The sequence below is a fragment of the Panthera leo genome, chromosome D2 (assembly GCF_018350215.1).
Source record: "Panthera leo isolate Ple1 chromosome D2, P.leo_Ple1_pat1.1, whole genome shotgun sequence".
Taxonomy (NCBI): domain Eukaryota; kingdom Metazoa; phylum Chordata; class Mammalia; order Carnivora; family Felidae; genus Panthera; species Panthera leo.
Window position 1 is genome coordinate 45,799,741 of NC_056689.1, and position 117,687 is coordinate 45,917,427.

The window sequence follows — 117,687 nt, forward strand, 5'->3', positions numbered from 1 at the left end:
CATCCGCTTCTGGCCAACCAGTCACAGCTGTAAACATACCTAGGGGCTGCTCCATGTTGGATGTAGACTGCAGTATCTCATCCAATTCCTGTCTGTCTCCCTCTTGCACTCCTTATGTGCACTGACAACCATTCTCCGTCCCAAAGAATAGAAAGCGCTTGCTCTCTGTATGAATTTTGCCCCCGTCTGTTTGTCCCCTACTGGCTTCACTATTCCTCCTGCTCAACCTGGGTCCAGAAGTCCTTATTTCAGCCTCCTTGTCCTCTATCTTTCCATTCAAGAAGCCCAGGAAACCCCCAGCTCCTGGCCACACTCCTTTAAGTGCTGTCTCTATTTCTCTCCCCGGGTTGACAAGGATTCTGGAGATAAGTCTACAGTTATGTCCTTTTGAATCCAAGCTTTTCAATCCCTACTGAGTACCATTCAACACTCCTTGACTTCACGGTTTACTCAACACTCTTAAGCATCTTCCCTCTGATCTATAAGCTGTAGGACCATTTGGAGTAGGGGGAAATCTAGTGCCTTGGCTAGCCTCTTCGGGGGGATTTTGTCTCTATGTATCTGTGTGGGTTTGTTTTGTTTTGTCTTGTTTTGTTATGGTTAATATCTCTGCCTCTGAGGCCAGCTCTCCATATTTGGTTTTCTCTTTGGCTTGCCTCTTTCAACCCTGTCCGATTTCCTTCCCGGGGCTGTAGACCTTTGAAACAACGGGGAAATTCTGCCTCCTGATGCCCCAGCCTGCTGTGAGGGCAGAGTGAGCCCAGTATTTGAATCTGAGGTCATTTTGTGTAACTCCATCTTCTCTAAATAGGTGCGGATGTGCCCTCACAAGGTAATCCAAACAGCATGGTCCCTGTATCTACACAGACACCCCCATACAGACCTTGTTTGATTGCTTAGTGGTAGAGAGAACCACTTGCCATGGCCCTGCCTTTGAGAAGAGGGTACTTGTGACATCCCTACTTTTCCTGCTGATTCCAAGGGAAGTCCTGCTTCCTGCTCTGCATAGGCTGACAGTTACCAACCTCATCTTGACTTTTAAGGAAATAGAATACTGAAGGGGTGGGTGGAAGTAGGTGGGGGTCTGGGATTGAGACCCTATTCAGTCATCACGACTTAGCAACCCTAGAAATAAATTTCTCCTCTATTTACCCTGGATTGTGTATCTTTCAAGCTACAGTTGGAGTGTAGACTGCCTTGGATTCAGGAAAGAATGCTCACTTACTTCTCTATGTAATTGTCCTTCATTTCCAATGTCATGCCTTGAAGGGTTATGGCACATTCCCCTGCCTTTTCCCATGTATAGGCACCCTCCTCTCCTCTGCCTTCTTAATCTCACAACAAACTCTGAGCTGGCCCGCCTGATACAACTATGTCAACTTGAAGCTGAGAACTAATCCTGCTGGTTTTGGCATGAGGGGCACTGGAGCCTACCCTCAGAAGCAAAGCTGCCTTGTATGGAAATCTGCTTCAGGAACAGGATAACAGGGTGTTGAAACTTCTGTATCAGATTGTCTCTTAGAGACCTCTGCTTTCTAGAAGCAAGAAGATCTTCTCAGGACTATCAGAGGGCCTCAGATTACCCCCGGAGTCAGGAAAATGGGACAAATCCTGTCCTGTCAGAGGCCCCTGGAAAGGCAGTAGCAGGGAAACATCTCTCTTAGCATCACTTTGGCTTTCTAAGGGGCTCAAAATTCTGCCGCTTGCAAGCAATGACTCTTAACCCTCCAGGGATGCCAGAATCTCTGTCCTATTACCCAATACCACCACAGAGAGCCTTTTAACATTTAATTGATAATGGGTAGGAATTCACAGGGGTCTCCCTGACAAAGGGTCATTTGTAGAATGCCAGTCTGCATGAGTTCTAGTTTTATATCTGAAGGGTGAGGGAGGGAGCCATGGAGGGGGAGATGGAGGTGGGGATAGACACTGGTCCTTCCTAAAGATGTCAAGGACGTGAGGCCAGTAATGAGGTGCTGCCTTCTCTCTGCCAGGGTCTGAACAGGTTTTCTGCAGTACAGGAGTTACAAATGGCAAGATTCCACCGGGCTGGTAGAAATTCTAGGCTAAATAGTTGTGACTGAGGCCGAGAGTTCTTGTTGAGAAGTCTGGTGGAAAGCGTTCTTCCTAAATACATATTTATTTAAAATAACAAAAAGGATTTTATTAGTTACAGGACTTCCACAATATATTCTTTCTCTCCTATTCAATTCCCTTTCTCTTTATCTCTAGGGAATAAATACCGAATATCTTCAATATCTGAATGTGGATGGAAAGAGGAAAATTTGGCAGAGGTACATCTAAGTTGTGGAAGGTTGGGTGGGGCGGGGGGGCAGGGAGGGGGGGCAGGCAGAACATTAGGGAAAAGGGAGCCATTAGTGAAAGTAAGGCTCAAGAGAGAAATTGAAACCCAAACGCTAGTGGAGGGCAGGTGGTCCTATCAATTTTGCTCTGAGATTTTAAAGAACAGAAAATATGTTGAATTAAGGCACTGGCTCTCAATCTTGGCTGCATATCAAAATTTCCTGAGAGGTTCTGAAAAACTACAAAAGCCTGATAGACCTTTGAAGAAGGATCTCCAGAAGTGGAATCTAGGCATGAGTAGTTTTAAAATTTCCCAGGGTGATGTGAACAAGCTGGCTGACTTGAGAGCTAGTATCCTAGTGGGCACCAGAAATAGTTGGAGGGCTCATTAAAACACAGATGGCCGGGGCCCTCCTTTAAGGCTTCTAATTCAGCTTGTCTTGAGTGGGTCTGAGAATCTGAATTTTCAGCAAGTCTCCAGGTGATGTTGATGTTGCTGATGTGGGGACCACAATTTGAGAACCAGTGTCTTAGAGGAATAAATGCTTACCATTTTTTCAATGAGACCATGTGTGTGTACTCAGTCTATAGATTTGCATAGCTGTGTTGTCTCTTGTGTGTATCTGAAAACCATGTGCACACATAGAGGTAAAGGGAAAGAGGAAGCCCAAGTGAAGAGGGGAGTTCTTTTGTAAGTTCAAATCAGAGAAATCTGCTTTGCTTTGTTCAAGTTGTGACTGAGGAGCTCCGTTCATTTTTGGTCCTGTCTTACCCCTGAGGAAATGACCCATCGTTCTCGAAGTCGGGAGAGAGCAGTTGGCAAGGTGAACAGACATCTTTCCTCTCCTCACACAACCAGGGCCTGAACTGTCCCTTCTGGAGCCAGCAGCCTCTACCTCCAAAGAGCTTCAGAGACCATCCCAGAGCCAGGGGGTGACTGACCAAGGTGCTGAACCTCTCCCTCTCCCAGAGGGAGTAGATAGGATCAGGGGCATGGTTGGAAAACCAGACTGGGAAGTTTGAAAGTGAGGGTAAAGGAGGACAGTGGTAGAGGTGGGGTTAGGAGAGAAGGTGTGTCCTTGGAGATGTCCTTCCACAGACCTTAGTCAGTAAATCCTCTCTCCCTGACTCTTCACCCCTGAATTGAAATCAGGGAACTAGGAAGTGAGATCAAGTCTCAACTTTTGGCTTCTGTACCTTTGAACAGCTTAGTGAGATCCACCTGACTCATTAGCCAAAGGTCCAACTCCATCACAGTCTAGTGTATGTGTGTGGTCTAGTGAAAATGACAAGGGAAGAGATTCTCTGGACAGGGTGCAACTTCTTCGTGACCATCTCTCAGGACTCCAGCAGAGACGGGGTTTAAGGGGCTTGTAACCTCTCCTCTTTCCTTCCCCTCATCTCAGCCTCAGAGGGAGCCAAGAAACCGCTGTCCCCAAGGCAACTCCCCTGGGGCGAAAGTCAAAAAACATGAATTCCTTAGCTCTTCCTCTTTTTCTGAGTAAGCCCCCAATAGGTTAACAAGGGAGCATAGTGGGTTAACAAAGAACAATGCCATGAGAAGGAACGAGGCCCAGAGCCACATCTGGGTACAAAAAGCATTCTGAATTTGTAGAATATCAGAGATGATCACATTCAATCACAAGTACTGAAATGCTTTCTGAAATCACACAGATGCACACATGCATATATAAACATGTGGGATGTCCTTTCTAGATGTAGGGAATTAGAAGCTGACAGTGGTAGGCTGATGCTAACTCAGAAGCTATCTCTGTTGAATGAAAGAGAGGCTGTCAATAACATTACAGAACTGGACATGAAACTCGCAGGAGCTCTGTTCTGGCAACACCTCTCACTTCACAACTGTTCTGATTATGCTGTCTTTTGTTACCTAGGGGTCTGGCAGGGAGTAGGAGGTGCCAGCCAATAATTCCATCTGTGTGTCTAGCCATACCCATGCTCTCCCAGGACACTTAACACTCATGCTTATTTCTTCTTTTCTCTCTCTCTCTCAACAGAGTCTTCCTATTAGATGTAAAATATGTTTGTCTTCTTTCCCTGCCTAACTCAATCAATATTCACTGCCTTCCTTTTCTATCTCCCATTCATTCCTCAGCACATTTTCATCCACTCCTGGTTCTAAGTACTCTGGGATTTCAAGTCTCTTCTTTTACTGATACCATTAAACACTCCTTTCTTCCTGAATTCCCCTTTCCTTCTACCTCCTTGGCAGCTCCTTTGCAGACTCTCCGTGGTCATTTAATTCTGAAGTTCTTCAGGCCTGGCTCCTGGTCTTTTTCTCTTCTTCCTCACTACCTGCTGTCCCTCAGGCCTAAGGCTAACTCCTCCATACCCGAGGCTTCAAGTCATTACTCTCTGTCAATGTCATTAATCTCTTCCCCCCACCGCCAGTTTTATTGGGAAATAATTGATCTAGGTAACTGTATAAGTTTCAGGCATACAGTATAATGGTTTGATTTGCATGTATTGTGAAAAGATTACCATAATAGGTCCAGCTAACATCCATTTTCTCATGTAGATATGAGGTATGATATTGATATCCAATATCTCATATGTTGTCATACAGACAATAAAAAGAAAAGAAGGAAAAAACGTTTTTCCTTGCAATGAGAACTCTGAATTTAGTCTCTCAACAGGTTTCCTACACATCCTACATCAATATTAGCTCTAGATATCATGTGGTTCATGTTCCTAGTTCTTATTTATCTTATAACCGAAATTTATGCCTTTTGACCACCTTCACCAATTCTCCTTCCCCCAACTCTCAACCTCTGGTAACCCCAAATCTGATCTCTTTTTCTGAGTTTGGCTTTGATGTTGTTGGGTTTTTTTTTTATATTTCACATACAAGTGAGATCATATAGTATTTGCTTTCTCTGTCTCATGTATTTCACTTAGCATTTGCCTTCAAGGTCCATCCATGTTGTTGCAAGTAATGGGATTCCTCCTTTTTATGGCTGAATAATATTCTACTATACACATATATACCACAATGTCTTTATCCATTCATCCATTAATGGGCACTTAGGGGCGCCTGGGTGGCTCAGTCGGTTGAGCATTAATGGGCACTTACGTTGTTTCCATGCCTTAGCTATTGTAAATAATGAACATAGGAATACAGACAACTTTCCCAGTTAGTATTTTCATTCTCTTTGGATGTATTTCCGGAAGTGGAATTGATGGATCATATAGTGGGTCTGTTTTTAATTTGGGGTGGGATCCTCCATACTGGTTTTCATGGTTGTTGTACCAATTCACAATCCCACCAATGGTGCACAATGATTCCCTTCTCTCCACATTCATGCAGGAATTTGTTTTCTCTTCTCTTCTTGATGATGGCCATTCTAACAGGTATGAGGTAACACTGTGGTTTAAATTTGCATTTACAGGGCACTTGGGTGGTTAAGTGTCCAACTTCGGCTCATGTCATGATCTCACGGTTTGTGAGTTCGTGAGTTCGAGCCCCATGTTGAGCTCTGTGCTGACAGCTCAGAGCCTGGAGCCTGCTTTGGATTCCGTGTCTCCCTCTCTCCCTGCCCGTCCCCTACTCTCCTTCTCTCTCTCAAAAATAAATAAACATTAAACAGTTTTTTCAGATAATAAATTTGCATTTCCCAGCGAGGTTGAGCATCTTTTCATGTACCTATTGGCTTTTCATATATCTTCTTTGGAGAAATATCCATTGAGGTCCTTTGCCCATTTTTTGATTGGGTTATTTGGTTTCTTGCTATTGACTTATAGAAGTTCTTTACATATTTTAGATATTAACCCTTTATATGGTTTTGGAAAATTTTTTCCCATTCTATATGCTGTCTTTTCACTTTATTGATTGTTTCTCTTGCTGTGCAGAAAATTTTTAGGTTCTGTACTTCCACATGTTTTGCTTGTACTTTAGGTTTTACATACAAAAAATCATTACTGAGACCCATGCCACGGAGCTTTATTCTTATGTTTTCCTCTAAGCATTTCATGGTTTTGGGTCTTTCATTTAAGTCTTTAATCCATTTTGAGTTAATTTTTGTGAGCGGTATAAGTTATGGGCCCAGTTTTATTCTTTTACATGTGGATATCCAATCATCCCAGCACCATTTACTGAAAAGACTGTCTTTTTTCCATTGAGTATTCTTAGCTCCCTTGTCAAATATTAGTTGACTATATAGGCCTGGGTTTATTTCTGGGCTTTCAGTTTTGTTCCATTGGTTGATTTGCCCATTTTTATGCTGGTACCATATTGTTTTGATGATTATAGCTTTATATTATAGCTTGAAACCAAGTAGTATGATGCCTCCTGCTTTGTTGTTCTTTCTCAGGATTTCTTTGGCTGTTCAGGGTCTTTTGTAATTCCATATAAATTTTAAGCATGTTTTTTCTACTTGTGCAAAAAATGCCACTGGAATCTTGATAAGGATTACATTGAATATATAGATGGCTTTTGGTAGTATTGATCTTTTAACAATATTAATTCTTCCAATTCATGAACATGAGATACCTTTCCATTTATTTGTGTCTGCAATTTCTTTCATCAATGTCTTGTAGTTTTCAGAGTAGAAATCTTTCATTTCCTCAGTTAAATTTATTCCTAAATATTTTTATACTATTGTCAATGAGATCAATTTCTTTATTTCTTTTTCAGAATATTCATTGTTAGTGTATAGAAACATTACTGATTCTTTGTGTTAATTTTATATCTTTGTAATTTTACGGACTCATTTATTCAATCTAAGAGGTTTTGGTTCAATCATCAGGATTTTCTGTATACAAAGTCATGTCAAATGCAAACAAAGACATTTTTGTTTTTCCTTTCTAATTTGGATACCTTTTATTTCTTTCTTGCCTGATTGTTCTAGTAGGACTTCCAGAACTATGTTGAATAGTAGTGAGAGTGGGCACTCTTGTCTTGTTCCTGATCCTAGGGGAAAAGGTTTCAAACACTGAGTATGATTTTAGCTATGGGCTTGTCATATATGGCATATGGGCTTTATTATGTTGAGATATGTTCTTTCTATGCTTAATATTTAAGAGTTTTTATCATGAATGTATGTTGAATGTTCAACATTTATCTCTTCTCTGCCTGAGCCCAGCTCTGTATATCCAACTGCCAATGTGGGGTCTCTTTAGGGCAGATCAAAAGCCTTCAAACTACCTGCTCATGTAGTCTTTCCACTCAAGCTTCAACCTCTGCCAAGATTGTTATCTCAGTGAACCAGCACCAATATCCATCTCTGCCCACAAGCCAGAAACCTATGAGTTTCCCCTGACGACTTCCTTTCCTTCACTACCCACCTAATCTGTCACCAAATTCTGTACATTGGATCTCCTAAATGGTCCTCAGATCCTTCCTCTTACTGTTTACATGACCATCACCCTAGAACAAGCTTCTAACATCTGCCATCTAGACCTATATCCACATGACCTCCTTCAAACAAGGAATCTTTTCAAGATGCCATTTTGATCATTCCGCTCCCTTTGCTGAAGCATATCAGGGATTCCCATTGCATTTAGAACAAAAACATGGGTAGTATGACTGCACTAAATCTGGTCTCTTTGCAGTCTTCCCAACCTCTTCTCATAGCTCTTTGTTTTTCCAGAAACACTGGCTTTTCCTCAATTTCTCCAACTCACCTTGATCCCTTTCATCATAGGACCCTTGCAGAATTTTAACAGGGAGGAGCCAAGATGGCAGAATAGCACAGAAGTTTTTTGTATGTCTTGCATCCATGAAATACAGCCAGACCAACACTAAACCATCCTACACACCTAGAAAACTGACTGGAGGATTAACACAACAATCTGCACAACCTGAACCACAGAATTCAGCAGGTACGTGGTGCAGAGAAGTGAACTTGGGGAACGAGAAGGTGCAGGAAGGGAGGTGCTTTTGTGAGCGGAGAGAGGATGGAGACTGGGGGAAGGGAGAGGATACGGGAAAAGCACCCCTCCACAAAAGCAGCTGGAGAAAAGTGGAAAATTGGAAACAGCTGCAGGGACTAAATTAAAAAGGGAGAAAGGAGAAAGGAGTGGGTTTAAATTCCATTAAGACTGTAAACAAGGGGAGTGCAGTCTGCAACTCTGCAGCTTGATACCTGGTGGTGCTCTGGTGGGAAGGGCGAATCCCCAGGAATAGAGTGGCATCTGGGAAGTTCTCGGGCCACATGGGGAAAAGCAGTTCCACTGCTGGAAGGACATTTTATAGAGACTGTTGAAGCCTCCTGGTCCCAGCAGACCCCAGAAAACGGCCACATTCGCTGGTGCTGGAACAAGGTCATTAAGGGTGAAGCTGGTGCCAGATGTGTGTTGTGATTTCCCATAATCCCTGAAACACTGCTGCTACACTATCTTGCAAACTTTTTCTGGGGCAGGCTGGCATCTGGCCGCAGTCTCGGGGCACCAGCAACAGCAGGGTCCAGCAAGTGTTCCTGGGTGCAGCCCACATTCAGCCATTGCTCATTTGGTCATTGCTCGGTGAGACCCTCCCACGGAGGGACAGAATGGGTCAAAGCCACAGTCCTTCGGAAGTAAGGGGCCATCTGAGACAAAACTCAGGAGATAGGCACTGCCTGGGGCCTAGTCACAGACAGTGAAAAAGTGGGGAGTGGACGAAAGCTGGACAGAGGACGGGTGAGTGATTGTTGATCGGGGAGAACAGACTGGGTGGCTGGGTGGTGCCATTTTCACCGCTCCTGCGCATGCGCATACGCACCTACCAGTGCCACAACAATCCACCCCACTAGGCTAGCAGCGCCATCTAGTGGAGAACGGAGCCATTACACTGAGCCCCACCCAACCGGGCCAACTTTCCTCTCAAGAACCCAAGTCTCACCCCGGGCTTAGTTTGTGGACTATAAAGCGCTACATAGACTGACTTCTAGGGGAAAACGAAATAATTTCAGTCCTACTTCAATCTGTTAGCAGGTCCATCTATTCAATTTTCTATCTTCCTTTTTTTTTTCTTTTTTAAACTTCTTTTCTTTTTCTTGAATACAGAAAGAGAAAAAACTCATTTTTATTTTCAATTTTTATTAAAAATATTTTTCTTTAAATTTTATTACTATATTTTTTACTTGTGTGTAAATTTTTTCAAATTCTATTTTACTTCCATCATTTTAGTCTATGTCAAGGTATTCACCTTTTTAAATTTTCAAATGATTTCCTTTTTTTCTTTCTTTTTCTTTTTTCTCTTTTTCATTTCTTTTCTTTTTCTTGAATGCAGAAAAACTTAATTTTTACTTTCAATTTCTACTAAAAATATTTTTCTTTAATTTTTTTACTATATTTTTTGCTTTTATGTAAATTTTTCAAATTCTATTTACCTCCATCATTTTATTTTAATATACTACAGTGTATTCACTTTTTCAAATTTTCAAACAATTTCCTTTTTTTAAATTTTTTAAAAATGTTTTTTCTCTTTTTTCTTTTCATTTTCTTGAATACAGAAAAAGAAAATATTCATATTTATTTTTAATTTTTATTAATTTTATTTAATTTTTTTCTACTTTATTCTCTACTTTTGTGTATATTTTTTCAAATTCTATTTTACTCCCATCATCTCATTTTAGTCTACATCAGTGTATTCATTTTTCAAATTCTCAAACAATTTCTTTGTTTTTCTCTCCCCCCTTTTTTTCTCTAATCTGTCAAACCACTATCAACACCCAGACAAAACACACCTAGAATCTAGCATCATTAATTCGATTTGTGTGTGTGTTTGTGTTTTTAATTTTTTAATTTTAATATTTTTAATTTTAATTTTTCTTCCTCATTAATTCCTTTTCTCCCTTCAAAATGACAAAATGAAGGAATTCACCCCAAAAGAAAGAGCATGAAGAAATGACAGCTAAGGATTTAACCAACATAGATACAAGCAAGATGTCTGAACCAGAATTTAGAATCACAATAATAAGAATACTAGCTGGAGTCAAAAATAGATTAGAATCCCTTTCTGTAGAGATAAAAGAAGTAAAAAATAGCCAGAATGAAATTAAAAATGCTATAACTGAGCTGCAATCACAGATGGATGCAGCGGTGGCAAGGATGGATGAAGCAGAACAGAGAATCAGAGATATCAAGGACAAACTTATAGAGGACAATGAAGCAGAAAAAAAGAGGGAGATTAAGGCCAAAAAGCACGATTTAAGAATTAGAGAAATCAGTGACTCATTAAAAAGTAACAACATCAGAATCAGAGGGGTCCCAGAAGAGGAAGAGAGAGAAATAGGGGTAGAAGGGTTATGTGAGCAAATCATAGTGGAAAACTTTCCTAACCTGGGAAAAGACACAGACATCAAAATCCAGGAAGCACAGAGGACTCCCATTAGATTTAACAAAAACTGGCCATCAACAAGGCATATCATAGTCAAATTCACAAAATACTCAGGCAAGGAGAGAATCATGAAAGCAGCAAGGGAAAGAAAGTCCTTAACCTACAAGGGAAGACAGATCAGGTTTGCAGCAGACCTATCCACAGAAACTTGGAAGGCCAGAAAGGAGTGGCAGGATATATTCAATGTGCTGAATCAGACAAATATGCCGCCAAGAATTCTTTATCCAGCAAGGCTGTCATTCAAAATAGAAGGAGAGATAAAAAGTTTCCCAGACAAACAAAAATTAAAGGAGTTTGGGACCACTAAACCAGCCATGCAAGAAATTTTAAGGGGGACTCTCTGAGGGGAGAAAAGGTGAAAATATATATAGATATATAGATACATAGAACTAAATACAGAAATAAGTACCAAAAGCAACAAAGATTAGAAAGGACCAGAGAACACCACCAGAAACTCCAACCCTACAAGCACCATAATGGCAGTAAATTCATATCTTTCAGTACTCACTCTAAATGTCAATGGACTCAATGCTCCAATCAAAAGACATATAGGGTAACAGAATGGATAAGAAAACAAGATCTGTCTATATGCTGTTTCCAAGAGACCCACTTTAGATGTAAAGACACCTTCAGATTGAAAATAGGGGATGGAGAACCATCTATCATACTAATTATCACTGAGAGAAAGCCGGTGTAGCCATACTGATATCAGACAATCTAGACTTTAAAATAAAGACTGTATCAAGAGATACAGAAGGGCATTATATCATAATCAAGGGGTCTATCCACCAAGAAGACCTAACAATTGTAAACATTTATGCGCCAAATGTGAGAGCACACAAATATATAAATCAATTAATCACAAACATAAAGAAACTCATTGATAGTAATACCATAATAGTAGGGGATTTCAACACCCTACTCACAGCAATGGACAGATCATCTGATCAAAAAAATCAACAAGGAAACAATGGCTTTGAATGACACACTGGACCAGATGGACTTAACAGGTATATTCAGAACATTTCATCCTAAAGCAGCAGAATATACATTCTTCTCTAGTGCACATGGAACGTTCTCCAGAATAGACCATAAACTGGGACACAAATCAGCCCTAAGTAAGTACAAAAAGATTGAGATCATACCATGCATATTTTCAGGCCACAACGCTATGAAACTCAAAATCAACCACAAGAAAAAATTTGGAAAGGTAACAAATACTTGGAGACTAAAGAACATCCTACTAAAGAATGAATGGGCTAACCAAGAAGTTAAAGAGGAAATTAAAAAGTATAAGGAAGTCAATGAAAATGATAACACCACAACCCAAAACCTCTGGGATGCAGCAAAGGTAGTCATAAGAGGAAAGTATATAGCAATCCAGGCCTTCCTAAAGAAGGAAGAAAGATCTCAGATACACAACCTAACCGTACGCCTTAAGGAGCTGGAAAAAGAATAGCAAATAAAACCCAAAACCAGCAGATGATAGGAAATAACAAAGATTAGAGCAGAAATTAATGCTATCAAAACCAAAAAACCAGTAGAGCAGATGAAACCAGAAGCTGGTTCTTTGAACGAATTAACAAAATTGATAAACCACTAGCCAGTTGGATCAAAAAGAAAAAGGAAAGGACCCAAATAAATAAAATCAAGAATGAAAGAGGAGAGATCACAACCAACACAGCAGAAATAAAAACAATAATAAGAGAATATTATAAGCAATTATATGCCATCATAGGACCCTTACACACCAAGTTACTTCTGTCTGAAATATTTTCTGCCCAGTTAAATCTACTCTTAGCTTAAGAGGCAGTGCCTCAAGGAAGACTTTCCTAGCCTTATTAATTCTATTAATTGGTTTCATAATACCTTATATCCATATCAATTTATATTATAATGCAGTGATCATTTTGCATTTGTTTACCATTATTAATTCCTTATTATGTTCATTACATCTTTAAGCTCCATTGTAGTGCTAGCACAGTGCCTGGCACAGAATGGGTATAAAATACGTATTTACTGGGGCGCCTGGGTGGCTCAGTCGGTTAAGCGTCCGACTTCGGCTCAGGTCACGATCTCACTGTCCGTGAGTTCGAGCCCCGCGTCGGGCTCTGTGCTTACTGCTCAGAACCTGGAGCCTGTTTCAGATTCTGTGTCTCCCTCTCTCTCTGACCCTCCCCCGTTCATGCTCTGTCTCTCCCTGTCTCAAAAATAAAAATAAAACGTTAAAAAAAAATTAAAAAAAAATACGTATTTACTGGAAATATGAAGGAAGGAAATAAAGAAGCCTAAAAGGAAACAAGGAAATGGGAAGAGAATGTATGAATGATTGCTCGCATTTATTTTTCATTTCAGAATCATTGGAAACAGGCCAGCCCACCAGGACATGGGAAGATGGTGTACCTGAATTCACTCATTTATTCAACAAATATTTATATTCATTATTAATGTAGTTTTTTTTCTGATTATGAACATAACTGTTCCATTTAGAAACCATGGAAAAAAAATTCCCAAGTATAAAAGAGAACCAATTCACCTTTCATTCCACAGTCCAATGATAAACTACTGTTAAAATAATTTGGCAGATTTCTTTCCAGGTTTTTCTATGAACACATAATATATAGGTAGGATCATTATATAGGCAGACCTCCTTCTTTCTCTTAATGATAAATTGGAACGTTTTCCTGCATCCTTGAGTTTCTTGAACACGTGGCATTTAAATTGATAAAATATATTCCATTGCATAAGATGTATGTAATTTAGACACCTTTCCACCCATTGTTGGATATTTAAGGGCTTCCCAATTTGTCTCTTCTGCGGTGAGAGATAAATCAGGTAATGCATTGAATTTGGCACGAGGTGGATTTTGGGAAAACAGGAGGCAGGTTTTTCCAAGGAGGCTGAAAAGAACAATTCCTTCTTGTAGGTTGCTGGGCCCGGGCACATGTCCCCAGAATGGAACGTAATGTCGGTCAATGTAATGGACATTTTGTCTCGCGGGTATGTGCTCAGAATCCGGGTGCCTCCTCCCCGCGTGGGTCCGGTCTAAGCACACCCTGCTTTCAAGCCCTGAGGCAAGGAGCCCCAGCAGATCTGGCTCCCACGGGTGGACCGCCCCCGGCCAGCAGCCTAGAGTTCCGGCCACACGCCGCCACGTGCCAAGAGCAGGGCCCCGCCCCCTCCGATTTCCCCGACACGCCCCTCACACTTGGCCCTCAAAAGCTCTCCCCGCAGCTCCGCCTCCAGGCGACCTCCGCAAGTCCTCCCGGCCCCTATAGTAGCCCCGCCCCAGACTTCGAGCCCCGCCCCCGCAATCCGGGCCCCGAGGCTGCCCCGCCCCAAGAGCCGTTTGCCTGGCGCGGGGGTGGGGCCCTGCGCGATGACGTGGGCGGGCGTGCGCGGTGACGGCCCGCGTCCCTGTTACTCAGCGGAGCGGCCGAGGCCGGACGACGCGGCCGGGAACGCAGAGCCGCGAGCAGCCCTGGGTAACGGCCGTGGCGAGCGCCTGGACGGCGCCAGTCCCGCCGGCGGGCTTTCCTGTCGCCGTTCGCTGCGTTGCGGGGTGAGTGCGGCGCGTGCCGCAGGGCCGGGGCGGCCGGCGGCCCCGCCGTGTTTATGTTATTGTGCCGCCGCCACCGCCGCCGCCTTCTCCTCAGCCTTGACCCCCTCCCGGGAGTGGGGGGCGGGAGCGCGCGCCGGCTGGGGGCGCGCGGCGGGCGGGGGCGGCGCGGGAACAATAGGGGCTGGGGAGGCTGGGGCCGGCCAGGGGGCGTGGGGCTGCGAGACCCGGCGCGCCCAGGCCGTCAGCCCCCGGCCCGCCACTCCAGTTCCACCCGTCAGTCCTCGCGCGCCCTCCTCGCACGGGTCCCGCATCCGCGTCGGGAGGGGAAAATGGAGCGGGGCGGGGGGGGGGAGGGGGAAGCGGCGGGCGGCAAGTTCTGAAACACTTCGAGGAAGGTCCGGACGGAGGCGCCTGGGCGGCCCGCCGCGCCCTGGCTGCCTCTCCCGGCGATGGGGAGATGAGAGCGCTCCTCCCGTTGCCGGGTCCGGACGCCTTCCTGGCGCCCACGGGGTCCGTGGTTTGTTTCTCGGTGGTTTCTTTGTGCTAAGGCTCTGGGCGAACACAGGCAGCAGCTTCGAAAAAGGCTGGGGTGGCTTTCAGCGCTGGGCTGTGAGGGGGAGCCCGGCCCGCGACTTGCGTGGAAGGTGTCCATCACGCTGTGAGCGAGCTTAAGTGGTCAGCGGGCATTTCTCTTGAGGGTCACTCGGCGGTGACCTTTTGACTTTTTCACCCCACCCTCTCCTCTCTTTGTCTTGCCCTTGTGTTCCCAATCCTTAGATGGTAGGATCAAGTCCGGTTTAGAGTATTGCGATGAACGCTTTTGATTTTTATTTCTGAGAGTTCCCTATCAGATGTTTACTGTGAACTTAATAACATGTTGACTGCATGGTATCAGTGTTCAGTGGTTACTATTTTTACCTCTGAAATTCAGTAGTCTTCGGTAGAATTCTGGTCTGTCAGTCCATTGTGTTTGGAGACAAGCATCCAGCAAGTACCTTCTTGACAATTAGAACATCTGTTTATTTCATTCATTCATTCAGCAACTGTTCAGTACTGTACTCGGAGAGTTTGAAGGTAAAGGGAAATATCTTTTAATGGAAGAGGATGCTTTGAAATATAGATATGCCTTTAAATGATACAGTTATGTAAGTGATGAGTGTTAAAAAAGGTATTAGTTATACTCTCGGTCATTTCACTATTTTTTTTTTAGTAGTACAATCTGGAACTTAGAGTGCAGTGTTGTATTAGGAAGTTGAGTTAGGAAGTTGGTCTAAATGTACAACAGCTTTATTTATTTCCAAATCTAACTTTTTAGTCTTAACAGCCGTACAGTCTTACAGTCATTTGTAATGTCTATCTCAGATTTTCCTGCTGTGGGTTAACCTAGGAGGTCAGATGCTCTAAGTGAACATGTTTAGTGCTGTGCCTGACAAAAGCAAGCAAGAAATCAAAATGGGACCTCCTTGAGGACAGGCCTGTCTTGCATCTGTGTCTCCAGCACCTAGCCTGGAATATAGTAAGTGTTCAATAAAAGTCTGATTGATGAAAAGCTCTTTACAGTTAATAAGATTTAAAGTCCAGTGTTTATCAATTTCAGTATCAATTTTTTTCTATCCCTTCTAAACCATTTGCTATCCTAAAATAAAACCTCGTCTAAAATGTTTTTTTTTTAAATATGTGTATCATGCACAGACAGTGATGTTTCAATAGGAGTCTAAAAATGATTGCATTTGTCTTTTGGTGACTATTGCTTTTGAAGCTAGAATATGGGAAATAGGCTACCTAAAAGTTTTATTAGAAATGTTTAATTTCTAGGAGTGCCTGGTTGGCTCAGTTGGTTAAAGCATCTGACTTCAGCCCAGGTCGTGATCTCACAGTTTGCGAGTTCGAGTCGGGCTCTGTGCTGACAGCTCAGAGCCTGCTTCAGATTCAGTGTCTCCCTCTTGCTCTGCCCCTGCCTCGCTCATGCTCTGTCTCTCTGTCAAGAATAAATAAACATTAAAAAAAAAAAAAAAAACTAAAAAAAAGAAATGTTTAACTTCTAATAGCATTTTTAGAAATATTTAATTTAAAATTCTATCTTGGTGAAGCATATGGGCCTAAAACTCCAAATAATACCGATTTATCCCAAGTTACATCTTTTTTCCCACTCACTGCTTAATAAATTTTAGCATTTGTTTTGGATATGAGCGAATTTGAGGTGAGCCCATTAATATCTGATGTAGAGTACAAATAAAAAGGCAATGATACTTTATTAAGATAAGGAATGAAAATCTTGAGATCCCAAACTTTCATTGCTTTGCCTAGTATGTCAGATTTCAGTAAGGTTTACTGATACAATCCTTTGGCAGTACCTCACTGTCAGGTTACATGTCAAACCAGTTTATTTTGTTTTGTTTTTGAAATTCTTTTGTTTTTTAAAATCACAGCTTTATTGAGATACAATTCACATACCATAGGACTTACCATTTAGAGTGTGCATCAGTGGTTTTTAGTGTATTCACAAAGTTTTGCATTGGTCACTATCTAATTCCAGAACATTTTCATCACCCCAAGAATAAACCCTGTACCCATTAGTAGTCATTCCTCATTCTACTCTAAATTATGTTAAAAGGAAGAGATAGCACTGAAATGGGCTCTCCTTAAGTGTCCCGGAACAGTTGGAAACTATAGCCTTTAAATTCCTTTAGATCCTGGGAGAAAGGCCACTTGGGAAGGCAATTAAAGAATAAATTCCACCCAAATTAATGATGTTAGAATATTAACTCAATGCCTAATATTATGGAAATGACCTTGTGAAGATTCTCAAGTGAAACAACTTGAAATTATTTAAGTGATTATCCTAGTGGCAGTTGAAGAAGTTGTAGAATAGAAGTCTGGTTCATGTTGTCTACGGCCATACCACCCTGAATGCGCCCGATCTCGTCTGATCTCGGAAGCTAAGCAGGGTCGGGCCTGGTTAGTACTTGGATGGGAAGTCTGGTTCATGTTAGTCTGATTTGTCTGTGAAGTGAATTTGGACACATTTGAATCGACCAGGTAGTTTAGATGCTGTGTTGCAAATATAGAAGTATCAAATAATGTCTAACATGAAAGTGCCAGCTCTCTAGAGGTCTCTGGTCAAGTCAGTGGTATAGGTAGTAGCCTTTCTGATTCATGTAGTGCAAGGAAGTCATTATAGCCACATAACTCTAGGTATGAATCATTTGCCTATTTCAGTGAGCTGTGATGCTTGTTGTCTTAGTCATAAGCTCTTACATGAACATTTAGAAAATTTGTCTTACTCTTATGCAGATTAACTTGAACTCTGATTTAAGAAATGAGTTCTGAGTCAACAGACTTTACTACCTAAAAGATGACAGGAGTATTGAAATAAGAGCTGTCCTATCATTCAGGGCAGTAGGTGAAACTAGACCTGTCCAGGAATCAAACTTGGGTTCACTTCTCAGTTCTGTCTTCTGGGCTTTGTCATTGAGTTCTAGAGCCATAGAAAAGTTGCTTAGCTTCTTTGGATTTAGAACTATAAACTGAAGCTGTTGGAACTCTTTTTTGATAGAAATGTTACCAGATAGGTTTTTCTTCAGAAAACATGCTAGGACAGAAAGAGTTCTTGGGTGATAATCAGAATCCTGTGTTAAGAACAGCAGTGAAACTTAGACTTTTGTAATTTTCAGAAGCAGAGAAAATTGTTAAGTCAAATATTTTCTGTAATATCCATTCTTTTAGAAAAAAAGCTTCACAGTAACCTAAGAGTTTTTGAATGATAGATTTTATTCATTTTACAGCACCATGCTTACTAATGAGACTTCCATTACTCTCAGAGGGTTAGTGGAAGATGTGAAAATGAAGAGTTTATTAGCCTTAAGAAGCTTATGATCAGACATGGGACTAAAGGCATATCTAAACAGTGAATTTATGTTCTTTTAAAAGATTTATGAGAGCTTTCCCCAAACAAAAGCCTGCCCCGAATATCTGGACTGGCTAAATTTCATTGAAATCTGTTTTTTAAATTATATGCGAATATGTAAGAAAACTTACTAGCCGCCATTCTTTTTCAGGGTGGTGGATTATATCATAAATATAGCTAATGTGGTGTTAATACATGTCTGTCTCCTGATACCCTGTCTCCTGATACATCAGGTTTGGTTAAAATCTGCCAATTCTTTAGAAAGTTAAGGAGCCCAAACTTAATAGTGGTTGTTAACATGGGCTTTAGGGTCATCTCTGAGTTCACATTCATGCTCCAAATCTAATTATATGGCCAGGTTAGTTAAGGGTATATAACATCTTTGGGCTTGTTTTATTATTTGTCAAATGAGAGTAATAATAGCACATAATCTCATAGGGCTATAAAATTTAAGGTACTGTATGTGAAGTGCTTGACACTAATATAGTACCTGGAATACTAGATAAAAGTATTCAGGAAATTTTAGCTATTATTAACACTTAAGATTTTTAACTTGGAACAAATGCAAAATGCCAAGTAAATTAAAAACTAATTTCATGTACAGTAAACATTTGAATTCTCCAAAGTGCCGGTTGTTTTCTGCTGCATCTTTGGGGTTTGTTTAAAATTGGATTGTGTTAGTATCTAATCTGAATTGACTGAAATGATTTAACATTTGTACCAATAATCCTCTCTGCTTTAAAATTTAGAAACGTTCCAGAAACAAATATTAAAAGAAAATTATTTGCCACATTCTCTGATACAAAGTTATTTTGCCCTGTTTACCTTTACCACTGCAGAGAATTGTCCAAGCATTCCTAGGTTGATTTTGACAGATTTCTAAAAGAATGGCAATCCAGGAACTGGGAATAGCTGTATCATGTACCCGTATTTGAAGCAAATGGAATACTGTTATATCTTTAATCTTAATTTTGACTCTGAAGATTGCAGATTTGTCAGAGACCGGGTAACCACAACAGTTCATTAAGCATTTTCTAGAGGTCTCTAGAAAAACGAGGGAAATTATTTATAAGTGGCATCTGGAAATATTTTCCCTGTGTTTTTCTGTTTTCTGTGTAGTGTTTCTGTGGTTATATTGGTACATCAAATTTCTTGCTCCTTCTTGAAGACAGCAACTATGAAATGATGTTAGTATTCATTGAGAAACCATCTACACCAATCCAGGAATTAGGTGATGTGGGGGCAACAGGAAGTAGAAGTTAGTCTTTCCTTTCAGTGAGTATAACTTGATGGGAAATAAGGACAAACATAAGTACGTTTATGTCCTAATTCAAGGAACCAGATATTGTTAGGCATTTCATTGGGAATTTCTTTCATCTTGAGGCCTGAGTGCTGGATGGTGGAGCATTTGGCGACTTCCAAACCATACATGTCTTACCTTGCCTTTTAAAATATACTTACTAGGGGCACCTGGGTGACTCAGTAGGTTGTGTCTGACTCTTGATTTTGGCACAGGTCATGATCTCACAGTTTTGTGGTGCCTGCTTGGGATTCTCTCCTCTCCCCTGCCCCTCCCCCACATGCTTTCTTTCTCTCTCTCTCTCTCTCTCTCTCAAAATAAATAAACTTTATTAAAAAAATAAAGTAAAATATACTCACTAGATAAACCGCAAAAAGCAAGATGTCTTCTTCCCTAATTTCTGGTTAAAGTTGTGACATGGTACAGATAAGTCAAAATGTAAATCATGAGAAAAGACAAACTTTATAGTCATCTCAAACGCATTTTGGAGCACAATAGGATATTAAAAGAAGTATATGAAAAGCAGATAGAAAAGATGCTATTCACATATTAACCAGAATCCTCAAACTCTGCAGTATTGAAGCTCTGAAGACTTAAAGCTAGATTTACGCTAGGAGCATTTTTCTTAAATTTTTGTCAGAGAAGTATGGGTTTCACTGCTTCCTGTTGCTGAGGGGCTCAAGCCCCAACATATTTTTAGGGTCACTAGGAAAGAAAAGAGCCAAGCACACCGCCTTTGCTTGGCATGAGACATTAACACATCAGGAACTTGCTGTTTTCTAAAAGCTGTTAATGGGAATGGATATTCACCCTTCTCTGACTTGCTCTTTACAGAGTGAATCGCAGCTGCCATAAGGGTCAACCAAAAATGAAATAAAGGAAAGCCATCACTGTATAGATTTCTCTGTGACTTAAGAAAGGGTTACTTTTTAGTCAAAACAAAAACCAAAGCATCTGGCTGAGAATTAAAAAAGTTTTAGTAATTTTATTTATATTTTGACTAAGTAACTTATTCATTTTGATTCAGAATTCCAAAGATTGAGAAAGATATAGTAAAAAATATCCTTCCCATTCTCTTCCTCCACATGGAAACAGTGTTAAGTTTCCTGTGAATCCCTGTAAAGAAGTTAATGTATGTGCAAGTAAATACACAATTACTTGTCCAAAACCCTGGATCCAGATGCATTTCAGAATTAGTTGTTTTTTGGTTTTTTTTTGGGGGGGGGGGTGTTGCTGCAGAAAGGTAATATAGTGCATCTACCATTTCATCAAAATCCCTAGTGGAGGGGGGGAAGTGTGTAGCGTCCTGTAATTAAATGTTAATGTTTCTGTTCAAAAGCGTAAATAGTACACTAAAGATAAATAAAGATTATAAAGTCTTATGGAAATTTTTGTCAGATTTTGACACCAAGTAGGTTTGTACTAAGCTTATAAAAAACTTATTTTTCTGAGCTTGACAGATTTCAGGATTGCCAATGAGGAATTGTGTGTCTTACATATGTAATGTATGTCCTCTGACTTCACCTCCTTATTCATTGAGTTGTTGCATACTTTGCACAGTATCCTTTATCTTTTATTTTTAACTTAACAATATAGTTTAGAGATGATTTCCTATTAATCATATCAGTATGTAAATACCAAATTTATTTTATTTTTTAAACACCTTCACAATGTGTCATTTGTCTTAGCTTGGACAGCTATAACAAAATATCATAGACTGGGTGGCTTAAACAATAGGCATTCTAGTTCTAAGAGGCTGGGAAGTGCAAGATCAAGGTGTTCAGAGATTTGGTTCCTGGTGAGGACTCTTCCTGGCTTGCAGATGTCACCTCATTGTGTCCTCACTTGGAGAGAGGGAGTGTCTGCTTTCTCTTCCTGTTTTTATGATAGTGATCCCATCATTGAGGTCCTATCTTCACAAGCTCTTACAGTACTAATTACCTCCCAAAGTTCCAAAGGGGACACAAATTCACATCATAACACCATTTTACAGGTGTAACATTGATTTAACTAGCCCCTTTTTTGATGTACATCTAGGTTGTTTTAGGTTGTTCTTTTGCTGTCAAAAGCCACGGTCAAGTGGATTACCTTAAATATACATCATTTAACACTTGCATAGAAATGTGTAGGATACACATCCAGAAGTGGAATTGCTAGATCAGAACGTATGTGCCTTTCTAAATTTGACAGACATTGCCAAAATAACATTTGTAGAAGTTGTTCCAACTTGCGTTTCACCAGCCCTGCCATTATGAGAGACATTAAACATATTTTTACTTTTAAGGGCTATTTATAGTTTCTTTATTGTGAACTGTCCATATCCTTGCCTATTTTTATATCACTTTGTTACTCATCTTTTTAGATTTGTAGAATTTATTTTTATATTAGGGAAAATAGCTCTATGCTAATTTTTGGAAATATTTTTCCTAATTTGCTCTTCACTTTTTGGTTTCTTTATGGTGATTTTATCATTCTGAATTTTTTTCCCCAATAGTTAAAATGCTTACCAATCTTTACTGACTTCTAAATTGCATGTTATGGTTAGAAAGTCTTTTGCTAAGCTAAAGACTATGCAAGAATTCTCAAATGTTATTTTTCTAGAACTTTTATGGTTTCTTTGTTCTTTTCTCACTCTCTTTTTGTACTTTTAATTCTTTTACTTATTTGGAATTTATTCTGGAGTAAGATCTGATACATAGGTCCAACCTTATTTCTGTTACCACATAACCATCCAGTTGTCCCAACATGATTTATTGAATAACAGTTTTTGTCTTACAGATTTGAAATGCCACCTTTATAATTTACTGGATTTCCATGTGTATTTGGGACCATTTCTGGTCCACTGACCTATCTGCCCATTTGGGAACCAAACCATCCTGTTTTAATTATTGTATTTTATACTATGTTTTCTGTTAGGGCTAATTCCCTTTCTTCTTCAAAATCTTTTCTGACTTCCATCTTGTTTATATGAAATTTTGCAATCAGTCCATTTAGTTTAGTTACCATTTCTGTTGGGATGACTTGATTTTTTTATTTTATGAAGGTAAAATTTGCAGTAAGATGCACAGTCCTTAAATGTATAGCCCAGTGAATTTTGCCTATGTATATATTCTGTGCAACACCCAGATCGAGATCTGGAACATTACCATTACCCAGAAAGTTTTCTTACGCTCTTTTCAAGTTAATATCTCCTCCTGTGCACCACCCCTCCCACCTTAACTTCTATCACATAGATTCACTTTGTGTTTAGGGTTTTCTTCATATTTATTGGCAGCTTTATGAAAGTGTTGTGTCTCTCTATCCAAGAATATGGAAAACCTTAATCTTTTCATTTCTTCAAGTCCCTTTTTGGGTTCCTAATAGCATTTTTAGGTTCTTTGCTATTAATTTTTTTTCTTTCTTTTCTCTGTTAGAAATGGCATCTTTCATTTTATCTTCTACCTGATTGTATATATAAGAAAGCTGTTTATTTTGCTCATTAATTAATAATTTGTATATTTAATAATAATTTGTATGTTAAACTCCCTTTTAAAACTTGTAATTTGTAGTAATTCTGTAGTTGAAATTTTTATTATCAGGTATAAACCATGTATCCTTTTTTACTTTCTCCAGGTTTACCTCCCCTCTCCCAACTTTTAGTGATTTTTAAACATAGTTTTCTTCCACAGTGTATAAAACAAAGATCAAAATATCTGTCTACCTGTTGAGTATTTAAAGGATGTGAGTGGTGAAATTCAGGAGGGATTATGAGAGTAATTAGGGCAATGTGTAGTTTTTTAACATTAACATTAAATAGACTTGAATCGTGGTTTCCAAAACGTCAAGTAGACAAGCTAGTGATGATTTGACAGTGAATGCAGAATTAGTAAATAACTTTTTTGTCTCTTATTTGGTAATACTTATAGATAGTTTTCTATGTACATAGCACCCAGAGGCAGTTTCTGGAAGTATAACTTCGTCTGCTGTCTGGAAACATATAATCAAAGTGGAGAGTCAAGCTATATAGAAGTGAGCAGCAAATGAATGTGGAGAGGAAGGACTTAGAAAAATGATGCTGGCAAAAATCTGCAAGACTGGAAAGCATGGAGGTGGAGGAATGAGTAGAAGGAGTGGGTTTGATTTGACTATTGGGCTTGAGGTATCTCATCCTTGTGAAATTATGTCGTGGTTGAAGATATTTGGCTGAAATTCAATTCAATTTAATTGTTTAATGGAGATTTCATAGTTGGGTTTGTATCTTTCCACCTCTCCCTGCCCCACAAAAATCTGAGGTGATTTACTCCTCCAGGACTCACACACTGTTGAATAAGCAGATAGAAATAAATAATCAAAACCGAGGGAAAACAAGAATCCAGAATGTTCTAATAATAGCTAATACTTATTCAATACTTATCATATACCAAGCACTGTTCTAGTGCTTTACCTATGTTAAAGTGTTTAAACATCACACAACAGCCCTATGAGGTAGACTCTGTTCAGTGTTTTTCCCATTTTATAGATGAGGAAGCAGGCACAGAAAGATTATGTGGGAAATTGCTGGTGACGTTGATGAGTTTTATTGAAGTGAAGAGAAAGAAACCAAATTGAAATCAGTCAAAATACATTGAATGAAAAGTTTTTTTAAGAGTAAATGAGAAATGAGCAAATGCAGGTATAGTATATGCAGAAAACTTTTTAAAGATTAGCCATGAATTGAAACAGAAGAGTGAATGGGTAGGTAAAGTAAAATATAGGGTCTAGTGAATGAAAAAGAGAATATACAGGAAAAGGAATGGAGAGCATGAGTAGAGAGATTGGTCTTTGTTAGACAGAGGTCTTCCATCAAAGAGGAGGAAATGCAGAAAAATTGTGTGCCCTTGTAAGAAGTTTGGTGGTTAGAAGATGAAAGCTTATCCTTCTTGTGTTCAGCCTTTATCTTCTGTCCTGGTTTCAGTTTTCTCAGTGAAGTATGAGTTTGGTATGGGCAAGAGGGGGAAGGGAGTGTGGGAAGTTTTAAGCAGTTTGCCAGGAAGTATTGATTAATTATTCTTTTAAGGTTTGAAATCTTGAATTTAAAGTGATATTAGTCAGCCTGGTTTTGTGATCCCCCCCCGCCCCCCCGCTGGCATTATTTAACTGGTTAGATACAAACACGGATAGGCAGATCAACTTCTGGGGTGAGGTTTTGCTAGGTAAATCAGATTTCTAAAGAGAGAGCATCAGTAGCAGATATTTATATATAAAGAAATTTCAAGGAATTTGCTTACACAGTTGGAGGCTGGCAGGTTGGAAATCTGTAGGGCAGGCTAGCAGGAAACTCTTGGGCAAGAGTTGATGCTACAGACCTGAAGTAGAATTTCCTCTTTCTCAGGAAAACCTCAGTTTGTCCCTTAAGACATTTCATCAGATTGGATGAGGCTCACCCACATTATTGAGGATAATCTCCTTTACCTAAAGTCAACTGACTGTGGATGTTAGCAACATCTGCAAAATGTCGTCATAGCAACACTTAGATTTGTGTTTGATTGAATAACAGGACTGCCGCACAACCAAAGTGACACATAAAACTAGGTCACTATAAAATAAGGAAAAAGGAAGGGACAAGGAAAATAAGGGCTTTTTAAAGGGAGTGCTTACAGGAGTGGTGATGAATCGTGAACTCTTAACTGGACAAGAAAAGGAGGTGAAATCAGAATGGATAGTAAGGAAGTGGTAGCATTAATGTATTGGAAATTTCAATTAGAATTGTTGGGGGTGGGTGGGACTGGATAAAGTAATGAACTAGAAGGATTGAGTGTGTTGGTCAGAGTGGGATGCTTGAAATAGAGATTTAACAGGTATAATCGTTTCTGGCAATGATAATACCCAGGATGCTTTGGAAAATGGACTGCTAAAGTGGGATTGAATGAAAAGTCTGTGGAAATGAGGACGCCAATGAATTAAAGAGTCTGAGGTATTAAAGGGGTCAGTCAGTCTGCATGAATGGTGGTCAGTAGGTGGTGACGGCAGTAAGGATACTGTGAACGAGTTGCCAACATCCTTAATCAGTGGAGAAGAATTGGAAGGAGGGTAGATGATAATGAGGAATGGTAAACGTATAATCAGCTAAGTTTGTCACAAACTAGGAATTTCAGCCCAGTGAAGGGCTGAGGAGAGATGACGGATTCGGTAAAATGGAGGATGTACACAACCTCCATTGTACATGTACATGGAGGATGTGGCAGTTAAGAACTCAGAGAAGATGACCAGGAAGAGTTGGACTTTTTCTGGGACATGAAGCATGAATGAGATTGGTCCTGATAATAGGAGATGTGGGCATCAGTTCTACTGTTAGAGGACTCTATGGCAGTGTATTTCAAGTTGCCAGTCATGACCCATTAATGGAGAATGAATTTAGGAGGTCACAACTAATGTTGTGGTTTTAAATTTTTTTTTTTCAACGTTTTTTATTTATTTTTGGGACAGAGAGAGACAGAGCATGAACGGGGGAGGGGCAGAGAGAGAGGGAGACACAGAATCGGAAACAGGCTCCAGGCTCCGAGCCATCAGCCCAGAGCCTGACGCGGGGCTCGAACTCACAGACCGCGAGATCGTGACCTGGCTGAAGTCGGACGCTTAACCGACTGCGCCACCCAGGCGCCCCCTAATGTTGTGGTTTTAAATGAAACAGAATAGAAAATATCACAGAGTAATATCACAAGTAATAAGGGGCTAAGAATTTTTTAACAACTTCACTGAGATTTAATTTATACGCCATTACAATTCACCTATTTCAAATATACAAGTTAAAAAAAAATTCTTCTTGTTATTCATGGAATAATACTGCCATCACCACAGCCTAATTTTAGAACATATTTGTCACTCTGAAAATTCCATACTTAGGGCGCCTGTGCGGCTCCGTTGGTTGAGTGTCTGACTTTTGATTTCGGCTCAGGTCATGATTTCACAGTGGTGAGATGGAACCCTGCATCCTGCAGTTCTTCCCTGGGCATGGAGCCTCCTTAAGATTCTCTCTCTCACTCTCCCTCTGCCCCTCCTTGCTCTCTCAAAAACAAAAACTAAAAACAAACCCCAAAACACCAAACACCTTAATTTTTATTCTATATCCAAGTTTCTTCTGTTGTCCATTTTGTAGGTAGGTTTCTCAAACCAGGATTCAATCAAAGTTCATGTGTTACATTTGTTGTTGCCTTAGACACTTTTAATCCGTGCCCCTCCCACCTCCCACCCCGCTCTGTGGAGTATACATTCCAAGACCCCCAATGGATGCCTGAAACTGCAGGTAGTACCAAACCCTACTTTTTCCTATACATATATATCTGTAATAAAGCTTAATTTGTAAATTAGGCCCAGCAAGAGATTAATAACAATAATAATAAAATAGTTCATAACTATATATTATAATAAAGGCTATGTGAAAATTGTCCCTCCCTATATATCTTATTGTACTGTACACCTGTCTTGTGATGATGATACAATGCTTGTGTGATTCATTCACTTCATCATGAGGTGAATGATGTAGGCACTGTGATGTAGTGTTAGGCTACTATTGATCTTCTGACGGTGAGTCAGAAGGAGCATCATCTGCTTTTGGACCAGTGGTTGAAATCATGGAAAGCAAAACCTCAGATAAGGGGAGACTACTGTACTACATTTGTCCTACCTCCACTTGCTCTCCCCATGGTCCTGGCTTCTGGAAGAGATCAGGACAGTTGTCTTACAGAATGTTTCACATTCTTAATTTGTCTGATTGTTTCCTTGTGGTATTTAATTTGTATCTGCAGCCACTGTGTTTCCTAAAAATAGAAGGTTGGGTCTAAATGCTGGATTATATTTAGATTTTTTGGCTTAGATGCTCTTGTGTACATTGTATTCATTCATAATATAAGGCATATAACACCGGGTTTTGTATGCCTAAAGTGTGATCATTTGGTTAAAGTGGTATTTTATAGATCCATCCATTATAAAGATGTTTTTTCCCCCTCTTTGCAATTAGCAGCTGATCAGTGAGGCAGTAGTTTGGTTCACCGAGAAAATTCTGTCTCCCAGAAGCTTTTTGCTTGATGTTTTTAAAGCCTTTCGTTGTCTAAATCAGTTATTTCAGGGGCGCCTGGGTGGCTCAGTAGGTTGTCTGACTTTGGTCAGGTCATGATCTCAAGGTTTGTGACTTTGAGCACTGTGTCAGGGCTTTGTGCTGACAGCTTGGAGCCTGGAGCCTGCTTCGGATTCTGTGTCTCCCTCTCTGCCCCCACTTGTGCTCTCTCTGTTTCTCTCTCTAAAATAAATAAACATTAAAAATTTTTAAATCAGTTATTTCATTTGGGCTCACAAAATGTTTCTATTCTGGATCTGTTAGCCAGCTGTCCTCCATTAAAAAGACTTTTCCCTTGTCAACTAGGATTGAACCACAGTTTTTTCCTAAAAAGATGAGGTAAATGTTTATTTTCCTTTGATATATCAATCTTTTAACTCTGAAAACTCCTTGAATTCTGAATTCTGAACTTGATTTCTACTCTGAAAATTAGTTATTAGTTATCTCTGATGGTGGCAAACAACTTTATTTACCTCTTTCTCTCGTTCGGTATTACAGAAATTTGTGGGGGTGGGGGTTAGTATTTTATAATCATTTCAGTCACTATTCTTTTTTTTAGAAAGTTTATTTTTTTAGAAATTTTAGATTTACAGAAAAAATGAGAACATATTACAGAGATTTCCCATATACCCTCACGCAATTTCTCCTATTAACAACATCCTCCTACATTAATATGGTACATTTATGATAATTAGTAAACTAATGTCAATATACCATTACTAACTGAAGTCCATAGTTTATTCAGCTTTCCTTAGTTTTTACCTAATGTCCTTTTTCTGTTCCAGGTATCCCATCTAGGATACCACATTCCATTTATTTGTCATGTCCCCTTAGAATCTTCTTGCCATTGGATACTCAGACATTCCTTCAACGTTTTTGAAGGCCTTGACAGTTTTGAGGAGCACTGGTCAGGTGTTTTGTAGATTCCCCTCTGTTGGAATTTGTCTGATGTTTTTCTCATTTTTAGACTGGGATTGTGGGTTTAGGGGAAGCAGATCATAGGGGTAAAGTGCCATTTTCATTACATCATATCAAGGGTACATACTATTAACATAATTTGTAACTGTTGATGTTGGCCTTTAGCACCTGGCTGAGATAATGTTTGTAAGATTTCTCTGGTATAAAGTGACTCCACTCACCCCCCCCCCCCCCCCATTGTACTATTTGGAAGAAGTCACTATGTGCAGCTATACTTAAAGAGTGAAGAGGTATGTTTTGCCTCCTTAAGAGTGGAATACATAAATTAATTGAAATCCTTTCACATGAGAGATTTGACTCTTTTCCTCATTTACTAATTCAGGACTTTGTATCAATATAGATTCATGATTATTTGTTTCATACTTTAGGTTGTAACCCAATAATACTAAATTATTTTCTTGCTCAAATTGTTCCAGCTTTGGCCTTCCAGTTGGTCTTCCAGTTGGCTCCTGTGTGCCTTTGACATACCTCCATCAGAGTGGGTTGTTTTTTGTTGTAGTTTGTTTTTTGAGGCCTTCTTTAGTTTCTGTCAGTACAAGGTGGTTCCAGCCCATCTTACATATTTTCTGCTCTAATCCTAAAATCAACCACTTCTCCAAGGAGCTCTATTTCCTTTCATTAGAGAATGTTGTTGGAAAATTAGAAACCAAGATCTGGGTGCTAGGTGTGCTTATTGCTACTGGGATCTAATTTCTTTTAGGTGCTCTTAGCATTCAGCAAAGAAATGAATGTGTACGTATATTAACATACACGTATATAAATATGTGTCTATACACATATCTATAAATATTTTATGTAACCATCTGTGTCTATATTAAGCTAAATGAGTTCTTACTGTCTTCAACTCTAATCCATTACCACATGGATCTTTTTGGCATTCTCCCCTTAGTGACAGTAAATTTCCTTCCATACTGAGAAACCTGCCTCCTACCATATAGGATTCATTTACTTAATTGTTTAATTCCAGTATGTATATATGCAGAGCAATATCAGAATTATTAACCCTTACCCAAAAACCAGGAGCTTTTTGTGTATTCTTTAGGAATTACTACATATATAATCACATGTACATACAAAAACAATTTTATTTTTTCTTTCACAATCTATATACCTTTTCTTTTCTTTAATTTTTAATAATTTTTTAAAAGTTTATTTAGTATTGAGAGAGAGCACAAGCTGGGGATAGGCAGAGAGAAAGGGAGACACAGAATTCGGAGCAAACTCCAGGCCCTGAGCTTTTAGCACAGACAGCTCGAGCTGTGGCTGGAACCCACAGACCGTGAGATCATGACCTGAGCCTAAGTCAGACACTTAACCGACTGAGCCACCCAGGCACCCCATACCTTTTATTTTCTTTTGTTGTCTTGCTGCAATAGCTAGAATTTCTGGTATGATACTGAATAGGAGTGGTGAGAGGGGACATTTTTGTCTTGTTCCTGAACTTAAAGGGAAAGTATCCAGTTTCTCACCATTAAGTATGATATTAATTACAGAGTTTTGTTTTGTTAGATTTCTTTATCAAATCGAGGAAAATTCTCTCTATTCCTAGTTTGCTGAGAGTTTTTATCACGAATATGTGTTAGATTTTGTCAAATGCGTTTTCTTTTCCAGTGATAGGACCATAGGATTTTTCTTCTTTAGCCTGTTAACGTGGTAGGTTACATTAATAGATTTTAGAACCAGCCTTACATACCTGAAATAAATACTTCTTGGTTGTGGTGTAGAATTTTTTTTATATATTGTTGGATTCCATTGCTAATATTTTATTGAGGATTTTTATATCTGTGTTCATAAAGAATATTGCTCTGTAGTTTTCCTTTCCTGTAATGTTTTTGTCTGATTATTAGGATAATGCTGCCCTCATACAGTGAAGTAGGGAATGTTTCCTTGCTTCTGTTTTCTGGAAGACATTGTAGAGAATTAATAATTTGTATCATTCCCCCCCCCCCCCCCCCCCAAATGTTTGGTAGAATTCATCAGTGAAACCAATTAGACTTGGTGCTGACAGTTTGGGAAGGTTAATTAATATTGATTCAGTTTCTTTAATTAGTGTACTCCTATTCAGATTATGTGTTTCTGTGTGAATTTTGGTGGGTGTTATCTTTCACAGAATTGGTCCATTTCATCTCAGTTGCCACATTTGTGAGTATAGAATTTTTCATAGTATTCTTTCACTATCCTTTTAGTGTACTTGAAATCAGTAGTGATGACCTCTCTTTCCTTTTTTATATTACTAATTTTTGTCTTCTTTCTCTCTCTTTTCTCTTGCTTAGTTTGGCTAGATTTTCTTTATATTTTCAAGAAACCAGTTTTTGTTTTTGTTGATTTGTTTTCTTTGTCTGTTCTTAGTTTTATTGCTTTCTGCTCTAGTTTTTTGTTTTTTGTTTTTCCTTCTGCTTGCTTTAAGTGTCATTATTCTTTTTGATGCTCACATTGTTCCAGATTTGGCCAGTGGGAATTTCTTGAAGTGAATGCCCTATCGTTTTGATCTGACCTGGTTGGTCATTGAGTGCTTCGTGCAGAACGAGATATCTGCGTTTCAACTTGTACTTACCCTGCCTCAGCCTGGAACACTCCATTCCTTACGAAATTGGTTTTAACCTTAATTTTACATGGTTGCTTACTTCTTTCATTTAAACTTTGAACAGGTCTGCCACAAAGGATCAGCCCTTTTGTTTTTCTTTGGTAGGCTACAGAGCAACTGAGGTATCCTGTCCATTCCTGTATTTGTTGAATTCTTCCTTGTTTCAAAAACAGAACAGGGGTGCCTGGGTGGCTCAGCCAGCCGGTTAAGCGTCTGACTTCGGCTTAGGTCACCATCTTTCAGTTTGTGAGTTCCAGCCCCGTGTTGGGCTCTGCTGACAGCTCAGAGCCTGGAGCCTGCTTCAGACTCTGTGTCTCCTTCTCTCTCTGCCCCTCACCAGCTTGCACTCTGTCTCTCTCTCTCTCTCTCAAAAATAAATAAAACATTTAAAATTTTTTTAAAAAACAGAACATTTTCTTGTTCAGTATGTATAGGCGTAATGATACTTTACATATAGCCAAACTTCTTCTATAAGTCACTGAAAGTGACTTGAACTTCAGCAGTTTGAGCTCCTGCTATGTTAAGAGATAACTGAACACACTTTCTTAAGAAGGTAGAAAATTAAGTATGCAATTTTCTGAATTACTTGATTTGGCTTTTCTGCATCTCTAGAATTGTTTCATCATTTATATTTGAAGTGTTTGAACTTTAACTTTCAAGGTTTTTGCTATTTTTTTTTTCACCAAATATTTACTGTCTGCTAGCACTTCACAATTAACCCATTTAATCCTTCTAACAACCTTTTAGGTAGATGTTATTATTCTACCCTGTCTTCCATTTTATAGATGGGGAAACTGAGGCAGGTAAAGTTAAGTAAATTGCCCAGAGTGGTGGGGCCAGAATCTGACCCAGATAATCTGTTTTAGAGTCTGAGTTTTAATCACTGCTCTGTGTGGCCTCTCCTGTGATAGTTACATGGATGAGTTGTGATTTTGCATCACATTCTCCCTTTCTCTTCCTGTTAATTATGGTGTGGTGGGTGGCACTCATATTACTGTAATGACTTGGTGTGGCATTGTAGGCACCAGTTATATAAGCAGTAGAGTTTTGAGATCCCTAATTGGAAGAATTCAGAGCCTTGTATTTCATTGCTTTGTACTATTGGCCCTTTGCTGCAATTCTTTTTGGCCAAAAGACATTTTCTTTAATAGAGATAATCTCTAAAAAGATTGCATGCATTCTCCTTAAAAAAAAAAAAAAAAAGTTTACTAAATCCATTTAGAGTATGAATTTTGAAGTACTATATTCTGTGATGATGTAAGATCAAAGGAGAGTAAGTAAAAACACTTCATAAGGTATGGAGAGCTGAATATTTGTAACAAGTTTATTGGTGTACGTAGTTTGGCCGGTACTGTATATATAGAAAGGATTATTATTTTATGAGGACATCTTACTGGAAATCTGAGATTCTTAGAATTCTAAGTTTCAGTTCTTTGCTATGTTAACAAGGGATCTACTGCATCCCATTTTCTCTTTAATTTTCTCCTCTTTCTGTGCCTCCCTGCAGTTACTAAGGCCTGCTAGTTCCCTAAGGTTAGGAAGCACCCCTTTTGGAAAGAATGTTATCCAGTGCTAATGAGAGGAAAAGAGTAGGCATTTGTTTATTTTTTTTTAAGTTTATTTTTATTTATTTTGAGAGAGAGAGAGAGAGAGAGCGCACAAGGAGGGGAAGGGCAGAGGGAGAGAGAGAATCCTGAGCAGGCTCCCCGCTCAGTGCAGAGCCAGACGTGGGGCTCGATCCCACCGCTGTGAGATCATGACCTGAGCCGGTATCAAGAGTTGGATACTTAACCGACTTGAGCCACCCAGGTGCCCTTTTGTTTATTTTTTAAAAATTCAATGCAAATACATACAGAATATTGGGGAAAGTAAAGATAAAAAGATCAAAACTGCTCATAATCTTGCTAATAATATTTTGGTATATTTCTTTCCATATATTTTGTGTATGTGTGAGAGAGATCATTATTTATATACATGAGCTCACACATCAGGTATATGTTTATAAGGGATCCAGGAGTAGTGTTAACATGTATCAATTGGGAACTATCATGGTGATAAGTGCTTTGATCTGATTAGGAATAAAGCCTGAAAAAATAGATTTTTCTCTAAAAGAAATGTGTCCTTAATGGAGTAAGAACTTTTATAAAATAAAAGAAAATTTGTAATATTGGTTTTCATACCTTAGTCTGCTAAGGTTTATTAACATCTCTTATGTTAATATTAATATTTCTTTGACAGTAGAAAATATAGGAAGGGGTTTCAAGGGTTCCATGAAGTGAAACTTTTTATAATAATGATAATAATAATAAGTTGTGGGGTGCCTAGGTGGCTCATTCAGTTAAGTGTCCAACTTCAGCTTAGGCCATGATCTCAGGGTTTGTGAGTTCCAGCCCTGTATTGGGCTCTCTGCTGTCAGCATGGAGACTGCTTAGATTCCTCAGTCCCATCTCTCTGCCCCTCTCCCAATTGTGTTCTCTCTCAAAAATAAATAAACATTAAAAAAATAATACTAAGTTGTTATTTGCCTTTTTCATACTTGTTCTCAAGTTTTCCAGAGGCCACGTGACCAGACCTGTGATGTGGCAACAGAGTGAGTGCAGAAGCACATAAGAGAATCCAGCTGTCCGAAATTAAGCCAAAAAGAAAGGAATTTGTAAAAATGTAAAACAGAGGCAGTCTTCTCAATAGTGTTTAAAAGAAAAAATGTTTTCCACCAAAATGCTAGTTACGTTAACATGTAATAAGTTTTATTATTATATTTAAGTAAGCTTTAAAGTTTTTAAATGTTCAATTTTAGCATCAAATGTAGTACATATTAATAGCTATAACCAATATAAATTATAAATAAAAGTTGTCTGGGATCTTCAATTTTTTTTTAAATGTTTATTTTTGAGAGAGAGAGATAGAGTACCAGCGGGGGAGGGGCAGAGAGAAAGGGAGACACAAAATCCGAAGCAGGCTTCAGGCTCTGGGATGTCAGCACAGAGCTCGATGTGGGGCTCGAACTCATGAACTGTGAGATCATGACCTGAGCTGAAGTCAGACGCTTAACCCACTGAGCCACCTAGGCACCCTTGGGATCTTCAATAATTTTAAAGAGCATATGGGGTCCTGAGACCAAAAAATTTAAAAAGAGCTGCTGCGTTATAGGATATCAAGAAATCATTTGTTCACGTGACTACTGCTTATTTTATCAGAAATATCTTGGGAAGCTGCCAAGACTCACAGGGACAGGTTTAAATTTTCCAGAGTTTTAATTTTCACTTGAAACCTTGAATTTTATCATTGGCAGTAAATGCTGTCATTTGTTTTCCTTGAGGTAATTGACTGACTTTGTTCGTTTTCAAGAAAATGTCTTCCAGATACCCTACTCCAAATTAATAGTTGTCAGTCATTCTTTCAAGTAAAAATGGTATTGCATAAAATTGATTATGCATAAATATGGGTTCAGTCAGGTCTGCAGATCTTCTGAATGTTGAAATATTTCAGTATATTGTTATTGTCACAGTGTCTTAGGACTCACTGGGCTATCACCAAAAACCCCATCTGTGTCAAGTATTTGAGGGCTAAGATTTATATAATTAATAATTTTGGGGAAAAATTATTAAAATTGTTATCTGGAGCCAGACTGGTTACTATAAAAAGAGAAAGGCCTCAAATTACCAATATCTAAAGTAAAAGAGGGACATGACAACATATCCTGCAGACAAAGGGAATATTATCAACAATATATACTAATAATTAAACAACTTAGATGGAATGGAAAAACTCTTTTTAAAGACATGCATTACCCAGATTGACACTACAAGAAAGCAGTGTATTTATTACAAAAAAATTGATTTTGTAATGAAAAAGTTTCACCTGGGCTCTTTGGCATCACAAAGGAACACTAATTCAATGGGGCCACTACTCCTAAAGCTGTGATTCTCCCAATTATTTAGTCTTGAAATGTCTTTATGTCTTTATGTTCTTAAAAATGATTGAGGATCTCAAAGAGATTGCCTTTATATGAATTATAGGTATCAAAGTTTACCTTATTAGAAACTAAAATTAACTTTAAGAAGTTTGTTTATTTACAAAATGATAAACCAATTACAAGTTAACATGAATAGCTTTCTTTTTAACATGAATAATGTTTTTGTGAAAAACAACTATTTTCCAGAAGAAAAATAGTATTTGTTATGAAATCACCATCTTTTAGCCTCTGGAAAATGCCTGTACATTTGTGAATGAGATTGAAAAATATAAATGATTTGCATTTCTAGATTGACATTTGTGTCAGTGTCAAAACTTTAAAGTTGTAGTTTCCTTGTCTCGACTCGCGCAGTTTCAGAGAAGCCTGTGGTCATTTTTATCCCTGTTTCTATGTGAATTCTGGGAATTGTTCATCTTAACAGTTCCCTGTACCTCACTTGGGGAGTTTGCCTTGGGCATGTATAGATTAGTATTCAGCCAAAGACACAAGAGGACCCCATGGTGATTTCTGGAGTTCTTTCTGCTCTGAGTTATCTCCCTTCTTTCTACTCCACCCTCAAGATTCTAGATACCTTTGCCTTCCTGATGTGGCTTCTCAACTCAGTGAAGCTGCTGTGCTGTGTAGTGTGGCCTTTTCCACACAGTGGTCTGGAAGGGGCCCCCAGGCAGAACGGTAGGACAGTTAGAGGGTTTACTTAACTTTGTTTTCCTTTTCTTGGGAGGTTGCAGACCTAATCTCTGTCCAGTGTCTGATAACAGTGTTGTATTTTCTCTACTTTTTAGTTACTGAAAGTGGGTAAATCTGATGCTAGTACTCAAGCAAGCCAGACACAGAAATCAGCTTTATTAATATGTATTTTTAGAGCTGCTTTAAGAACTTTTTTTTTTTTTTTTAACGTTTATTTTTGAGAGAGCACAAACAGAGGAGGGGCAGAGAGAGAGGGAGACACAGATCTGAAGCAGGCTTCAGGCTATGAGCTGTCAGCACAGAGCCCAACTCTGTGAGCTGTGAGCCCAACTCTCTGGGCTCGAGCTATGAGATCATGACCTGAGCCAATGTTAGGTGCTCAACCGACTGAACCACCCAGGCACCCCAAGAATGATTGTTTTAAAAGAACTGAATCATATTTAATATAAATATTTAATATTTATAAATATCCATGTTTAATATAAAATGGATAATACTGGACAATGAAATATTTTTTTCTTTAGGAAGCTCTAAATATCTGTTACCTGGGTTAAAACATACTACAGGTCCCCACCCCCCTAATCTGAAAGAACATTACTATTTCACCTTTAGTATGCTAAAATGATGTTAAGCAAAGAAGCAATCGCCGTTAGTGTATTGGAACAATTTTTTGAGCATTCCCAGACCCCTAAATAACTTCTCTCAGGCTTTTCTGATACCTTAGGACACGGCTTGCTAGTAAATGCACAGAATAATTAAGCTAATGCACACATGCTCACAGGCAGAGTTCAAAGCTATGGTGGTTTGGTACTAAGATACTGAGTGTAGTTCCTGGGAAGGAGCTTGGCAGTGCACTCTTCCTGCTTGGAGTGTGCACTGCCTTTATAATGGCTTGCTGCAATAGGGGCACTTGTACCCCAATGTTTACAGCAGCACTCTCAACAATAGCCAAATTATGGAAAGAGCCTAAATGTCCATCAACTGATGAATGGGTAAAAAAATTGTGGTTTATATACACAATGGAGTATTACGTGGCAATGAGAAAGAATGCAGTATGGCCCTTTGTAGCAACGTGGATGGAACTGGAGAGTGTTATGCTAAGTGAAATAAGCCATACAGAGAAAGACAGATACCATATGGTTTCACTCTTATATGGATCCTGAGAAACTTAACAGAAACCCATAGGGGAGGGAAAGGGAAAAAAAAAAAAAAAAAAAAAGAGGTTAGAGTGGAAGAGAGCCAAAGCATAAGAGACTCTTAAAAACTGAGAACAAACTGAGGGTTGATGGGGGGTGGGAGGGAGGGGGGGGGGTGGGTGATGGGTATTGAGGAGGGCACCTTTTGGGATGAGCACTGGGTGTTATATGGAAACCAATTTGACAATAAACTTCATATATTGAAAAAAAATAATGGCTTGCTGCAAAACAAGTGCTGAGTGCTATTTTTGTTTTTTGCCTCTTTTTTGTAAAAATGGAGATCATTGGATTTCTTTTGATTAGTGAAAACAGGTACTAATGTAGGTAGGTCTTTTCTAAAAGTGAATTGGCATAATGTAAACTTTAAAAAAGCATAGATACATGTAATAGCCTCAGTAACTAATTGTAAAAAGTGTAGGAGACTTCCAGGACACCCATATTTGAAGCAAAAAATTTCAGTTTTCATTTATTTATCAAATATTATTTGGTGTTTCCTAAATACCAAAGCAGACACTCTGCTTAGGCTTTCAGGATATAGAGTGAAGAAAATAAAATAAGCATTCCCTGACATCTTGGAGCTCATAGTCTAGTGGAGAATAGCATTAATCACAAAACTAAGTGAACAATTAGAACTCTGATAAATGCAGTAAAGAGAACTTGGTGTCATGGAAGCATATAAAGACACCCAGTTTAGATTGGAGAGTGAGGGAAAGCCCACCTGAGAAGTTTGCAGCTGAGCTGAAATCTGAGATTTGAAGGGTGTGCAGATGCTCCTCAATTGTGAGGGAAGGAAGTAGGTTGAGTAGAACTTGGACAGAGCAGTGTAGGCTGAGAGAATGCATATGCAGAAGCTATCAGGAGAGAGCCTTACATATTCCAAGGAATGAGGGAAGGCTAATATGGTGATTGAAAGGCAGAATATCATTTGCTGAGACAAGGAACACTGGAGGAAGGACCAGATTTAGTTTTTAGAAGAACCGGGTTTTGGTTGTTGAACTGGAGGTGCTTTTGGAACATCCAAATGGAAATATCATGTAGGCGGTTAGATTTGAAATCAGAAGAGAGATCAGAGTTCAAAATACGCATTTGGATTGTTGGATCAAGGTGGTGACAGCTGTGGATGTGGGGTGAAATTCATCAGAGCAAAGGAATAGAAGTCCTAGCCTTTGAATAATTTTTTTATTTTAATATCTAGGTAGAGAGAATGACTAGTTCTTAAAAGCCCAAGAAGAACTGATTTCAGCACACCAGGACAGTGAATTATTAGAGAAACTACAGTGTATTAGTTTTTTGTGGCTGATTTAACGAATCACCACAAGTTTAGTGGCTTGAACCAGTAGAAATTTATATTCTTTTATAGTTCTGGAGGTCACAAGTCTGAAATCAGTATTACTAGGCCAAAATCAAGGTGTTGACAGAGCCATGCTCCTTCTAGAGACTATTTCAGCTTCTGGTGGCTGCCAGTATTTCTTAATTGTGGCCATGCCACTTCAGTCACTGCCTCTTGTGGTCACATGGCCTCCCCCTTTCTATTTAATCTCCCTCTACCTTGTAAGGATATTTATGATGGCATTTAAGGTCTATCTGGATAATCTCATCATGAAATCTCATCTGCCAAAGGTTTACCCTGAGCTGTTTTTACCTACTCAACACTGATGACACCAAATGTGTGGGATTTTTCCTCATAGCAACCAATTCTCTGATTCTCTGGACACTACATGGGTATTCTACAATTCAATACTGATACTAACTACCAGAGTTAATGCAGACCCCACCGGTTGAAGGCCCAGTACTTCAAGATTGCCCACACTCCAGATGTCTGTTGTCAGTCTGGATCACCCCATAGTTCTGAATAAATGGCTGTAAAGTGGAGGTGGGGGGAGTCCCATAACCCCTCACCTCAGGTTTGATAATTTGCAAGAAATGACTCAGAGATTAGAGAAGCACTTTAGCAACTATTGCCGGATTATTGTAAAGCGTGCAACTCAGGAATAGCCAGGTGGAAGAAATGCATTGGACAAGTCACGGGATGAGGAGTTTGAAGAGTTTCCATGCCCTCTCCAAGCATGTCACCTCCCAAGTACTTTAATGTGTACACCAACCTGGAAGTTCTCCAAACCCCATTGTTCAGGATTTTACTATGTAGGCACGATTGATTAAATCATTGGACGTTGGTGATTTACTCACTCTCCAGCCACTCTTCTCCTCCTTGAAGGTCAGGGGATGGAGCTGAAAGTTCCAACCCTCTAATCATGCTTTGGTCTTCCTTGCAACTAGGACACATCTTGAAGTTACCTATGGCCCTTAGCTACCATCTAGCCATCCAGTTAGCATACAAAAGACACTGTTACCACTGCAGAGATTCCAAAGGTTTTATCTTAGGAGCTGTGTGCCAGGAATCAATACATTTTTTATTGTGTCACATTTAACAAATAAGATAACCTTCTCAGGTTCCAAGGATTAGGACCTGGTATCTTTGGGGAAGCATTTTTCAACCTTTCACACAGGAGAAGAGAATGCTTCAAGGATTCTGTTGATCAGCTATGTTAGGTCAAGTTAAATGTGAATTGACAATATTCTGTTGGTCGTCTCGGAGACCTCTTTGATGGAAGCAGAAGCCAGATTGGAGTGTTTTAAGGGTCAAGGGAGGCTGTTTAGTACCTAGAAGTTGCAAAACTTCTTGTTTGATAGCTTTTCTGTGAAGAGAAGGATGTTCTAGGATTTGGCAGGTTGAAGAGAAGGGAGAAATTTTGAAATGAATTTTGTAAAGAGTGGGAAGTAATTTTAAAAACATTGTGCACTCATTCAGGTTTATCATGAAATGATAGTTGTATCCGTCATTTTGTGTTACTTTTTCTACTTGCACTTGAGTGTGAGTATGGAGAAAGCAGATATTTGGGTTCCTCTGGGCTTAGGATTTTGCAAAACAGGAATTTAAGGTATTCCTAAGAGTTTTTTTTTTTTTTAACAGGATGGAACATGGAATTTAAGTTGGCCAAAAAAGCCCAAAACCAAAAAGAATATAGTAAGAGGAGGATAGATGGGGAGAAGAAAGTTAAGGTACTAGAAGACCATTTGAGTTCAAAGATTGCTTATTACGAGGGTGGTTTATCAGTAGGCTGCCAGGAGAAGAGATTATGGTTAGAGTGGTATACATGAACTATGTTTTCTACAAGTGGGTCAGTTTCAGATGATGACTAGATCCCAGATAGTGACCATGGGAAGAGTTAGCTAGGGTTAAGTAGAGAGATAGATTGTTGTAGATGAGGATGTCAGAAAACTGAAAGAACATAGTTTTGGACAGTGATCTCAGGGATGTTGATAATCTTTGAGGGTGATAGGGTTTAGGATAAAGGGGAAGACTTTAACTAGGCATGAAACTCCTCAGTGAATGAGGGAGGTGCGAGGAAGACTGGTAGATCACAGCAGTAAAGATGGGAATAGGTGTTGCAGCTGAAACATGAACTTTAAAGGAGCAAGTTTTTGTGTATATGTCTCCTAAGAGAGTTTGGGAATCATAGTAGTAGTGGGGAGCAAGCAAGATACCTATACCACCATTTGAGAAAGCATGGGTGGTGGTTTGAGACAAGACAGGGTTTCATTGAAAGCAAACAAAGCAAATGTTTGGAAAAAAGGTTGACAATATAGGGGAATTTGGAGCTGCAGATTTAGTGGCTTTATAGAAAGGTTTGGGAAGGTTAAGGAAGAGTGGAGGTCTTGGTCACAGGTCAGAGGTATAGAATTCCATGGAGATGATGGTGGGCATTTGGTTAGTCATTAAAAATAATTGGTTTTTGCTGAAATGAGAAAGGAGAGGCATTATGATTTTTTTCACCTTTTTCTTTGAGATGGTGGACACTGGGCCCAGTTCTCAAAATAATTGACTAAAATTGACCTAATGTGAAGGCTTCAGTTGATCTCAGTCTTAACTTGCTTCACAAGGCAAGTGTTTCAGCTTTTGTAGGCTTTTATTTCTACTGTTTCCAAGAGAAGGCAGTAGAGGTCAAGGAGCCAGAAGGGAAGGAGACAAAAGAAGGTGATGCTATCCATAAAAATATATGGAAATATGTGCTATAAATTTATTATTTACAAACCTGGATTATTTGATATGTGGGTTTGTAGTATTTTAATTCTAGAAAGATTACCCATTGAACATAGCACATGTGTATCTTCTGGTGTACCTCCAGTCACTTTCATTTAGTCAAGATACACTTAAGGAATGCAAGTTAAATAGTTGGTAATATAGAACAATGTCAGAGTAAACAATGATATTTTGACTCTAATTATGGGTTTCACCAGTGACCACAGATAATTTAAAAGCGACTATAGTTCATCACCTTTGAAAATATTACAAGGAAATATGGCCCAGATGAATTTTAGAAAGTTTAGGCTAAAAGATTTGCTTCTCTATATTCATTTTGTAAATTGCACATATTTTATGAGCTACTTTTGAGTTTACAGATTATGGTACTATTTATAACTTACTCTTTTCATTCCTAAAGAGCTCCCCCCATTTAAGATTTGCCAGATTGGCCATCTGCAGTTGTTTCCCACTAGTCATTAGTTTTTCATCATGTACTTAACCAAAACAGTTCTGTTCATTCCTGTGTTGGGGAGTTTCACAGCAGGCCACTGTTGGGTATCGTCTTCTTGGTGGCCATTGTCAGTGTACATTTCTAAACTGGTAGACTGTTTATTAGGATCTCATTGTTGATACATTTTCTAGCCTCATAATGCTGTAAGATTAATCTTCCTGATTAAATTCAAAATATATGTTATATAGCTTCTATGAACAAGGCAATGTGTTAATTACTTTGGAAAACTTTAAAAAAAAGTAACAAAAATTTTTCTACCCTCCAAATGTCTGCAGTCCATGGAGAGGTAGCATGTATGTAAATATACCCAAATTGTGTAGTTAAATTGCTATGAGACAGGTAAAGTTAAAATGCTGTAGAGTTCAGGAATTCTAGGTGATTGTGATATGATCGAGCTCTTTAGGAGTGAAAAGAGTAAGTTATTTTTTCCTCTCTGCCCACTGAAATCCAGATGGAGTCAGAAAACAAAAGGTTGGTAAATGCTTCCTAAAAGAAAATCACTTAAAGTGATGCGGGAAGGTTAAAGGTTAAAAATCATGAACTTTTTAAAAAAGATTATGAAGTTTTAAAGGAAAGTAAGAATAATAATATCAGGTACGTTAGAATTTGAGGAATAGACATTAACAGAACAAAACGGGCCTTTTTTTATTGATAATCATAGTGGAAGACTTTGACATCCTTATCTCTGAGAGTAAAATATACAGAGAATAAACAAGACCATAGGAAATAGTAGAGATTCAGATAAACTTGTCAGGGATTCCCAGTTTCATGGCTTGATCCAATATTTCTATGAATTCCCCACTTTATTTCCTTATGGTTGACTCACTCTTAACTATTGGGTGCCTTCTCAATTTGGCTTGTGAGTCAGCAAGTATACAAGCCTTGGCTCTTTTTTATATTCTGCTAGAAAACCAATCCTAAATATTTTGTGAAATAAGTGAAATTACCAAATATTTGTAGTGTCAAGGGGAAGTGTATGAATGAAATAAATCAGGATCATCTCTTTGAGTTCAAAATCTGATTTTTTTTTAACACACACATGCACCCTACACACCAACACACACACACACATGCACACACAATCTGCCCCTCTTTACCAAGCTTAACCCTGAAGAAAATATAAAAGTAAACTTAAAAGTGATGCAGTATAGACTTCTGCTTCCAGAAAGATGGAATAGATACACTTTTCCCTGTTATTCCTAATAAGTACAGCTAAAACCCTAGACATTATGGATAAAACAAATGTAAGAGTCCTGAAAAGTTGAGAGAAGAAGGTAGATTGGCTTAGGACCTCAGGACCTAAATAACATGATGGTAAAAATCCTGGGTTTTCTTATTGCCTCATATATTCTAGAATGAGTGTGGAGAAGTTGGCAACCCTGAAATGTCGGGCACAGACCAATAAAACTCTGAGAAAAGTCTATCTTCTTTTTAACCAAGGACTAGAAAAGGAATAGCCTAGTGGGAGGAAAAACTTTTAGGCAATAACTGCTCGGCTCCAGCCAAATACACAGGAAAGACCACCTTGATTAGCAAAAGCCAAGTAGAGACCTAGACTTCCACTCTTCTCGGGCATAACAAGGCAACCCCTCCCCAGTGGTGTCAGTGGTGGTAATGTGGGGAACAGTGACTGTACACTTTTCCTAGCTGGGGCAGTATTGAGGATCATGAGCTCCCACCTTCAAATAGCAAGGAGTTCCTCCTTCCCTCCCTGCCCACTTGTGGTCAAGAAAAACCTGATGAATAATCTGGACTACCACCCATGCCAGGCAGTAATGAGGCTGTATTCTTTCCTCATCAGAGCATTCTTAGAGAAAGCCTGCTATAACAATATTTAAAAAGATCCAGAGTCTCATAACATAATACCCCAAATATCCAGGTTTCAATTGAAAATATATCAAGAACCAGAAATGTTTTAATTCAAATTAGAAAAGACAATTAAGACATGCCAACATCAAGACAGGATTTTAAAGCAGCACCAAGAAAATGTTTCAACAAGCAATTGCAAACATATTGAAATAAATGAAAAAATAGAAATTCTCAACAAAGAGTAAGTGTCAGCAACTTTGATGAAATGAACTGACTGCTCAGAAAGCACAAGCTGCCACAGCTCACACAGTATGATATAATTTGAATAGCTCCATAACTGTTAAGAAATTTTGTAATTTTAAAGAAAATTTTAAGAAAATTTGTAATTTTAAAATGAAAACTAGACCCAGATAGTTTCACTGGAGAATTCTACCAAATGCTTGAAGAATGCATACTTTTTGTACACAGTCTCTGCCAGTAAGTATAAGATGAATGAACCCTTCCTAATTCATTTTATGAAACTAGTATTAACTTTGCCACCAAAATCAAAGACATTACCAAAAAAACCCCACAAAACTGTACACCAGTATCGCTCTCATAAGAATAGGTGCAAAAAACCTTTAAACAAAATGTAAGTAAATATAATTCAGCAGTGTATAAAAAATTATACACTGGGACCAGGTGGACGTTATTCCAGGAATGCAAGGTTGGCTCAAGTGTTTGAAAATCAGCCAGTGTAATCACCCATATTAACAGGATAATGAAGAAAAGTCACATGATCATATCAGTTGTTGTAGAAAAAGCATTTGACAAAGTTGAATACCATTCACTACTAAAACCTTCAGAAAATTAAGAATAGAGGGAAACTTCTTCAAATTCATAAAGAACATATAAAGAAAGCATGCAGTTGATGTCATACTTGATTAAAGAAAGAATACCCTTATTATTGGAAATAATATGTCAAGGATGTCCATTTTTACTACTCTTATTCAGCATAGTGTTCGAAGTTTCAGGCAGCACAATAAGAAGGAAAAAAAGGGCATACATCCAGATTGGGAAGGGAGAGAGGAAACTGTTCCTATTTGCCTGTGATATGATCACGTCTGTAGAAAATCCCAAATAATCTACAAAAAAAACCCTGTAGAACTAACAAGTGAGTCCAGCAAGATCACAGGACACAAGATTAACATACAAAAAGCAGTTTCTGTACTCCAGCAATGAACATGTAGAAACTGAAAAAAAAAAACAAAAAAAACAAAAACAACAACAAAAAAAAAACCACTACTGGGGCACCTGGGTGGCTCAGTCAGTTGAGTGTCTGACTTTAGGTCATGATCTCATGGTTTGTGAGTTCAAGCCTGCATCAAGCTCTCTGCTGCACAGAGCCCACTTTGGATTCTCTGTCCCCCTGTCTACATCTCCCCTGTTCATGCTGTCAAAAATAAATAAAAATATTTTAAAAATACCAATACCATTTGTAATTGCTTTAAAAAATGAAATACTTATATATGAAACTAACAAAATGTATAAAACTTGTATACTGAAAACTATAAGATGCTGATGAAAGAAATCTAAAATCTAAATTAATAGAGATACTTTGTTCATAGGTTGGAAGACTCAACAAAGTACTGAAGTCTGTTTTCCCAAAATGGCTATACAAGTTTAACAAAAGCCCTGTCAGAATCTCAGCAAAGTATTTTTGTGGGTATGGACAAAATCATCCTAAAATTTATATGGAAAGGCAAAGGAAGTAGAGTAGCTAAAACAACTTTGAAAAAGGAAGAATAAAATGGGAAGAGTTACTGTACATGATTTCAAGACTTATTATGTAGCTAGAATAATCATGACTGTTTGGTAGTGTCAGACAGACCTATAGGTCACTGGGACAGACTAGAAACAAATCCACATAAGTAAGGTCAATTTATTTTTGGTAGATGTGTAAAAGAGAATGGAGGAAGGATAGTCTTTACAACAAATGGTGCTGGCACAACGGAGTATACATTTGGTGCTGGCAACCAAATGAACTTTAACCTAAACCTCATACATGACGCAAAAATTAACTCAAAATAGATAATAGATTTAAATGTAAATCCTGCAGCCATAAATCTTCAAAAAGGAAACACAGGAAAATCTCTGAGACTTAGGACTTGGTGAAGGGTTCCTAGACATGACCCCCAAAACACAATTCATATAAGAAAAAAAAATCAAAAAAATTAAAAATATTTGCTCCATGAACGACCATGTTAAAAAGATGAAAAGACAGACTACGTAGTGGGAGAAAATGTTAGCAGCCCACCTATGTGACAAAGCACTCATAACTGAAATAAGTAAAAAATTCTTAAATCCCAATAGTAAAAAAGCAGTCCAGTTAGAAAGTGGGCAGAAGATGTGAAGAAACATTGTAATGAAGAGGATATATGGGTGGCAAATAGCATATAAAAAGATGTTCAGTACTACCAGCCATCAGCAAAATACAAATTAAGATTATGAGATATATCTACCCAACCAACAGAACCATTAAAGTAAAAAGTAACATGTATGTTGACATAAAGAGTAGCAACTAAAAGAAATAGAAGGAATAACTTTGACATATAGGGTAGGGAATTGAATAAGGAAGAGTATGAAATCCTAAGAAAGAAAGAAACAGGCAAAAACAATTTACAGAATAAGCAGAAAACAAAATGATGGACATAAATCCTACTATATTTGTAAACCATGTTAAATATAAAATGGGCTAAGTCTCAATTAATTTAGGACTGGATTTTGAAATTTTTACTATACAGTCTACAAAATAAAGTTGACAGTAAAAGGGTGGAAAGGATACATTGTGCAAATACTAGTACATATTTTTAAGTGGAAAAGCTTTACTAGAGATAAATTGGGTTGTTTCACATTAATAAAAGATACAGTTTAATACAAAAATTAATTCTAAATGTTAGATACCTCATACTGTGACCCCCAAAATTATGTAAAGCAAAAAAATGCAGAAATAATACAAGAAGGAAAAAAAGACATAAGCATAATTTTGAGAGTTTTCAGCTTTCTCTCATTGACTGATAAAACGAGCAGACAGAATATTGACATAAAACCTTATAGCATCTTTTTAGCTATTGCATGTCTGTAGAATTTGTAGTCACATCCCTTTTTTTTCCACCACTCTTATTAAGGGGAGCTTGTGCTGCCTTTTGCTCAGTCTTGCCAGAAATTCATCAATTTTTGTTAGTCTTTTTTAAAATTTTTCAATTTTTAAAATACACATAAAATTTACCATTGGTCACGTTTACTATATTTACAGTGTTGCACAACTGTATACTCTAGTATACACTACTGTATAGTTCCCAAACATTTCACTACTCCAGAAGGGGACCCTGTACGCATTAAGTAGTCGCTTCTTCCCCAACTCCAGCCCCTGGCAACTTCGTATCTACTTATTGTCTCTATGGATTTGCCTGTTCTCAATATTTCTTATAAATGGAGTCATACAATATGTGGCCATTTATGTCTGGCTTCTTTTATTACCAGTGTTTTTCAGTTCAGATCACTCATGTTGTAGCATGTATCATCACTACTTTCTTCCTTTGTATGTCCGAATAACATTCTGTTGTATATATGTACCACATCTGGTTTGTTCATTCATCAGTTGATAGACATTTGGGTTGTTTCTACCTTTGGTAATTGTGACTAGTACTGCCATGAATATTTGGGTAGAAGGACCTATTTTCATTTCTTTTGCATTTATGCCCAGGAGGGGAATTGCTGGGCCATATGTTAATTAATTCTATGTTTAACTTATTGAAGCACCCACCAAACTGTTTTCCACAGCATTTGCACCATTTTATATTTTTGCTAGCCATATACAAGGGCTAAAATTTCTCCACATCTCACCAGTGCTTGTTATCGTCTGTGTTTTTGTTATAGCCATCCTAGTGGATATGAAGTGCTATCTCGGGGTTTTGATTTGAGTTTGCCTGATGGCCAGTCATGTTGAATATCTTTTCATGTGCTTACTGACCATTTGTATTTAATCTTGGGAGAAATGTTTTTGCCCATTATTTATTTATTTATTTATTTATTTATTTATTTATTTTAAGGTTTATTTATTTATTTTGAGAGAGCGAGAAAGTGTGAATCAGGGAGGGGCAGAGAGTGGGAGAGAGAATCCCAAGCTGGCTCCACACTGTCAGCGCAGAGCCCAACATGGGCTTGAACCCACCAACTGTGAGATCATGACCTGAGCCGAAGCTGGTTAACCGACTGAGGCAATTGTCTTTTTGTTACTGAATTGTACGAGTTCTTTATATATTCTGAATTCTGGACCTTCGTCAGATAATATGAGTTGCAAATATTTTCTCTTATTCTGTGGGTTGCCTTTCACTTTCTTGATAATGTCCTTTGATGTACAAAGTTTTTAATTTTGGTGAGGTCCGTCCAATTCATCCGTTTTTTTTTCTTTTGTTTAGTGTGGTTTTGGGGACATATTTAAAAAATCATTGCCAAATCCATGGTTAAGATTTACTCCTCAGTTTTTCAGGAGTTTTGGCTTTTGTATTTAGGTCTCTGATACATTTTGAGCTAATTTTTTAATATGGTATAGATAAGGGTTTCATTCCTTTCCATGTTGTTATCTAGCTGTCTAGCACTGTTTGTTGAAGAGACTATTAGTGCATAGAATTATCTTGGCGTTTTGTTGAAAATCAGTTGACCATTGGTGTGTGTGTATTTCTGGACTCTATGATCTACTTGTCAGTCCTTACTCTAATACCATACTGTTTTGATTACTACAGTTTTGTGGTAAATTTTGAAATCAGAACGTGTGAATCTCCCAACTTAGTGTTTCATAAAAAAATTCAGCTTTTTGCTGATCCCTGTAATGTTTGTTTCATTAATTTGTGCTTTCATCTTCATTATTTTCTTCCTTTTACTGTACTTCTTGGACTTATTTTGATACTCTTCTTCTAACTTTCTTGGGTTCACATTTGGCTTATTAATTTTTACTTTTCTTAAGTGTGAATTTCCTTCCATCATTATACTGCATAACTTTATCCCTCAAGTTTTAATGTTTTTTTTTTTCATTAATTCAGTTCCAGGTGTCACTTTCAGTAGTTTTCTGTTTATACTTTACTGTTCCATTAAGGTAATTTTAGTTTTATCATTAAAAAAAAACCCTGTTACACGAGCTTTAAAGAAATGTAAACTAAAACTACATGAGATACTATTAGTTTACATTAAAAATTTTGTCAATTCCAAGAGTTGGTGTTAACCATTTTGGAAAATAATTTGGTATCACCTAGTAAAGCTGAACATGTGCTTATCCTATGACCCAGCAGCTCAACTCTTAGGTAAATACCCGAGAAAGAGCATAAGCAAATGTGTATGGGGGATATCTACAAGAATGTTCAAAGCAGTGTTTTTCATTACAGCCCAAAATGGGAAACAACCTAAATCTCCATCGTAGTAAATTGGATAAATTGTGGTGTGTTCATGTAGTGGAATACCATTCTACAGGGACAATGAACTACAGGTACACAAACACATGCACTCTCTCTCCCTCTCTCTGTCTCTGTTTCTCACATATCATAGTTATAAAATCAAATGAAAGAAGAAAAAACAATATGTTTGACTGTGATTTCTTTTATATGAAGTTCAGTAAGAGGCAAAACTGAAAAATATGACTGGGATAAATGACTAGATTGTGAAGCTATAAAGAAAAGCAAGGGTGGGGCACCTGGGTGGCGCAGTCGGTTAAGCGTCCGACTTCAGCCAGGTCACGATCTCGCGGTCTGTGAGTTCGAGCCCCGCGTCAGGCTCTGGGCTGATGGCTCGGAGCCTGGAGCCTGTTTCCGATTCTGTGTCTCCCTCTCTCTCTGCCCCTCCCCCGTTCATGCTCTGTCTCTCTCTGTCCCAAAAATAAATAAAAACGTTGAAAAAAAATTAAAAAAAAAAAAAAAAAAAAAAAAAAAGAAAAGCAAGGGAAAGATTCTCCAAACTTGGATAAATGGTTACCTCTTGTGGATGGCAGAGATGGCATTGGGGAGGAATTTCAAGGGACTGGCAATGAGTGGTGGTTACACTGATGTACATACACTTTATTCTTTAAGTGTGTGTATATATGTAATACACTTTTGATAAGTGATAGATTTTACAAGATGAATTCTTTCTACATTTATGCACCAGTAAATCTATATTGATGAAATGGTTGATTTTTTTTTTTTTAGAACATATAAATAACCAAAATGAGATCAGAAGAAGTGAAAGACTTGAACTGATCAATATGAAAATGATATCAAGCTGGCTACTTTTATATGTGAAATGGGAACCTGACCCACTTTTTAGAGCAGTCTGCTTTTGTATTTCCCTAACTCTCTTAGACACTACTACCTGATCAGATTACTAAAATCTCAAAAATGTCATTTCTAAAACCAATTTTTTCATCTTTCTGCTTTTCTGGTGTTGCCAGCCTCTTTATTTATTTTCGTTGACTGCCCTTATTTGACTTCTGATCACCACTGAACTTACTTTACAATGTTTTCATTTTATTCACTTTCCCAAGCTTTCCCCCCTCTGTTCCCAATCTCTTACTGTTACCCAGGACCTTATGTTGTTTTCAGTGCCAAAACAAGCCACTGAACATGAATCCTTTCAACTTCCACCTAAGCTTAAATGTTTCCGTATTGCATATAGAATAATGCTTACCCTTTTCAAAAAGGAAATGTATTAGAGATATCACCTCTCTCCTTTTTATCTCCTTTTCAGTTTTCAAGCCACTCCACTCTGCTGACATTGCTCTCTCATACTTCTCCACGTTTTCCTTCTTACCCTGATTGCTGTTGTCGTTTCTTCCTTACTCTTTCCCTCTCTCCCATTCTCCTTTACTTTCTTCCTTAACTTTCTCTTCAAACAAAAAACAAACAAAACCCTTGTAAGTCTTTCCCAAGGAGCACTTCTTAGCTTGCATTTTTCATCTTACCAATTCATATGTAAAACAATATGTTACATGACATAATTGTGTTTTCTACTTGGGTTAGTAATAACCAGTACATTTCCTGGCACACACATTAGATTGTCTTCAATTCTAGTAGCTTCTTCCTCATGCCTATATATTCAGCTGGTTAACAAAAAACCCTATTGATTTTCTTTCTAGTACTCTTTAAGTCTTCACTCATTTCCATTGACCTGTCCAGGTTCATTTGCCTTTCATAAAAGCCCTTAGATGGTTCTCCAAGGTCTGCAGTGCAAAAATAAACTCATCCCACCTTTCTAGTCTTATTTCCAGCTATAGATCCTTCATGAGGCTTGTATGCCCCACAAAACGGACTATTTTTTACTCTTTCTTTACAGTTGCTGGTTTCGCCTCCCCCCCCCCTTTTTTTGGTCTTTTGCCTCTTTTTATAATTTATTCTCTTTACCCACATACCCATCCCCTCCACCTCCTCTCCCTCCCTGCCTAAATCTCAGAAAGAATGATACATAAGTAAAAGTTGTCTTTTTTCAGGCTAAATTCTTAGCTTCAAAGATTTATGTAGCACTGTATTTGTATCTTTTCTGACTCTTGTTTTTCTGTTTTGCATTAAAATGAACTTGAGTTGGTGTCTTATTCCTACTAACTAGTGTTTCTGCATCTTGGGGTCAGGCAGTCATCTTTACTCTTTGGAGCTTGGAACACAGTTTCCATTGTTAAATGTGAGTTAATTGGAAAAAACTTCAAGCCAAAAAAAAACCCCACATTTTCTTTTAATTAACCTCCGGGGGGGGGGGGCACCTAAAAATCCATTAAAGTTTAGAGTTAAAATCTTGCCTCTTATTCCAAATTTAATTGCCCAGTATCACACTGTTCAAGTAATTTGTGGCTTCTGAATCTTTTACATTTTCACATTCTGACTTTTAGAAGCAGTGCTGTTGATTTGAGTACTTGGGAGAGTTTAATCCTCTTGTCCTTCCTGGGGCCTGGAGTTTATTAAGTCTTAGACATTTTCCTAGGGCCTCCTGCTCTGCTAGGCGGTGCAGGGAGTGAGTGCCAGGAGATCCTAAGTGAGCTGGGGTCCTCATAACCCTAATAGCATGGGAATCCTCAGGCAGAAAGGTGGCATCATCTGTTACTCTGTTCCCAGTTCCCCCCCCCTTTTTTTTTTCAACCAGAGGCTGCCATCTTGTTTCTACTGCCTATAGCCTTTCCACAGACCTTTGTAGCTGGAGGAAATCTTTCTTATTTTATCTTTTACATACTTGCATGTATTCTGATGATATGGTTTTAAGAAAAATTCAAGGATGAGTGTCTCTGTTAATCATCTGTATCCATAAAATCTGAATGACATCCAGATAAACTTGTTACCCCTTTAATTCTCTTCATCTTTCTTCAGTACCTACTTCTTAGTTCTCTACTTTCTTTTCTAGATTGTCATTTACTGTTCCCCAAAACATACACCTTATTGTTTTCTTCATAGAAGAGAATTGGGACAGTAGGCATTTTTCTTACAGAAATAAACTTATTTTTTCTCATATCCACTAGATGGCTCAGGCGTACCACTTTGGCAGCACATACTGATGTTTGCCTGCTACGCCTGTGATTTCCGTTTTCTGAATACTGCTTGCTTTTAAGGTGTCTGGATGGGCTCTTATCTGGACCAGTTATTCCAGTGCTTTACTTATACCTAATTGCAAATTCCTCACATTTTCTGATTATTTAGAAACATCTGAGAAGTAGCTGAAGTGTCCTTCATATAAAAGTAAAGAAGGTAAAGTATATTTTACAATTCTTAGAAGATTTTATATTTTACTTTGAAGAGCTGTTCTGGACCTCAGTTCACTTGCCAACAGTCTGTATATAGATTCCCTCAAACTAGGCATACAGTTGGTAACTCATCCTTTTCTTCCTGACTCATAGTCTTCTGAGGCATTTTGCAGAATATGGTGGTACTTTATAAGGTTTTGAGGCACATTAGGAATATTTGCTTCAGTGCAGTGGTAATATTTATTGAGTGTTTATGTGTTTGGCACTGTACTAGGCAGTGAGGGGGAAATACCAGATGAATAAACAGGAAGTGTTTATCAATAAGAAGCCCATTGCATTAGTTTTTTTTCCTTGAGTTTCTGAAGCCAAGTAAGGTAGAATGAAATAGCTGAAGGAAGTTGTGTTTGTAATCAGTCATGTGTATATCATGAGGAGAATTTTATCTTGTTTTGACATTGTCTGTGTTGATATTGTAGAAGATTTTTAAAAACTATTTTTTTTAGAAATATTTTATGTTCATGGTTAGTTTTAGTTGTTAAGTGGAAAGGAAAGGGAACTAAGATTGGTTGGATGCTTATCATGTTCCAGTTTCTTATTTAAAAAAAATTTTTTTAAACGTTTTGTTTATTTTTGAGAGAGAGAGAGAGAGAGACAGAACACGAGTGGGGAAGGGGCAGAAAGGGAGACAGAATCCAGAGCAGGCTCCAGGCTCTGAGCTGTCAGCACAGAGCCCTACACGGGAGCCCTACACGGGGCTTGAACCCACAAACTGTGAGATCATGACCTGAGCCAAAGTCAGAGACTTAACCGTCTGAGCTACCCAGGCGCTCCTCCAGTTTCTTATTTAATGTACAGTATTTAATTTGATTATTTCCCAGTAGCCTGGAAGATAAGTACAAATATCTCCATTTTACAGATGTAGAAACAGAGGAATCAACTGGGTTAAGTAAATTGCCCAGGATCAAACAACTAGTAAATGGAGAGGCAAAATTTGGATCCATGCCAGACCTACTTCAGGGCTTTTGTTCTTTCTAGGCATCTGTGTTGTCTCCTGGAATAATGGTCCTTGTGCCTCCGGAAAGGGAACCTGGGACTCTGGCATGTCAAGGGTTGCTTTTATTCTTTTGACCAAGAGAAAGCTATTATTTCCTGAAGTATCAGAACCAATTTTAGTGTTTAACTGGTTAGATCCTTCCATAGTTTGACAGAAAGGGAGATACTCCAGTGGATTGATGGCCTTTGACAGTTGATCTTTTAGCCACCTTTGATGTTATAATAAAGAAGTGTTTGGGAAACTAGAGCAATCACTCATACTATCTTTGACATAATCTTATAATGATAGTAAACTTTGTGTAAAAAGTGATTTATCCAGAGAAATTGTACCTAACCTTATTTTTCAGGTATTGTATATGTATATATTTAGTACCCATGGTAATAACTATGAATTGATTCCATTCAGTTTGAAATGATACGATTTAAAAGAAAATGACAAGTGACTGAAATAAAAATACACAACATATTAACAGTATTGTAACTAGATAACAGGTTGTTTCTTTTCACAAAACTCCCTTGTATTCTCCATTCTTTAAGGGTCATGTAGCTGTGTAAAACAGGAAATATAGTCATTGTCTAAGGTTCTTAAGTAAACAAGACTGAAATTAAGTAAAACAAACTAAAAAAAAATTACATAAAACAGGTATTTAATTTCTCTATGGTTGTGGTATCATTTTTCTTGGTTCTGTAGTCTTCATCCTTTTCCACTTATTAGTAAACAGTCGTTAGGTACATATCCTTCAGAGTTTTCAAAGTTGATATTGTACCTTCACAACTATGAAAACAAAAATAACTCCTGACTTGAACACATTGATGTTATTTTATGTCATCAAATTGCAGTTAAACAATGTCATCCCATGACCATGAGTAATTTATACTCTGTCACCTTGTAAATTACCCTACACACTGCTTACATTGAGATTTTTATTCCTTTTGATGTATTATTGGGCATTGACAGTTACTGTATTTATAAAATGTTGCATTGTATGGAAATTCCAAAGCATTGCTAACTCTTGATAACCAAGATAATGATAAGCTAAAGAGAGTCTTAATTCTATCTTTCAAGGGGAATGTATAATTATCTGTCTATAACGAAACTTTGGCAAAGTTAGAGCTGAGCCAGAGTCAGATGCTTAACGACTCAGCCACCCAGGTGCCTTGGCAAAGGTGTTTTAAAAAGTGTGTGGAATTTCTAGCCATTTTATTATCGATAGCTATGTATCTGAGTTATTTTTTAGATATAAGGAAGGAATTCTAAGTTGTCAAGGAATGTGCATGTTCAGTGAGTTACAGTGGTGGAATGACAATTGGATAACAATTGTATCTTGCTGAATCAACTTACTCTAAATCTTAATTGCATATTTTATTGTTTAGTCTCTTCCTGATTCAAGGAGAAGTCACAATAGGTAGAATTTAATAGCTAGCATGTTCTACTTCATATCTTGTAGAATGTTCTTGGCAAGTAAAGTCCACAAGAAATAAAAAATAAAATGAGAATTCTTACAGACTACAGTTTATCTAATCTGTTTTCCATAATTTGAAGTGTCTATGTCTTGTGTAATAAGAGAACCCTAGGTATAGTCAAATATTTAACCCATTATAACGTATTGTTAGTTGGAAATGAACGGATTTTTTTAAATGAATATTTTTAATGTATATTTTATATCCCTGTGTCTTGTAAATGTCATTGGTTTGCTATTTTGACTTTTTTGATTGTGGTCCATAACCAATATCTGGTCCATAAAAACATCACAAAAATACAGATACAGTATACACTGTGTGTGTGTGTGAAAGTAAAAGTTTCACAATTATTAACACATGAGCTTCTCTCTCTGATACTCTGTTCTCTTCTGTTTCATTTGAAAAATCTAATCAAAATTGATTTCATGGTCCATCAGTGGGTTGGGACACATAGTTGGGGAAAAAAATGCCATATAGGATTGAAAAGTAAATTTTTCGCCCTAAGTATTGGCAGCTAACTATTCTGAAGCAGCTAGGATATTTGGAAAGCTTTCTTACTGCACTTTAATGGCTGGCTTCAAAAAAAAAAAAAATCTTGCTTTCTTGAATCCTCTCTGCTGTGTAATCACAAATGTTATTTCACTTTGTTTTTCTGGATGTGAATATTTGAGTGACAGAAGGTGTTAAAACCAAAAAAATCTTACTTTCTTGACTCATCCCTGCTGCATAATCACAAATGTTATTTCACTTTGTTTTTCTGGACTTGAATATTTAACTGAATGATTAGAAGGTGTTAAACCAAGAACCATCTGAGATACCAAGCCCACAAAGGAAAATTTAATATTGACTGAAATACCCTTGTTAATTGTATACTTTTACAATTAAGACATTTTAGTTAATACAAAGTAAGTTTCAAGTTAGTTTTTTAAAGGGATGTCATTAACCAGGACAAAACAACAACCCTTGGTAACGAAAACATTTTAAACATGAAAAGTCTATGTTGTAGACAAATAGAATTTTATTACTAATAAGTAGTCATTATCATATTCGGGAGCATTAATAACTCATTCAAATCATTTACATTGAATTGCTTTACATGTTTTATCTTTGCATAACCAAGAAACTTGACATTTTTTGTTGACATAAAATTTTACAGTTGGATATATAGGTAACTTTTAGTACAGTATAAAAAATACTAATACTAAGTGTCATGAAAGGTATAGATAAAATTCAGATGACAAGTACCATTTTCTGGCCTTATGTGATGGCTTATATTTAAACACTTGGAAATGATGGAGAAAGGTGTTTCACAGAAGAGAACAGAGACGTAAAGGCAGAAAAGTTGGATACGTTCAAGAAATAAAAAGAAGTACAGTTGAATAGGCTTTGTTCTAGAGGTAGTTTTTAAGCAGAGGAGAGAATTGACATTTTTTAATACCTAGTTGTTATAGGAGATAGGATGGATTTCAACGGGGTGAAATTAGGTGGAGAGATTAAAAAATTCATTGAAATAGTTTAGAGAAGAAGAAATGAGATTGAATAGGATAGTGTCTACAGAAATAAAGAATTTATCCAAGATACCAGAGGAAAATCAACATGATTTGTCAACTCGTTAGATTAATTTATTCATAAGTATTAGATTAATTTATTCATAAGTATTTAGGTATCTGCTGTGCGATTCTGAGAACACAACTGTGAACAAAACAAATGCTATTTGTCCTTACAGGGTTTTTATTAGTCCAATGGGAAGCCCAAACATTTACAAATACAGTAATACATATGCCGCCATAGAGGAAAGCTACTGTGCCCCGAGAGTGACTGCACTGGCCACTAAACTCAGAAACCTTACTGTTGTGTACGTCTTGACCAGGGAAAGTGAGTGGGGAGAAGTACGTTGCAGGTAAAAAGAAACCATGTGTCACCTTGTAGGTGAGAGAGATTGTGGTACATTGTGGAACTAAAATAAATTAATTGTGGCTGTATGCTGGACGCTGGGGAGGCCAGGGCTAAATCATCCATAGCCCTGAAAACCCTCATGAAAGGTTTGGGCTTTGTCCTATGAGCAGAAGGAAACCAAGGTATGATTTTAAGCAAAGGAGATGCCGGATCAAATTTGCATGTTAGAAGGATTATTTTTGTTAAGGATGCTTTAGTTTTAAGTAAGAAACTTTGGCAAAACACAAAGTGACCTAGAGACATTCAGCGTATGCAAGGGTAAGGAAGTACAGCACACCTCAAAAAGGTCTGGAACCAAAAACACGTCCTGAATTAGTATCAGGTGCTCTTGCTTTCCTTCTCCCTCACCTTCACTGCAAGGTGTCTTGTCTCTAGCTTCTGTTTTATTGTCTTTTTTTTCTGTACTGGCTTCTCGGTTTCTTTTACCTACAAAGCTAACCCACAGCCTCTTAGTTTTTCTCCCAGTTCCAGATTGCGTAGAGAAAATCCAATTGGCTCATTAAGTCAGTTGTTTCCCCTAGGTATAATCAGCTATGGCCAGGAGAGCATACAGCAGAAGCATAACTGCTTCAAAGCCCACCCCTCTCATAATTAAAGGGGTGCAGTGAGTTATGGGCTGGGCAGATTTCTCGGAATTAATCAAATTTAGAAGATCAGTCTGACAGTAGAATGAAGAATTGAGGGCAGGGAGACTAGAGGTCTTCTTTAGGAGAATACAATAATTCAGACAATAGATGTTGGCCAGAGTTGGAGTGGTGAGTTCGAAGAGAATAAATTTGTGGTAAAAAGATTGAATCTCTAGAACTGTATGGTAAATTGGATATGGGAGGATAAAGAGTCAAGGATAATGTCTGTGTTTCTGACTTGAATACCTGAGTTCACCATGATAGCACCCAGAGCTAGAAAGAACATAGAAATAGGTTTGGTGGGATTGAAGGAGATGGAATGAATTCTTCCTTATTGTCCATTCAGAGCTTGAGGTAGCTTTGAGACATCTAAATGGAGATGTTTAATAGACCATTGAATATATGCATCTAGGGCAGAGGAAAAAGCTCAGTGGTAGTTAAATATTTGAAAGCTAGTTTTAAGTATTAACTGAAGCCATGAGAATGGATAAGATGGCCCTGGGAGAGATAACAATAGAAGAAAGCCAGGACTGTGCTGAAGACAATCCTATTTGAGGGCTGGCAGGGAAAAGGAGTTTGTAAGGGAAGACTGATAAGTGAGAAAAATCAGAAAACGCAATGTTTTTAGGAACCCAAGGAAAGAGGAGAATGTGGTGAACAGTGCCAGATTCTGCTGAGTAAAATTAGGTTGACTTGCAGAGCAAGGAGTTTGTTGATCACCTTGGTGAATGAGTTTAATGGAAGTGGTGAAAATGGAAGCAGAAGGTTGAGAACTCTCTGAGGGGTAGAGATCAAAATAGCAAATAGTGCTTGAGAAATTTGAATGGAAGGAGAGAGAGGGGCCTATGGCTAGAGATTGCTTTTGATGGTGAAATAGAGTTTTTTAAGCGTGTGTATGTATTTTTTTTAAATAGTAGGGCCTTATTCATTATTGAGTGCTAGGAGAAAGAGTGATGATTATTTGAGCAATAGTAGTTATTCAGAGCACTGTTACATTGTAATAACGAAGGATGAAGCAAAAGTAAATATATGGATATTAGTTCGGCAAGAGATTTTCTGACTTTGGTTTTCTCTAGGAAGAGATTGTTATTATCTGCAAGTAAGGTAAGGTTGAAGATTTAAAGAGCAGGGGGACTATTTGAAATAGATTCTGTTGACCCTTGAATAATGTGGGGGTTAGGGGTGCCAGCCTTCATGCACTGGAAAATCTGCATCTAACTTTTGACTTCTCCAGAACTTAACTATTTACAGCCTGCTATTGATGGGAAGTTTTACTGATAACATGAATAGTTGATTAATGCATATTATGTATATGTATCATATACTGTATTCTTACAATAAAGTACGCTAGAGAAAAGAAAATGTTACTAAGAAAAATGCTATTTAGAAAATCAGAAGAAAGAGAAAATAGATTTATATAATACTGTGCTATATTTATGAAAAAATTCACATATGAGTGGACCTACACAATTCAAACCTGTGCTGTTCCTTGGTCAACTGTACTGTAGAAATTAGAAAAGACAGCTGACTAGGGAAATCTAGGATTATCTGCCTGGCTTAGTTTTCAGGCCTTGAATTTAAAAGCAGTACCAGTATGCACCATTGTGTTTTTTGTTCAGCAGCTTCTGTATAGACTCAGGAGACAGCCAGTTTGGTCCACACTGTGTTATTCCAAGTTAGTGCATCAGGAGAGAGCAGAGCAGGGATGTTGGCTTAGTGGTGGTCTAATGGACTGTGGAATTTAAGATGAGGAAGGAAAAAAGTAGAAGCTTTAGAAGCCTGAGGGTCCGTGTGTGCAAAGAATAAATGAGAATAACTCTGTAAGGGACTGATCCTAAGGTGAAGGTGACACTAAAGGAAAATGAACCAATAGTTTTTCTAGAAGAATTGTACTGCTGGTAAAAGAAATAGATACAGAAGGAAGAGTGAGTTTTGGAAGAAAGAAAGGTTCGATTTTAACTATTTATAGTTTGAATACCTATAGAACATACTCAGATGACTAAGAGACAGTTGAATATATAGGAGAGAGTTCTGGTCTGGAAATAAAACTGGGAGATCATAATTGAAGCCATGAATTTACCAAGGAAGAGAAATACAGTTAAACCGTGGATTGTGAGTAACTTGATCTGCAAGCGTTCTGCAAGATGAGCAAATAATTGTTTAAAAAAAATTTTTTTTAATGTTTTATTTTTGAGAAAGAGTGTGAGCAGGGGAGGGGCAGAGAGAGAGGGAGACACAGAATCTGAAGCAGGCTCCAGCCTCTGAGCTGTCAGCACAGAGCCCTGTGCGGGGCTCAAATCACGAACTACAAGATCATGATCTGAGCTGAATCAGATGCTTAACCGACTGAGCCACCCAGGTGTCCCAAGATGAGCAAACATTTCTAATAAATTTTAACTTGATAAACAAGTGATGTCTTGCAAGATGAGTAGTTGTGATGCCAAATATCACATGATCACAACTGAGTCAGTGGTTCTTGAAATTTGCTTTGATATACGAGTGCTTTGGATTACAAGCATGTTTCCAGAACAAATTATACTTGCAAACCAAGGTTTTACTGTATATAGAAAGGTAAGGTCTTTTTAGGTACTATATGCATTTAAAGACTGGGAAGTAGATGAGAAAAGTTGCTTGCCAGGTTTGAGCAATTTGCAAAGTGGTTCAAGAAGAGTTGACTGAGCAGATCCTGGATTTGGGAAACTTGTGAATGGTTTTTCCAGGGGTTCAAGAGATAGTGAAGCATGAAAGGTGATTGTAAGGATTTGAGAAGTAATTGTGACTTTTTGCAACATGTTTATGGCCAGTGAATGATGTGTATTATATGTGATTGTTTTTTTCTCCTCAATATACTAACATTTAAAAACCATAACTTTGATTAACTTCCTTATAAAAGTTTTTGGCCAGGTTCTGGCTTTCCGAAATGGAGTACACTGGTCACTTAATTTCTTAATGCCTCAGGAGTATCATAATTATTATTACTCAGGGCTATAATACTCCTGGGGCCTTTTGAGCCCTATTATCAATTCATTCTTGTACTGAATCTAGCATGCTTTGTTTTGTTTCCTCTGTGCCATTTGTTGCATCAAATCATTTGACATTATTATTTAAGGATCTTTTTCCTTCAAAGCACTTCATTGTTTTATGGTTTAAAATTATTAGAGGCCCCTTTAGGGATAAATAAATGCTCTTAAGTTAGCTAGCATTGTTGACTTTCATGAATCAAAAACTCCAAACCAGAAAAGCCATTTTATCATTTCTGCCATTTAGCATGGGGACACCCATGTTATGTTAAATTGCTTTTTAAGAGATTCCATGAGCTTTTTCCTCATGTAGGTTATTGGACTACTCCAAGTCATAAATCTTTTGGGGAAGTATGGGGGAAGGAGGATTAGAGGAGAAGTACTTAGTATCTGCTATAAATTTATGCAGGGGAAAAAAAAATCTGTGTTTTTAGTCTTTAGCCTTTGTTGTTGTTAATGTGTTATTAGTGAAAAAAGAGAGATTTTTATGGTTGGTACAAGATAATAGATCTTACTCTGTGAAGGGCATTTTGAAGATGAGTTAGAGCTTAAAATTGAAGCTCTTTCTGAGTGATTGATTATAGGTTTGTAACTGGGCGATTAAACCTTTTTATTAATCTTGCAAATGTTCAGCTTAGATTTGTTATATCTGGTTATCACAATCAGATGGAAATGCTGCTTTTGTCCTCCATCTTGCTGAGCTTTCAGATTTTGAAACATGGTGTAATTTACTCTGAAATTCAATGATTATTTTTTTTCTCCTGGGAGCAGGCATATTTAATTACAGAAAGCTGTTTGTAATGGAATCACTTTCTTGTAACACCTACATAGCACTTTTTCAAAATTCTTATCATAATTACACTGCTGGCAAGATAACTAGTGGTAATTATATGTAGAATTAACTAATATGAATAAAATTCCTCGTACAATGCATCTGGGACACTTCTCATTTGCTACTTGTAATTTGTGGTTTTAGGAAGTGTCTCTGGTGGTGGTTGAATGTGATCAACATTTTCTTCTCTTGTGAGCCTGAGAATCTTATTACTAGAAGATTTGGCAAAATTATAATTAGAAAGGGTCAGGCATTTGAATCTGTCTCAAGGAATGAGTTCTTTCGTATGATCAGTTTTTTTGAAAGCAGAACAGTTAACCCAAGCTACCACATTGTACAAAGATGCCCTTAAAGCTATAGGTATTCTTTCTTGCCTAATAACTAAAAAAAAAAGAAAAAAAGAAAAGTGACAGGAATTTTCAAGTATAAATTTTTTTTAGCTTTAAAATGAAAATATTTTTTGAGTACCTTGAGGAATAGTATATTCTTACAGATTAGGTTATTTTTATTGAAATGAATGTCATTGAGAAAATTCTCACTGCATTTTAACCACTAACATAAACAATCTACACACAGTTGAGCAGCCCAGAGCCAGCTTTCTTAATATCTTTGAGATTTTTGCCATTTTGAGTACAAAGTAATTTGTAGAAGCTTGGATACCAGCTAACTAAAATGTGAATGGTATTAGAATATATATTGGGTTGTTATTGTTGTTGAAAGGTACTTAGAAGCATCCTACTTTATTGCTAAGGACACTGCTATAAAGTCCTGAGATTGTTAATAAATAACTTGAATGTCTGAAGTCTTGGAAACTAATTCTGAAGCTTAGTGTTCATGTGGCTGCTGCTATTTTAGTTAAAGGCATCTGCCTCAAAATACAGAAATTGTGAAGGGACACTGATGTGTTAGCATTATTTTGTGGTTGGAATGTAATAAACCTAAAAAAAAAGAGGTTAGAGTGGGAGAGAGCCAAAGCATAAGAGACTGTTAAAAACTGAGAACAAACTGAGGGTTGATGGGGGGGTGGGAGGGAGGGGAGGGTGGGTGATGGGTATTGAGGAGGGCACCTTTTGGGATGAGCACTGGGTGTTATATGGAAACCAATTTGACAATAAATTTCATATATTAAAAAAAAAAGGAATGTAATAAACCTACTCAAATAAGCTCAATTAAGAGATATATCTATTTTATAAATAAGTCCTACAAAAGCCGATTGCTGAAGTACAAACTGAGCCTTATTTCCTCTGCTCCCTTTGTGGGGGAGGGTGGGACTTTTCTAGAAAAGAGGGCATACTAGGTATGATTGTTATATAGTAAAAAGAATCACTGGTGGCCCAGACATCCAGGTTATCTTTTAGCTGGAATACTTTCTTTCTGCACTCAATGGGTAACTAAAGACGCACATTAATGTTTAAAGGATAACATGTTTAAAGGAAACATAGCTAATGCTTGAAGGATTTACCTTCTAGTTTTTTACAGAGGATCTGTGGGAGTAGATCCTATCCTCTTTATAAATGAGTAGTGCAGAAAAGGAGGGAAGAGATACCACCTCACACCTGTTAGAATGGCTAAAATTAACAACTCAGGCAACAACAGATGTTGGTGAGGATGGCGAGAAAGAGGAACCCTTTTGCATTGCTAATGGGAATGCAGACTGGTACAGCCACTCTGGAAAACAGTATGGAGGTTCCTCAAGAAATTAAAAATAGAACTACCCTGCGACCCAGCATTTGGACCATTAGGTATTTATCCAAAGGATACAGGAATGCTGTTTCGAAGGGGCACATGCATGTACCCCAGTGTTTATAGGAGCACTATCTACAATAGCCAAAATATGGAAAGAGCCCCAATATCCATCGACTGATGAATGGATAAAGAAGATGTTCTGTATATATACAATGGAATATAACTCGGCGATCAAAAATAATGAAATTTTTGCAACAACGTGGATGGGACTAGAGTGTGTTACGCTTAGCGAAAGAATGTCAGAGAAAGACAAATATCATATGACCTCACTCATACGTGGAATTTAAGTTACAAAACAGATGAACACAAGGGAAGGGAAGCAAAGATACAAAAACTGAGAGGGAGACAAACCATAAGAGACTCTTAAATACAGAGAACAAACTGAGGGTTGCTGGTGGGGTGTTAGGTGGGGGGGAAGGGCTAAATGGGTGATGGGCATTAAGGAGGGCTCTTGTTGGGATGAGCACTGGGTGTTATATATAAGTGATGAATCACTAAATTCTTTTCCTGAAATCATTTTTACACTATATGTTAACTAACTTGAATTTAAATTTTTTGAAAAAAGTCTCAAATTTAGAGGGGCATTATTTCAACCCTCAGGCAGGCCCAGTTAGCCTCTTTTTTTAATAAAGTCTGAATAAGGTGAATTAATTCTTTTAAGATTCTAACTTCTCCCTAGAAGCTTCATTATTTTAATGCTTAATGGCAGTGATATTTCATCTTACACAGGTTTAACTTTTAAATATCCAACTATGCATATCTTACCAACAAACTGAGATCAGTGACAGTTTAAATAGTACAGACAGTTCTGCCCATCCCAGTGAGCTTATGCCCTTGGAGGCAGGAATCTGTGTTCTGCTTTAATTAGTCCCTATGTTTTCCATAGGGTGAACATCTCATATTCAGCCCTAAAAATTATTGTACTAAATATTATTATTGTATATGCTGATTTAAATAATTTTTAGGGGTGATTTTGTGCAAGTTTTACAGGTTATTTAGAATGGACTCTTGTGCACACTGGACTTAAGAGTTTAAAGTCAGTATGTAAAGCCAAAGTCAGAATCACTCTTGAAAGTTCCCTAACTCATAAAAGACAATATAAAATCTTCTGTGCGTGCGCGTACACACACACACACTTCTGAACATTATTATGCACCTTTAAATTGGAGAATCACTAAACTAGAGTAAAGTACTCTAGGAAAAAGAAAAGTACACAAGTGTCTGTATGTTCAGCCCATTCGGCTTTGGAGATGGTAGATGAGTAAATAATTTTGCTTCTTCTTGCCTGTTGGTTTTATGTCATTCTGTTTTAATTTTCTTTAATGTTTTATTTAGTTTTGAGAGAGTGTGAGTGGGGGAGGGGCAGAGAGAAGGAGACACAGAATCCAAAGCAGGCTCCAGGCTCTGAGCTGTCAGCACAGAGCCCAATGGGGGGCTCGAACCCATGAACCGTGAGATCATGACCTGAGCCAAAGTTAGCCACTTAACCAACTGAGCCACCCAGGTGCCCCTACTTCATTGTGTTTTAATAATGAGCTTAAGTCCTAATACTTACTAATAATTTTTGGCTGTGAGGATTATACTAGCTTGTTGAGTTTTACTTTTCTATAGGATAACTTCTGAAGTTAACTGGTTAAATTCTAAGCTTAGCTATTAAATAGATTTGTGATGCAACCAGAGTTACTTCGGTTGTCTTTGAGGCTTATCTGTATGGCTGCATTAAACTCATTCTTTTTTTCCCCTAAATACTTCTAATATAACTATTTAGTTTAACTTGTTTGTCTCCACATTCAGGCTTACCAGACCAACCATTTTATAGGTGGACCAGCCTGATAGCAGTAGTTCCTTGTGTAGATGTCATAGAAATTGAGTCATAAAAACCTAATTTAATCTCCTTTTCCCCTGCTAACAAAGGAAAACATTGGTGAAGATAAACAGAACAATTTAGGGGCGCCTGGGTGGCACAGTCGGTTAAGCGTCCGACTTCAGCCAGGTCACGATCTCGCCGTCCGTGAGTTCGAGCCCCGCATCGGGCTCTGGGCTGATGGCTCAGAGCCTGGAGCCTGCTTCCGATTCTGTGTCTCCCTCTCTCTCTGCCCCTCCCCCGTTCATGCTCTGTCTCTCTCTGTCTCAAAAATAAATAAAGGTTAAAAAAAAAAAAAAAATTAAAAAAAAAAAAACAAAAAAAAACCAGAACAATTTATTAAGTACTTTGTGACTTCATATTCTTGGTTAATTTTTTTAGCAGTTATTATTTAAATAATAACTATACAGAGGCTGATATGTTTTGGAAATCTGAAAACCTAGGAAAGTAATCCTTACCCTCAAAAAGATCACAGTCTGGTAGTAAAATCTGTATATCTAAATATACAAAGTGGTTTAGATAAGACATTAGGTTCAGGCTGGTTTGAGTGGCAAAGGGTTCCTTAACATCATACTTAAACTGGTCTTTGGTAGATATAGTGGGATGGAAAAAATAAGTGAAAATGTTTCACAAAAAGGAAAGGGAAAATAAGCAAATTTCAGATGCATGAGAGATTTGGGGGTTGATAATTTAGCCATGTTTACATTGTAGTGTTCTCAACTGTAGGAATAATGAGAGGTGAAATTTGAAGGCTAGAGCTGAACCTCAAGCTTTCCACAGCAATTGATTGCATGTTAGCTTTTTTGAACCTCAGTTTACTAATCTGTTGGATGGGATAATAATGCCTGTCTATTCTCTGACTCTTGTGAGCCTCAAAACCAGTCACATCTAAATTCTACAACTGTAGTTCCTTTGTTTTTAATCCAAGAAGAGGCTTTCCTGAGTAGGGGCATGAGTGAATCAGAGTCCATACCATTTCTTCCTCACACTTGTGCTCATCCAGCTTCATCATGGAGAGAACAGGACAGCAAATGCATCCTCCATAAATGTCACCAGTAGCCTTAATGCCCTTATCTTGAAAATTGATCCTTCTGTCTCAGTCACTTGATGGTATTTTCTGATGGCAGAGCGACACAAGTATTTCCATCTGTATGGCCACACGTGTTCTGGATCCCATTCCTTTCTGCCTTTTCAGAGATCTTGTGCTACCTGAAACTTCATTTTTTTTCATTCCCCTATTCTCACCCTTCCTCTATATATTGGATCCTTTCTATTAGTAGGTAAATATGTTCAGGTTGTCTCTGTGTTATATATGCTATGCTATACTATGTTATATATTATATAATCTAATCACCCTCCCTTGACCATTTACCTTTCTCTATCAGTTTCCTTTTTGCTAAATTTCTCTATACAAGTACTATACAAGTACTGACATCTACTTAACCTGTGTCTAAAATCATATCCTTCTCACCCCTCAGCTCATTCCAGTCTAGCTTCTACCCTCATTACTCTAACTCAAGCGGTTTCTTTGATATTTCTGTAGCATTCAGAGCTATTGACCACTGACTGTTCTTTAAAAACACTTCCCTTGGCTTCTCCAAGGTGTTCTGTTCATTTTCTATGTCTGGTTCTCTTCTCTAACTTCTTTGTTGGCTTATCTTTAATTGCTCATTAAATGTCGGTGTTTACAAAGCTGAATCTTAGGTCTCTTTCCCTTCCTACTGCACTCCTTTTGAGTAACATCATTCTCATTGGTTCAGTAACAACAACTCCTAAATTTGTACCTTTCACCCACACTCTCCTCTGAGGTCCAGTTCTGTATCTGGCTACCAACTTGATATTTCCATTTAGATATCTTGGAGATATCTCCTACTCAGTGTATTTATAACTGTTCCTCTTCCTTCATATCCTTTTTCACCACCAAGATTTTTTTTTTTATTTTGGACTCTAGTATATGGGTGAAGGACTCAAATCTTCCTTCTACTCCTTACTAACTTTGTAACCCTAGGCAATTAACCTTTCTAAGACTTAATTTCACCATCTGGAAGATGGAAAAACAGTAATTCCTATTTCAACATAAGGAAACATCAGACAAAATGAGTATGTGGGATTTATGCTTCCAGCCAAATAGTAGTAACAAGAACTGAATTTACCCTTAGCCACAAACAACTAGAAAACATCCATAGGCCTCTTGTGAGGATTAAAAGAAATTTATAAAGCACTTGAAATAGGACCTGGCATTAAGTAAAGCCTATTCAAGTGTTTGTATTTATTTTATTATTGAATATGGATATGATGATAAATTATGGGTAGAAGCTAAAGTGGTGAGCAAATTATGGTATTAAATGTTTATATTATTTAAAAAAACTTTTCAAACCAATACTTTTAAGCTTCCATTATAAGAAAGTAGAAGAGCAATCCCAAAACAAGCAAAAAGAAGGAAATAAAGACAAGAGCAGGAAGTAGTGAAATAGAAAAGTATAAAAATACAGAAAACCAGAAATTAAATTCTAACTTTTAAAAATGGTCAATAAGAGTGATAAAATTCTAGCCAGATTAATCAGGAAAAAAGAGAAAAGATGGATTATAATAACAGGGATGAAACAGGATACATGATTACAGATCCTGTAGACATTACATTGGACAACTTAGATGAAATTAGCAAATTCCTTGAAAAACACAGAACTACCAAACCTCGTTTAAGAAGAAATCGAAAGCCTGAATAGTCCTCTGTGTATGTGTGTATTAGTTTTTTTTTTTTTTTTTAATTTGCAATGAAAACCTTTCCACAAAAATACCCTTGTCCTTGAAGGCTTTCCAGAGACATTTTATCAGACATTCCAAGATCAAATAATACCACTTCTACACAGAGTCTTTCAGAAAAAGAGGAGGGAACACTTCCCAACTCATTACATTCACCGTGAAAGAAAACTACAGACCAGTATTCCCTATAAAAATAAATTGAAAAACCTTCAACACAGTTTAAGCCAAGTGAATTAAAATAAAAAGGATACTTTTGACTAAGTGGGATTCATTGCAAGAATACAGGTTGGTTCAACATTTGAAAATCATCAGTGTAATTCATCATATAAACCAACTAAGAAGGCAAAACTATATTATTATCTCAATAGATCCAGAAAAGTCATTTGACAAAATTCAGTACTCATTAATACTAAAAACTCTCAGTGAAATAGGCCATAAAGAGAACTTTCTTATCTTGTTAAATGGCATCTCGTAAAATCCTGTCATTTACATCATACTTAGTGATGAAAGACTAAATGCTTTCTCTAAGATCAGTAACCAAGGGAATGATGTTTGTTTGCTCTTGCCACTTCTATTCTGGATTGTATGGAAATTATAGTTAGTACAGTGGGGCAAGAAAAGGAAGTCAGAGGCATCCAAGTTGGAAATGAAGAAATGAAACTGCTTGTGTATGTAGGACATCTCAAAGAATCCACAAAAAAGGCTACTAAGACTAATAAATGAGCTTTGTACAAAGTTATTATACAGAAAACTTAATTGTATTTCTATGTGCTAGCAATGAACAATTGAAAATTTAAAAATAAATTAACATGAAAACATTTACAATAGCACCCAGAATATTAATACTTAAGGAGAAACTGAACAAAATTTTGCAAGGCCTATATATTGGGAACTGTAATATATATAAAGGATTACATATTATGTGATTCCATTTATATAACATTATTTAAATGAAAAAAAAAATGATAGTGGTGGAAACAGATCAAACTGCCAGGGGTAGGGTTGGCAAGAAAGTGTGATTATATACAGGGATAACATGAAGGATTTTCTTTGGTGAGATGAAACACTTCTGTATTCTGATTGTGATAGAGATTACACTAATAGGTGTATGTGATAAATTTACATAGAACTGTACACACACACAAAGTGCATATAAAAACAAGTAAAATCTGAACAATGTCCGTTTCCTTGTTGGCTAATAGTATGTACCAATGTCGACTTTCTCTATCAAATATCAATTTTTGATAATTGTACTATGGTTATGTCAAATGCTCTCATTTGAGTGAAGCTGGGTGAAGCATTGCCAGGAACTCTGTACTATTTTTGTAACATCTGTGTTGGTTTAAAATTATTTCACGGTAAACAGTTTTAAGAAAAAGACACTGTTAAGAAAATAGAAAGGCAAGCCACAGACTGGGAAAAAATGCTTGCACATCTGATAAAGGATGTATATCCAGAATATATAAATAAGTGCCAAAACAATTATATTTTTAAATGGGCAAAAGAATTAATTAGCTACTTCACAAAAAAAAGATGTAGCATATAAGCCCATGAAAAAATGTTCAGCATCGTTAATTATTAGGAAATGCAAATGTAAGCCACAGTGAAATACCACTGTGCACCCGCTAGTAAAATGTAAAGTCACAAGAAATTGGCAATCACAAGAAGGTTACTTTGCTTACTTTTGCTTACTTTTACTTTGCTGGTAGGAATGAAAAATGGTATGGCCACTTTGGAAAACAGTTTGGCAATTTCTTATAAAATTAAATGTAAGAGTCAAAAACCCCATTCCGAGGTATTTACCCAAGGTGAATGGCAGGGGGAGTGTGAACGTTTATACTAGCGTTATTTGTAATAACCTCCAGACTGGCAACAATGCAAATGTCCAAATGGTATATCCACACAATGGAATACTATTGGGTTGTAAAAAGGGATGCAGCATAGATTGTTCTGCCTAGAAAACTCCCTTATTTCCGTGTCTGGTTAACTCATAATCTGTGTTCGGATCCTGCTCAAACATCACAGCATAAAGGGAATTTTTTCTTGAGCCCAGACTAGCAGGCTTGCTTCTATCAGCATCCTGTCCTTTCCCTTCACTGCTCTTATCACAACCATAGTGATACACCAGCAGATTCTAAGCAATGTAAGGTCTCCTTATCTGTCTTAACTGCAAGTTCTGTGGATGGCCAGATGCTGATTACTATTGTGTTGGTACCCAGCATAGCTCAGGTGTGCCGGTAAATATTGTACAGCTGATAATGTAAGTGAGTAGAGTTTTCTATTTCCTTTTTGTAGGAGTGGCAGCTGTGGCTTCTACAGAGGTTACTACTGGCTGGGTCTGCCTACTTAACCTTGGGTACTCTGTCTGCTATCCCTGCTCTGTTCTGGGGTGTTGTAGCTATCACTGCTCAGCTGCTGCCACAGGTTAGTCTAGACTTCTGCGTGCATACCATGGGCACTCCTGCTCCTGGGCCCTTCCGTTCTGAGAATAGAGAGAAGCCTTTCCTTGCCATTAAGGAGGCCCTGTGCTCAGCCTCTGGCCATATGTGCAAATTACCAGAGAGCATTATTACTGTCTCCAGGCCCTGGGGAGACCTAGTTTCCAGGATAAATGTCTAGAATATTTGATGAGGGCCCTGACACCCAATGTTTCCTTCGTTTCCTCTTTTCACTTCTCTTTCTATTTCCCTACTCCAGTAGACAAGAAGGAATGCAGGTTAAGAAATTGGTCTGGGTAACCAATACCTATATTTGATCAGCCTACGGGTATATCTAAGTGTTTAAATCATGAGCAAACTTTTTCCTTTAAGCCTCTGGTTCCACTTAGGTAGATTAATGACACTTGTCATTTCAGACACTTCTCTCTGGAGCGTTACATGACTAGTTTTAGTTACTAATTTTGGAAGTGTTTCTCTGGCCCCTCTTTAATTTATCCAAATCATTGATCCGACTTTTCAATTGCTCTCAATTTATTTACCTTCTTTTTTAAAGCTTACACCGTTTGGACATTTTTGTTTAGTTTCTGTTTATTTTTAACGCCATCACATCTAAGAATTCTCATTAATTTTAATTTTTTCTCTTATCTGGATTGGTACAATACCTTACTAGTTTTCCAACTCTTGCTCCGCCTCCTCTTGGAGTGTAATCTCCAGGTAGCAGCCAGGGAGCTGTTCAGTGGTTTCTATCCTACTCTGGGAATTAAACTGTTAGAATCCAGTTCATGAGCTTCTACATAGTCTGGCTCTAGGGCGCAATACAGTGCCTGGCGCAAGTTAGACACTTAGTAATTCTTAGTATTTGTTAAATTGATTCTTTGCATTGTAAGTCTAATCAGGATTTTGTTTTTATTTTTGTTTTTGTAGGCGTTGCCTTGCAACCACACACACAAACAGTAATTCTTTAGACTTAACTGGTTTCTAGTCTTATTGTGGGATGTGGGGAGTAGGTTGGAGCTGTCTTGCATGCATTTTGCAATAGGCCACTTCTGTCTAGAATGAGTAATAGGTATGTCAATAAATACAGCTCAAACAAGTAGAAAAAGACTTCCTTGGCTTATAATCAGTCATGTGGCAAAGAACTGTGGTCAGAACTTAGGTTATGCTTCTGAGGCCCTACAATTCATAACAGTATATTGCTTTATTTCATATCCTAATATACTAAATGCTTTTCTCTATATATTTTCTCATTTTTAACTTTGTTATCTTTTTATTTTATCATATAGTTTCTACCCTTCTTCTCATCCTTTCAACCATTCTAACAACATATGCATTACACCCTGGGTGTTGCTGTTGGAGGTCAGGGGCATGGTGACAGCACTGTACTGTGTTTGTTAGTTAGGGGTGATACATGCTAACCAGCTTACTTGCCTGCCAGTTGGTTGTTTCTTCCATGTCACATCAAATGAGTTTGCAAATTATGATAGTATCAATTTCTCACAAAAATTAAGTTTTCAGTAATCTATAATAAATACATAAAATGACTGGTTTTAAATTTTCAACTATGGAAGTGACCTTAAAAGCATGTTTAGTTATAATTATTTGCTTTTGTTAAAATGTTTTTACAGTTTTCCAATAAGTTAAGACATGTATGCATGTTAATACTAGTGACTTACAGTGAAGAAATTGTTTACCCTTGTAAAAGCTTTGTTTTGTTTTTAACTATCAATCCTCTCCTTAAGTATGGCAGATGCTAACCAAGTTCTGAGGTATTTTTTCTTTCTATTTGTGTTTTAATGTATTTTAATGAAGTAGCTCTTTTACCGTGCTGTAGCAGTCTGTGTTATACTATCAGTGAACAGAGTGAAGACTCGAATTTTAAGATTAAATACATTCATTTTGTTAACATCACATTTTGTTCCATTTTGCAGCTTCTCGGTGAATATTTGGATGAAGCCATTAAATTAATTGTTTGCCATCATGAGCAGAAGCAAGCGTGACAGCAATTTTTATAGTGTAGAGATTGGAGATTCTACATTTACAGTTTTGAAACGATATCAGAATTTAAAACCTATAGGCTCAGGAGCTCAAGGAATTGTATGGTAAGTTTTACTTCCAAAAATTAGGCAGAGAATCATTAACTGCTATCTTTTCTCCTCTTGTAATATAGATACCTTGGTAAATATTTAACTTGCTTCAAAAAAGTTAAAATAAAACTATGTTATTTAAACTAAAGCTATAACATGGTAATAATTTTGTTCTGGGTTGATGTTTTTTATTATTCATTAAACACAACTTTATAAATCAGCACTGTCATCTTTAAGTATAAATTATGATTAAATACATGGTCATAAGCCATGTAAAGACAAATAATCTATATCAGGAAAGAATAAGTGGCATGCTTGTTAATTCCATGTATACATCTATTCCCATAGCTAGTTTAATAAGAAGCTTCACTTAATCATCATTTTCACACTACAGTGAAACTCTGGAATTTCAGAAATCTTATTTTATACTGGGGAATGAAGTGAGCTCATTTTTCATTGTGTGTTTCAAAAGCTCATACGTATCTTTAAAACTGATTTACGAGCTAATTTCTGCAGTGGGTGTAGGCTTTATAGATCAACATAATTCTTAATAAACTGAAGTGTAGAATACTTTTTGAGACAGTTCTGCTAATGATTTTAGATCACTAAGTTAGCATAATCTAGTGCTTTGGGGAATTCTTAGCCTCGCTCTAGCGTAATTATATCTTTATTACCTTTTCTTGACCAGATTTGTCTCAGAATCTATTAAAAATCATAAGTGTTTATGACCCCGCAGGTCTCCCCCAGGTTCCAGAAAAACACTTGCACATGTACCTAAAGAGACTTTTCTTTGCAACACTGTTTATAGCAAAAATTCTTAATAGCAGTGAGTCTATCCATGAGAATAAAAAATTGTGATATATTCATACAGTAAAATACTATACAATATTTAGGATGAACTGGAGCTGTGTTTCAACAAAGACAGTCTCAGAGTTGCAGTGTTGTTGAGTTTAAAAGGAAGATGCGGAATACATATACCTTATAATACCATTTATATATAGTTGAAAATACACAAAATAGTACCATACATTTATGGATGTATATGTATGTAGAAAGCTATAAAAACAATAACACCAAATTCTTCAGAATAATGTCTACTTCCAAAAATAGAGACAAAGAAAGGGGACTTTATCTGTGAATTTTTTAAAAATTCAGAGCAATTATGGTAAAATGCTAAAATCTCTCACATTTCTGTAATAGGAACAGTAGCATTTATTCTCTTTTTTGTACTCTCGAAATAATTTATAATACCAAAAATTATAGAATTTGGGTAACTTTTTTTTCATTTTTAGTATTTTGGGTAACTTTAAAAAGTATTATTGGCTAGCTGGTTGTCATTTTCACCAACCACATTTAACCAACCACAAATTCATTGTAAAGAAAATAGTGTGGTATAGTCAATACAGGAAGGATTCTGAAATCCAGCTCATGGTTCAGATTCTAGCTTTATGATGTACTAACTTTGTGATTCATGGCAAATTAATATTGCTAAGCCTGTTTTCTCACCTGATTTACATTATTGTGAGGAATATGGTATTTATATACATATATATGCACATACATACACATATATATGTAATACATGAACATATATATAAAAGTATATATAAAAATGTTTTTTCTGTACCTTCACTTATCCTCAGGTAAGTACATTTTGAAATTTGTGTACCAGAATTAAAAAAAAAAAAAAAAAAAAAAAACTGCTTTGGAAGGGACCTCAAGCCATCTTAACCAGCCTCTGTTTTGTCCTAAGGAATAAGTGTCTTCAAATATTTTGCTTATTCTTTCACAAAAGATTATTATGAAATAGACAAATATTAAGCTAAAAAGTTTTTAAACTCACTGTGTGTGTGGGGCGCCTGGGTGGCGCAGTCGGTTAAGCGTCCGACTTCAGCCAGGTCACGATCTCGCGGTCTGTGAGTTCGAGCCCCATGTCAGGCTCTGGGCTGATGGCTCTGAGCCTGGAGCCTGTTTCTGATTCTGTGTCTCCCTCTCTCTCTGCTCCTCCCCCGTTCATGCTCTGTCTCTCTCTGTCCCAAAAATAAATAAAAAAAAAAAAAAAAAAAAAAAAAAAACTCACTGTGTGTGTTTACTATCACTGTCAACTGAAGAAATTAATTTTTTTAAGGCATTATTTTGGACCCCAGTGATAGATGGTAAGATTCATTGGGATCTGGATTGATCTCTAATTTGTACACATTTAAGTATCAACAATTAGAAATCTAACTTCCTTGGATACAAAATAGTACAACCTACTCAGATACTTTTGAACCTCTATAGTTTAAAATGTTACTTTGATTTAACACAAAAAATTAATAGGAATGAATTTAATGGTTAAAAGTAAAACATACTTTATCTGAAACAGTCAAAACTTTTAATCATCTTTAATGACTGCTAATGTTGTGGGTGTTGTTTTTTAATTTGGGGAGAACATATACACAAATATGGTATTTTCTAACTAAAGAGTATAATATTTATGTCTGTTTTGCTATGTGTATGCATATGTACATATATAGGAAATAAGTTATGTCCTATATATTATGTATAGATGCGTCCATTTATGCCAAAGTGCTCATTTCTTAATACATATTTTTTCAGTACATTTGATATAGTGAGGTTGGATGAGAGAATAATTTTAGTCAGTAGTGTGCTAACTTTCCAAATATATAAACAGAAGTCTTTAAGTATGTTAGGTAGTCCAGTATGAAAAGCATAACCTTATGTCTTAGTCTTTTGGTCTCCGCTTTGCTTTTAACTTTCTGTCTAACCTTGGGCAAATTACTTATTAATCTCTGGTGAATAAGTGGTGAATTCAAATGATTTTAAAAGTTTCTTTCAATCATAACATTCTATAATTTTAAGATAATTTACCTTATTTGTGCTTTACTGTCTCTGGTCTGTCATTTGTAAAACATGATGTTTAGTCAGTATCATATGGTAAAGATATGAAGAGTAATGAGTATGGTGTTGCTGTATGTCACAGAATTATGTGTTTCAGTAACAGTTATGAAGCATCTTCTAATGTCCTGAAATCTAGCATTCATATCTATAGGCTTGATTTTTTAATTCCCTTCTCCAAAACAAATTTTAAATACTTTTACATTGTAAAATAACCCTTTGTATAGCTCTGTATGTATGTTCCTTCCTCTTTCTGTATTCATTTTGTTGTGTCCAAAGAAGTTGGAAGTGATCTACTTATGTAGAATTCTTCAGAAAGTATTTTGGGTAGAATTTATGACCACATGTATTCTTTAATCCTGTCTGCCCTTGGTGTAGGTGCAAAGTGAAGGATTCATCAGACTTTAAGCTATGTATTGGGCCTGAATACTCATTAAACATTTATGCATTGAGTGCCCATTGTATGCTAGGGAGATCTTGGAGGACACCCAACTAACAAGTACAGTTTCTGCTTCACAGTCCATTGTCTCTTTGAATCCATTAGCGTTTTAAGAAGCAGTTAACAATGCTATACATTGTTGGAATATGCTGTAATAGGTAGAGAAGAAACATGTTGCCGTCAAACACTGGAAATTGATACAGTTGCATTTATCTTTGGCGAGAGTAAGGAATCTACATGAATGTTTCATAAATTCAGTTTTGTAGATTTTAAAGCTTTGTTGTTGTTTTTGAATTTCTTGTTACAGTGCAGCTTATGATGCCATTCTTGAAAGAAATGTTGCAATCAAGAAGCTGAGCCGGCCGTTTCAGAATCAGACTCATGCTAAACGGGCTTACAGAGAGCTAGTTCTAATGAAATGTGTTAATCACAAAAATGTAAGTGAACATTTGAGAAAATGTTGTAAGTATAGATGAAATCAAGATTTGTTCATGAATACATAACTATCAAAACTTTTAAAAATATTAGGTGCTTTAAATGCTCTTCCGGTTTGAAACATTATCTAAAAGGGATATATGTCTACAGTGTGAATTTTTCTCAATTTTATTAAATTATATCAAAAGAAAGACAGTTGATGAAATTTAGATTGTGTAGTTTTTTATTTTTCAAAAGGAGTTTTAAAAGAGGTAGGTGTTTTAGAAGAACTTGATTTAGACTTGGTCTCATCTTCTACTTTTTGTCTTCTGGCAGGCTGACATTTCAGAAAACTGTAGCCTTAGCACAGAGGTGAAATTGTTCCCATTTTACTTTGACAATAGTTATTTTATTTAATATTGGATATAAAATAGAAATCATTTCTCCCTACCCCACTCCTGGTTTTTTAAGTGATGCTGATACTCACTGGTGACTTTAAGTTGAAGATAGTCAGTGATTTTATGAAGCAGTTTAGCAGAAACTTCGAAAGTTTACCAAACTTCAAACTTCTTTTGAATGAATGAAATGAATGAAAGTATTCCTAATTCTTTTTCCTAATGATTATAAAGACTTAAGCATATAACTTTCATTCATTTTGAGAATTGTTAACACTTTGTAAAACTTACTTTCAGCATACTTTCATGATTACTTTAATGGAATGATTTTTATAAGCCAAGAGGAAATAAACTAGGGGTAAGTTATGCAAGGGACGGTTTTATGAAGTACTAAACCAAAAGCATCTGACTGGAGATGTTTTGTGGTATATTTGTCTAAAGGAGTTTATAAAATGCAGTAAGCTCCATGCTTTCTGATTGCAGATAACACAGTTTACCACATTTTGAGAGCTAACTGTGCAAGTTTCTGTGTACTGGAGCTACTAGTCACTGTCGGGAAAGGATGAGGCTCCTGATTTGGGGGAGCTTATTACAGTGTTATTTTGAAGACAACAGAGAGTAAAATACCGAATATGATAAAGCGGTAGAGGTTTGATTGTCATATCATGGTGGATGGAAAATAAGTGCTGAGATTTCAGGGGAAAGAAGATTGCAGTGAGCTTTCATGAAATGGGAATGCTTTGGGGAAGGGTGACCCTAGACTAATTCTTAAAAATGGGGTAAAAATTGGATTGTTAAAGAAAAAGAGCCTCCCAGAGAAAAAGAATAGCGTTTAAAAAGAGATACAGTTTAAAGTCCGTCAGTGACAGCGAAGAAGTTGTGTCACCATTCTTGTTTAGGTGGGAGCCAGCCATGTTGCTTGTCTGGGTTTTCCCTCTCAGATGGAGCTGCTTATGCCTCTTGTAGCCTGTTTCGTGGCAGTGATGGTGGTGATACTGCCTTAGTTTTGCACTGGGGACATGGCCAATAACTCCCTATTTCCTGAGCCAGCCGACTGCAAAAATAGATGGTTCCATCGACTAAATGGAGGGCATGGAAAGCTTGTTTCACATAGTTAACCCTCTGCTGGGGGTGGCAAGATCCACGCAGGCAATACCCTTGGCACCTAGAAGAGTGCTGACTGATGTAGAGTAGATGCTCCTAACATATTTGTTCAGAGAATGAATATAAAACTAAATACAGTTGACTCTTGAGCAAAGTGGGCATTAAGGATGCTGACCCTCTGTGTAGTTGAGATGTACATATAACTTTCAACAACCCCAAACTTAACTGCTAATAGCCTACTATTGACTGGAAACCTTACCAATAATATAAATAGTCGATTAACACGTATTTTGTGCATCGCATGTATTGTATTCCTTTATTTTTTTAATTTTGAGAGAGAGCACGAGTTGGGGAGGGGCACAGAGCGAGAGAGAGAGGAGAGAGAGAGAAAATCCCAAGCAGACTCTGCACTGTTAGTGTGGAACCTGATGCAGGGCTTAAACTCGTGAACCATGAGATCATGACCTGAGCTGAAACCAAGAGGCGGACAATCAACTGACTGAGCCCCCCAGCCACTCCTACATGTATTGTATTCTTAAAGTAAGCTAGAAAAGAAATGTTATGAAAATCATAAGGAAAATTTTTACGCAGTACTGTACTGTATTGAAAAAAATCCATGTGTAAGTGAACCCTCCTAGTTTGAACCCATGTTGTTCAAGGGTCACTATGTATAGGGAAACCAGGAATGATGGAATTTTTACATTCCTGATGGATGGATGGATGGATGTTTTTGTAATGTCTTGCCTTTTCAGCAGTTTCATGCTCTACACAGATTAATCTCTTCATTGGTCTAAACATGTTTTTTCCCACCCTCCTTTTTTTGTGGTAAAATACACATAGTATAAAACTATCGGTTTAACCGTTTTAAACATACAGTTCAGTGGTACTAAGCGCATTCATATCGTTGTGCATTTGTTACTATTTCCGTAGATGCTTTTGTATGTCCACTTGGTCACTTATCTCTGAACACACTGGTGTGTCACCTGTAGCACACAGTACTTCATGTCTGATCGAATCCTTCAAGAGGAACTGAGGCTTGTCATCTCCTCTTAACCGTGGACATTGTAATCCTGTTTGGAAATCAGGTCACCGTTTGGTTCACATTGTCTTACCAAGTTATTCTTTGTCACAAGTCTGCTAATAGGTCACATCTTTCCCACCTTTCACTTTCTTTTTTTCTTTATAAAGATTTTATTTTTAAGTACTGTCTATACCCAACATGGCACTTGAACTTATTAAAACCTTGAAATCAAGAGTTGCAAGAGCCAGCCAGGTGCCCCCCCGTCGTTCACTTTCTTTTTACTTTTTGCTTTTGGAGATTAAGTATATAGTACTTTCTGTTTATCCCTAGAATTTCACATATGAAATCTGGTTTCTGTTCCCAGACTGTTGGGGGTTGCTTTTTCCTTTGTTCTGACTTTTCACTTGCTGGCTTCACTTATCAATTTTGCTCAGGATGCCTTCATAATAGCTGGATTACTTCATTAGTGACCTTTGTTTATATAGCAGAAATTGTGTGTGTAACTAAAAAATTATCCATCTCTCCTGAATTCTTCGTCTCATTCACATGGGTATTATGATTGGAGACATTTTCAAAATGCCTTTTTGAAATCTCCATATATGTACTTGGTCACATTTCTGACCTGCTGCTGTTCTTTGTTGTCATTGTTGTTTTATTCAGAGAAGAAAGTACAGTTTCTCGGGGAATTTTTACCTGCTCCTAGTAAGTGTTACTTCTTTCACATACTTCTGTATCACCCACTTAATCAGCACTTGACTTTTGTTTGCTGTCCAGTCTATGATTGATATAATTTCCCTTCTGTTCTTTTTTGAAGGAAAAAAAAGGGCCACTGTCTGCCTTAATCTTTTATAGCACCTTTATTGAGATACAATTCACATGCTGTACAGTTCATTTAATGTGTGTAATTAAGTGGTTATTAGTGTATTCACTGATGAATATGACTACAGGCAGTTCTAGAACGTTTTCATCACCTCAGAAAGAATCTCTGTATTGTGTAGCTCTCACGTTCCTATCTCCCATCCACCTTAGCTCTAAGCAACTACTGATCTCTTGTTTTTATATGCTTTTCATCTTTAACACTTCTCTTGTACTATAGGATTTCTCAGATAAGAACAGTTTTACTATTTCTACAAGTCTGTAGATGTGCAGTTCATCTAATTAGGAGCCAGGAATTCATTCATTTAGAGCAGCTAGATGCATTCTTATTATCACTTTCCCTATCTTGAACAGATTTGTTAGACCTTTTCTGATCTGAAAATTATGTTTCTGAATTTATTCACTGAACAAATATTTGAATGCCTTTTATAAGCAAAGCTTTGTACTTAGATGAATGACATAAATTCCTCCCTCATGTAGTTTGTCTAGAAAAATATTCCCATTCCTAAGTGTATTTGTCAATAAACATTTTAAAAATGTGTGTCAGTTATCTCCCTGTGCTAGGGCTGTAAGAGGGAATAATTCTTTCCAACAAGGATCCTGGTGTGATTGGGATGAGGCTGTCGTGAAAATGAGTCTATACTACAGTGTGTTAAATGCCATATTAACACATAAGACATTGTGGGAACAAGGTAAAGAGAATATTCAGCAACCCGTCAAGGACTAGATAGAGGTTGTTAGACTCTACAAAAGACATCAATTTTGAAAGGAACAGAATTCAGTAGGTAAATATGACAGGTACAGGGAAGAGTATGTTTAAAGGCATTGAGAGTTTTTAAATATATCATTGTTTAAACTAATTTAGTATGGCTAAAGGATCAAGTTTAATAGAGGGCTTAGCAGGAGACAAAGTGGGTTGATATTCGGTCATGGAAGGCTCTGAATATACTTCCTGCAAGGGAGTTTGGGAAATTTTTTTGCTGGTAGTAAGTTTTTGAAGAGGTGAGTAATATGATCAGGTCTTTCTTTCACCATATGATAGGCAGTAAAATGGTAGCTGGATTTGTAGAAAACCATTGTTAGGGAACCTAATGTTAGAAGTAATTATAGCATGAACAGTCTAGATGAGATGTCGGAATCCTTTACCTGTATAGTAGTGCAGGGAATTGGAAAGAAGAGATTGAAGTTCAGACTGACAGTGGAATGGAATAGTATTCTTTTCAACATTTATTATGGTGCAAATACTGAAAATGGAGTCAAAAATTACTCTGAGCCACCTTTGTAAAAGAGAAGGCACTCTGGAAAAGTAAAGGGTTTGGGTAGGAATGCTAAGGAGTTCTATTTTGTATTCTTTGTGAGACGTTCATGTGACATGGCAATGTGTATTTGAGACTTCTAAATTAAGCAGGGCCTTTTAATGTATATTTGGAAACTGTCCAACATAGAGATGTTTAGAGAAAAAGACATATATTGCCCCCAGGGAAAGGGTGCAGATGGAGAAAAGGATTAAAGACAGAATGGTGGGAAAGAGGGCATGTCTGTGGATGAACCAGAGAATGGACTGGGAATGAAGAAAACTGGGAAAGTTCAGTATTATGAAAAACTGAGGGCGATGAGGGAGTTAGATAAGAGCTGATGGAAGGTATTTAAAATTTGCTCACAAATTGGGGCACCTGGGTGGTTCAGTTGGTCCGACTTCGGCTCAGGTCATGATCTCGCAGTTCCTGAGTTCGAGCCCCACGTGGGACTTTGTGCTGACAGCTCAAAGCAGCTGCTCCACCAACCTAGAGCCTGCTTCAGATTCTGTGTCTCCCTCTCTCTCTGGTCCTCCCTTACTCATGCTCCCTCTCTCTCTCTCTCTTTCAAAAATGACTAAATGTTAAAAATTTTTTTTTAATTTGCTCACAAATTATGTAGATGATTGTATAATATACATCCTTGATAATTGAGTATTCGTAAACGGAATGGATATGTGGAGCTCTTGTGTTGGTACAATTTTAAGAGCATTTTTAGGTTGACGCCAAAATTGAGAGGAAGGTACAGAGATTTCCCATATGCTCTCTGCCCCCACACATGCATAGCCTTCCTCATTATTCATATCCCCCACCAGACTGGTGCATTCACTATAATCAGTGAACCTACAGTAATGTGTCCTTATTACACAGAGTCCATAGTTTACATTAGGGTTCTCTTTTGTATTGTACATTCTGTGGATTTGGACTAATGTGTAATGGCATAATATCTACCATTATAGTATCATGCAGAGTATTTTTCACTCCCCTAAAGATCCTGTGTGGTCTGGTTTTCTCCCTACCCCCAATCCCTGGCCATAAAGTTGCATTAGGTAAAATAGAAGAGATTACTTGGGCTTAGAACATAAGATTTTAATATTCTTATACCATTGGTAGATTTTTTTTTAACCCATGTATTTGCAGTTCCTAAATGAAAATATTATTAAGCAGCAGTGGTGTCTAATTTTTTTGTCTCTTTGTTTTTGCCACAGATAATTGGCCTTTTGAATGTTTTCACACCACAGAAATCCCTAGAAGAATTTCAAGATGTGTAAGTGTGATAATTAAAAGTTTACATTCATACATTATTCTTAGATTGTTGCTGTGCACTTTAGCTGTCATCTTTTCTCACCCATGAAGTTACATAGTCATGGAGCTCATGGATGCAAATCTTTGCCAAGTGATTCAGATGGAACTAGATCATGAAAGAATGTCCTACCTTCTCTATCAGATGCTGTGTGGAATCAAGCACCTTCACTCTGCTGGAATTATTCATCGGGTTAGTAGAAAAAATTATCATCATGTTCTTTTTTTAATTATTGAGGTGAAATTCATGTAGCATAAAATTAACCATCTTTTAAAGGGTTCAGTTCATTGACATTTAGTACATTCACAACATTGTGCAACCACCACCAATGTAATATTTCAAAATATTTTCATTGCCCCAAAAGAAAACCTCATACCCGTAAAGCAGTCAGATCCTCTCTCCGTCTCTCCCTCCCACCCCTCAGCCTCTGGCCTCATACCAATCTGCTTTCTGTGGATTTATCTCTTCTGGGTATTTCATATTAAGTGGAATCATATAATATGTGACCTTTGTCTTCTTTAACTTAGTGTAATGTTGTCAATCTCGTTCGTGTTGTGGCATGTATCAATAGTTCATTCCTTTTTATGACTGAATAATATTGCAGTGTATGCATTTACTACATTTTATTTATCCATTCATCCATTATTGGATCCATCCCATCATTGGATGGGATCCAACCCATCATTGGATGGGTTATCCATCCAATAACCCAATAACATTTGGGTTATTTTTACCTTTTGGCTTTTGTGGATAGTGCTGCTATGAACATTCATGTACAAGTATTTGAGTTCCTGTTTTCAATTATTTTGGGTATCTTCCTAGGATTGGATCATATGGTAATTGTTTTTTTAACTTTTAGAAGAACTGCCAAACTGTTTTCAATAGTGGCTATACCATTTTACATTCCTAGCAGCAACATTCCTAGTCGTGAATGTTCCTAGCAGTGAACATTCTGATTTGTCCAAATCTTTGCCAGTACTTAACTGACTTTTATTCCAACCATCCTAGTGAGTACAAAGTGATATCTCCATGTGATTTGCCTTTTCCTAATGACTAAAGATGTTGAATGTTTTCATAAGCTTGTTGGCCATTTGCATATCTTCATGGGAGAAATGTCTGTTCAAGTCCTTTGCCCATATTTTGATGGGGTTATCTTTTCATTGTTGAGTTACAGAAGTTCTTTATATATATTCTGGATCCTAGATACTAGACCCTTTTCATATATGTGATTTGTAAATATTTTCTCCCATTTTGTATATTTTCACTTTCTTGATATCCTTTGATGTACAGAAGTTCTTTAATTTTCATGAAATTCAAGTATCAGAATTATGTGGAACTGCTGTAAGGACAGAAACCTAGACCAATGGAATAGGACTAAGAGTCCAGAAATAAAATCACATATCTACTGCCAACTGATTTTCAACAAGGGTGCAAAAGGCCAGTTGGGAAACAATAAGTCTCTAATAAATGATGCTGGGACAACTGGATTTCCACAAGCAAAAGAATGACTTTGGACCTTTTCTCACATCATACACAAAAATTAACTCAAAATGGGTCAGTAACCTGAACATAAGAGCTAAAACTATAAAATTCTTAGAAGAAAATGCAAAAATAAAGGTAATTATTTGGCAGTGAATTCTTATAGATGATACCAAAAGCACAATCAACCAAAGAAAAAACTAATTTTGTAGTAAGTTTTGAAATGGGGAAGTGTGAGTCTTTTTAAATATTGTTTTGACTCTTCAGGACCCCTTGTGATTCCATCTGAATTTGATTATCAGCTTTTCCATTTCTGCAGAAAAGTCATTGGAAGTTTATTTATTTATTTTTTTAGATTTATTTATTTTTGAGATGGGGGTGGGCAAAGAGAGAGAATCCCAGGCAGGCCTGGCACTGACAGCGCAGGGGCTTAAACTCATTAGCTAAAGTCAGATGCTTAACCAGCTGAGCCACCCAGGCACCCCAAGCCATTGCAGTTTTAGTAAAGATTTCATTCATTGGGGGTACCTGGGTGGCTCAGTTGGTGAAGCTCCCAACTCTTGATTTTGACTCAGCCCTTGATTCCAGGGTCATGGGATTGAGCCCCACATAGGGTTCTTTGTTGACAGCAGGGAGCCTCCTTGGAATTTTCTCCTTCCCTCTCTGTCTCTGCCCTCCCCTGCTTGCTTGTGTACATGCACATATTCTCTCTCTCTCTCTCAAAATAAATAAAAATAAACTTAAAAACAGAGATTTCATGGGGCGCCTGGGTGGCTCAGTTGGTTAAGCGGCCGACTTCAGCTCAGGTCATGATCTCGCGGTCCATGAGTTCAAGTCTCTGTGCTGACAGCTCAGAGCCTGGAGCCCGTTTCAGATTCTGTGTCTCCCTCTCTCTGACCCTCCCCCATTCATGCTCTGTCTCTCTCTGTCTCAAAAATAAATAAACGTTAAAAAAATTTTTTTTTCAAAAAAAAAAAACAAACAGATTTCATTCATTGAATCTGTAGATTGCTTTGGTAGTTTTGCCATCTTAACTATATCTAGTATTTCAGTTCATGGACACTGAATGTGTATCTTTCCATTTACTTAGGTTGTATTAGTCTGCTTGGGCTGCCATAAAAAAATACCACAGACTCAGCAGCTTAAACAGCAGCTATGAAATTGCCCTCTGAGCTCTGCTTTTTCTGTATTCCCTAAATTTTTATATGTTGTGTTTTCATTTTCATTCACCTCTAAGTATTTTCTAATTTCCCTTGTGAATTGTTCTTTGCCCCATTGGCTGTTTGAGAGTATGCTGTTTAATTTCCACAAATTTGTGAATTTTCCAGTTTTCCTTTTTCTTGATTTCTGGCTTCATTCCATGGTGGTCAGAGAAGATACACTGTATGATTTCAGTCTTTTAAAATTTATTGAGACTTGTTCTGTCACCCAACATGTAGTCTGTTCTGGAGACTGTTGCATGTGCAGTGTTTTTGGAGGGAGTATCCCATATATGTCTGTTACATCTAGTGGGTTTATAGTGTTGTTCACATTCTTTATTTCCTTATCTTCTGCATAGTTGTTTGTCCATTAATGCAAGTAGGTATAGATATCTTCAACTGTTACTGTGTAACTATCTGTTTCTCCCTTCAATCATGTCCATTTGTGCCTATATTTTGGAGCTTTGTTGTTTATAATTGCTGTCTCTTCTTGAGGGATTGATGTTTCTGTTAAAATTTATTGTCCTCCATGGGGCGCCTGGGTGGCTTGGTCGGTCGAGCGTCCCGACTTCGGCTCAGGTCACGATCTCACGGTCCGTGGGTTCGTGCCCCGCGTCGGGCTCTGTGCTGACAGCTCAGAGCCTGGAGCCTGTTTCAGATTCTGTGTCTTCCTCTCTCTGTGACCCTCCCCCGTTCATGCTCTGTCTCTCTCTGTCTCAAAAATAAATAAACATTAAAAAAAAATTAAAAAAAAAAATTTATTGTCCTCCATTGCCCCTTGTAACAATTTTTGTTTTTAAGTTTTATTTTTATTTAAGTAATCTCTCCACCCAACGTGGGGCTTGAACTCACAACTCTGAGATCAGGAGTTGCATGTTTTTGCTACTGAGCCAGCCAGGCACCCCCCCCCCCCCCCACCCCCCCCCCCCCCCCCCCCCCCGGGCCCCTTGTAACAGTTTTGACTAATAGTCTATTTTGTCTGATACTAGGTTAGCTATTCCACCTCTCTTTTGGTTTCTGTTGGCTTGAAATACCTTTTTCCGTTCTTCCACTTTGTGCCTTTGAATCTAAAGTGAGTCTCCTTTAGAATCTCTTAATAGGATCAATTTTCTTGTATCCCTTCTGCTGTTCTCTGGTTTTTACTTGGAGAGTTTAATCTATCTACATGCAATGCAATTATTGATAAGGAAGAATTCACTTCTGCCACCATGCTGTTTTCTGTATTTTGTATCTCTTTGTTTCTCAGTCCTTCCATTGCTGCTTTTTTTGTGTTTAATTGCTTTTTAGTAGTGTGCCATTTGATTCTTTACTCATTTCCTTTTCTGTGTCATCTTCAGTCATTTTCTTAAAGGTTACCATTGGGATTGCAAATTTAGTCTCTTCAATTTATAACAGAATCTGTTTTAGATTATTACCACCTTACCCTCAATAGCATACAATAGCATACAAAAACTCTACTCCTGTATACAGTCTGTTCTTCCCCCATTATGTTGTAGTTGTCACAAATTACATATTTATACACTGTGCCCAATAAGATAGGTATGTTATTATTGTTCAGTGCATTTGCCTTTTAAATCATATGTGGGGTGGGGGTGAATAGGAGTTAGAAACCCAAAACACAGTAATACTGACCTTTGTTATTTACCTATGTAACGACTTTTACCGGTTTTCTTTATTTCTTCTTACACCTTCAGTTTACTATTTAGTGTCCTTTTATTTCTACCTGAAAGACTCCCTTTAGCATTTCTTATAGGGCAGGTGTAACTAACAACAAACTGCCATAGCTGTATCTCAGAGTGTCTTAAGTTTCTCCTTTACTTTTGAAGGATAGTTTTGCTAGATACAGAATTTTTGTTTGGATTTTTTTTTCTTTTAGCAGTTTAAATGTGTCTTTTCACTGCCTTTTGGCACCTGTGATTGCTTTTGAGAAATCAGTTGTTAATACCATTGAGGATCTCTTACAAGTGACAAGTTGCTTCCCTCTTGACTCATAAGGTTCTCATTTTGTCTTTGGCTTTCAACGGTTTGATTATAATATGTCTCAGTGACGATCTCTTTGCTTTTATCCTTGGAGTTTATTGAGCAGCTTGGATGTGTAGATTTATGACTTTCATTAAATTTGGATGTTTTCACTCATTTTTTTCAATTTTTTTTCTACCCCTTTTCTTTTTCCTCTTATTTGAAACTTCTATTATGTGTATGTTGTATTCTTGAATATATGCTACATCTTGTTTTCTTCAACTTCAGTGTTTTGTCACAGGCAGAATAGGTTATTCACTTGTCTTGCAGTGTTTTTGAGAAATGCCCCCTCTCTAGCCCAAGACAAGAGTCCCACACTGAGAATGCGGGCAGCCAGGAAGATGGGTAGGACAGGACTAGTAAAAACACCACACTCTTGCCTATTGTTTTTTAAGTTGCCTTTGTCTCAATTCTATGTTTACTTGGTTGTTGTGAACATTTGACTGTTTTCCAGATTTCTGAAAAAGTATTCTGATCCATTTTGCTCTGCTTTTTGGCGTTTCTGTGAAGCAGTCTACTCTTCCATTTTTGCTGACATCACTGTCTTTAATCATATTTTGGGGCGTTGTACTTCACGGGTTTATATGGAGTAGAATAAGCTTAGTTTTGCTTTGAAATGAGGCAGTATATAAATATCCTGCTATCATTACCAATGATATAAAACTGAGTATTCATCAGAGTTGTTTCTCAGATGTTCAGAAATATTTTATATTTTTGTAATCTGCTTTTAACTGATTTATTGACATGTAATTCCCATACCATACAATTTATAAAGTGTATAATAATTATTTACTATACTCAAAGGTTGCACACCTGTCACCACGATCTAATTTTGGAACATTTTCACCCCACTTAAAGAAATCCTGCACCTGTTAGCCTTCCATTTCTGTTATTCCCTGTTCCCTTTGCCCCCAGCCCCACACAACTACTAACCTACTTTCTGTTTCCATATATATGCCTGTTCTGAACATCTCTTACAAGTGGAATTGTATATAACATGATCTTCTGTGTCTGGCTTCTATTCCCTAGAGTAATGTTCTCAAGGTTCATCCCTCTATGTATTATGTATTAGTACTTATTCCTTTTATTGCCAAACAGTAGTTCACTTTATGGATATATACCACATTTTGTTTATCCATTCATCACTCGAGGGACATTTGGGTTGTTAGCCATTTTTTGGTTATCATGAGCAATGCTGACATGAACGTGTGGACGTGTGTTTTTTGTATTTTAGTTTTAATTCTAGCTTATTCTTGGAAAAGTATAGCATTTAATTTGAGAGAAATTTCTTGAAAAGTATTTAATTCATTGGAATTCTGTCTTTTCTCTGAGCTACCTTGTGTCAAATAATCTGACTCAAAATGAAAACAGATTTGTTCTCAGATTAACTATTTTCAGACCGTTATGTATGTGACATATTTAGGCTTATCCTTAATTATCGTTCTGACTGAATTGCTTTGTATATTGCATATGCAACTGCTATAATATTATGTCTGATGCCATCTTTAAGCAACATAGGAGATATCTCTTTCAATGGGAAGGTGTTTTATCTTCCTCATCCCATATTCCTATTCTGTGACAGGCGAATGAGTTCAACTTCTGGGTTTTGTTTCTGCTTGTTTCTTTTGCCCTGTGGACTAGGAGAGTAGTGTGCCACCATGGAAATGAATTTGATGTTAGTGAAGTAAAATCTCCCAAATAGAATATTTTCAGATTAATGGGGGTAACAGAAATCACAGACCACATGACAAAAGATAGGAAACAAAAGACATAGCAAGAAACATAAAAAGGGAACATTAAATTACGGAAGACCAATAGGTAACATAATGGATAAAGGGAATTAACCCCTTAATGAACAAAGTTCAGGTTTCGGCACACAAAACTACCAACAACAACTGTGTGTTTCTGTAATGCAAACAGTTGTAACTAGCTTCCAAAGGCTAAAAGCAAAGGCATTGGCAAAGATGTACTGCGAAAATGAAACATGAAAACAAGGGTAATTCTATTTAGTCAGGTAAATTGAATATCATGGAGCCAGGGGGAAAGCATTTCTCAGTGACTTTGTAAGGATAAAGGGTGTAATTCACTTATTTAGTAACTGTCAAGAACTTTATACATGAAGTGGAGTTACAATACACAGAGTTTAAACTGTGGAAAATAGAAGAATTATGCAGACACAACGGTATTGGGATACTTCTTAAAAATTTTTTGTTTAATGTTTATTTATTTTTGAGAGAAAGAATAAGAGAGCGAGAGCAGGGGAGGGGCAGAGAGAGAGGGACACACAGAATCTGAAGCAGGCTCCAGGCTCTGAGCTATCACAGACACAGACCCCGACCCCGACGCAGGCTGGAACCCACAAACTACAAGATCATGACCCGAGCCAAAGTTGGACACTTCACCGAACTGAGCCACCCGAGCACCCCAGTATTGGGATATTTTAACATACTCCCTTAGTGTGGATAGATAAAGTGGTAAAAATAAGTACAACTGTAGAAAATTTACATAATAAGTTTGAGCTAATAAGAGACATACTGTGAAGAAGTCTGTGCTTTTATCTTAGGTCAGGCTATGTGGGAAACAAATCTCTAGGACAGATAACACATGTAAGAAGTTCGTTGGGGATTCCCCTGGGGATCAGCATCTTTGAGGGAGTAAAGGAAGTAAAACTGGACAGAGGGAGAAATTGAATTGGATGCAGTCACTCCAGAGGCCTCAGCTGTTGACTTAACTGGACTTTTGCTCTGGGGAGCAGCATGACATTGGAAAACTTGCTCTCTGTGGCTGAAGGCAGTTCCTGGAGAGAGTTGCTGCAAACTCGGCACCCAACGCTGGCAGCAGCTAGAAGAATGAGTGCCTCAGTCCTGAATCAGGAATCAGAACAGGCACCACAGGACCCACTGTAGGACACCTCTGGTGCCTCTTGTTCCCATTTCCTTCATACAGTAGGTTCTGGAGACTCTTCCTCCAGGATTTTATTTGACGTCTGTTCCTTGAGGAAGTTATAAGAAGTTTCATGGGATAAACTACAGCACCCTCTCCTATAGCTGGTCTTGAGGCCACAACTGATGCTCATCTCTCTGCTCTGCTACTAATTTTAAATACCCTTCACCCTGGGGCGCCTGGGTAGCTCAGTCGGTTGAGTGTCTGACTTCAGCTCAGTTCATGATCTCAGATTTCGTGGGTTTGAGCCTCGCGTCAGGCTCTGTGCTGACAGCTGGAGCGTGAAGCCTGTTTCAGATTCTGTATCTCCCTCTCTGTGTGCCCCTCCCCTGCTCACGCTCTGTCTCGCTCGCTCTCTTTTTCAAAAAAATAAATAGCCATTAAAAAAAATTTTTAAATACCCTTCACCCCAACCTGATCTAAAATCGCTTACTTGGTAAAATAATCTGAATTTTCATCTCTTAGGGCTTCAGTACAAGGCAGGGGGAGGAATGGGGTTCCTTCCACATAGTCAAGAGACCCAAGCTTCACCATCTGCATAGTTGCCAGTCATTGTGTCCAGCGAAGAGAAAGCCACGTGGTGTGTACTGGCTTTTCTAGCTTTGGCCTGGAAGTGACACACATCACCTCTGTTCTGAGCCCATTGGCAGAACTAGTCACGAGGACCTGCTTAACTATAAGGGACAGGGAAATGTGGAGAGGCAGAGCTCGAAATGGTGGTGAGCATTAGTTTCTGCCGTACACTACCCTTCAGGCTGTCGAACACTTCTTTGCCCCTTTATGCCACACATAGTACACTCACCCCTTGCTTAGGGGAGATAACCCAGAGTCCTAGTCTGTCAAGACATTTATTTCCCAAGTGATACATGGTAATTTCTACTTCGGACCAAGACATTGTTCCTTTTAGTCCAGAAGCTAAAATGATCAAATTATCTGACCACTCCTGTTTACTCCCCCTGCCCCCATCCCCTAGATATGATGGTCACACCAGGCCAGGGTAACCATAGTAAACAATCCCATTGGGGAAACTGAAAAACTCAGACACTGATTATTTGTAATTTGGAATGCTGTTGGGCAGGCATTGTGAATGTCACTTCCCTTGGGGATGAGGAATATCCCTTGGTTAGTTCTGCAAGGAACACTCTGTACACTGTTCTCTGAGGTACCTGGCTCTACTATGTGAAGAGTCTTTCTTTTCCACTATCCTTTTAAATATATCTGAAGTGTTTATTAGAAAATGTGTTCGGGAGGCACCGGGGTAGCTCTGTTGGTTGAGCGTCTGACTCTTGATTTCAGCTCAGGTCGTGATCCCACATTCATGGTTTCAAGCCCTACATTGGGCTCCTCACTAACAGCACAGAGCCTACTTGGGATTCTCTCCCTCCCCCTCACCCCTGCATGCTGTCTCTTTCTCTCTCTCTCAGAGTAAATAAATGAACTTTAAAAAAAAAAAAACTGTTCTCCTTGGGGGCTGTTCAGCCTTCTCAGCTTACTCTCTGTAAAATATTGGGGAGCCCAAGTGTCATTTTAAGGCAACCCTTCTCAACCTGGACCTTGTTGATGTTTTGGATGAAGAATTCTTTCATTTGAGGAGCTGTCCTGCACCTCGTAGAATGTTTAGCAGCATTCCTGGCCTCTACCCACTAGATCCCACCAGTACTTCCCAGTTACGACAACCAAAACTGTCTCTAGACATGGCCAAATATCCCTTGAGGGCAAAATTGCCCTGAATTGAGAGCTACTGTTTTAAAGCCAGAAGAGTCACAGGCTAATGGAGGTGTTTTTGTTTTTGTTTTTAAGTTTATTTATTTATTTTTGAGAGAGAGAGAAGGACAGAGAGAGGGAAAGAGAAAATCCCACGTAGCCTGTACACTGTCATTGTGGAGCCTGACATGGGGCTTGAACCCATGACATGTGAGACCATGACCTGAGACGAAATTGGGTGCTTAACTGACTGAACCACCCAGGCACCCCTGGGCTCTTTGACAATACAACTCTCTCAGAAACTTAGGAGGCTTCTTGTTTTTAATTACAGTTCTTTTCACAGCACAGTTGTTAGTCACTGGTTCTGCATTCTTGGATTTAATGTCTACCTTTAACTTTTCAGGCTTCTGTTGACAAGTCTGAGGCATTTTCATCAAGTTTTTGAAAGATCTTACTGGTCTTTTTCCCTCCAGGGTTTTCAGAATTATTACGTGGAAATGATGCATGAAAAACAAATCCAAGGTATTGGTGGCATAAGACAACGTTTATTGCTTGTTCAGGGGTCTGCAGGCTTGGCCGTGTGGCACTGCTTCAGATCCCAGGTTTGTTCCACCTTTACGTTTCAGCATCCAGGCTGAAAGGGTGCCTCCCTGGGGCACATCCCTTCCTCCTGGTGAAAGATGGAGGAGCAAGAGCCAAGCTAAATCAAGCATATTTAAAACTTCTTTTCGGGGCGCCTGGGTGGCTTAGTTGGTTAAGCGTCTGGCTGTTGATTTTGGCTCAGGTCATGATCTCACAATTCATGAGTTCAAACCTCTCGTCGGGCTCTGTGCTGGTAGTGTGGAGCCTGCTTGGGATTCTCTCTTTCTCCCTCCCTCTCTCTGACCCTCCCATGCTTGTGCGCGCGCGCTCTCTCTCTCTCTCTCTCTCTCTCTCTCTCTCTTAAAATAAATAAACTTTTTAAAAAAAAATTTTAAAAATATAGAGAACTTTTCAGATTTGGTGTACAACATATTCCCTCACATTCCATTGCCTCAAACAAGTCATCTGACTTTGGCTCATTAGTAAGGTGGAGGAGCACAGATGGTCCCTTCCTCCTGGGGGCTCCACCTAATTTTTCCACTTTACTGTGGTGTGAAAAGTACGGTGTGAAACCGTGCTTTGAATTTGATCCTTTCCCAGGTTAGCGATAATGTGGTGCAGCACTCTGTCACAGTGCCGCGGCTCCCGCCGCCACGCAGTCACAGGGTGAACGGCTGCTGCACGTAGCAAGCTTTCCCTACGCATACAGCCATTCTGGTTTTCACTTTCAGGACACCACCAATAAATCACATGAGCTGTTCGACACTTGACTTGTAAAACAGGCTTTGCGTTAGGTAATTTGCCCAGCCGTAGGCTAATGTAAGCGTTCTGAGCATGTTTAAGGTAGGGTAGCCTTAAGCTCTGATGTTCAGTAGGTTAGATATATTAAATGCATTTTCATCTTAACGATATTTTCAAGTTAGGAGGTTTTATTGGGACATAATACCACTGTGAAGTCAAGGAAAATGTATATATTGGGTTGGGAGGGGGAGAGAGTTACTGGACAATCTGCCATTTTTTAAGGGTTCAGTAGCATTTAGCTTTTCTAGAATGGCAAGGTCCTGAAAATCTAGACTCCGGGTCCCTTTCATTTTTGCTTTTAAAGTGGCCAGTTCTTTCAAATGCGGCCCAATGGCCATCAGCACACATTATGAAGGTTTTGCTTCCCAATCTCTTCTAGAGCAGGGGTCAGCAAATTTTTCTGTAAAGACTTGAGAATCTTTTAGCCTTTGCAGATGATAGAGTCTCTCTCACAGCTATTTAGCTCTAACACAAAACAGCTAATAACACAAAAGCAGCTGTATATAGTAGGTAATTGAATGAAGAGAACTGTGTTCTAATAAAACTTTCTTCACAAAAATAGGCCTTAATTTGTTAACCCTTGTTCTAGAGCTTCAGGTTCAGTATACGAGTGCTGTGCCTTCCAAGTTACTGCAAGTGACAGGATCCTGAAATGTATTGCTATTATATAATCTGGATCACCTTTCCAACCTCTGATATTAATTTCGCTGCTGCCTGCTGCTCAATCTGCTAAGCCAAGATTCTGTGTCTATAATAGTAACACCCCACTTGTAGTACTAATTTCAGTGTTAAAATAGACTAGTGTAAAAGAAAAGCATTGTGTGTTTCCTTTGCTCTTACACTATTGCTGTACTACTTCTGACGCCAAATGTGTGGTAGTTTTTCCCACACCAAACACTTCTCAGATTTTCTGGACACCAGCTGGGTATCTGATAATTTAACTTAATCCTGATACTACCTACCTGGAGATAGCATCAGATCCAACAGGTTAAGGGATCTGGCCCAGAAGTACCCACTGTTCAGATGCCAGTCACAAACCCAACTTGTTACCTGTGCTTCTGAACTACTGCTATAATTCAGAGGTTTATAAGACCCCTTCCTTGGGTTCAATTAATTTGCTAGAGCGGCTCACAGAACTCAGGGAACTCACCAGTTTATTACAAAGGACATAACTCAGAAACAGCCAGATAGAGAGATGTACTGAGCAAGATTTATTCTCCCAGCACCTCCACATGTTCACCAGCCTGCAAGTTCTCCTTACCAGTCCTTTTTTTTTTTTTTTTTTTTTTTTATGGAGGCTGCATTACATGTTATGATTGATTAAATCATTAGCCTTTGATGTTGAATTTGGTCTTTAGCCTTCTTCTCCCTGGTGATCTGAGTGGGAAATGCTGAGAGTTCTGACCCTCTAATCATTTTGTTGTTGCCCCTGGCAACCAGCCCCCCATCTTTGGAACTTAACAAAAGTCACCTCCTTAACATAAACTCTGGTTTGGTTGGATGGGACTTCTTAGGAATAACAAAAAGTAGTTCTTTCACTTTTAGTGCTCTTTTAGGTAATGCAAGGGTTTTAGGAGCTCTGTGCCAGTAATTGGGACAGAGACCAAATAGATATTCCTTATTTCAAATCGCAGTGGTACAACTAGGCTATGTCATGGTAACAAATAAACCCTGAATTCTCAGGAGCTTAACACAGCTAAGGTTTATGGCCCATACTACATATCCAGTGTAGGTCATGGTGGGGTAAGGACATAGGTGCTCAGCAAGCTCGCTTGACAGAGGGTCCACTATTTGGAAGGTACTAATCACCAGAGCTGAGGAAGAGACAACAGGGTGTCGTGCACTGGCCCTTCTGTTCTTTTTTTTTTTTTTTTTTAACGTTTATTTATTTTTGAGACAGAGAGAGAGCATGAACGGGGGAGGGTCAGAGAGAGGGAGACACAGAATCTGAAGCAGGCTCCAGGCTCTGAGCTGTCAGCACAGAGCCCGAAGTGGGGCTTGAACTCACAGATCGCGAGATCATGACCTGAGCCAAAGTCGGCCGCTTAACCAACTGAGCCACCCAGGCGCCCCTGGCCCTTCTGCTCTTTGCTCCCACTCACAGCCCATTGACTAGAGCTAATCATGGTTAGGCCTTGTCTGTGAGGAGACTGAAAAATACTGTGGAGAAGCTGGGTTATTAGATTAATCCTACTTCCTCTGCCACAAATTTATGCAAATTTAGTTCTTCTCATGGATAGTTAGCAGTGTTACATCTGTGGAAAGCTGTAAGTTGATACAAGGATGAATTTCAGGTAATAGTCTTTGAAGCATTTTGTTGACTTTTTTCTTGACAAAACATATTTGTAAAAAAATTATATTTTGCTCTTAATCTTTCCAAAATAAAGTATTTAAGGTTGGCATCTTATTTCTAGGCTATAGTGTAGTAGTGTAAAGAGCCATTAATCATTAGCCATCACAGTAGACACTGAAGTAGTTTCAGTTTTGCAATATGTAATTCTTGAACAGGCTGTATTTGCTGAGATAATGTGTTTTGTAAATAGTACGACATTATATGTACAAAATAGCTGTAATGAAAACTTTCATTTTATATTTCATTAAGCCTGTTGATATCTATTTTCAATTTGAAAAAGCCCTTGGAGTACATATCTTCTAAACCCATTCATGATTGCCTATCAAAATATGCTAAAGACAACATACATGATTTTCTGGATATAGGTGTTACAAAAGTGTAAACGATGTCTTACAGGCCAGCTTTTTTTCTTTTGTATTAATCATTGATATTCAACGTTACGTACTGCATGTCTGTACCCATAATGGAATGTGTTTGTGGGCAGATACATTGAGTTTGCTTTCTTTGGTTTCGTGGTTCATAATAAGATTCATCAGAGCTAACAGACAAAGTGTGTTGGACTTGAAAGTCATGAGTGTTTATGCTGCTGCTGCCTTCCTTTTAATGATCATAGCATAGAATTCCTTAAGGTTGGGCAGGTAGAAAATTCTTCACAAGGACCTTATTTAGTAGCATCAACTGCTAGTATTTTATGGATTAGTGGCACCAAGACAATGGTGTCCTACTTCTATGGGCAGACAACAATTTTACGAACACATTTGTGTGATTTAAAGTGGGAAGCCAGTGATGGAAAGACTGGTTATGATCATTTCAGTCCATGGGACGCCTGGGTGGCTTAGTTGGTTGAGCGTCTGACTTCAGCTCGGATCACGATCTCTGGGTTCATGGGTTCAAGCCCTGCTTTGGGCTCTGTGTGAACAGCTCAGAGCCTGCAGCCTGCTTCGGATTCTGTGTCTCCCTCTTTCTCTGCCCCCTCCACCACTTGTTCTCTCTCTCTGTCTGTCAAAAACAAATTTAAAAAAACATTAAAAAATTTTTTTTAAGCTGAAAAAAACTGATAATTAATGACTTTAAAAAAAGATCATTTCAGTCCTTTACAAATGAAAGTCTGCCAGTTTGTGGTTTTTTTTTTTAAATTTTTTTTAAAGTTTATTTATTTATTTTGACAAAGAGAGCAAGTGGGGTAGGGGCAGAGAGGAAAGAGAGAATCCCAAGCAGGGTCCGCACTATAGCCACAGAGCCCAGTGTGGGACTTGAACCCATGAATTGTGAGATCATGACCTGAGCCAAAACCGAGAGTCAGACACTTAACTGACTGAGCCACCAAAGCACCCTGAAAATCTGCCAATTTGAAAGGTCTTGGATTGTCAATAGAATGGCCCGTTGACTTATCTATATAAAGCTCATTGTGACTTTAAAATGAGATTTTTAAAAATCTGGTAATTTAGTATACAAATGAGTATAAATGCTTACCTTAACTATTCTGTTTATTTTACTGTAACAGTTCTTATGTGAGCTTTAAAATACCTTCCAAAATTGCTTTTATTGCACTTGATTGAAAATTTCTAGCTAATCATAATTTCCATTGCTAATTTCTGTAATAAGTATGTATTCATAAGTGAAAAATGCCATCAAGCTAATGTCTCACAATTACCTGTTACAAAGAATCTGAGCAGTGGTACGGATTGTAATGAGATAAATTATAACAATTACCATGAATTATTTTACAACTGATCTAACAATTTGTGAACTGTAAAATGTTTGTATATATCACAGCAGCCATTTTTTATTTTTGTATTTTGAAGGACTTAAAGCCCAGTAATATAGTGGTAAAATCAGACTGCACTTTGAAGATTCTTGACTTTGGACTGGCCAGGACTGCAGGAACTAGTTTTATGATGACGCCTTACGTAGTGACTCGCTACTACAGAGCACCTGAGGTCATCCTAGGGATGGGCTACAAAGAAAACGGTCAGCAAACACTATTTACTCAAAATACTGTTACTGGCTTTTGTTTATCAGATTTATTATGTAAATATTTAAGCTGGAAGTGCATAGAGTTAAATGTACCACTGAGGTGTTCATCAGGAGTTTGAAAGTAACTATAAATTTTGTCATAAATGTTTGGAAAAACTTGGGGCCCCTGTTTATTTAAATAGAAGTACATAACAGTCAACACTACAGTTGGATAGAGTTTGTTGCTATTGCCCCTGAAACAATATATGCCATTTGTTTGCCTGTAACTTGAAAATGAGCATTTCTTTTTTTAAATTTTTTTATGTTTATTCTTGAGAGAGAGAGACAGAGCATAAGCGAGGGAGGGGCAGAGAGAGAGGGAGACACAGAATCCGAAGCAGAGCTTCAAGCTGTCGGCACAGAGCCTGATGCGGGGCTTGAACTCACAAAATGTGAGATCATGACCTGAGCCAAAGTCGGACGCTTAAACCAAGTCACCCAGGTGCCCAGAAAATGAGCATTTCTAACAGGGACTTAGGAAGTATGTGGTAGATTGACAGTTTGTTTTTAGTAATAATCCTACTTGCATTGGTGATATTTGAACATATTTCCAATCCCATGAAACTAAGGTTCTAGCACTTAGTGTAAACTGTAAGAGCTGCATTGAGGCCATTCTGCAAAGCTGATGGATAATTAATTAAGGTGGTCTTTGGGGAAAAACAGTGTTTCATCAAAGCCTTGTATCCTGCCTTAAAGAAATAGCACTATTGTATATGGGTATATTCAATTATATATTTCAACAGTAGAATCAAGATTGAAAATTATCAGGCATGTAGTTCATGCATTTTTAGAAATTTTATACATATATGTACATATATAGAATTTAAGAAGTTTTGTTGGGGGCGCCTGGGTGGCTCACTCGGTTAAGCGTGCGACTTTGGCTCAGGTCATGATCTCACAGTTCATGGTTCGAGCCCCACTTCCGGCTCTGTGCTGACAGCTCAGAGCCTGGAACCTGCTTCAGATTCTGTGTCTCCCTCTCGCTCTCTCTGCACCTCATGTTCTGTTTTCTCTGTCTCTCAAAAATGAATAAACGTTAAAAAAAATTAAAAAAAAAAAGTATTGTTGAATCTCACTCAGATATTTAGGAGATGAATAAATCTGCACAGGATTATTATTAACTTAAACTATAACTTTTAAAATGCAATTTCATCCAAAATACTCCCTAGAAAAGGACCTAGGTGTTTTTTCTATCAAGAAATCTAGAACAGCAAGCAGTTTACTTTGAATCAAGAAACTATATTAATCTTCAAATTTCTTTTTTATAAAAGACTATATTGAACGGAGGGTTTTAGCTTAATTTCCTTTGCTTTTCTGAATTAATTAAAAATAAACACTTACAATTATTCTTTCCTAAGTAAGCATGCTGTTCTGTTTTCTTACTCTCTACCTAAAATTGTTGTATGCCTTAGAATTTGGTGAGTTGGATTTAATATTAGACTCTTCTTTTGAGAGTTGATACTTCAAGTGATCAGCATGAAGATTGCTTTTGCATTTGCTGTAAAACTATTGGTTGTCATGGATATTGTGTCACTCAGTGACCTGTAAATGTGATTTTGGGACATAGCTCCCTACCAGAAATTAACATCAAGAGAAACTATCCTATGAAGAATTGGCATGCTTTCCTGTCTTAGATAAGAATTGTGGAGATCACTTTATTGCCTTTTTTTGCCTCAGGAAATGGAGTTAAATGTAATGCTCACTCATGATAACATTAGCAGCAAAATTAAACATAAGAACTTCCTTCTTTTAGTGACACCCACCGCCATTTGTTTTAACAACTTTGTCTTTTATTGCAAGCTACCATAAAGCTTTTTGGAAACTGTGATACAATGGAATATATTTAAACTGCCAAATAGACTAAGCAGTTTGACCCTTTAAAGCTAGTTTTTTGTTTGAATTAGGCTCATTATGTTCTGAGAGACTTCACTAACCCAGACAGTATCTTCCCACGCTTGCAGCTTTTGAAATTTGTTTAAAAATAACGTTTTTCTTAAGGTTATCTATATAAATTTTGTCCTGGATCTTTAACTAAAGTTTGCCATTCTCTAAAAATCTATAGGAAAAAGTTATTGTTGTAGATTTTTTCCATAAAATGAAAACCCTGGAAAAAAAATTGTTCTTTGAACTGATTTATGAGTATTACTTTTTCCTTTAAAATTCTGTTCTTGAAAGTTTTGAATCATAAGGATTCATATGTATTTATTTCTATTTCTATTTTTATTTTTGAGAGAGTGTGCGTGCCCATGCGCACAGGTGTGGGACAGAGAGAGAGGGAGAGTGTCAGCTTGGAGCCCAAGGCAGGGCTTAATCCCTTGATCCCAGGATCCCACGAACTGCAAGATCATGACCTGAGCCCAAATCAAGAGTCAGACGCTCAACTGACTGAGCCACCCAGGCACCCCAAAACTCATATGTATTTTAATATGAAATTTTATTTTTATTTTATTTCTTTATTTTTTTAATGTTTATTTAATTTTGAGAGAGAGAGACAGAGCATGACCAGGGGAGGGGCAGAGAGAGAGAGGGAGACACAGAATCTGAAGCAGGCTCCAGGCTCTGAGCTGTCAGCACAGAGCCTGACGCGGGGCTCGAACCCACGAACCACGAGATCATGACCTGAGCCAAAGTCAGACACTTAACCGACAGAGCCACCCAGGCGCCCCTTAATATAACATTTTAGAGAAACTTTAATTCTACAGGATTTCCAAAATTTATTACCAACTTTGTTCCTAAGATTCTGTAATGAGCTGGCAGTCTCTTTATTGAGTGTATTAGAAAGTACAGACTTCTAATTTCATAAGTCTACCAGCATGGGCGCCTCTCCCTAATACTTTTGCCCTTTTCTTCATGCTCTCAAAAAGGGCCTGGAAACTTCAAAAACAAATGCAAGTTTCTAAGGCTTTCTTTTTAAATTGCTCATTCTTCCCCTCTTCTATTAAGCTGCAGCCACCTATTCTCCTTTTTATTTTAATTGAAGTAGAGTTAACATACAATATTATATTAATTTCAAGTGTACAACACAGTGATTCAGTGTTTATATACGTTATGAAGTGATTACCACAACAAATTTAGCCATGTACTCTCCTGTTTTTACCAAATTTTCAGACCAAAGATATAAAATGTCAGGGTGTATTAGTGAAACAGGTGGAGATTGCCCTTTCTGTGTCTAGCAGATTCTTTTCAGCATTGATTAGAGTGATAAGAGTCAGTGAGTCATTGAGGAGACTCTGTAGATAATAAATCTGTAGGAACTTTCATACTGTACCCAGCTAAAACTAACTTAAACCAAAGCAGTTTGGCTATATGGGTTTAAAAAACTTTAGGTGGAGAAAAAAGTTTAAGTTTTCTTAATTGATTATTTGCTCGTTCTCTAAGCACTTGTTCCTTTTGGGATAGTAGGGTAAATGTAACATGGCATTGCCAAGAAGACAAATTACTTCTGATTCAGAATAAACATAGGATTTCTTTAATGCATTTATCCAGTTTGAAATCCAGTTTGAAAATTTCTGAAGAGCTTTCGATTAACTTTTTAACTGTAATTGTTCATAGAAACATTCTTTCTGTGTAACTATTTTAGTATACTAGATTATTTCTGCTCATGCTTTTTTCTTTTATTTGACTTAAAGAGAGAGTATAATGCACAGTTGAGCCTCAAAATAGAATCAGAATTTTATTTAAATTTTGCTACCTCGTGTTCATTTTCAGCCTTATTTGTAAAGTCTGTGTTTTGTTCTGCCTGTTTTATAAACAAATTTTTAGAGACAAAATGTATAGGTTTCTTAATTATGTGATTTCTGTGCATAGCTCTCACTTTAAAATTAGATGTGTAGTTAAAAGGCAATACTTCATGTTTGCTTTTGTGAATCAAAGCCTTTTGAAAAATATTTTGTGTTTTAAATTATTCCATTAGCTAAAATTAAAATCACTTTTTTCTTTTTGTGATGTTTTGCAGTTTTTATATAATGCAATCATATTATGCTTCTTTGATTTTAATGACCTTTTGCTTTGCTTTTCCTTCTTTTGTGCTGCAAACATATAGTGGATTTATGGTCTGTGGGGTGCATTATGGGAGAAATGGTTTGCCACAAAATCCTCTTTCCAGGAAGGGACTGTATCCTTGTGCTGCTGCAGCAGTTTAATTAGTTAGGTGATGAACTTCCTTGTGTTCTCTAATGAAAATAAACATGGTACATTCATATATATATACATATATATATGGGTTTCGTAAACAGATGTAAAGTTTGTGGCTGTTATAGTTCAAAAATTGTTGAGAAAAGAAGCTGAAATATTTGTAGGCTGCATCTGGCAGTAGGACATACAGTCTCTGCTGGTAGTTAGAGCACATTCACTGTCACTCATTTTTATTTTATACTGCTTTCTATAATTTTAAAGTATACATGGTGTATGTGATTTTTTTTAATGTTTAAATATTTTTTTTTATTTTAACCAAAATCTTTATGTTAATGTCATTGCATTTTGTTTTCAGTTGACATTTGGTCAGTTGGGTGCATCATGGGAGAAATGATCAAAGGTGGTGTTTTGTTCCCAGGTACAGATCGTATCCTTACCTTTGGCCTAAAATGTAGTTTCTAAAGGTCAAAATGTATGATAGCACTTCAGCTTGGTCAGGTATAATGTATTTGTCTCTCCCTAATAATAAAGTATTGTTAAATTACTCTTTCAAAATACCACCTGCTATTTGACATAGACTTTCCTTTCCCTCATTTATTGTTTTGTATGTTAATTCTGACAACTGCTCAAGTTAATTATCCACAATTACTTGCTGGCTTTGAGTTGATTTATTTAACCTAAATCAAAAATCATGGCTTGCATTAAAATTTCTAATAATTGTACACTTGAGTAAGTCTTAGAAGTACCTTAGGACTTAATATGAATTTTAGAATGTCTGTTGCTTCTGTTCATCCTTTGGTTTTTTTACCCCCAACCACCTCCTCTTTTGTTAATGTTCTGTGTGTTTTGTGTTTTTTGGTTGCTGTCTCATTATTCAACATAACATACTGATATTTTCATCAGAGAATTTTAGCAGTAATAGTTTTATATGGTGATGAGTAGATTTGGGTTCATTCTTTTTGTTCATCTGACCACTTTTAGTATTCATATTAACAGTGATCTGTTACGTGTTTATCAGCTAGTGACACTTAGAGTTGTTGTAGGAGGGGGGGTGGAAAAAGCCATACTCACTGGGTTACAGTAAGAAAAGTTGAGTTAGTGTGTAGAGAAGACTTGGAGTATAAAGACTAGGAGGAAAAAGACCAAGGAATCCTAACCTCACAACTTACCAAAACAGACTCATTTTCTTAAGTTTCAGAGCTTTAAAAACATTTTCATTAATGTAAGGTAAACAAAGAGTGGCAAAATAAAATGCCACTTTTGTTAGACCCATCATTTTTTTATTGCTACAGGTTATTTTCTGTCAGTGTAGAAAACTAAAAAATGTAGGACAGATTATAAGAAATATTTCTTATCCTTCACATTTTCTGATCAGCTGCAAGAAAAGACAGATTTTGTATTCTAGAATTGTGCACAGTTTAAATTCAGATTCCCTGTGAGTAGTAATTGTCATTATTTCTTCAGTCACCTATCATTTGTATATAGAATTTGTAGGTTTAAGCTTCCATTGTTAGGGTAAAATCAGTATTAGACACACACACACACACACACACACACACACACACACACAGACAAAGTAAGGTTAACAAAGCTTGTTTATTGATCCTTTCTGTCTGTCTACAGTCATTGCCTTTTACAAACTGGCTATAAGACAGAAGATATATAACTGCCACATTCTTTCTTAGGGTTTTTTAAATGCCATTTTCTTGTCATTTTAATATAGATATGACTAATGTGTTGAACATTAGATACAGAGTATTTTTCTTAGCTACTTGATATTAGATATTGATCAGTGGAATAAAGTTATTGAACAGCTTGGAACACCATGCCCTGAATTCATGAAGAAACTACAACCAACAGTAAGGACTTACGTTGAAAACAGACCTAAATATGCTGGATATAGCTTTGAGAAACTCTTCCCCGATGTACTTTTCCCAGCTGACTCGGAACACAACAAACTTAAAGGTACTTTTTATAAATACATATATTTAATCCCATTTTGAGTATGTGTGTGTGTGTGTGTGTGTGTGTGTGTGTGTGTGTGTGTGTTTGTGTGTTTATGTTCTTACGGGATATAACCCAGCGTCCTCTCTGGGTAATGGAACAAAGTGAAAGACTTTAGTTACTTTTTTTTGTAAATTTTTTTTTTTGACCATATGTATGACCAGATTTTATAGTAAAATCTGTTCTTTTTAAAACATATACTTTTTGATAAATGATAATGTCAAGTTTCCGAAGTTTATGGTAATTTAAAAACTTTTATGAGATACATGTACATTAACATCATTATTTTTACAGCCAGTCAGGCAAGGGACTTGTTATCCAAAATGCTGGTAATTGATGCATCTAAAAGGATCTCTGTAGATGAAGCCCTCCAGCATCCATATATCAATGTCTGGTATGATCCTTCTGAAGCAGAAGCTGTAAGTTCTTTTCTTAATGTTTGAAGAATATACTGAATTAGAGTTAGGTTTGGAGGAGACTTTTTAAATTTAAATAAAAGTATAGATAAATGATGATGGTATTTTTCTGTTTTTGCATGAATGGTATCTTAAATTAATGAGCATCTCCAAGCACCCCTGACACAAAATAAAGCTACATCTCACTGTTTCTTACCTTTTTGCCTTGCCTTTTACATAATGAGCTAGAATGTTGAACACTTTGGGAAAACGTTGTAACTAATTGCAAAACAAATTATTGTGTCCAAAGCATAGCACAATTCTGTAATCTAAATAAAATGTGACAATTTCAAAAACTGGAGGAAGAGAAAAAGACAGTTCAACATCTTTTTTTTTTTTTTTTTTTTTGTCATTTTGTTGTCCAAAATTAGTTTCTCTACATAAGAAGGTTGGTCTGATGATGTATTTTTGAAAGCCTCTAATACTTCAAATAATTATAAAGAATTTATGTACTCCCAGTAAAGCAACTCAATTATTACTGCCCTTGTGTTTTTCAGCCACCACCCAAGATACCTGACAAGCAATTAGATGAAAGGGAACATACAATAGAAGAGTGGAAAGGTAACATTCGCCAAGTTCTTAGAGATGAAGCTGAAAGAGCATCTGAATCTTTATGTTGATTTAATCATGTTAGGAAAATTAAAGATACTTGTTATTCGTAACTGATATTTGGTAAGAGGATTATTAATGTTTTTACAGAGGTAGAAATTAAGTCTCCTCCATCCCTGACTTAATCTGAATCTCTCGTGTTTCCTACCCCAGAGAGACACATCAGTGCTTTCTGAAATTTGTATGTTCTTCCATAGTGTACAGATACACAGACTTGTGTTTGCCATCTCCCTCTCTTTCTCTCCCACCCTGTTTTAATCACAAATGGTCGTATACTGTTCACATTTGCTTTGTTGATATAATCATTTATCTTCAAGATTCTTCTGTCTCGTTCCACATATCTGGCTCATTTGGCTTAAAAGCTGTTAGCATTCTGCTGTACGACTGTGTCACAATTTCTGTATTTAACTCCCTCTTGAAGAGCTTTGTGTCCAGGCTGTTGTTGTTACAGACAGCTCTGCAGTGTTGTTGTGCACACGTGAGAACGGGCCTGTAAGAAAAATCCTATAAGGAGATTTGTCAGGCCAAAGGATATTCCCAAATTACTTTCCATAGAACTTACAGCAGTTTATACTTCCATCAGCATTGTGTAGAATGTCTGTTTTACCCCCACCCTCCCCAACCGAGTTAATTTTTAATCTTTGCAACTCTAATATGGTAGTTTTACTTTGTGTATGTGGGGAAACATTAATAATACATTGATTGTCACAGAAATGTTAAAGTGTTTCTTTCATTAAAAGATTCCCTGGAACACTGGAGCCAGATAATTTTTAGATCCTGTTCACTTCCATTTGCATTGTTGTCATTTAGTAATTTGATGACTTTTATAGCCGCATGACTTTGGGCAGGTCACTTGGTCCCTTCTTTACCTTATCTTAAAATGGAGACAGGGGACATCTTATTAAGAGCTAAGTACCAAAATGGTTGCAGGGCTAAAGGTAGTGAGGAGATACAAACTTAAACAAGTGATCTGTCTATAAACCTGTTCGGGAAGAATGAATTTGATTCTTTCTTTTTAGGAATAACCAGAGATTAGTCTTCTCTGAGTTGACTTTAGGGAAACACACAGACCCTCTAGAGCCCACCAGAGTGATAGAATTGAGTAGAACCTAGTATATCTGTATATGTAATAAGTAATGTACAAGGATGTAATTGTGGATCAAAGTGTGTACTAAAATATCTTGCCTGATATTTTTATATACCATTACATTTAGAATAGGCATTTATGTATTTCTTATAACCTTAATAGGCCACCAGTTGTAAAACACACCGCTGTATACCACTAAGAAAACACTGCCAGGGGCACGGCACCATTGATTGTAAGATGCAGCCCCATTTCCAAGATAATAAACTGATAAAAGTGCATCTTAAAATCAGTGTAACACAGTATAGTTGACCCTTCCAGCAATGCAGGGGTTAGGGTGCTGACTCACGCACTTGAAAATTCACATAAAATTTTTGACTCCCCTAAAACAGCTGCTAATAACCTGCTGTTTTCTGGAAGCTTTACCAATAACATGGTTGGTTAGCACAGATTTTAATGTTATATGTATTATATACTGTATTCTTACAATAAAGTATGCTAGAGAAAAAAAAATGTTATTAAAATCATAAGAGAAAATTTACAGTACTGTGCATATATTTGTTGAAAAAAGTCCACGTATAAGTGGACCCATGCATTTCAAACCCATGTTGTTCAAGAGTCAACTGTATTTTTGTTTGTGTGTAAAGATGTATCTGGAATTTATTCTGTATCTTTTTCTCCTAGTCTAAGTGTAGCTCAGTAATTAACCACAAAATGCCTTTTTTTCTTTTTTCTTTTTTGTTTTTTCTTTTTTTTAAAGAGGGTGAGTGTTTGGACAGGGGAGGGGCAGAGAAAGAGAGAGAGAGAGAGAGAGTCAGAGAGAATCCCAAGCAGGCTCCATGCCCAGTGCAGAGCCCAACATGGGTCCGATCTCCCAATTGGGAGATCCCATGATCCCATACGAGATCATGACATGAACCAAAGCCAAGTTGAATGCTTAACCGACTGAGCCACCTGGGTGCCCTGCAAACTGCCTTTTTAAAGATCTGCTTAAGAGGTTTAGCATTACAACAGAAAGAAAAATCTGTTGGCAGAGCCATTAACTTAACATGTTGCGTTGCCTACTTAGTACTCCTAAGTAGCTTTGGTTCTTCTCCCCTTTTTTTCTTTAAAGAAAAGCATCTTTCATTCCTTCCTCTATCCTATTTTTCTCCTTCGAAGCCCAAAAAGATTAATATAGCAAGGAAAGTTAGGTGTCTCTAGCTCTTGTTCATTTCAACATATCCACTCAATTTACCTTATAATCAGAGATTCCTTATCAGTTGAAGGAAATTCAGACTCCTTGAAATTCTGGGCAACATTCTCTACTTGTACATTTTCCTCAGAAGAGGGTTTGTTGTGCTTATGCAGTTCTCAAAGGATTCCTGACTCAAATATGGTGATGCATAATGGTGATTGTAGCATTGACTAGAAGGCTCTTCTGAAGTAGATATTCTTACCCTTATGGTGCATCACACTTGACCTCAGGATCACTTAGAAGAACGCAGGGCAGGAGGCACATAGGACCTCAAGGCAGCATTTGGCATCTCTCTTCAGTTGGAACAGTGCTCACACAGTCCATCCACTGTCCAGAAGTCCAGTTAAAAAATGAGGTTCCCATGGGAAAATCTTGACTGTGATAGCATGTTATGCTTCAAATCCTAAGGAGTTGAAGTGTAGCTACCTGCTTTTTTTTTTTTTAACAGAAGTCCGTGGGGGAGGGGAAGAAAAAAAAAAAAAAGGTTAGAGAGGGAGAGAGCCAAAGCATCAGTGTCTCTTAAAAACTGAGAACAAACTGAGGGTAGATGGGGGGTGGGAGGGAGGGGAGGGTGGGTGATGAGTATCGAGGAGGGCACCTTTTGGGATGAACACTGGGTGTTGTATGGAAACCAATTTGACAATTTCATATTAAAAAAATGTATATCCCATCCCGATTAAAGAGGCTTCCATACACTTCTGTACTTAAGTCTTTTAACAGATATCTGGATAAGCACCTGCAATGTACTAGGTTACTGTGCCACAACCAGGAAATAAGACATGAATGAAACAAATGTGATTTAAGCTCTCACTGAGACAGAACTGAGCATGTGTAGAATGATATGGTATAGTACAGAGTTCTGGTGGAGTAAAAAAGATAGGGCTTCTAACCCCAGCTCTATCCTTAATCCAAGTTTAGGAACATTAGTTATACCAGAGATTTTGTTCTTTCAGTATAGTCCATTGTTCAGGATCAGGGTATTGTTACAAACACCTTTGAATCTTAGACTGACACTTAGGGACACTTTACCATTGAAAGGACACTATTAGAAGTCTTTAATGTGTGTAAAAATGTTCAACTTAAAACAGATACCTGTGAGGTTGGCTCTCAGACTTTGAAAAGTTTGTTTTTGTTCCTCTTTTTCAGAGTTGATATACAAAGAAGTTATGGACTTGGAGGAGAGAACCAAGAATGGAGTTATACGGGGGCAGCCCTCTCCTTTAGGTTGGTTACTATATAAGCTTGGTTAAGGTTATAAGGTTAGGGTTACTTCTTGTGTTGTAATCTTCAGTTGCATGAATCACGTATTGTTTCCCATATTTATCACTGTTACTATTTTTTAAGTTTAAGTATAGGGAGTGTAGTTTGGGTGAAACCACTGGTAGGTACACTGTTGTCCTAATACATCATGCTAATATATCGGTAACTGACTCCATAAAATACACATCTTTTTCTATAATACTGACATTCTATTGAAAAACGGAAATTTAAAACCATTTTGTATTGGCATTGTTCTCTTTAAAGAAGAAATTTTTCATAATTCAATATACTTACCAGGATTTTAATAGTCTTTACTTTGGATAAATAAACTAAGCCTTCATTGAAAGATTTAGTACGTCTTTCTCATTAAGTTACCATCTTTCTCATTTTGGTATTGATTTGTTGAACCAAGGCAATAACATTAAAACTGCCATTAGGAAGTGTTCCATCTAAAAAGAAAACTGGTTGGCAGGAGTTAAACATTTTCTTTTATCACAAGCTATATTTAATGTTAGCACTTACAAAAGCATAAAGCATTGAGGGAAAAAGTTAAATGACAGGTAACATGTATATATTCAGTACAAACTACATGACAGGCACTGGTGGTTTATGTACTTTATTTCATTCAACCCCTGAGACCTCACTGAAGGGAATATTATGCACATTTTACAGATGAGGAAACTAAAGTTCAGAAGAATTAAATGAACATAAAATTACAAATGTATTATGTAGAAAAGCTAATACTTACAGCCATGTTCATCAGTAACTTCAAATGGCATGGTTTTTCTAGCATCCCATGTGGCCTTTAGCTGGCAGCAGAGACTTTTGGCTACAGAAGTTAGAACAGCTTTATGAAAGAGATGAAATTTGACCTGAACCTTGAAGGCTGAGTAGTGTTTTAAGAGATAGGTCTTGAATTTGAGTAAGACTATGCCATTTTAACCATCCCTTTAAAACTCTTCTACATTCTAAAAAAAATAAAAATAAAAATATTATATGAGTAAGATTTTTAACTATAGTTTCAAATGCCCATTTTGTTATACTATAAACATATATTTGTTTAGTTTCTGTGGCTTTCTGTAGCACTTTTGGTTATATTTGTGAGTTTTTGAAATTTTTTATTTTTTAAATCCTTGATCAGGAATACAGTCTTACAAATTATAATATAGATCCTGTTGAAAATAGAAAATGGGGGCACCTGGGTGGCTCAGTCGGTTGAGCTTCTGACTTCAGCTCAGGTCATGATCTCACGGTTCGTGGGTTCAAGCCCCGCATCGGGCTCTGTGCTGACAGCTCGGAGCCTGGAGCCTGCTTCTGATTCTGTGTCTGTCTCTCTGTGCCCCTCCCCTGCTCACGCTGTCTCTCTCTGTCTCTCAAAAATAAATAAATGTAAAAAAAAAAATTAAAAAAAATACATAAAATGATTTTGACAGCTTTTACCTACAATTTAGTTGTAACAAAAGCTATATTATAAATGCTTTAATAGCTGAGTTAATTAGCTTTGTATTGATGTACAGTAGTAGTTATAACTAAATTTAGTTCATGATGGAGCTTTGAGTGGGATTTGAAAAATCCATTATGTGGGAGACTGATATTTCAGAATGGTCTCCTAGTGAGTGGTACATCGGAAGTGTCAGATACTTTAGTAAACTTAAGTTCATGAGATAGAGCAGTTTTATCTGTTTTTAACTTATTTAAAGAAACTGGATCTTAAACAGCACTTGACTATGGTTATAAAATAAGTCAGTGGTAAGGACAGGACTGCAGGTTTCTAGACATTTTCTGGATTCTCAGGTATAGCTTAGGGAGAAGAGTGTTAATAACTCAACCCATTATAAAAATATTCAGTTCTTGATTATATGGAAAAAGAGAAGAAAGTCTTTGACAGATTAAACTATCAGATAATCACAATATCATTTCACCTTGAATTTTGGAAATTAAATATATTATTTTTCCCACTTTTCCTATCTTTATTTTGGTTTGGCTAAGTTTGCATGCCTTTGAGGGTGTAGAGACTCACCTTAGGGGGAAATGACTCAGCTACCTAAAATGAAGGATTTTCCCTATTATTGCCAATTCAGATATTTGAGAATTTACTAGATTGCTTTAAAGTTCAGGGGAAAAAAAGTACTTTTCTTAGGTATTTGATTTTCAGATTTAAAAGTTAACTATTTAGGGTTGCCTGGGTGTGGCTCAGTTGTAGGTGCCGGACTTCGGCTCAGGTCATGATCTCACGGTTTGTGAGTTCGAGCCCTGCATCGGGCTCTGTGCTAACAGCTCAGAACCTGGAGTCTCCTTCAGATTCTGTGTCTCCCTGTCTCTCTGCCCCTCCCCTGCTTGTGCTTTCTGTCTCTCAAAAATAAAACAAACATTAAAAAATTAAAAAAAAAAAAAAAACAACACTTAAAGTTAACTATTTAATGCATTTAAAAGTTAATTTTGGGGGCACCTGGCTGGCTCAGTCGGTAGAACATAACGATTCTTGATCTCAGGGTTGTAAATTTAAGCTCCACGTTGGGTGTAGAGATTACTTAAAAAAATTTTTTTTAATTAGAAAATAAAAGTTAATTTTTATCAAATTAAGCAGTTTGGATAAAAATGAAGTTTGGGTTACAAAATAGAGGCATAAAATGTATATTTGGTGGAACCCTTTTATGATTTGAATATTTCGGTACAAGTCTTTGAAGCTAGCTGTGGTATTGTGTACTCTTCAGTCAGAACAGGTGCATTCTGTAGTGTCCTATGGATTGAATTTAAAATATAATGTCTTCGGTTCACTCTGGCTAGGAACCTAATGGACCAGTCCAGCCCAACACCCTAAAGATTTGCCTATCCCCACTCCCCTGGCTATTTCATTGTTAGATTTGAAGACAAGCTCTCAGAGGACCTTTTGTATTCTAAAGTGTTTTATGGTTCATCATTAGAATGGTAGGATGATTTCAAGCACTGAGATGCTGGGTTCTGGAGTAGTGGTTTTCAACCTGCTTTGTTTTAGCATTCTTTGAGTGCCTGAAAACTCAGCCCTAGAAATTCTTACTGCTCAATTTGGAAACCACTGCTTTTATTCCATAAATGAGTTCTTAAGAACATTTGTATAACTTGCATTATTTAATAGGCTCAAGTTTGGAATGGCCCTTATTTAGTAATCCCATAGTTCAGAAGTACTTACCTATGAATGTGAATCACCGTTAACATATTTCCCACCCCCCAAGTGACATTCCTTCCCCTTTCCTAACCCAGCCCCCTTGAAAGGATTTCACTATTGGTTATGTATTCCTGTTCCTTTTTAAAATCCAAGAAATGCTTGTTACCTATACTTTCAGTAAAGGAAACAGTCTTCCCCTACTTTATCTGTTTAATAAATCCATGCTAGCATTTATGAAGTATTTATTAGAGTAAAAATAACAAGAACATGAGTTTACCCAAATAGGGTTCTTGAGTGACCCTGGCAAGTCCTATAACCTAAACTGGGACAGTTGAACTAAGGACCCTTCCATTGAGAATGATTTTAGTCTTTGTCTTGGCTTTTTCTTTAAAACAAGATGTGCCAGAATACTGCTTGGAGTTTATAGTGAGAAGATAACATAAGCCATTTTTATTAGGGCAGTGGTTTTTAACTTTTTGAGTTACATATCCCTTTGGAACCTCTGTCCAAAAAAAATGCAGTACAGACAGTATTGCATGTATTATCACACACACAACTTTTAAACCTTTTAAAGCCAAGAGAAAAAAAATGATTGATTACTAGAGGTAGCCAGTACAGTACAGGTAGCTCAGTGTGCAACTCTGTCTGCAACTGATTTGCTGTTTTGTTTCTCATAGCACAGGTGCAGCAGTGATCAATGGCTCTCAGCATCCATCGTCATCATCGTCTGTCAATGATGTGTCTTCAATGTCAACAGATCCGACTTTGGCCTCAGATACAGATAGCAGTCTGGAAGCATCAGCTGGACCTCTGGGCTGTTGTAGATGACTACTTGGGCCTTGGCAGGGGGGTGGGGGGATGGGGAGTCGTTTAGTCATTGATAGAACTACTTTGAAAACAATTCAGTGGTCTTATTTTTGAGTGATTTTTCAAAAATGTAGAATTCATTTTGTAGTAAAGTAGTTTATTTTTTTTAATTTCAAGTGATGTAATTTAAAACTTAAGTTGTGTTTTAAAACAGCAACAAAACTATTGTATTTTTGCTGTAATTAACTGTATAATGTAAACCTAATTATTTTATCATGGTTTAAAATTTTTGCATATTTGCTTTATCTTATGCTGCTGATTTTTTTTTTTTTTTACTGAATTTGTAAGATTTTGTTTATCAAAGCAACTATTATGTGGTGACTTGCCTATATCATGAATTATTTAAGATTTTTATAGGTTTTTTTTATTAGAATTTTATTTCAAATGTTTTGTTCATGATGCTATCCTTCAGGGTTATGTGCTTATCAATGAAATAACCCCAGAGGAGTGAGGGAAAATAACCTGTAGCCAGTTGTATTCAGGAATAACTACTGTAAATGATGAACGTGTTAAAAAACCTCCAATATTTGCTACTTGCCAATCTTAATTTAATTTCAACAATTGGTAGGTAATCCTACATCCTACATTGTTTTTGGCAAAAGCCCCATCATCTAAATGACAGAATAACTCAGAGCATGTCTTTGAAGATGCTGGGCGTCTACCACCACCCTCCTATTCCCCGCACCCCCCCACCCCACACAACAGAAGCCAAGTAAAAAGAGTATGGTATTTTCTGCAAATTTGTGGCATGCTCAAAGATTATGATCACATAAAGTCAAGAGGATACTTCATGAATAATACATTTCAATGCAAATAAACAGATGGTTCACTTCTACTAGCTATGAGCCTGTTTTTGTATACACTGAGTTAATCTACTCAGGCTGTAGGTCCCAGCTGTGGTCTAGAGTCTGGTCTTTCCCTTTCCTGCAGCCTCAGGCCCTTGGACCTGGGACCTTTCTGGTTTCCTAGCATGATATCAGTCAGTTGAGCACCAGTTCTCAAGGCGTTTCTGGCCATTTGATTCTACCTGTAGCATAATCTATTTATACTAGCTGTCAGGAGGTTCCGAAGCCTACTTCAATTTCTGTAGGTGATGTATCAAATGAGCAATATACCGTTCATCTGAAAATAGTAGCACACAGCCATATATAGGATATCATTTTCTAAGGACTGTTTCTTCACATTGAGCAGAGCAGGCATAAGTGGTGGTTATTCAGTCTGAGTCTTTGTTTTTTTTATACCTGATTTTCAATAAAACATGCAATGTGGATGTTGAGTAGGGTAAGAATGGTGCTGCTCCTGACAAGTGTATGTTAACTGTTTACATTTTCTATCTGCGGAATTATTTCTCCACAACTGAATTTTTCGTAAGTAAATGTCATTGAAGTCTCATTTTCTCTGAAATACATCATCTGTACGGCCCCAGGCACCTTTTGTTATTTTTGGAACAAGACGGATTTTATATCATGAACTGGGAAATGCATACGTAAATCAGTGACAAGGTTCTAGGCAGGAAGCCCATGGGAATTACTGACCAGTAAGAGCAAGAACTGGTGCATCTCAACATGCAGTGTCTGAAAGTTCGCTTGGCCTGTGATTCGTGTATTTAGTGCAAGATGCCTTTTGAGTTACTTATTTTAGGTTATTGTTAATGTGCAATATTCAGGATTAAAATACATTAGCCTTTTTAATATGCTTTGAAATAGCAAGTTTGGTTTTGATGGTTTTATGTCATGATATCTAGCCTCTGGAGGTTGTCAGCCTTTTTATCAGTCCCTTTTCTACTCCTACAACATGGTGCATTAATTTTGTTAAGCAAATTAGAGTTTTGAGACTGTAACACCTCTAGAGTGGCAGAAACAGGATTGGATTTACGATGTTAGCAGAAATTTGAGCATGAGTGTGTTCTTAGTTTATATTAGTTTGGCAGTTAATTAGCTTTATTTTCCCTAGGATAGATTATTTCACTATTGCACTTTAACAACTGACATGCTTTCAGAAGTTCCCCATATTTTATGTTTGATTGCTAATAAGCCATCTCTGTTGATACAGATTTTGATTAAGCAAGGAAAACCAGGTGTTCTTCCTGTATCATCTGTTGTAAATGCCAGCTCCCCCTTGCCAGCCAGCATGTTTCAGTTGATTCAGAGAAAAGGAATTCTTATTCATTAATGTAGACTAAAATACTTGGCAAACTATATCCTGAAAACAAAGTTTGCTTGTTAAATGTTGTGTGCCCTACGTTTTTAAAATGCGATATCTAAATACAACTTTCCCTCATCCCTTAAATCTGTGAAGTTAGAGAAGTACTGATTGTTTTTGTTTTACAGCGTTTTTGAACCTTTAAGACATCTTAAACATTTGTGTGTGTTTTAAGAGAAATTACAAGTAAGATTTCTGTCCAGCAGTACTTCCGTAAAGCCACCTTGCTTCTCTTAGAGCTTTGGTTTTTCAACTTCATATATATTTAATATATCCATCATCTTACCGTCAAAAAATTATTTTGACTAAGGTTTATTGTTCACATTTATATTATTTTATTATTCACCTTTACGGGAAAGAGACACTAATTCTTTTCTCCTAGTTCTTCCTCATTTCCTACTCTGTTACTCTCTGATGTATACTGACCATTTGTAAAATGATTGTGTTGTTGGGATTGCTTCGTTACAATATACGTGAATAGAGCATCTCAACTCCTTGACGCTGCTTGCCGAACAGTTCTCATTTTGTCACACACCCTCAGCTGCTGGTGTTCCTGGTATGCACCCTTCCAGGTCGGTAAAGGCACAGTGCTTCACCCCACACGTACTAAGAGAAATGCCAGCCTTTAAATGAGGAGGCCACCACACAACCCCCTTCACAGTACAGAGAAGCTTGGTGGTATGCAAAGCAGCAGACTTGCCTGTACTTTTCATTATTCTGTTCCTTGTTAACCCTGCTGTTTTGTCTAAAAAGATGAAGGTGAAGAGGACGTAAGTGTCTAATAGTGAAATCAGAAGAGGGCACGTGAAGCTGTTTCAGGGTTACAGATAAGACTTGGTTTACACTGTCGGCCAGTATGTGCTACACATATGAAGACTTAACTACTCAGTGTTGCCTAGGCACAAGCCTGCACCACACTTGGAGGTAAAGACATAGTCTATTTTCAAAAATACTGTTGTAGTTTGTGAGTGTTGTTCATTAGTCACACATTAGCTGTAGAGTGAATGCATGAAGCCCCATGACCCCAGTAAACTTCTCTTACCAGTAGAAAAACCAAACACCACTGTTCTGTCATTAGCAGCCCTCTTAAATGTTGCCTCCATATCCTTTACGTGTTAGCGTACATTGTGTTTCTATGATCTCTCTTAGGTTTTTCCTGAATCAGAGGAAACTACTTTTTCCTTAATAGCAAGAAAGATGAAGAGGTAAAGGGCATTGAAGCAGAAATGTATAGTTTGGGGTACGATTAGAAAACTCGCAAGGAAAACAAAAATCCGAATTAATTTCAAACTAACTGCTCTTAGTTAAGTGCTCTTAAGGAGAGTCTAGTAAGAGTAACAATTTCTGGCCATTTCTAGTTTAGATTCTCTTCGTTACTGAGACTTTTGAGAAATCTGTGGATTAGTTTTGCACAATGTTCTATTCTCACAATAATTTACAAATTAAACTAGGTTTTTATTGAACTACCTCACACTAATTTTCTATGCTTTCCCAAGTAAGCTATTGCCCTTACTGTAAGCTCTTTACTGAGTGTGAATTATAAATGTGTGTTAAGTACTTTATAGCCAATGTTGACACAATACCAGTAAGTATGTAAAATATATACCTTGCATCAGTAAGAGAGACTCATGCGTAAAATCTTTCACTGTGTATCTTGGAAAATTGTGTTAGATGTGTTCGTTGGACATTATTACTGTCTGTTTTTATAAGTAGAAACCTGCTCGTGATATCAGTCCATTCTTTACATTTTACAAAAGGAATAAATCTTAGTAAATTTTACGAAGAAATAAATTACTTTTGTAGGCCCGATATTTGGTATATTTTTGAGAAGCTCTTAATCTTTTAGCTGAATGATGAAGTTAAACTGAACTAGCTGTCTACTTGGACTGTGACATCTATTTTCTCATTACAGTTTATCCTGTTCAACAGGTTTAAAACCTGAAAACCTACATATGATAATTGACATTTGCTTTTCTCCCTATAATGCCATTCCTTCTTCATACCTGTTCCTTCCCTGTGTTCCATTCCCTCTCCTCTCCTCTAGACAAAACAAAATGGGGCACTTTGTAGGGAATGCTGAGATAATTATTGTGGTTTTTAATCATTCATGCCCTAGTCATTAAACATGCACCACTGGAATGTAAACATTGTTACCTAGTATGTTAATTGGTTATAATATTTTAAATAAAAAAGAAAAAAGTGGTATGAAAAATATGAAATTAAGAGTTTTTTCATTGAAAACGAAATATAAATTTGTGCTAAAAAAGTTTTTATGGGCAATTTTAAGATTCCCTGTGGATTGGTATTAAAGGGGTAGTAGGACTAGGGCAGCTTTCTTAGATTTGGATTTATACAGATTGTGAAGAGCCTAAAGTACCACTCTGCTTTTCTGGTTTATCTAGTCTTGCTTTTCTTGTATTTGAAATCTCTGGAGAACTGTATCTAAAAGGAATTTTCTTCAGTGCCCTTAACCTAGTTCTCAGTAGCCATGTAAGAGAGCAGCCATCGCGGCCACTTGGCAAAAACAAGTTTAATTTTAAAAGGATCTATTTCAAAACGAACTGGGGATTTCGGTTTTGAGTGTGTTTTCAACTTTGCCATGCTTCTCTTCTCTTTGCCGAACTGGGCAGGCTGCTACGTGGGTATCAGGGTCGCCCACTGTATACGTCCAGCCTCTGTATGAGGTCACTCCCTCTCTTGCTCAACTCTTACTCCAGAAAACCATCTTCTCCATGCTTTCCCCATTCACCTGCACTCAGACTTCCCTGCTCTGAGGAAAGGACGAGACGGGGTCGGTCTTTACCTGATCACTGCAGCTCCATCGGCCTACGGGGTCGCTGGCCTGGTGCATGCGCTCTGCTCTGTCACGGTCGTTAGATCTCCAGTGAGAGACTGGGTGGCAAAAGCAGACATCAAAGTTTTGAGTCCATATAATTTCTGCCCAGTTGTAATACCCTGGTGACACCAAATGAAAGGGGGTAGTTCGCCCTTATTAGTCTAGGTACTATGTCTATTTTAGTATTGTACCTTAGAAGGTCGATTGGCTTCATGTAAATGAACATTGATTTGTACTAGTTTTGTGGTTTAAAATTTTTTTAGCTTTTACAGCTTAAACACTGATATGTCTTTGGACTTCATTTTAACTGAAACACGTCAAATATGCTTTTCTAATTTTAGACTTCTAACATATAATCAGTTCGCGAATGCATATATGTCTACGATCCTATGTTGGAAGCTGGGGGTAAGGAAAGATAACAAATGGGACGACGGTCTGGTCAACCTGATTGAAATACTGTTGTGTAGACGGGCAAGAACCATGCTGAAGGGACATGGAGGGATTGGTCAGGAAATGAGGGTTTTGCAGAAGAGGCATTTTTTGAGCCTTGGTATAAGGAATGGTATTCCCGGGTAAGGGAAAAGCAAGGAGGCTTAAAAGTGTGTGCATGGGCAAGGAATGTGGAATGGCCTGACATGAGAGTGGGTGTGGAGAGAATATAATGAGAGAAGTCTGAAAAGCTGGGGATCAGAACTGAAACATTTGGAGGAATTGTCTTCATTTTAAAGGCAGTAGGAACTTACAGTTTGTGAGAAAGAGTAATGTGACCAGACCTTGGTTTTAGGAGGGACACTGGTAGTGGGAGCAAGCTGGTTAGACTGGAGGTGTGGAGATTGGTGACTGGGAAGCCAAAGATACACAGCTGAGAGCTGAGGTCATTATTTGCACAATGAGAATGGAAGAGAGAAGACTCAGGTTGCCATTAACTACGCGAAATAGCTGAGATTAGCATTTGGGGCTGAGCCCTAGTGATTGGGCAGCACAGCAGGTGTTGTGCAGGGAAAACACGTCCAAGGTATTTTCCAGTTTGTACATCACAGATTGAAGAGTCCGGGACAGAACACACGTCAGGTATGGCATCAGCTTGCCACTTAAATGTTTCAGCGAGGGAGGAAAGGAATAATTTCTCCCT

General features: G+C 37.6%; 1 protein-coding gene across 7 annotated transcripts; it reads left to right on the top strand.

Moving 5' to 3' along the window:
- Nucleotides 1-14,063: 14,063 nt before the first annotated feature.
- Nucleotides 14,064-112,793, top strand: MAPK8 (mitogen-activated protein kinase 8). 7 transcript variants are annotated; one of them, XM_042909300.1, is made up of 14 exons: nucleotides 14,064-14,207; nucleotides 15,570-15,723; nucleotides 56,279-56,452; nucleotides 71,726-71,896; nucleotides 75,526-75,655; nucleotides 81,532-81,590; nucleotides 81,680-81,818; nucleotides 96,512-96,677; nucleotides 100,765-100,836; nucleotides 102,639-102,821; nucleotides 103,155-103,279; nucleotides 103,813-103,876; nucleotides 107,392-107,469; nucleotides 111,333-112,793. In XM_042909300.1, the coding sequence occupies exons 4-14, from the start codon at nucleotides 71,775-71,777 to the stop codon at nucleotides 111,476-111,478; spliced, it is 1,284 nt and encodes a 427-aa protein (XP_042765234.1). In that variant the 5' UTR covers nucleotides 14,064-14,207; nucleotides 15,570-15,723; nucleotides 56,279-56,452; nucleotides 71,726-71,774; the 3' UTR covers nucleotides 111,479-112,793. The 7 variants fall into 7 exon arrangements, with proteins under 7 accessions (XP_042765234.1, XP_042765233.1, XP_042765236.1 ...); XM_042909299.1 differs by lacking the exon at nucleotides 100,765-100,836 and adding an exon at nucleotides 101,212-101,283; XM_042909305.1 differs by lacking the exon at nucleotides 100,765-100,836 and adding an exon at nucleotides 101,212-101,283 and having other exon boundaries at nucleotides 14,065-14,207; nucleotides 111,328-111,426.
- Nucleotides 112,794-117,687: the final 4,894 nt, after the last annotated feature.

What these genes read in the sequence shown, in the direction of transcription:
- MAPK8 (XM_042909300.1), top strand. Translation starts at nt 71,775, where the DNA reads ATGAGCAGAAGCAAGCGTGACAGCAATTTTTATAGTGTAGAGATTGGA. An exon ending in AATGTGTTAATCACAAAAAT is followed by an intron (nt 75,656 to 81,531) that starts GTAAGTGAACAT and finishes TTTTTGCCACAG; the next exon opens with ATAATTGGCCTTTTGAATGT. An exon ending in TACAATAGAAGAGTGGAAAG is followed by an intron (nt 103,877 to 107,391) that starts GTAACATTCGCC and finishes CCTCTTTTTCAG; the next exon opens with AGTTGATATACAAAGAAGTT.